Source organism: Xyrauchen texanus, chromosome 24, assembly GCF_025860055.1.
Source record: "Xyrauchen texanus isolate HMW12.3.18 chromosome 24, RBS_HiC_50CHRs, whole genome shotgun sequence".
Taxonomy (NCBI): domain Eukaryota; kingdom Metazoa; phylum Chordata; class Actinopteri; order Cypriniformes; family Catostomidae; genus Xyrauchen; species Xyrauchen texanus.
Window position 1 is genome coordinate 41,864,680 of NC_068299.1, and position 144,179 is coordinate 42,008,858.

The 144,179-nt window shown below is 44.1% G+C and overlaps 2 protein-coding genes and 1 non-coding gene across 3 annotated transcripts; 1 reads left to right on the forward strand and 2 right to left on the reverse strand.

Moving 5' to 3' along the window:
• Positions 1-64,117: 64,117 nt before the first annotated feature.
• On the reverse strand, positions 64,118-99,423 carry LOC127617925 (ADP-ribosyl cyclase/cyclic ADP-ribose hydrolase 1-like). The gene is made up of 10 exons (XM_052090099.1): positions 99,028-99,423; positions 91,426-91,555; positions 91,207-91,342; positions 81,672-81,751; positions 79,072-79,145; positions 75,064-75,150; positions 74,183-74,278; positions 65,075-73,539; positions 64,612-64,816; positions 64,118-64,522 (listed from the first exon to the last, which is right to left on the reverse strand). Exons 1-8 carry the CDS (start codon positions 99,228-99,230, stop codon positions 73,482-73,484), a joined length of 864 nt encoding a protein of 287 aa, XP_051946059.1. The 5' UTR covers positions 99,231-99,423; the 3' UTR covers positions 64,118-64,522; positions 64,612-64,816; positions 65,075-73,481.
• A 5,843-nt stretch (positions 99,424-105,266) lies between these two features.
• LOC127618077 (uncharacterized) lies at positions 105,267-109,650 on the reverse strand. Its single transcript, XM_052090316.1, has 5 exons — positions 107,791-109,650; positions 107,416-107,493; positions 107,045-107,265; positions 106,720-106,879; positions 105,267-106,633 (listed from the first exon to the last, which is right to left on the reverse strand). Exons 2-5 carry the CDS (start codon positions 107,447-107,449, stop codon positions 106,443-106,445), a joined length of 606 nt encoding a protein of 201 aa, XP_051946276.1. The 5' UTR covers positions 107,450-107,493; positions 107,791-109,650; the 3' UTR covers positions 105,267-106,442.
• Positions 109,651-136,863: 27,213 nt separating this feature from the next.
• trnae-uuc (transfer RNA glutamic acid (anticodon UUC)) lies at positions 136,864-136,935 on the forward strand. The gene has a single exon. It is a non-coding gene; the product is annotated as a tRNA-Glu (tRNA).
• The last annotated feature ends 7,244 nt before the right edge of the window (positions 136,936-144,179 follow it).

The following is a 144,179-nucleotide window of genomic DNA, read 5'->3' on the forward strand; positions in this document are numbered from 1 at the left end:
AACATTAATGTAAACTTAAGTTTAACATGTAAATGTAGACCTAAACATACAATGAGTAATAGATATATGCCACCATTCCAGTTTGACTACAACTTCATGTAATTTAATCCACTGCCATGACAACAATATTAAAGTCACACACTACCTCCCACCAGTTGGTGGCGCTACAGTTTAGGATGAGCTCCCACCCCTGACGGTTTGTAAAGCTGCATATCTCAGCAACTACAGCCTGAGTAAAAACAGCATGAAAAAGTCAATTTCTCACATCATATTGGAGGTTGACCGCACAGCCTGACGCACGCTACCTAGGTCAATACCGAATGGTCGGCTAGGCTTTAATGGGAGAGGTTTTGGTGCCTGTGAATCGATGTCAAAGTATGAGGGATAAGAAACAGAGTCAGGGAAGCATTTACACTTTCTAGCTGACTTGGGACCAGTGCGAGTGTAACGAAGACTCAGGTTGGTTAGGATCCATATGCGGCTTTATTGGAAAGGCAAGCTCAGGTCGTACAGGCAATGGTCTGGGACAGGCAAACAGAGTTAGGCAGAGAGGCTGAAGCATAATCAGGGACAGGCTAATGATCAGGGCGGGCAGCAGACAAGCGTAGTAAGGCAGGCTAGAGTATAAGGGCAGGAGGCTAACAAACAGGAACGGAGAGAAGCAAGGTCGGTACACGGGTAAACTAGAGAGGTAACTAATAATGCTCGGAAATGTCGCCGGGGCTAAACAAGACTTCGCAAGGAGGGAACAAACTGGCGTGATTAAATAGGGTGAGGTAATGAGCAACAGCTGAGGTGAGTAATTAGTATTCGGGTGAATGCGATCTCCGGAGGCTCGAGGAGCCTCTTAGGTCCAGCTTGGTGTAGATCTTTGCGTTTCTTAATTGCTCCAGAACCGCGGGCACGAGTGGCAGGGGGTATCTGAATTTTATGGTGACGTCATTGAGGCCGCGGTAGTCGATGCACGGGCGAAGGGAGCCGTCCTTCTTGCCCACGAAGAAGAATCCGGCAGCTGCCGGGGACGTGGAGGGCCGGATGAACCCCTTGGCCAGTTCCTCCTCGATGTAAGACTTCATGGCCAAGGATTCGGGTTCTGACAGGGGAAAGATTCGGCCTTGGGGTGGTGTGGCTCCCGGTTTGAGGTCGATGGCACAATCGCTAGGTCGGTGGGGCGGAAGTTGGGAGGCCTTGGCCTTGCTGAAGGCCTCGCTCAGGTCAGCGTACATGGGGGATATCTGAGCGGAGTCGTCAGGAGCCTTCTGGGCATTGGTGGTTCCCACGGTTAAGGGGTGGATTGTTTTCAGACACCTCGCCGAGCAGTCAGTGCCCCACTGTGTGATTTGACTGTGACGCCAGGAGATTCGTGGGTCATGAAGACGGAGCCAGGGGAGGCCGAGGATTACCGGGTGATGAGGGGAGGTGACGAGGTGCAGACGGATGGTCTCGGTGTGCAGCACTCCTACCTGCAGGCGGATGTCGGTAGTGGTGTTGCACACTTTACCGGTACCCAGGGGCCATCCGTCTAGGGCCGCCACTGCCAAGGGAGGTTCACACACAGTCAAGGGAATACCATGTTTCTTACAAAAGTCCTCATCAATGAAATTACCAGCCGCACCAGAATCGATCATAGCGTGGACATTTAAGCTATATGATTGGTGGCAGAGTGAAATGGGAACTTTCAGGCTGGAACTGGTTAGGGTGGAAGAAAGGAACAAACTCACCCCTGGTTGTTGTCGTTCAGGCGGACGCGTCGGGCAGTTGGAGCGGACATGCCCGGCCTGGCCACAGTAGAGACAGAGGCGGTTGGAGAGGCGGCGTTCTCTCTCCTCCGGAGTGAGGTGGGCGCGGTCTAATTGCATGGGTTCTGGAGCCGCTTGGCGCTGGGGTGTCGGAGCGGGCTGCGGGAGCCACCTAGCTGGTCGTCGGGAGCGGATGAGGTTGTCGACACGGATAGCCAGCGAGATGAACTGCTCCAAGGTGGTCCCCTCATCGCGACACGCCAGCTCAGATTGCAGATCCGCGCTCAGTCCCTGACGGAAGAGGAGTTTTAGGGTGCACTCAAGCCAGCCGGTTTGCGTTGCGAGGGTGCGGAAGGTGAGCGCGTAATCCGCCGCTGTGCGATTTCCCTGGCGGAAAGCCAGAAGTTGCTCACCAGCGCTCTTGCCACATTCAGGGTGATCAAAGACGTCGATCAGGTTCCGCATGAACGAGTCAAAGGAGAATTGTGTGAAGCCCTGATTGTGCCAAACCGCGGTCGCCCAGTCGAGAGCGCGGCCCGTCAGAACGGAGCTGACGAAGAGAATTTTGCTCTGATCAGTCAGGTATACCGTCGGTTGTTGTGTGAGGAAAATGGTGCACTGCATAACGAAGCCTCTGCATTTCGAGGGTGTGCTGTCGAACTTTTCCGGGAAGGCGAGTCGTGGGCTGGCAGCTGCTTGGGGGAGTGAATCGCCGACTGACGCCAGGCCAGCTTGAGGAGCCGCGGGTGCGGTCGCGGAAGCCGGCGCGGGTTGGAGTGCAGCCTGTACGGTGCGCATTATCTCCTCGATGGCTGAAGCGAGGCGCCCGAGCTGGAGCTGTTGCGCGGAGAGCTGGTTCGCCTGCGCAGAGAGTTCCTCCGATAGGCGGGTGATCACCGCTGGATCGAGGGGCGGCGAAGTCTTCTGTAACGAAGACTCAGGTTGGTTAGGATCCATATGCGGCTTTATTGGAAAGGCAAGCTCAGGTCGTACAGGCAATGGTCTGGGACAGGCAAACAGAGATAGGCAGAGAGGCTGAAGCGTAATCAGGGACAGGCTAATGATCAGGGCGGGCAGCAGACAAGCGTAGTATGGCAGGCTAGAGTATAAGGGCAGGAGGCTAACAAACAGGAACGGAGAGAAGCAAGGTCGGTACACGGGTAAACTAGAGAGGTAACTAATAATGCTCGGAAATGTCGCCGGGGCTAAACAAGACTTCGCAAGGAGGGAACAAACTGGCGTGATTAAATAGGGTGAGGTAATGAGCAACAGCTGAGGTGAGTAATTAGTATTCGGGTGAATGCGATCTCCGGAGGCTCGAGGAGGAGGCGCCTTCACCCGTGTTCGTGACAGCGAGAATGGCCAGCCATACCCAAAATATAAAGAGTAACAGTGTTAGTTGTCAGTGAGAATCAGTGAAATGAAAAATAGAAACAAACAATACATACACATTCATATACACCCCGTTTAGGGCTGCACAATTTTAGCAAAAATCATAATTGTCAATTATTGCCCTTGATATTGTAATCGCGATTATTAATGTCCATTAAAATATTAAATTACCATGACATCACGAAGTAACCGCGTGGTTCTTCGGAGTAGCAGATTTCAATGATTGATATGAGCTGCACTCCAGTTTCTTTTAAGCATTATATTGTATTGTATTTTATATTATAATAATGTTTGGCAAATGTAAGGCAAACAAAAAAAAATAATTAAATGGACATTTATGGAATAAATTAAATTATTGCTAAATTACTGCTTAAATTATTAGTTCACGTACAGTAAATAATATGGCATATATTCAAACTTATTATCAGCCGATTTAAATCAACCAAGTTACTCTGTTCAGTAAGACTTTTCATGGAGAGACGGGGGACCATTCATCCCGTTAGATCTTCAATGGTGATCCTCTTCATGTAAGATCATCGTTACATCATTTTGGCATCAGCGGTTGGACTTTGGAAATTAAAAACAGTCATTTGCTTGTGGCGGAGCAGGACTACGCACTGCCCCTTTAAGGATCCTCCACCACTACCATCTAAAATGGCTGCTTGATTGATCACCAGGTGACAACACTTTTGTCAGCAATAAAAGTAACCAGGAAGATGGTTGAAAGGGGGGTTGTCACAACAGAAAGAGAGATTAGAGACTGGAGTTGGCTGAAGTTTTGGTGTGCCAAGCTGGGAGTTGAGGAAAAAAAAAGGTTTGTTCTTGTGTACAGCGACATGGATAAGGACCGCGATTGGAGAAGAGCCGAAACAACGAGGGGACGAATTCCACAAGTGCTCATCACCAGAAAGTGAGGCTTGGGTTTTTTTTATCATCATTGAGTGCACCGTTTTCGTGAAAGTGGAGTGGCAGGAGTTCATCTTCTAGCGCCGAAGAGCTCCATTTTTTTCAAGGTGTGACGGTGGAAAAATTAAGGTCTAAAGAGGAAGCGCCAGGAAATACCTTTGTTCCTTCTGACCTACCCGTTTGTTGGACTGTCACTCTGTGTACAGCAGTATTGCCCACAGTCAGTCATGTACATTACAAACTCTCCATAACCCAGTGTGCACCTTTCACCAATACTGCTACTGCCTTAACTCTCAACTTCACACTCACTTGACTTATGTTATATGTGTAATGTGATATTTCTGTTGATATTTATTTCTGTCTTTGACTCCTTGCCTTTTGTTTACTGTTTTCTTTACATACCATTATGCTTTGTTACACTATTTTGTTATTGTTTTATTTCATGGAATTGGTGGATTTTAGAGCTATCCTGGCGATGAAATCTTTTTGACAGGCCTAAACCTGTCTGGCACCCAAATATTGTAATAAAAAATGTAGTACAGGGGCCGCCACCGTTACATGCTATTGGAGTTTGTGCGATTTGTGAAAATGTTAAATCTACCAATACCAGCTGCGTAACAATGACTGTGATTTCTGAAATATACTATTCATGCCATATTCTTTATGTTGGCTAAACTTTCAAAACACACTTAGAACAGTTACACTGATCTGCACAATGTTCTGCACTCTCACAAATGCTCTCATTAAAAACAAAGCCGTCTAATCCGCATAATAAATCAATTATTTACATTGGGAGCGTTTTAGTTTTGTTGTTTTGCACATTTGCAGTGTATTTAACATCTACGTTCAAAGTAGGTTTGCAACGGTATGATAACCGTCTCAGAAAATATCACGGTTTCACGGTATTACACAATTACTATTATCAGTGAAAACAGAAGGGTTATTTTATTTATTTTTGAGCGAACACTTTATTATAATTGAAACTTGAAACCATTTATTTTAAGTATGTGTAAAAATTCTCCCTTTTGAAATTAAAATAAATAGAAAAAATAAGAAAGCAAACGGAATTATAATAAACAGAATTATAAACATGATAAAACATAGCATGTAACTATAACATGTTATATAACTAAAGCATGTTAGTTTACATGTTAACATAGCATGTTAAATTAACTACTAAATGAAAAATAACATCAGCTGTGTGAGCTTTTAAAGTAATGTCCTATGAATATTAATAATTAACATATACTGTAGGTGCGTGACAACACACCCAGACTGCTCCTGTCTGTACCTTTAACTCAGTGGTTCTCAACTGGTTTTGCTTCAGGACAGATTTTACATTGGACATCAAGTGTCGACCTGCCATAGATTAAACATAACATGTATTTAATGTATCCTGGGTTGCATTTCCTTTTATGTTGCATAGTTCCCCATCTGTCACTCATTTTGACGTTGTGTCGAAGAAGCGACACTAGGGGTCTCTCTTGAGCACTGAATATGCCTCTGATCTATGAAAATAGGCCAATGGGAATTAGGCAGACAGTATTTGCATACCCCGCCCCGGATATACGGGTATAAAAGCGGAGAAATACGTAGAGTTCATTCAGAAATTTTCTTCGGAGCCGATGGTCGTGTTGCAGTCAGCTGCGAGTTACACACCACCTCCTGTTCCTCTGACGCTTTGCCTGCTGTTGGATCTACGGTGCACTTCAGCGGCTTTCTCCTTCTTTGCATGGCAGTGCAGTTTGCCCCTGGGCACTTCAACAGCGCAAAAAACTAAAAGAGTTTATAAAAGAGTGATTTTCTCTGAAAGAGCAATATGCAGCTGGTGTTGAGCCTGGCAACGTTGCGGTCGCGGCTCGCTTTCGACAGAAAGCACGCCACTCCAGCCGCCCCCCGCATTGCTTCTTCTTCCTTTTTTTGAGGACAATGCGTCTGGCGATGGAGGCGATCTGGGGATGGCAGCGGGAGCAGCTCCACCGGTACGCCCCCTCGGACCACCCGGCACGCTCGTTGTCTCCCGTCCATGCTCAAGGCAACAGCGGCTCTCATTACAGCCAGCCTATCTGCCTATCCTCTAGAGCTCGAGGTGGATCAGCTCGCCGCTGTATCGGAGAGTGCAGCGTCTGACGCTGATGACTCCCCTGGGCTGCCGCCTTCGGGCCAGCATGCTCAGGCTGAGGTTGACGCGCAGATATCCGATATGCTTGCCCGGGCCGCAGCCAGGACTGGAACCCTCCATCCTCCCCACAGCCATCACGGTTGGATGACTGGTTCCTAGGGGCTCAAAGCCGCACCCCCCCACCCCCCGGTCCCGTTTTTCCCGGAAGTGCCTGATGAGCTGACGTCTGCATTGAGGGCACCCCCCTCCACACATCACAAAGCCATTTGCTCATCCTCTCTTGCTACCCTCGACGGTGGAGCGCTCCACCTGTGTCCCGAAAACCCTACCACCTGGTTCCGGTACAAGACCTCCTCCTCAGTCACTAACCCACCCCCGCCGGATGTGCGGAGCAAGGTAAATGCTTCGAGTCTTTTCTCAGCACCAGAGCCTCGGGACGCGTCCGCACCTCTCCGCACAGCTGCTCCTCCCCGCCGGGTATGTCAAAAATAATCTTCCCTTTGGTGCCCCTAGCACGGAGCATGGATGCGTGGCTTTCACTTCCCAACCCATCACGCTGTCTGGCCCTGACCATTCGACTAGGTTACGCTATTCAGTTTGTCAGGCCCCCGCCCCCCATCGCGGGCGTCAGCTTTTCCGCAGTTTTTCAACATGCCAAATCCCTGCGCGCGGAAATTAGTACTCAAAGACACAATAGATCTTGTCCCTCCAACTGAGATGAAGAAGGGTTTCTACAGCCCTTACTTCATCGTACCCAAGAAAGGCATACGACCGATCTTGGACTTGCGAGTTTTCAACCGGGCCTTGCACAAACTCCCATTCAAAATGCTCACGCAAAAACACTTATCTTGTGTCCGGCAGATTGGGTCGCAGCGGTAGACCTGAAGGACGCGTAATTTTATGTCTCGATTCTGCCTCGACACCGACCCTTCCTACAGTTCGCGTTCGACGGCCAGGCGTATCAGTACAAAGTCCTCCCCATCAGCATGTCTCTGTCCCCTCGCGTCTTTATGAAAGTCAGATAAGAGAGGCAGCCCTTGCCCCGCTCCGAGAAGTCGGCATCCGCATACTCAATTACCTCAACGACTGGCTCATACTGGCCCACTCCCGAAAGTTACTATGCACTCACAGAGACCAGGTGCTCAGGCACCTCCGCCCCTTTAAAACATTTCCAGAGGCTCCTGGGCATATGGCATCCTCCGCGGCGGTCGCGCTGCTGGGGTTAAAGCATATGAGACTGCGTCAGTACTGGCTTCAGACTCGAGTCCCAAGACGAGCATGGCATCACGGCATGCAACGGGTAACGATCACCAAACATTCAAACCCTGAACAGACCTCTGCTTTTTACGGGCAGGAGTGCCCCTGTAGCAGGTGTCCCGACGCGTCCTGGTCACGACCGACGACTCCAGATCAGGTTGTGGCGCCATGTGCAATGGGCATGCAACTGCGGGCCGTTGGAAAGGGGCCCCGCTGCACTGGCAAATCAATTGCCTAGAGTTGCTGACTGTTTTCTTTGCCCTGCTGAAGTTTCTCCCGTTAGTTCGAGACAAACATAGTCATAGTCCTAGTCAGGTCAGACAGCACCACCGAGGTAGCGTACATAAATCTCCAAGGCAGCGTACGCTCCCGCCACATGTCGCTGCACGCTACTCACATCCCCGGTGACCTCAATGTGGTAGCGGACGCGTTGGAGAGTGGAGGATTCACCACCAGTCGGTTCAGCTGATTTGGGAACGATTCGGCAAGGCCTAGGTAGACCTGTTTGCCTCCCGAGAGACCTCCCACTGCCCGCTCTGGTATACCCGAACAGAGGCTCCCCTCGGGGCAGACGTGCTGGCACACAGCTGGCCCTCGGGGCTGTGCAAGTACGCATATCCCCCAGTGAGCCTTCTTGCACAGGTGCCTTCTTGCACAGGTGCTGTGCAAGGTCAGGGAGGACGAGGAACATGTCACCCTAGTGGCTCCTTACCGGCCCACCCGGGCCTGTTTCTCGGACCTCGTACTCCTTGCGACAGCCCCTCCCTGGTGAATTCCCCTGAGGATAGAACTTCTTTCTCAGGGACGGGGCACGCTCTGGCATCCACACCCAGACCTCTGGAACCTCCACGTCTGGCCCCTGGACGGGATGCGGAAGATCTAGCTGGTCTACCACCTGCCATCGTAGACACGATCAGCCAAGCCAGAGCCCACTCTACCAGGCAACTTTATGCCCTGAAGTGGCGCGTGTTCGCGAATTGGTGTTCTTCCCAGAATGAACACCCACAGAGGTGCGCAGTTATGTCAGTGCACTTATTGCTGCAGGAGAGGTTGGAGGGGAGGCTGTCCCCTTCAACCTTGAAGGTGTATGTTGCTGCTATCGCGGCCAACCACGACGCAGTAGACGGCAAATCTTTGGGTAAGCACGACTTAATCATCAGGTTCCTAAGAGGCGCCCTGAGGTTAAATCCTTCCCGGCCAAGACTGTTCCCCTCCTGGGATCTCTCAGTGCTCCTCACGGGCCTTCAGAGACCCCCCTTCGAGCCGCTAGAATCAGTTGGACTCAGGGCCCTCTCTCTAAAGTCTGCCCTGCTGATCGCGCTCGCTTCCATCAAGAGGGTCGGGGACCTGTAAGCGTTCTCTGTTAGCGACACTTGCCTGGAGTTCGGTCCGGCAGACACACATGTGATCCTAAGACAGTGACCAGGCTACGTGCCCAAGGTTCCTACCACGCCCTTCAGAGACCAGGTTGTGAACCTGGAAGCACTGCCCCAGGAGGAGGCAGACCAAGCCCCTTCGTTGCTGTGTCCGGTACGTGCTTTGTGTACCTACTTGGACCGCACGCAGAGCTTTAGACTTTCTGAGCAGCTCTTTGTCTGCTTTGGTGGACAGCAGAAAGGGAACGCTGTCTCCAAACAGAGGCTCTCCCACTGGGTGGTGGACATTTCATTGGCCTATCACACCCAGGCCGTGCCTGCCCCCTTGCAGGTCTGAGCACACTCAACAAGGAGTGTTGCATCCTCGTGGGCACTGGCCAGGGACTCCTCCCTGGCAGACGTATGTAGAGCAGCAGGTTGGGCAACAACTAATACCTTTGCAAGATTTTACAATCTCAGGGGTGAGTCAGTATCGTCCAGTGTTTTCTCAGGTCCGAACACTTAAAAACTATTTGCAAATCTATGCAAACTTTTCAGACTCACTCAGATACTCAAACGGATCGCTTGCACCTAGCGCGCATTCCCTCGGTCGAGGTAAAACTGTGTGCTTTCTCTCCCAGGAAACTCCGTATATTCGGATCCCTGGTTGACTCCTCCCTAGCCCTGTGGGTCCGCAATTCGGCTGAGGAATTCGCTGACCCAATCCACTGCGGGTACTCAAATATACCCTTTACTGGAATAGGTGCTCCACAGGTCGGGACTCCTGCGTGGATTCGTCCTGTGTGTATTTTCTGTGGTACGGTCCTCTTGCGAGTGGACCCGCGTCTCCCTTAGGGAGTTCCAGCTGCCCTCCGGTCGCCGTGCTGTAGCAACTCCCCCCTCCTTGAGGCTGTGACCTGAATGGCCCATGTGATGTATTTGCCACTTTACCTCCTCGTCCCTGGGCAGGTGTGGTCTCCGCAGGGTCTATCCAGAGAAACATAGAGAGAAAAGAGGCCCGGCTAGGCTCGGACCGTTCCCAGGTTGGCAATCGTCGCCTTGTTCCCCTGCTTAGGGTAACTAAAAGGATTCCGACAACTTTTTATGGGGCATTGGGGAAGGGTACGTGCAGTCTGACACAACTGGTCGCCTTTGCACGTACAATACCTGCCCGCTCTTGTGTCAGCAGTACACGTAAATGGCTCAGCACATGGCGTGATTTCAATTGGACCCCTAGTGTTCCTTCTTCGACACAACGTCTAGGTTACGGATGTAACCTCCATTCCCTGATGGAGGGAACGAGACGTTGTGTCCTCCCGGCCACGTCGCTGAGCCGAGCCGCTGTAGTGGCCGGACCATTTCTGGCTCCTCAGAAAACTCCTGAATGAACTCGACGTATTTCTCCGCTTTTATACCCGTATGTCCGAGGCGGGGTATGCAAATACTGTCTGCCTAATTCCCATTGACCTTTTTTCATAGATCAGAGGCATATTCGGCACTCAAGAGACGTGTCGCTTCTTCGACACAACCTCTCGTTCCCTCCATCAGGGAACGGAGGTTACATGCGTAACCTAGACATTTTGTTCATGGTTTTCCAGTACAAGTACAAGCTTCAAATGCCATTATTTTTTATGTTACACAGAAGGAAAGGCTCCTCATTACCATGGTTAGGTCAGTGTGCTAGTCTTAAATAATAGTAATAATAATAATAGTAGTAATAATAATAATAATAATAATAATAATAAATGTATGTATTTATGAAATTGAAATACTAGCTGAAACACATCCTGAAACTTTAACTACAACTGCCACTGTTGATATAAAATGAGGTCTAATAGATTCTCCCTTTAGATTATTTCATATGAAACTATAACATTTTGTCATATATTACAGTTACTTTTACTCATGTAAAATCCTGAAACTAATTTTTAAAGGTGATGGTGTGTAATTATTAATAATGTTTTTTTTTGGCGCATAGCACAGTTGCTCTTTTCCTCCTCAGTGCTGTTTGGCATGTCAGGGCTGCTACTGTTTGGGAGGTTCGACGTGACTTCTGTAATGCTTTAAACTAGAAAGGTCTCACTAGAATTTAAATTGGTCGCATCCAGGCACGGATTTAGAAAGCAGAGGCCCCTAGGCATAAAACCTTGGAGCCCCAGCATCTTAATTTTTAGAAACAGTAAAAGGAAGCTGTAGGTTTTTCTTTAGTTTAAAACAAAACCACTTTCTCCAACTCCATTTCTTGTGATGTTAAATGTGACAGCAAAGGAGATCTACAAATATCTATAAAATAAAAGACAAAATGGAAACTATCACAGAACAAAATCAACAGAATTTATTGCAATAAAGCAGATTAAAATCTATGAAAATACAGCCTAATAACATAAATAAGAATAACTATAGTCATGTCTGTACACAATTTTATCTAAAGAGCTGACTTCAGAAAAGCAGCTGATTGTTGAGTACCTCAATTGTCTCGCCCCTTCACGGAGAAACAGATGATCAACGATCTACTAGGTTGGCTACAGCTGCATCACCTCCCTTCTTGGCAACCCTCCTTACTGGCAGATAAAGTGGAAATCCACCAGTTTATCCACACAAGGGACTCTTTACTGCCTGGGACCTTATGCGACAGTCTTTTTTCTGGCCTTGCTCCTTGAAAACTCCTCCACGACTTCAGTAAAGTCCAGGTCTCTGACGAGATCTACCTCTATTGCCAGAATTGCCAGAGAGTTCAAGCATTGTTGACTCATCCTTGTTCTCAGTTCATTTTTAATTCTCGCCATGTGGGAAAATGAGCGCTCCCCTTCACTGTTTGTAACTGGCAAAGTGAGAAACATCCTCAAGGCCACGTACACATTAGGGAAGACGGATTTCAAGCCAAGTTCCAACATGGTGTTCAGCATCTTTGATGGCGACTTGTCTTGCTCACACATGAATGATCTGAATTGTATGAACTCCTTGGCAAAGCTGCTATTTAGGTCTGATGGATATGCACAGAGTAGTGCATTGGCGTGTTTTGTGACCTCACTGTTGCTCGTTGTTTCTGGCATGAACAAAACTCCAAATATATCCATCAATTCCTTGTAGGCAGACAGGCGATGATCAAGACAGCTAACCAGTTTGTCTATGACTACTTCTATTTGGAATTTCTTCCTCCCATCATGTAGGATGCTTGGATTTTCTTTAGGCTCACTCCCTTCATCTCCAAAGGTTTTCCGTTTTCTGCTTCATTGTAGGTAACACTTGTAGGTGTGGAGCACACCTGTTACATTTAGAGCTACTTTTTCATACATCTCAAACTGATCATGTTGTGTGGAAACAAATGCACGTGATGACTTGAGTAGACTCACCGCAGTCAAAATGTTGATGTCACTTTTTTTAAGCATTATGCTTGTGGCTTGAAATCTGTCAAGGATTGTATCCCAGAAAAAGGCCTAGATATTTCAACTTAGCGCACAGTACCCCTGCTTCATGTCTGGTGTCTCTTTTTTCCTCATCTGAGCTGGTTATATTTGCAAGTGCCTCCTTAATCTTTGCATAGTTTTTCGATAGAGCTTTGGTGGCATCTGCTCGACAGCTCCATCATGTACCTGAAAGAGATTTCAGTTTCAAACTTATCCCTTCGGTGTTGCGGAAAACTTTCCCACATCGGTTGGTAGAGGAGGAACAAAATGTATACAGTGACTGCAACGTGCTAAAGTAATTTCCAACTTCTGGGCTGCTTGCCTCTATGGTGTTGACTCCAACAAAATTCAGGGAGTGAGCTGCGCAGGGTACATAATGCTTTAAAGGATTTCTCTTCTTTAGATGCGCTTGAAGTCCATTATACTTTCCAGATGTATTACTGCCGTTGTCATATGACTGGCTTCTGCAATTTGACAGCTCCAAGCCTAAGCTCTCAACCATGGCAACAACGCATTCTGCCAAACTTTCACCTGTGTGGCCTTCAATTGGCTCAAAAGCGAATGCTCAACAACTTTCCCTTTCTTGTCAACAAATCAGAAAATAAAAGTAAGTTGATCAACGTGGGACAGGTCTGGGTCAACAACTACAGAAAAGTATTTGGCTTCCCTAATTTCATCTGCAACAGTCTGCCTAGTTTTTTCTCCCATCACATCAATAAAATCCTCACAAGTTGTGGATGACAAATAAGAAACATTCCCGCTGCCTTTCTTACCAAACATTTTAATATGTCTAGCTAAGAATGGGTCAAACTGAGCTATCAGTTCTAGAATCCCAAGGTCATTTCCATTTAGAGGTGACCCCGGCAATTCATTATCACCTCTAAAGGCAAGTCCTCTCTCCCCGAGAAACTTGATCACTGCCACGACTCTTTTGAGGACCTCTCTCCAGTATTGTCTTGCTCCTTCAATTTGTTTAAGTAAAGATGAGTCAATGGTTGCGGTGCCCTTACATCTCTGATGTAAAGATAGCATGCAGCTCCTGTGAACATCACTCTTCTCATGATCCCCAATGCGTTCTGAGTGTTTCCAGTTGCTAAATCCTTCCACGAACTGATGATGCTTTTTGGAGAAAAGCTTACATGCAAAACAATAAATATTTCCATTTGATGGAGAGAATATGACCCATTCTCGAGATACTGTCTGTCCATTTGGTAAATGAGAATTAAGTAATTGTTGAAGCTACGCATTTTACCACCAATGGTCCTATCCCTGGCAGAAGCTGTATAGTTGGATCGTCTGTTATGAAAAGCCGCTGCACCCCTTTCATTGTTGAATCAGTCTTCCTGCATTGATGATCCATGCCTAGGTGCTGGTTGCGTTTGATTAGGTTCGAGGTTCAAGCAGCCACTTTGGGAAGTCTCCCATTCAGGTGGAGGATGGCACTGAGGTTCATCAGAGCAGCTGGGTACTAAGAGACGGCAAGGACAGTGAGAAAAGGGGGCAGAGTGGTGCATAATTAAAATGAGTTGTCAGGACTTACAGGGGAAAGCTGTACTTGTGGCAACTATTTTATTCTATGTCATAATTTCCTGAAATATAATGACAACATAAAAACATATTGTGAATTGGCCTAAGTGATTTAACCCTCTGGGGTCTGAAGGTGTTTTGGGCCCTGGAGAAGTTTTGACATGCCTTGACATTTGTGCTTTTTTCAGTTGCTTAAAAACACATAAATGGCTAAACTCTAATTACACTGTATTCAGCACAAACTGGGCTACAATAATATGTGAGCAACATGTGTGTACAAGTTTGTAGTTTTAGAAAATAACGTTTATGCATGGTTTTTGAAAAAACTATTTTTTTAAGTAATTGAAATAAAGCCATATAACACATACTAAACATTTGTCCACAAGACTTTTGATAACTGGATCTTGCAGCCTAGAGTTTTTGCTACAAAATGATGTGAAAACCATCCTGATCACTCATTCATAAAAACAATATAGTCATTTAACTTTTGTAATATGCGAGGAGGTGTGAACCTATCTATGAGGAATGTGACAGAAAGAGAATGAATGTGAGGAGACTTAATTATCAAAATCAAGTTTTAAGTTAAAATAAGTAATCTGACTATACATTTTCTTTACATAAAGACTTAATTTTAGACCTACACTACCATTTAAAAGTCTCTTCTGCTCACCAAGGCTGCATTTCTTTGATCCAACATACAGTAAAAACAGTGTTATTTTGAACTATTTTTACAATTTAAAAGAACAGTTTTCTTCTTGAATATATAGTAAAATGCTATTTGTTATCAAAGCTGAATTTTCAGCATCATTACTCTAATCTTCAGTGTCACATGATACTTCAGAAATCATTATAATATGCTGATTTTCTAATATGGGAATATTTAAAGTGTGTTTTACTAATTTAACCTGAACACATATTTGCAAGCACAAGCTTCATTGATGATAATGAGGCAGCATAAACACTAGATAAAATATAATCTAAACATTCCTATTATTTTTATATCATATTACATATCATATTTATATCATACAGCATACAATTTAAATACCTGCTTTAGCTGAAACAGGATTTACATGTAACTAAAACTTGCTTATTAGGACATATTTCAAATTTCAGGACTCTGAATCCTGGCTGACAAGTCTGGAAACAGTCCAACTAGTAAAATATGTAATACATTTATTTATACATTTTAAGATACATTACAGACACAACAAACAAACACACAAAAAAAGACTGCAATAAGCAACAATGAACAAATACACTAAAGTTAATAATAAAATAAAAATAAAAAAAAATAATATATATGCTTATATAAAACAAATGCATTCGTACAATATATTGACCAAGCAATATAGGATTAGTATGTATATATAGGCCGGCGGCTGAGGGGAACTGGGGATGTGAGGACAGGGCAAATCAAACACAAAGAGCAGGGTCAAGTTGTAGAGTTTGGACATGCGCAAGAAGGGGCTGCCAGAGCTTGACAAAAATGGTGCTAGGTCGGCGAAGAGTGTATCTAATTTTATCTAATTTCATAAAATAGAGAGCATCTCTTACCCAGCGGGTTTGAGACGGGGGGTGAAGACACTTCCAATTCAATAAAATTTGACGTCTTGTCAAGAGTTGAAAAAGCTACAAAATTTGAGAAGTGAGAAGGCAAAGGGTGGTCAGGTGGGAGAACCCCAAACAAACCAGTAATTGGACAGGGTGGGATATCCACTGAGGTAATGGCTGACAACGAGACAAAAGTTAGCTTCCAAAAGGTAGACAGGGCAGGGCAGGTCCAAAACATATGGATTAGAGTAGCTGAACCAGAATGACAACTGTCACACTCCGGGTCAATAGAAGGGTTTATACGAGCTAACCTGCTCTTAGACCAGTGTGCTCTATGAACCACCTTGCACTGTATGAGCCTGTGACGTGTGCAGAGGGAGGAGGAATACACCCTGTCCAAGATTACTTTCCATGTCTCCTCATTAATGTCAATACCAATGTCTTGGGATCAAACGATGCATAGGTTGTCAGAAGATGAAAATTGCAAATTTATCAAAATTATATTGACTAATTTAGAGATTGACCATTTAACACAAGGATCAACACACAGAATGGAGTCCAACTCTGAAGGGAGAGGCACATTAGGAAAGTTGGTCATTTTTTTTTTTACGCATAAAGTCTCGAATTTGTAGATATCTGAAAAAATGGCTTCTAGGAATATTAAAATTAGAAGACAACTGATCAAAAGAGGCAAAAACACTATCAATGTAGAGGTCAGCAATAGAAACCAATCCAAGATCCCTCCAAGAGGCAAAAGCACTGTCCAAAATGGAAGGGTGGAATAGAGGGTTAGAGTTTAATGGGGATACCAAAGGGGTGATATGAAGACCATTTTAAGTTGTTTTTTACAATTATGTTATTTGAATATTTCATCAGAGACCATGTATGTCGGAGACATAAAAGGGAAGCCAGGGAGGAGGACTTACACGAAATGAAGGACTTACAACAAAGAGGACTTACAACAAAGAAGGACTTTGGAATAAAAATAGGAATACATTGAAAAAAATATACAAATTTGGGGAGCACGCTCATCTTAATACAGTCAACCCTACCAACCAGGGACAGAGGAAGGAGAGACCAACGACTAAAATCCTGTGCAAGACGACCGAGCAATGGTATAAAGTTGTGGTCAAATAAGTCTGAAACTTTTTGTCACATTTATGCCTAAATACCTAAGACTCTGTAAAGCAGATCTGAAAGGCATAGATGCTAATGGGTATTCCAAGGCTTTGTTGATGGTCATTAATTCACTTTTACTCAAATTTAACTTGTAGCCTGAAATTAGACCAAACTCTGCCAGGAGGTCCAGCCCAAGGGGATTGAGGTGTCAGGGTCCGACATATATAACAAAAGATCATCCGCGTATAAAGACAATTTATGCTCCCGCCCTCCCCTTTGTATGTCAGCCATCGTGCTGGATCTGAGAGCAACCGCCAAAGGCTCAATGGCTAATGCAAATAACAGTGGGGAGAGTGGGCAGCCCTGTCTAGTCCCACGACCAAGGGAGAAATACTTAGAATAGTTATTATTTGTTCGTACACAGGCCATTGGGGACATGTATAAAAGCCTAATCCAAGCTATAAACTGTTCGGGAAAACCAAATCTCCTCAGTGTGAAGAACAAATACCCCCACTCTTCTCTATCAAAAGCCTTCTCAGCATCCATGGAAATAACTAATTCTGGGACATCATTCGAAGAAGCATAGAGGATATTCAAGAGGCGTATAATATTTTGACAAGAGTGTCTGTTTTTAATAAACCCTGTCTGGTCTGGTGAAATTATGGTTGGGAGAACCGACTCCAAACGTCTCGCCAGAATCTTAGCCAATGATTTCACATCTGGCGCAAAGATTGAGGAAGGATACCTGAACTGGGGCAGTGGTGGCTCAGTGGTTGAGGCTCAGGGTTACTGACCAGAAGGTTGGGGGTTCAAGCCCCAGCACCACCAAGATGCCACTGTTGGGCCCTTGAGCAAGGCACTTAACTCCAGGTTGCTCCGGGGGGATTGTCCCTGTAATAAGTATACTGTAAGTCGCTTTGGATAAAAGCGTCTGCCAAATGCATAAATGTAAATGTAAACTGTAAGACTCATTAAACATGTTTAGCAAATGAGGTGATAATTTATCAGAAAAGGTCTTAAAAAAAATTCTACTGGAAAGCCATCAGGCCCTGGAGATTTACCATTCTGCATCAGACTAAGAGCAGCCTTAATTTCATCCAGCGTGAGAGGAGCCATTAAATTAGAGGAGATATCAGAATCAATGCAAGGCACCTTTAGAGAGCTGAATTTTTTTTTAAATTGAGCCTCTTCAGTAATGCTCTCAGAGGTGTATAAAGAGATGTAAAAGTCTCTGAATTGATCATTAATATACAGAGGATTAACTGAAGACCCAGTGGCAGTGGAAGTTTGAGTAATAAGGTGTGAGGCAGGAGACTGCCGCAACTGGTGAGCAAGTAATTTACTCGATTTATCGCTGAATTCATAATTACAACGGGTCTTATGCAGCGTTTCACTTGCTTAATTCGTGGCTAGCAGAACAAACTCCGCTTTTGTCGTGAGAAATTTAGCGTAGTGGTCTGCTTGTGTCGAGCTAGCACAGATGGACTGAAGGTCTGCCAAAGCACTAGATAAATTAGTCCTCCTTTCATTCAAAACTTTTCTCTTGTAAGCCGCATATGAAATCATTTCTCCTCTTAAATAAGCCTTACAAGTCTCCCAAATTGTCTTAGCTGAAACATCTTGAGAAGAATTTGTGGAGATGAAAAGATCAATAAGAGTATTTATAACCTCTATAAAATCAGGATCATTGAGTAATAAAGAATTAAAATGCAAAGGAGACCTAGACATCGAGATGCCTGGTATAGCAAGGTCAAATGTAACTGCTGCATGCTCTGAAATTACAATAGTGTTATAAATACATGAACTGACCAATGGAAGCAGTTTATTATCAACCAGAAAGTAGTCAATACGAGAGAGAGAGCGATGAACAGGGGAAAAGAAAAAGGGTTGAAAAAAACGCCAAATATCCTAAACGGCATATTGCTCCATAAAAAGCTGAATAATCAGATTTAGACTGTGCATAAGGCCTAGAGGAGGAACAGTCTAAACAGCAGTTAAAATCCCCACCCAGAATTAGTTAGCTGGAATGCAGATCATTGAGGGAAAACAACATTTAAAAAAAAAAAAACTCGTCATCCCAATTAGGGCCATATATGTTTGCCAAAATCAAGCGAACCCCATTGATCTGTTCTCCAAGAATAATAAAACGTCCATTTTGGTCTGAGATAACCTCAGAAACTGAAAAAGGAACTGATTTATGGATGAGAATAGCTACACCTCGAGACTTACTAGGGAAGCCAGAATGGTAGAGCTGGCCTACCCAGCCCTTTCTAATTTTTAGATGGTCTGCAGGCCTGAGGTGAGTTTCCTGAATAAAGGCGATGTTAGTATTCAAATGTTTCAAATAATTAAGAACTTTATTTCGCTTCACTAGAGAATTAAGCCCTTTAACGTTCCAACTGGTGAATTTCAGTGTACCACAGGGAGCAGTCCTGTTACTCATCATAGACAAAAGCAAGAAATTCTGTGAACATGATCCGAAACAGAAGCCAACCATTTCTTCTCACTGTTTGAAAGTGTGATTCACAGTCTAGCAGGGTATAGAAGCGCAGGTTTGAGTCCGTGTTTGTAAAGCACTTACATCACATCTTTGTACTCGCCGTGAAGTTTCAAAACCTCAGGGCAGTAATCCTCAAAGATACGATTCCTGTGGCCTTCGTAGAGAAATTCGCTCTTTTTACGAGATTCTCGAATGACAAATTCATTTATTTGAAAGCGGTGGAATCGCAGGATGACAGGTCGCGGTCTCTGCCCTGATGCGGGTTTGGGTGCAAGGCTGCAGTGGGCTCTGTCCAGCTCGGGCGGCGAGGTTGACACCTGAGATCCGAGGACATCGACCAGAAGCTGAGAAAAAAAGGTCATCGGACGTGGTCCCTCGATCAACTCAGGTAAGCCCAAAATTCGAATATTCTGGCGCCGGCTGCGGCTCTCGAGGTCTGAGACTTTAGCCTTCAGCCACACGTTATCCTTCTGGAGCCTCGAACATGTAGCCTCGAACTGTTCAAGTTGTTGACTTATACCAGTAGTGCCGGACTCGAGATTGCAGATGCGAAGATCATGATCAGCCACCGTGGATTGAATATTATCTAGCTTGGTTGATAAGCTTTCGAAAGATGCTGTGAAATCCGCGGCGATAGAGGCTCTGAGATCGGCGAGTAAAGCACTGATCCTGGCTAGCGTAATGCTAGCACCAGGCGTAGATGCGCCATCTTGGTCTTTATCATCCTGTTTGCCCTTTCCTTTTGACATTTCAAAAACAGTTAAGTCGCGAAACCATTAAGGAACAAATGCTGTCAAATGTAAACAGAAAATGCTGAGGTTTATAGGAGGTAAATGAAAAGTATTTGGGAGCGAGCCGCACACACGTTTACTCAGGTGCCATAACCGGAAACTCAAAATATGTACATGTTTATATAAAATAGAATGTCAACTAAAGAAAACAAAATGCCTTACTCATCCGAAATTGTATCATCGGCTGGATCAAGTCACTCTTCAATATACAAACGTTTATCTGATTCCCGCTCTTCTTCTGAGGAAAATTGTAACTCTGTCACTATCCAGGAGTTTCCTCGCATGTGTATCGTGCTGTCTTCCAAAAGCACAAGTGAATAAATGTTGTTTTTAAGGCACAGTCGGGGGCGTTTACCATTTGCATTGATCGTCTCAGCACATTAGCGTATGAATGGCGCGCTCTACTGGTGGGTGTGATCACGTTAGCTATAATTAGCTGTGCCAGGAAAACTGTACATCAGTTTGTTTCATACAGATTACATTGCAGGAGAATATTTGTTTTACATTTGAATTGTTTTATTTAAAAGTAGACATTTTAAGCTTTCTTTAGACATATGTTTCATGTTTGTGTGATAAGTATTCACGGAGTTTCAGTTCAATTTTGTGACGTGTTTCTGAAATATGCTCGTGAACACAGAGACGTCTAATAGCACGCCCTTTTTATTTTCTTTATTTTACAAAAGCACAGGGTTTTGTTATTGTGAGTGTACACAAATAAAAGTAGACCCTTTTATAGTCTTTAATGATGTCTTATCTGTATGCCCCAAAATGACAGAGAATTTCCGCTGTAATGATGAAAAAATCCAGCAGGAGGTGCCGGCGTGTCCGTCGACCACAGTGGGTTAATCAGCGGAAGGTTCTAAAAATATTAAAAACAACAAAGCGATACTTCTCTGCAGTGAACTGATGGAAAAAGAGGAAAGATATAGGCTACTTTTAAAATATTATGTGAAATATTACGTGAAAGTACCCTGAACTAGAGAATGACTCCCACATATTATGCATTGATAAGCCTAGACCGCATATCTGGTCATAAAAATGAACAGTCAACATTAATACAACAACGTTACATGATTTAAAAAGCAACTTATCATACGGGGACAGAGGGGTGGTGAAATGCGGGTGATGGACTCTAGCTAAATCAGAAAAAATATTTATTTAGGTGGGTTGGTGCACGCAGATTCGGGTTTCTGGACTCAGAACTGTTGGAAATATATTCAACAACGGAGCTTGGATGCCCTCTATTGGATATTTCTTGTAATTGCCACTCAGAGAATTAATACACCGTGGATTGGACATGGGTTTTCTTGAATATTGTGGCTGGGCGGAGGGCAGGGCCGGGTCGTGATTCTACACACCTGGTCCCTTATCAGGCTAATCAAGCCTCCGAGAGGGATAAAGGCTGACTGCGGAGGATGGTGCGGGAGAGAGAGATTGTTTACGGACATGTCCGTCATGTGTGTTTTGTGTCTTTTGTTGAAGTTTCTCATTAAACTATTATTTATATTGTCAAGCCGGTTCTCAGCTCCTCCTTGCCCGTTTATATCGCTGTACACTGGTGCCGAAATCCGGGAAGGAGGAGGGATACGCCATAGTAGAGTTCTTGCCACTACCATCCACCCCAATGGAGCGGCCGCCGACCGCGAAAGGAGAAGGGGCTCCTAACCGACCGCCTGCAGACGGAGGAGGCGAGAACCGGCTTGAAAATATAAATAATAGTTTAATGAGAAACTTTAACAAAAGACAAACACACACATATGATGGACATGTCCGTAAACGATCTCTCTCTTGTCGCACCACCGTCCGAAATCAGCCTTTATCGGAGGCTTAATTAGCCTGATAAGGGACCGGGTGTGTATAATCACGACCCGGCCCCACCCTCTGCCCTGTCACAAATATTTACATTTCAGTTGATATTTTTACTATATTTTATTTATATAAAATGTAATAAATATGTTTATTAACATTCAATTTTAAATTAAATTATGCCAAATACCTCAAAACATGTGAATATGCACAAAAGGGAATCAACACATTTAATGCGTTGCCATGCCAACAGTATTTAAGATATCAAGAAATGCCTTGACATTTTTAAGCAATTCAGGCTAACATAATAGGGATTTTTCAACATCTGTTAAAAGTGACACACTTCCTTCCGCCAGTTGGTGGCGCTACGACAGTGACCCCCATTAGTCACATCAAAGTGATCAGCACACAAGGACAAAGATTTGGCAAAATTTTTTTGATTTGATTTATTAGACAAATTAGTAGTGAAAAATACACTCATTTGTCAAGGATAACACAATAAAGTAAAAAAAAAAAAAAAAACTTATTTCCTTTGTGGTCCTTCTGTACCTCAAAAGGGATGTGCTAGATAGCCCCCTCAACATGCCCATGTTCTAGGTGGTGCCAAAGAGCCCCTTCTGCACCACCTCACCTGTAACTCTGCCGTGCCCTAATGGCCAGCGACTCTGATGTGTGTGCAAACTTTCAAGAGTTTTCACGCATGTTATATACACCAAAAGTACAGAAAACCTTGAAAAGAAGCGTAATAATAATAATACGAATCCTTAGAAGAACAATAGGGCTTAGCACTTTCTGTGCTTGGGCCCTAATTATAATAAAATACAGACTTCTGGAAAAGGGTCAATGACATTTTAGTGTACAATCAAAAGAGCAAAGCCCACCCCACGACTGCAAAAAATAAAAGCGTTTGAGCGAGCAAAAGCATCAGATGAGATTAGATAGAGCGGGAGACTTTGGGAAATTGTCTCGCGCGCGCGTGCGCATGCGAGATCTTGCATTGCGAAACGCCTTCATAGTGTTGGCACTCCTGGAAGTGATATGTTTGCAGCATCGGATCTGTATGCTGTTTAAATCAATACATAATCACATACAATAAATTGGCTTTTAAGGATAAAGGTTAAAGGTTAAAGACACGCAAGTAGACGTCTGTATATAATCGCGCAGCAATGCTGTTATGGTAAATAATAGGAGTACAAATATTTATTGGAATTGGATAAAAAAAACCAGGGCTAGTAAAAAAAGACCAAGGACTAACGACCGATGCCACTGGTCATCATCTACATTTGGGATAGCATGTCTATCCGGCTAAAGGAAAGAAAATATATAATGTAACATCTGAGCACTCTCCCATCCACCAGAGGGAGCCCTCACCTGAATACTGAACTCTATCGCTTCCTGTTTCCTACCACATCAGTTCCTGCCATGTCACTTCCTGTTATCGTGTATATAAGCCATGCACACTCACTTAACACTGCAAAGTATTGCCAGTTTATCTGCCTTACCAAGCGTTTACCTGTCTTGTTCTGCTTCATGTTATGATCTTCTGCCTGTTTATTGGAATTATATTCTTGGATTACCCCTTCTGTTTGTGATTGCTGATTTGGATGTGTTCATTAAACTTTTCTGCAAAATGGATTCTAACACAACCTCCAGTCTGAGTTTGTTACAAATAAAGAGAGCGTAAAGCATTCCATTGCTAGTGTTGCCATGGCTTTTAGTAGAAGTATTTTAGGATGAATGCAAATGAAATGTTTCAGTAACATTAAATGAAAACATCGAGCACATCATCAATTGTGTCTTCATCTCCCTTTTCCATGGAAGAGGTGATAATGCTGCTGATGTATTGCTAAATGAATGAAAAATGAAATAATGTCAATGTAAAAGCATTTCATTGCTAGTGTTGCTGGGGCTTTGAATAAAAAGGTTTTAGAAATGAATGAGTTTCATTTGAATGAATTTGCTTGATTGATTTGCATGCTTTGCTGCCTCAATTCTATCACAGAAGATGTTGTGAATGATTTGGGCTTTTTCCACCAAAAGTGATCGTGATACTTTAGAAGACATTCATTTTACAGCTGGAGTCGTATGGATGACTGTTTTTTATTTTTGGCGCTTCAAAAGAGAAATCTCCATTCACTTGCATTTTAAGGACCTACTGAGCTAATATATTTGTCTATTTTTCTTCAAATGTGTTCTGGTGAAGAAAGAGTCATACATACCTGGGATAGCATGAGGGTGAGTAAATAATGAGAACATTTTCATTTTTGGGTGAACTATCCCTTTAAACTGCTTGAATTTAGCTTTTATGTTTTATTTTCTTTCTTGAAAGAAATAATGTATATCCCTGAGATTGGCTAGGGATAGAAACAATTACAGCTGCGACTTTGAGCAATTATATTGTGTATTACTGAACTCCATTTTGATGAGAAATTCTAGTGTGCATTTTGCTCAAACATTTTCTAAAAAATAAACCATTTTTTACTTTTGTCATTTAGGAGTTTTATCGAATTGATTTTATATTGAATCCTGAACCTTATATCATACATTGAATCGAATCATGAAATAACCATATCGTCCTAACGTTATTCAAAGTGTAATGAAAGCATTATAATTTTCCTGGCAAGCTTTTTTATTTATTTATTTTTTAAGTCAAGTAATTTGTATTTGTATAGCGGTTTTCACAACACACATCATTTCAAAGCAGCTTTAAAGAAAATCATGCATTAACAAAGTCATTGTGCAGTTTGATTAAATATGATTGTAAACTGTGTATAAAAATACATAATTAAATAATAATTGTATTTAGAACCCCAGTAAGCAAGCTGTAGGCGACTGTGGCAAGGAACACAAAACTCCATAAATGTTGATTAATGGAGAAAAATAACCTTGGGAGAAACCAGACTCACTGTGGGGGCCAGTTCCCCTCTGACTAACATCATGAATATAATGACAATATTACTTATGTATAGTTAAAGTTATGGTTTAAATTTTTTTAAATTATTAAAAAAAAAACTATTAAACTACCAGTGGCTCAGTTGGTAGAGTGGGTCGGCAACAAATTGCAGGGTTGGTGGTTTGAATCCTGGCCCAAATGACTCCACATGCCAAAGTGTCCTTGGGCAAGACACTGAACCCCAAGTTGCTCCCAGTGGCAGACTAGTACCTTGCATGGCAGCTCTGCAGCCATTAGTGAATGAATGTGTGTGTGAATGAGTCACAGTGTGAAGCACTTTGAATACGAAAATTTAAGAGGTAGCCAATGTAACAATGATAAAATTGGGCTAATTTGATCATATTTCTTGGTTCTAGTCAGCACTCTGGCAGCTGCATCTTGCAGTACATCCTCCCAGTAATGCATTACAATAATCTATTCTTGAGGTCATGAACGCATTAATAAGTTTTTTTGGCATCAGCAACAGTTATGTGTCGTAAATTAGCAATATTTCTGAGGTGGAAGAATGCTGTTCTACAAACGTTGGAAATTTGATTTTCGAAGGACAAATTGTTATCCAATATAACACCTAAATTCTACGCTGTAGAAGACGACATAACAGTACATCCATTGAGAGTAAAATTATATTATAGCAGCTTATGTTTAGAGGTTTTTGGTCCAAATATCAATTCCTTTGTTTTTTCAGAATTGAGTAGAAGGACATTTCTGGCCATCCAATCTTTGATTCATTGATACACTCTGCTAATTTGGATAATTGTGAATTTATGTTGGGTTTAGAAGAAATATAAAGTTGGGTATTGTCGGCATAACAGTGGAAACTTTGATAATATCTCCCAGGGGAAGCATATATATGGAGAAAAGCAGAGGCAATTTGACAATTGCTCATTTACACATACAAAGTGGTAGCAGTCTGATAAATAGAACCAAAACCATGCTAATGCAAGTCCACAAATGCCAACATAATTCTCTAGCCTATTCAAGAGAATGTCGTGATCTATTGTGTCCAATGCAGCACTAAGATCTAAAAGCACAAGAAGAGAAATACAGCTGTGATCAGATGATAAGAGCAAGTCATTTGTAACTCTGATAAATGTAGACTCTGTACTGTGATGGGGCCTAAATCCTGTCTGAAATTGTTCATATATATCATTTTTCTGTAGAAATTAACATAGTTGGGAGGACACTGCCTTAACATAACATAAATGGTAGATTTGAAATCATTTTGTAATCGGCCAATTCTCCAAGATCAAGCTGTGGCTTCTTAATAAGCAGTTTGATAAATGCCATTTTAAAGTTCTTGGGACATATCCTAAGGATAGCGAGGAGTTAATAATATTAAGAAGAGGTTCTGAGATTACAGGGAATACCTCTTTTAAGAGCTCAGTTGGTATTGGATCTAAAATACATGTTGTGGATTTTTATTTTTTGATAAGTTTTATAATTATGACCTATGACAGCGAAGGATTGAAGTTGCTCGTGAGGAAACTTATGAGACTGTTTTATGAGGTGATGTGACAGTTGATTGCATAATTCCAATTTGATTTCTGATTTTTAAATTTTGTCAGTAAAGAAATTCATGAAGCCATTACTATTGTGATGCAACGGAATGTCTGGTTCAGTCAATGATTTATTCCTGACCAATTTAGACACAGTGTTTAATAAACACCTTGTTGTGGTTATTTTCTATGAGTTTTCTAAAATATGCTGACCTGACAGATTTTAGTGCCTGTCTGTAACTACAAATCTGATAGAATATTTGCAAATTCACCAAGGAAATCAGAATAAGGCCCGGGTGATCTATATACTGTAGCAAGGGCAAAAGATGACAAAACATTATTATTTATATCTGACGGTGTCACATTAAGCATTATTAGCTTAAAAGACTTGCAATTATATCCTGTCCTCTGAGTAAATGACATGACAAACCCGCTCTCCGATGCCGCGATTGACAGCTCATTGTCATTAGGCGCCCCGAACGAGATCGCAGGTCCGCTGTGAACCGATCCGGCATGCTCGCCCCAGCGCTCGGTTGGAGCATACGAGTGTGAGAGGCTCCCACTGAGGTTCCCATATCGTCCCCAGTGCTAACCAACCCCACCTCATACCTGTAGGTTGAAGGACCGTGTCGGGGAGCCGCTGCGGCGAGCCGCGACCGCAACGTAGGTATATATAAATATATATATAAACAAAGTTATTCACTCCATGATGTTCTGCTGCTGAAGCGCCCAGGGGTGTTTGCTCAGCACAACCATAGTGTGCGAAGGGGAGGACCGCTGGAAAGCGGCGTACATCCAACAACGTAGAGAGATGAACAGAGGTGGCAGAGGAATTCAGCTCTGTGAACTTGCTCGCTCGGCTCAGAAGAAGATATCTGATGTGTGTTTGCAGCGTCACTCCTTTTATACCCGTATGCCCAGGGGAGTGGCATGCAAATTCCACACGCCAATTTCTATTGGCCTTTTCTCAAGATCAGAGATGTCTGGGCCCGTAGGAGTGACCCCTAGTGTCAATTCATCGACACAACGTTGAGTGAGTGACAGATATGGAACAAAGAAGGTGTCCAGCTTCCTCGAACAGTCAAGTGAATGTTCAGTGTGTCAGGTCCAGTCAGCTGCATCACACAATAACTTACTCACTCCATTGACTCTATGAAGGATAATGCTTGCTGTGGGCATGTGAATATTTTACGGCCATCCTTAGTATCGATTCTCAATTTGGCCGGAAACATCAGAAGTGACCTTCTATTGATGGATGAGTTTCTTGCATTCCTTGATTCGATCAAGTTTTTCTCTTGTTGAATTCGCAAAGCCTGGGAAGAAAATGTTTTGGTTCTTCCAAGAAAACCTTCCTTTACTCCTTGCCTCATGTAACACAAGATCTTGATTGGATTACCTCAGAAATTTGGCCAGAATTGATTGGGGCCTGTCTCTCTCAGCCAATCGCCGAGCCAGAACACCCTTGATTTCAGCTTATGGCCTGTTATGTCGAGTAGACTCGGAAAGAGCTCGTCTAGGTATTTCACTATATCTCAGCCTTCTTCGTTCTCAGGAATTACAACAATTCAGATGTTTCGCTGGCTATGGTTCACAAGGTCTTCCAATTTTTCCAAAACTCGTTCCAAGTCCGCCTTGGTTGCTAGCGGATTAGCAGCTAATTCCCTCTCCAATGTTTTTTTATGTCCCCAATTCTTGTAACCAACTCAGAGAATTTCGTCTCCATGAAAGTGACTGATCGATGTATTACAGCAAGATCCTCCAATTCTGTGACGACCTTCGCCAGCATCACTGACATATTGATGTTGATTTTCTTCCACCGCACCCTTCAAACAGAGTCCCTGGTCTGTGGCCCTGTCTGGGGTATCAGTTTGAGTACGTAAGTGTCATTTAATGTCTCCAGAGCCCGAGGATTTTTATTTCTTTGACATATTGTCTTCATAGAACAGTTATGATCATGGTGTATGGAATCTCACTGGTTTATAAATTAGAAAAAATTCAAAACTAGCAAAGTGCACAGAGTTCGCCGTTCACATGTCCAACCCTCACATGGTGCCACAAGACTCACGTTTATTTGGTTTTAATGGTAAATCGAAAAATAAATGAGCTCTAAATTTATAGAAACACAATCAGGGATATAAGAAACACTGTGAAGCAAAATGTATGTCCTTTAAAAACATTTTTTGGATTATGTGATTAGAGATTTATATAACTATTTTCTATGAGTGGGAAGCCTGAGGTTTTTCAAAAATGTATTTTTAGAAATAACCCATTTGTTGAAAAGATATGGAATGGTTTTAAAGTGATGCAGCCTGATTGTTTGTAATTATGTATTTATTTTATATTAATTTATGTATGAATTCTTGTTTTATGATTTAAGATTTTGGTTTTGACTGGATGATGAAAAAAAAAAAAACTTGTCTGATCTTGGAAGATAAATGGAGCTGGACTTGGTTATTACTTGAATGGGAGACTGCCTGGGAATACTGAGTGCCGTAAACCTTTTGCCTATTCTCATTTGCTCCAGGGCAGCCAGGGCCAAAGGCACAAAGGTGGCTCTGGCCACCTCAGCTTTTGCTTACAACCACATTGCCTCAGGCACACCTGATCTCATCTGATCTTGGCAGCTATGCAGGGCTGTGCTTGGTTTAATACTTGGATGGGAGACTGTCTGGGAACACCTATTGGCTTTAGAACAGCCAGGGCCAAAGGCACAATGAGGGCACTGGCTACCCCAGCTTTCGCACACTACCGTGGCATAACCAGTCTTGTCTGATCTCGAAAGCTCAGCGGGGCTGAACTTGTTTAGTTTTACTTGGATGGGAGACTGCCTGCGAATACTGAGTGCCATAAACATTTTGCCTCATCCCTATCTGTTCTAGGGCAGCCAGGGCCAAAGGCACATAGGGGGCTATGGCTGCCTCTGCTTTCACCTATGACCACACAGTCACTGAGAGGGTCGCTAGAGAGTTCCAGGAAGTGAGTTGGCAGTAGTAGGGAGAGAAAGGCTTTCCTATTTGTTTGTTAGATTTATTTTATTTTGTTTTGACTGGATTTCACTTCTTTACCAGTTTAAGTGTTTTGTTTGTGTTTACATCCCCAAGCAGTTGCTTCTGCTTGGGAGGCCTTTTTTGGTTTAACACAAAGGGATGGATTCAATGTACAAAGAACTTTGACAACGGACTGGATCATGACCCATGGGAAAGGCTTTGAATAAAATGGAAACTATGAACATAACAAGACAACCATATTTGGACAGTAAACTTAAAGACAATGACACTTGGGCTGAGGTCATTTCAAGGAAAAAATGGAAAGGGCATACTCTGAGAGAATGAGGGCAAAGACCACAAATAAATGCACAAGGTACATTAGAGAAAATTGCAAATAATTATGAAGAAAAAGAACCTGTTCCAGGACAATCAATGATTAACAGACTAAAACAGCAAACTAAGTACTAAAGGGTATATAGAAAGGAAGCAACATTAATAATTTCTCTGAATGATCCTACAAAAACAGCAAAAATCATTAAAGTTGTGGATTGGAAAACTAATAGGATTGAGGAGAAAGTCTGAAATTGAGTTTGAAATCACATAGGAAAATGGCATGACCGATCTTGACTGATCTCAAAAGCTCAGCGGGGCTGAACTTGTTTAGTTTTACTTGGATGGGAGACTGCCTGGGAATACTGAGTGCCATAAACATTTTGCCTCATCCCTATCTGTTCTAGGGCAGCCAGGGCCAAATACACATAGGGGGCTCTGGCCAGGAACCCAATCTCGCCTCCACACCCACGACTGCCCAGCCCCGGCAGGCCAGCGCTGACAAGTCTCGAAGACGTCCCTACAGGACCTCCTCCTCTGTCTATAACCTGCCCCCTGCCGGGTGAGCGGAGGTAGGTAAGTGCTTTGAGTTTTTCTCAGCACCCAAGCCTTGGGACGCACTTTTGCCTCCCGACGCACTATTATCTACTCCCCCCGCCGCGAGGGCCCACCCAGTACGTCCAAAATGATCGTACCATTATTTCCCCTTGCACAGGGCTTAGACGCATGGCTTGCGCTTTCCAGTCCATCACGATGGCTGGCCAGGACCATCCAACTCGGCTACAAGATTCAATTTGCCAGGCTTTCGCCTCGTTTCAGCTGAGTTGAAGAAGGGTTTCTACAGCCCTTACATCATTGTACCCAAAAAAGGTGGTGGTTTGCGGCCAATCTTGGACTTGCAAGTTCTCAACCGGACTTTACACAGACTCCCATTCAAAATGCTCATGCAGAGGCAAATTAAAACCTGTGTTCGGCATCAAGATTGGTTTGCGGCGGTAGACCTGAAGGACACATACTTCCACATCTCCATTCTGCCTCAACACAGACCCTTCTTATGGTTCGCGTTCGACGGCCAGGCATATCAGTAAAAGGCCCTCCCCTTCGGCCTGTCCCTGTCCCTTCTCGTCTTCACCAAGGTCGCAGAGGCAGCCCTTTCCCCGCTACGGGAATTGGGCATCTGCATACTCAATTAGCTCGATGTCTGGCTCATCCTAGCACACTCTTGAGAGTTACTATGCACCCACAGGGACCAGGTGCTCGTGCACCTCAGCCGTTTAGGGCTTCAGGTCAACTGGGAAAAAAGAAAGCTCTCTCCGGTTCAGAGCACCTCTTTTCTAGGTTTGGAGTTGGACTCAGTCTCGATGTCATCACGCCTCACAACCGAGTGCATGCAGTCAGTGCTCACGTGCCTCGCTTGCTTCAAGCCAGGCACAGCTCTTCCTCTCAAACAGTTCCAGAGGCTCCTGGGGCATATGGAATCCTCGGCTGTGATCGTCCCGCTCAGGCTGATGCATATGAGACCGCTCCAGTACTGGCTTCATACTCGAGTCCCGAGATGGGCATGGCACCGAGGCACATACCGTGTGTTAATCACCCCTTCCTACCGTCAGACTTTCAACCCTTGGACAGACCTCTGCTTTCTGTGGACAGGTGACTACAGACGCCTCTCAACTGGGTTGGGGCACCATGTGCTTCGGGCATGGAGCTGCTGGCTCCTGGACGGGGCCCCATCTGCATTGGCACTTCAACTGCCTCCCTCTCCACCATGAAGGAGTATGTCGCTGCTATCGCAGCCCACCATGACGCAGTAGACAGCAGGTCCCTTGGTAAGCATGACTTGATTATCAGGTTCCTTAGAGGCTCCCGGAGGTTGAACCCTTCCTAGCCAAGCCTGTTGCCCTCCTGGGATCTCTCGGTGGTCCTCTCAGGCCTTCATAGAGAGAGAGAAAAGGCTGCGGCTGGCCGGCTGGTACCCATGCAAGTAATGTCGCCTGTTTCTGTATGGGTACTGGGAACCTAAGAGACACCTTTTATTGGGGCCGTTGGGGAGGGTTACGTGCAGCTGACCCAGTTGCTTCTAGCACGCAACAGCTTGGTTGCACCTGGCTCAGCAGTCACGTAACATGGGTTAGTGCATGGCATTTTGAAATGGGACCCCTTGTGTCACTACAATCGACACAACGTCTCGTTCCTTCTATAGGGGAACGGAGGTTACAACAGTAACCATAATATTAATAGAGAGTATTCAAGTAGACAAATGGCAAATATGATTTTAAAACAGAGTAGGATTGATTGATATCTATGCAGAAGAGAAAATGAAAATTATACAATGAAAATATTTTATAATCTATATAGTGAAAGTGATCATGATTTTCTGCATTTAATGAGAATTTTTGTGGTGTAGACTTGGGGACTTGGGGTTTGGTTATTAAATACAGAACTCTTAAGGGAGAGAGAAGTACAAAAATGTCCTTTTGGATTAGAAAAAACAAGGCAACAAACAGAAATTATAGGTATAGGAAGGAGGGATTGTAAATGCTAAGGTTTTTATATTAATTTATTTTAAAAAGAGGGTGTTATTTTAGAAGATGAGGAATTTTACTGAACCATGTTAAAGTACAACTGAAAGGAAGATGTATGAAGAAAAAAAACATTGAAGAAGAAATAGAAGCTATTATCAAGCTGACCAATGGGAAAAGTCCTGGACTAGATGGCTTGCCTGCTGAGTTTTATAAGGTTTTCTATTTTGAATGATCTTTTTAATGACATTTTAAAAAACGACAGCTTAGTAACTGAATGAAAAAAGGTTTTATTAAAATTATTTATAAAATGGGTGATAAGAGAGAGCTGAGGAACAACAGACCTTTGAGTATGCTAAATACAGATTACAAGATTTTAGCAAAGATTTTAGCTATCAGGTTGACCAAATATCATAACCACAAACCAAGCATATAGTGTTTCAAACTAAGGCATATCTGATACAGTGTGTAACATAAGAGATATGTGGATATTTAAACAGCGTAGATTTAGAGAAAGTATTTGATAGAGTTGAACACCAATATTTATTTGACTTTTTTTGGATTTGGTAAACATTTGAAATGCAAATATACTGATATTTTAAGTTGTATTAAAGTTAACACTACCTTGATTTTAAAAGATTTGAACAGTGTTAAAAGGCAATGATAATTTTTGAGAAGTATTCTGGAGTATATGGGAGCAAAGGTTAATGAAGAAAAAAATTGATACATGAGGTTGGGACAAGTGAAAGTTTTACCAAATAAAATTCAAAGAGCAGTCAAATAACAAAGACTAGACCTGTTAATCCTTCTAAAAGCTTATAATACAATAACTGGGTCTATTAGACCCATTAATATGGAAGAAAAGATTACAATTAAAACAATTAAATGTTTTATTACAATTAAATTTTTACAAAAATTTTGTTTAAAAAGGGTTATTTTATTAATAAGTGTGGACATATGGGAGATGACATTTTATGGATGAAACTAAAGGAAAATATGATTATTGAAATGCCTGAATTTTATAAAGAAGTTTTAAAAGCATGGAAGGATTTTATTGAAAACATAAATTTTGAACCAAAAGGGAGATAGCAGATATTGCAGCAACCTTTGTTTTTAAATGAACATATTAATTTAAATTGACAAACTTTTACAAAAACTGGTTTAATGCAGGAATAAAACAAATTAGGGACATTTAATATGAAGTGATTCCAGTTTTTTTTTTTTTTTTACCAATTCAAGCAATAATTGACATGTTGGATGAAGATGAAGAAACAAAGAGTAGGGCATAAACTAAAAATCAATATGAAAATCTAAAAAAGCTATACCGACATACTTGGTGAAATGATTGAAATAAATGAAAGGGGAAATGAGAGTGGTAAACCTGAGGGATTGTTTTAAAAACAAGGAAGAAAATGTTCCTTTTAATTCCTGTGTTTTGAGGAAATCTTTATTCCTGTTTTCATAATGGTGCTTTTGTAGAATGGTGCAAGATGTGCTGTATTGACAGAGGCAATACAGCACATCTTGCCCTAGCGCTGCTCAAGATCCTTCACCCGAGGGAGTCCCTGCATATGTTGTTTTAATGCAAATCTTGATTGTTTTAATAGAAAATTTAAAAAGATTGTGAGTGAATTTTTATCTGATCAAGTGTTTAACATAATGAATGGGATACTTTTTAATTAAAAAAAAACTTTTTTTATTTGGTTTTAACGGTAAAACGGATACGAGTGACAACTTTCCTTAAGTGCCTCAGCGGCTTTCGTGAAGACGTGAGGTGACAGGGACCGACCTAAGGGTAGGACCTTGTACTGATATGCCCGGCCCTTGAAGGCAAATCGTAGGAAGGGTCTGTGTTCTACGCTAGGGCCGAGGACTTGGCTCAGGCTATGGTGGAGCCGCCTGGCGACCACAGCGAGACTCCCTCGGGTAAAGGATTTTGAGTAGCGCTAGGGCAAGATGTGCTATATTGCCTCTGTCTGCTTCTTCACTAGCGAGAACTGCTGGGCAAGTCCAGGAAAACATCATCCCAAAATTTCTCAACATCATAAATTAAGAGATTCTGCTCTGCTAGGCACCAAGGAGTCTAGCTGAAGCTTGAATCTGGCCAATAAAACTGTCAATGCACAAAGGAGACTTGTCAAAGATAGCACATACCTGAAAACACTCATGTTAATAATTATTAATTGTTCAAGACACAGAGATTGAGCAGACTTACTAGATCTGAACTGTTGAGTTTCTCATTAGCAGGACAAAACTAATGCTCATAACTACAAATGTACAAATTAAATTTTCAAGTGTATACAAGTGTATCTCAGGACATCTCATCTTAATCTAGGAACTTTGGCACAATCGCAAAACTGTTATTTACTGTAATTTTATTCTGCAAAAAAGTGCCTTCAGAGACAAAGTCCCATCCATCACCCCAGGAGGAGGAACAGAAAATTCCAAAAAGGCATTTCTGATTGGCTCGGGACACCTTAGGGGTGAGGCCAATCTCAACTCAAAACTCTCCTACCAAGAAAGATTTTCCTCTCTCTTCTCCGGCTCTATTGTGCCGTGCTATTACTTCCTCTTCAGCTCTGCATCCTCCATGCTCTTGCCCTCATGGCTTGTAGCCTTGTTCCGGCACCCCTCCAGTTCAGTACAATGTAGAGTCCAGAAAGCTGGGATGCCAAATTCCGAAGAAGCTCATCTTCAGGGAGTTGTGAGTCTCCATTAAGGAAGGCCTCGCTTCAAAGCCCCACCGCATCATCCCAGCAACAAACTATCCACAATCTTACCAGAGGTCCAAAACATTGACGGAACAACAGAACTTTCTACTGATACAGCCAAAGAACCAAAGCAATGATAGGAAACGCAACAACACGCAAGTACGTCCCCAGAATTTTGCTGAAAGTGCTGGTGTATTATTTAAATACTTCGGGTACTCCAATTGCAAATCGAGTTAGACTCAAAGAAGTATTGAATGGTTTTCAAGGCATTGTCTATTACTCCATAAAGTTACATTTTCTCTGTAAACATCATTTTCATTCACCTTCTGTTACAATTCACACACAACCTGTCTTTCATGTTTGAATATGTGTTAGTTAGTTTTATGTTTACATTAGCAATAAAGTCTTGTTTGTATTCAAAAAAGAACTGACTGTGAAAAATCATGTGACAAGATTATTTATCAAAATATACCAAAGATCTTGCACTGGGTTAGCACTCGCAGTCACTCGGGCAGGCGATGGCCACACTTGTGGTTCAGGAACGTCATCTGTGGCTGAACTTGGTCGAGATGCGGGAGACGGACACGCTTTCTCATCGCCCCTGTCTGCCAGTTCGGCCTCTTTGGCGACACCGTCGAGGACTTTGCCCAGCAGTTCTCCATGGTGAAAAAGCAGACGGAGGCCATCTCACACATCCTGCCCCCCCGAAGACCTGCTGCCAAGGGTCAAGCCACGTCTGCTCGCCGAGGGCGTTCTCCTGCTACTAAAAAACATGCAGCTCCGCCTCAACCTGGGCCCAGCTCTCAAACCCCGCGTCAAGTGCCCTGCAGGAAGCGCACAGCCCCTGTCTCACGGACCCCCTCAAGGACCCGGAAGGCTCCCAGGCACTCCTGAGATGGTTGACCCAGAGACCAAGACTTTCGCTCTGGAGCTGGTAAGCCGACCACTCCATCCCCCGGTGGAGGGCCAGGAGGAGATTCCATATTTTAATTTATTTCATTTGCCGCACCCCCTCGGGTCTTCTGTACCCACATTCTCAATAAAAGTGCTATTTCCTTTGTCTCTTGTTCACCTGGCCCACAGATGCCTCTCTCACGGCACTCTGCCGCCACACCTCAACAGTCCCGGCATACTGGATGCGGACCCCCCGCCTGCAGCCCCACGACTGTTCCCCGGTCGGCTAGAGGACGCCTCCACCAGACCTCCTACTCAGTCACTAACCTGTCCCCTGCCGGGTGTGCGGAGGTAGGTAAGTGCTTTCAATCTTTTCTCAGCACCAGAGCCTCGGGACGCACCTTTGCCTCCTGATGCCGTACTACCTGCTCCGCCCCGTTGTGAAGCCCCGCCAGGTATGTCAAAAATAACTAGCACGGAGCTTGGCTGCGTGGCTTTCACTTCCTAACCGGTCACGCTGGCTGGCCAGGACCATCCAACTTGGTTAAGTAATTCATTTTGCTAGAAACGGGGCGTCCGCTATACCGCAGTACATGGCGAACATGCCAAATCCATGCGCGTAGAAATCGCGACCCTCTTACTCAAAGACGCAATAGAGCCTGTCCCTCCAATCGAGATGAAGGGTTTCTACAGCCCTTCATCATACCCAAGAAAGGCGGCGGCTTACGACCGATCTTGGATTTGCAAATTTTTCAACCGGGCTTTGCACAAACTCCCCTTCAAAATGCTCACGCAAAAACACATCTTAACTTGCGTCCGGCATCTAGATTGGTTCACAGCGGTAGACCTGAAGGACGCGTACTTCCACGTCTCAATATTGCCTCGACGTCGACCATTTCTACGGTTCACGTTTGACAGACAGGCGTGTAAGTACAAGGTCCTCCCCTTCGGCATGTCCCTGTCCCCTCGTGACTTTACAAAAGGTCGCAGAGGCAGCCCTTGCCCCTCTCCGAGAAGCCAGCATCCGCATACTCAACTACCTAGCTCATCTTGGCCCACTCCCGAGAGTTACTATGCGCACACAGGGACCAGGTGCTCAGGCACCTCAGCCGCTTAGGGCTTCAGGCCAACTGGGAAAAGAGCAAGCTCGCCCCGGTTCAGAGCATCTCTTTTCTCGGCATGGAGTTAGACTCAGTCTCAATGTCAGCGCGCCTCACCAACGAGCGCACGCAGTCAGTGTTGTAATGCCTCGCCGCCTTCAGGCCAGGCACTGCAGTCCCTTTAAAACTTTTCCTGAGTCTCCTGGGGCATATGGCATCCTCCGTGGTGGTTGTGCCAAAGGGGTTGATGCATATGAGACTGCTTCAGCTCTGGCTCCAGACTCAAGTACCGAGATGAGCATGGCGCCGCGGCTCTGCTTTCTGCGGGCAGGAGTCCCCGTCCACCTTGAAGGTGTATGTAGCTGCTATCGCAGCCAACCACGACGTAGTAGACGGCAAGTCTTTGGGTAAGCACGACTTGATTATCAGGTTCCTAAGGGGCGCCCGGAGGTTAAATCCCTCCCGGCCAAGCCTGTTCCCCTCCTGGGATCTCTCAGTGGTTCTCTCGGGCCTTCAGAGACCCCCCTTCGAGCTGGAATCAGTTGGACTCAGAACCCTCTCCCTAAAGATGGCCTTCCATCAAGAGGGTCGGGGACCTGCAAGCGTTCTCTGTTCGCAACACTTGCCTGGAGTTCGGTCCGGCAGACACACATGTGATCCTAAGACCATAGCCGGGCTAAGTGCCCAAGGTTCCTACCACGCCCTTCAGAGACCAGGTAGTGAACCTGCAAGCACTGCCCCGGGAGGAGGCAGACTCAGCCCCTTCGTTGCTGTGTCCGGTACATGCTTTGCATACCTATTTGGACCGCACGCAGAGCTTTAGACATTCTGAGTAGCTCTTTGTCTGATTTGGTGGACAGCATATAGGGAACGCTGTCTCCAAACAGAGGCTCTCCCACTGGGTGCCATTTCATTGGCCTATCGCACCCAGGCTCAACAAGGAGTGTTGCGTCCTCATGGGCACTGGTCAGAGGCATCTCCCTGGCAGACATATGTAGGGCAGCAGGTTGGGCAACACCTAATACCTTTGCTAGATTTTACAATCTCAGGGTAGAGTCAGTTTCGTCCCGTGTTTTCTCCGGTCCGAGCCAGTAGAACTCGGTAACACACTGATGGACTGACCGGGTGGATCGCTTGCACCTAGAGCCCTTTCCCTTGGTTGAGGTAACATGCGCTTTTTCTCCTAGGTGATCCCAATCACGCGGCTCCCTGGATGACTCGTCACTAGCCCTCTGGGTCCGCAATTCAGTGGAGGAATTCGCCAACCCAATCCACTGCGGGTACTCAGATCTACCCTGTACTGGAATAGGTGCTCCACAGGTCAGGGCTCCTACATGGACTTTCCCCCGTGTGTATTTTCCGTGGTACGGTCCCCTTATGAGCGGACCCGTGTCTCTCTTGGCCAGTTCCCACTGCCCCCCGGTCGCCGTGTCTGTAGCAACTCCTCCCTCCGAAGAGACAGGATCTATCACCGCACCACTTCCCACATGTGACATAAAAGACCATGTGGTCTATGTCACCACTCTTACCTCCCCCTCTCTGGGCAGGTGTGGTCTCCGCCGGGTCTTTTCCCCCTGAAAGAATAGGAAACTGGATAAGACCCCTTTCCACGATGTGTGTAAGGGCCCCAGCCGTTGACTCTATGCAAGAAACAGAGAGAAAAGAGGCACGGCTAGGCCTGGCCCATTCCCAGGTTGGCAAGCGTCGCCTTGTTCCCCTGTCTAGGGTAACTATAAGGATTCCGACAACTTTATGGAGCATTGGGGGAAGGGTATGTGCAGTATGTCGTTTTGGCACGTCAAGTACCTGCCCGCTCCTGTGTCAGCAGTACACGTACACGGCTCAGCGCATGGCGTGATTTAAATTGGACCCCTAGTGTCGCTTCTTCGACACAACGTCGAAGTGAGTGACAGACGGGGAACGTCTAGGTTACGGATGTAACCTCCATTACCTGATGGAAGGAACGAGACGTTGTGTCCTCCTGGCCACATCGCTGAGCTGAGCCACTGTTGTGGCCGGACCATTTCCGGCTCCTCAGAAAAATCCTGAATGAAACAGATGCATTTCCCCGCCTTTATACCCGTATTTCCGGGGGCGGGACATGCAAATTCTGTCTGCCAACTTCTCATCTGCCTTTTTTCATAGATCAGAGGTATATTTGGCGCTCAAGAGAGGTTCGCAGTGGTAGACCTGAAGGACACGTACTTCCATGTCTCAATTTTGCAGCGACATCGACACTTTCTACGGTTCGCTTTCGACGGCCAGGCGTTTCAGTACAAAGTCCTCCCCTGCGGCATGTCTCTGTCCCCTCGCGTCTTTACGAAAGTTGCAGAGGCAGCTCTTGACCCGCTCCGAGAAGCCGGCATCCGCATACTCCATTATCTCGACGACTGGCTCATACTAGCCCATTCCCGAGAGTTACTATGCGCTCACAGAGACCAGGTGCTCAGGCACCTCAGCCGCCTGGGGCTTCAGGTCAACCGAGAAAAGAGCAAGCTCACCCCGGTCCAGAGCATCTCCTTTCTCGGCATGGAGTTAGACTCAGTCTCAATGTCCGCATGTCTCACCAACGAGCGTGCGCAGTCGGTGCTGAAATGCCTCGCCAAATTCAGGCCAGGCACTACGGTCCCTCTAAAACTCTTCCAGAGGCCCCTGGGGCATATAGCATCCTCCGCCATGACCACGCCGCTGGGGTTGATGCATATGAGACCGATTCAGCACTGCTTCAGACTCGAGTCCCGAGACGAGCATGGTGCCACGGCACGCACCGTGTGACAATCACCCCTGCCTGACGAAAAATACAAAAACCCTGGACAGACCTCTGCTTTCTACGGGCAGGAGTGCCCCTGTAGCAGGTGTCCCGACGCATCCTGGTCACTACTGACGCCTCCAGATTGGGTTGGGGCGCCGTGTGCAAAGGGCACGCAGCCACGGGCTGTTGGAGAGGGGCCCCGCTGCGCTGGCATATCAATTGCCTAGAGTTGTTGACTGTCTTTGCCTTGCGGCGGTTTCTCCCGTTAATTCGAGACAAACACGTCCTAATCAGGTCAGACAGCACCACTGCGGTAGCGTACATAAATCGCCAAGGCGGCGTACGCTCTCGCCACATGTCACGACTCAGGTCGCTGCGTGCCACTCACATTCCCGGCAAGCTCAATGTGGTAGGGACACACTGTCACGACAAAGCTTACCCAGCGGAGAGTGGAGGCTCCACCCCCAGTCGGTCCAGCTGATTTGGGAACGGTTCGGCCTGCTTGCCTCCCGAGAGACCTCCCACTGCCCGCTCTGGTACGGCCGAACAGAGGCTCCCCTTGGGACAGATGCGCTGGCGCACAGCCGGCCCGCGGGGCTACATTTCCCCCAGTGAGCCTTCTTGCACAGGTGCTGTGCAAGGTCAGGGAGGACGAGGAACAAGTCACATTAGTGGCTCCCTACTGGCCCAACCAGGCCCGGTTCTTGGACCTTGTGCTCCTCGCGACAGCCCCTCCCTGGCGAATCCCCCTGAGGAAGGACCTTCTTTCTCAGGGGCAGGGCACGCTCTGGCATCCACATCCAGGCCTTTGGAAACTCCACGTCTGGTCCCTGGAGTGGACGCGGAAGATCTAGCTGGTCTACCACCTACCGTCGTAGACACGATCAACCAAGCCAGAGCCCCTTCTACCAGGCAGCTTTACGCCCAGAAGTGGCGCTTGTTCGCAGAATGGTGTTCTTCCAGGGCGGAAGACCCACAGAGGTGCGCAGTTAGGTCGGTGCTCTTATTCCTGCAAGAGAGGCTGGAGGGGAGGCTGTCCCCTTCCACCCCAAAGGTGTACGTCGCTGCTATCGCGGCTCACCACAACGCAGTAGACGGCAAGTCCCTTGGTAAGCACGATTTAATCATCAGGTTCCTAAGAGGTGCCCGGAGGTTAAATCCCTCCCGGCCAAGCCTGTTCCCCCCTGGGACCTCTCGGTAGTCCTCGCGGGCCTCCAGAGACCTCCCTTCGAGCCGCTAGAATCAGTTGGACTCAGGGCCCTCTCTCTTAAGACTGCCCTGCTGATCGTGCTCGCCTCCATCAAGAGGGTCGGGGAACTGCAAGCGTTCTCTGTCAGCGACACTTGCCTGGAGTTCGGTCCGGCAGACACTCATGTGATCCTAAGACTGTGACCAGGCTATGTGCCCAAGGTTCCTACCATGCCCTTCAGAGGCCAGGTAGTGAACCTGCAAGCGCTGCCCCGGAAGCGTGCATTGCGTACGTACCTGGACCGCACGCAGAGCTTTAGACGCTCTGAGCAGCTCTTTGTATGCTTTGGGGGACAGCGGAAAGGGAACGCTGTCTCCAAACAGAGGCTTTCCCACTGGGTTGTAGATGCCATTTCATTGGCTTATCACACCCAGGCCACACCCCCCCCTTGCGGGTCCGAACTCACTCGACAAGGAGTGTTGCGTCCTCGTGGGCACCGGCCAAGGGTACCTCCCTGGCAGACATTTGTAGAGCAGCGGGTTGGGCGACACCCAACACCTTTGCGAGATACTACAATCTCAGGGTTGAGTCAGTTTAATCCCGTGTTTTCTCAGGTCCGAGCCAGTTGAACTCGGTAACACGCTGATGGGCTGGCCGGGTGAATCACTTGCATATACGCCCTTTCCCTCGCTTGAGGTAAAACAGTGCGTCTTTTTTCCCAGGAGACTTTTTTCCCGCGAATCCCTGGTCGATTCGTCCCTAGCCCTCATGGGTCCGCAGTTCGGCGGAGGAACTTGCCGACCCAATCCACTGGGGGTACTCAGATCTACCCTGTACTGGAATAGGTGCTCCACAGAGTAGGGACTCCTATGCGGACTCCCCCTGTGTGTATTTTCCGCGATACGGTCCCCTTACGAGCAGACCCGCGTTTTCCTTGGGTAAGTTTCGGCTGCCCCCCGGTCGCCGTGTGTAGCAACTCCACCCTCGCTGGATCTGTCACCGTTCCACTTCCACGTGTCGCCAAAAAACACATGTGATTTATTCGCAACCGTACCTCCCCAGTTGGGCAGGGGTGGTCTCCGCAGGGTCTTTTCCCCCCTGGAAGAATGGGAATTGGGTAAGACCCCCTTCCCTCAGTGCGTGTAAGGGCCCTGGCTGTCTATTGCTCTAGCGAGAAACATAGAGAGAAAAGAGGCACAGCCAGGCTTGGCCCGTTTCCAGGTTGGCAAGCGTTGCCTTGTTCCCCTGCCTAGGGTAACCATAAGGATTCAGACGACTTTTCTGGGGCATTGGGGAAGGTATGTGCAGTCTGACACAGCTGGTCGTATGGCACGTAACAAATACCTGCCCGCTCCTGTGTCAGCAGAACACGTACACGGCTCAGCGCATGGCGGATTTAAATTTGACCCCTAGTGTCGCTTCTCCGACACAAAGTGGAGAGAGCGACAGACGGGTAACCTCCGTTCCCTGATGGAGGGAACGAGACGTTGTGTCTTCCCGGCCACGTCGCTGAGCCGAACCGCGGTAGTGGCCAGAACCATTTCAGGCTCCTCAGAAAAATCCTGAATGAACTCTAGTATTTGCCACGCCTTTATACCCGTATGTCCGGGGGCGGGGTATGCAAATACTGACTGCCAACTTCTCATTGGCCTTTTTTCAATGGATCAGAGGCATATTCGGCGCTCAAGAGAGACCCCTAGTGTCGCTTCTCCGACACAACGTCTCGTTCCCTCCATCAGGGAAAGGAGGTTACATCCGTAACCTAGATGTTGCATGCCTGTATGAGTCTCATACATTATGACAGCCTGTTGCTTGCTTTCTCTCCGTACGTTCACACCAGAAGCGGCGAGAGCGTCAAAATTCGCTCTGGCTGCCCTGCCTTCAACGCTTGAGGACGCTCGTGGACGCTCTGACGTAGTTGAAATAGGCGGCAATATTTGTTCAGAATGCTTTGTTTTGTGAACTATATTTAAAGGGGCTGCAATTTAAACATCCAGACATGTCGACCATTTACTTTTTGCCGACCTATCACAAGTAGCGTATATCCTCATGAACTCTTTAAAATGTGAAAATAAGAAATCGATCGATGGCAGAAAGTAATTAAAATTATAGTTGTTTGTTATCAAAATAAAATACATTTGTAATAATAACTGTGGTCTTGGTTGTTTTATATCCCTGTAAGCAAACAGGGACAGATTATATATTACAGGGAAACCCGCCACGGCAATAATTAGTTTCTCCTCCATTTTATCTTCGGAACTAATGTTTGGTGGGAACCAAAGTTTACACTGTTGTGTTCTCTAGACTTCGCTAGAGCGGAGCACTTCTATATTCCAATAGGTTGCCGCCGAACCATGTCACAGCTCATTACCATAATGTTGACTGCACTTGAACTTTCATCTGACGCCCACACTGCCCAAGACTCGCCGCGCCGCTTCTCGCCGCCGAGAGACACTGGCTGTCATTGAAAATGAATGACTTCCGGTCGATTTGACGCTCTCGCCGCCTCTGGTGTGAACGCACGGTTAGGAGAGATATGCTCAAGCTCAAAGATCACAAGTTGTTTCTCGTTTATATTGCGAGGTTTGCAGTAGATTTAGAACAGATAAGGGGCATTTCCCTCCAAAATAATGTTTAAAACGGTTACTAAGCAACAGAAACGTATGTCTGAGGCATAACCGACAGCCACTGGTGACAAAGTCCATGTGATGTTAACTACGAAATTATTTACGTTTCTACTTATGGTGTATTTCTACTACAAAGTTTCTACTTATGGTGTAAGCAGTTGACAAAAGACCGTTATACATGATCTAATTATATATATCGAAAAGCAGATGCTAACGTTACTGACCAAACAAGTCTTAAAATGTTAAGAAAAAAACATTTTACACAGGTTTACACATAAATATTTCTAGATTGTGTCAAATGTTAATATAAAGAAACTTTTAAATATGTTACTTACAATTGTTTGTCACAGTTCGTCTTCCAGAAAGTTGTATGGTATCGTCTCCTCCGACCGTTGCGCTGCAGTGAGCAAGGATGCGCATGCGCAATTGATTGTTCATGCCTACAATGTGTGTTGTGGGCGGTTTTCTTTGTATGAATATACAAATTATTTTCTGTTCAGTTTTATTATGTTGACTCTCTAACGCCAAGATTTTGTATTATAAGTTTTATTATTTACATATGCAGAACGTTATACATATTTAATTTTTCCACAACAGTGACCACAAATGATTCCTCTTAACAAGAAGATATCCCTACATTGAAATGAATGCAAAACAACGAGGCCCTTACAAAAGGTACCCTATTTTTACAGCTTGAAGCTGAGTATAGATAAGCATTTAAATTCAATACATTTGAAATAATTAATTAGTCAATTTAAAATATTAATAATGCAAATTATTTTTCAAATATATATATATATTTGAAAAATAATTTGATATATATAATAAAATATATATATAATAATATATATATATATATATATATATATATATATTAGACATTGTACATCTAATACAAGTAATAATAATTTAATTTAATCTCATATAAGTGTGTGTCTACTGCAGCAAGTGCTACTGAAATCATAAAGCTTTGTACCATTTTGATTAAGTAAAAAATAGAACAACTTCAAAACACGAAAATGACTGAACAGTACCAGAGGGTTAAAAAAAATTATATCTTGATCATATTATCACTTGAAAGCACTGTCACATGTTAAAATAGTCTTTGATCATATAACTAGATTTTTGGATCCAGGATCGAGTTGCCCCCTTCCAAAGACAAGACGATGGCGGACAAACAACACTCCTCATTACAATTGGGATGATCTTACCCATCAGAACAAATCCCCTGCGGACAGTGAGGAAGACGAGGAGGAATTTTATGATTCTGTTGATGAAATGGACCATGGTGAAGATGAGTGGAGTGACACTCAGGGAGAATTAGACTCTACTATGGATGACACTGCTGTTACAAATTCTGATTCAAATTCACAATTTGAAAAATCTGGGGCCCCTCTTTACACAGGATCAGAGTTAACAATTGCACAGGCGATAGTTCTAATTTTGTCCATTTCTCTGAGGCACAGTTTAACAGCAAGTGCTGTGGAAGACCTTTTAAAGCTCTTAAATGTCTTTCTCCCGAGTAGCAACATATTGCCAGTCTCTCTTCCAAAAAATATTCCATGATCCATCTGAGTCTCTAAATGTTCACCTTTTCTGCAACATTTGCTGAACATATCTTCCAAAGAACAACATGCATTGTCCAGAGTGTAATGAGATAAATGACCCACAAAAGAATATTGCAGAAGGCAATTTTTATATAAGTCTCTCTATCGAGGACCAGCTAAGGGACATCCTACAAAAAGATGATTGTGCATTTCAATCAGAAGAATATGGAACAAATGATGTGAGAGAGGGTGAAATGTATCAAACACTTCCTAATTTCACAGCTAATGACATATCACTACTATGGAACTGTGATGGCATTCCGATGTTTAAATCTTCACCTTTCTCATTGTGGCCCATCAGATGTGTAATAAATGAACTCCAACCAAATGTTCGTTTGAAAAACATGATACTCGCAGGTGTCTGGTTTGGGCGTGGTAAACCTGACATGTCCACCTACCTTAAGCAATTTGTGGATGACATTCTAAAAATCAATTCACAAGGTCTGGAATGGAGGCACCCACATACAAAAACAACTGTGGTGTCTAAAGTTTTCCCTATCGTATGCTCATGTGACACAGTAGCCCGATGTGTGCTTCAAGGTATACATCAGTTCAATGGTGCATATGGATGTGGACATTGCTTAAATGAAGGGAAAACAGTGCCAAAGGGATAGCCTATCCACCTACTGAGGCACAGAAAAGAACCCATGACCATGTTATTGAATGTGGGCGGAGGGCCATTGAGAATGATGTTGTCCATGTGTTTGGGGTGAAAACAGTATCACCATTAGTCCCCCTGAATCCTTCCACTGGTTTTGACATTGTGAACAGCTTTCCAATTGACTACATGCACTGTGTTCTCTTGGGAGTGACAAAGCAATTCATGGACTTGTGGTTCAATAGCAAATACCATGACAGCCCATGGTACATTGGGACATCACATAAGCTTGTTGATCAAAGGCTGCTTACCATCAAACCTCCATCTGATATACCAAGAATACCACGGACTGTGAAAGTTGCGCAAAGGTGGAAGGCTGCAGAATGCAGAAGCTGGCTATTATTCTACAGTGGTCCTGTTCTGTACAAGATTCTTCCAACAACATTTTTGAAACATTGGCTACTTCTGGTCACTGCAGTTTTTTGCTTTCTGAAAGACACTGTCACAGAAAATGACTTGGCAGCAGCAACATCCAAGATCACAAATTTTGTGCAGGAGATACCAACGACATATGGCTTGTGCCAAATATCCTTCAATGTCCATCAACTCACACATTTGCCCTTCTCTGTCAAGATGTATGAACCTCTTTGGTGTACATCTGCATATTCTTTTGAGGGTCACAACCAGAAACTGAAGAGGTTGTGTCATGGAACAAATTATATTCCATCTCAAATTGCATGCCAATTCAACATACTTCAGTCAATTCCCCAACTACTTAAATGAACAACAACTAGTGCTGATGTCTCAAATAGGATGGGCAAACTTGTCAATGACTGGCTAGGAGTTTATCCTCTTGTTGCACAAAAGCTAAAAGGTCTTGTTTTGTTGGGATGTTCTCGACAAAAAATGTTAGATCACAGAGATAAGTTCTTAATGCTCCCAGTCTGTGATCTATCTGAAAATGATGAGTACTCTGCAGAGACATATGACAGCGCAATTGTGAATGGACAACTGTTAACGACAGAGAAATATGGAAAGGAGTACAAACACAACAGTTTTACTGTTCAGCTAAATAATGGTTGCATTGGAAAGATTGAGTCAATTGTAAATATCATACATGACCACAAAAACTATCCACTCATTCAAGTTCAGCTTTTACAAACCACACTTGCTGGTTTTGTGTCCTTCCCATATAAAAGAAGTGGTGCCAACTCCAACACTTACAATTGTAAAACCTCTAGGCAAGGCAAGGCAAGTTTATTTATATAGCACATTTCATACACAATGATAAAGTGCATAGAAGAGATTAAAATAAGAATTAAAAAAAATAAGAATAATTGAAACAGTTTAGAATATAAAATAAAATACAGTACAAACAGTCGGACACACAGTGGCACAGTGCTCATTCAGTAAATGCACAGTTAAACAGATGTGTTTTGAGTCTGGATTTGAATGTGACTACTGTAGGAGCACATCTGATCTCTTCTGGAAGCTGGTTCCAGCTGCGGCTGGCATAATAGCTAAAAGCAGACTCTCCTTGCTTAGAATGAACCCTTGGTATTTCTAGCTGATGTGATCCTAATGATCTGAGTGATCTGTTGGGTTTATATTCAGTGAGCATATTTGCAATATATTGAGGTCCTAGCCCATTGAGTGATTTATATACCAGTAATAATACTTTAAAATCAATCCTAAATGTAACTGGGAGCCAGTGTAAAGACCTGAGGACTGGTGTGATATGTTCATATTTTCTGGTTCTGCTCAGAATCCTGGCAGCAGCGTTCTGTATGAGCTCCAACTGTCTTATGGTCTTTTTGGGAAGGCCAGTGAGGAGTTCATTACAATAATCCACCCTGCTGGTGATGAAAGCATGCACAAGTTTCTCTAGGTCTTGACTGGAAACAAAGCATCTAATTCTTGCAATATTTTTCAGATGATAGTATGCTGATTTAGTTATTGCTTTGACATGACTACTGAAACTAAGGTCTGACTCTAGAGACACACCAAGATTCCTGACTTGATTTTTAGTTGTTTGAGCCCTAGCGTCAAGGTATGCATTCACCTTGAGAACGTCATCCTTGTTTCCAAACACAATGACTTCAGTTTTGTCTTTGTTTAACTGAAGAAGGTTTTGGCACATCCAACTGTTTTCTTCATTAATGCATTGGCACAGGGAGTCAATGGGGCTGTAATTGTTAGGAGATAGGGCTAAGTAGATCTGTGTGTCGTCTGCATAGCTGTGGTAAGCAATTTGATTCTTTCTCATTATTTGGCTCATTGGGAGCATATACAGATTGAACAGGAGTGGTGCAAGAACTGAGCCTTGAGGGACTCCGCATGTCATGGACGTCCACTCAGACTTATGGTCTCCTATACTCACATAATAACCTCTCCCTTTTAGGTATGACCTGAACCATTTTAGGACCATCCCAGAAAGCCCCACCCAGTTTTCCAGCCTGTCAAGAAGTATGTTGTGATCGACAGTGTCAAATGCAGCACTGAGGTCGAGTAGTACCAGTACTGATAATTTGCCTGTATCAGTATTTAAGCGAATATCGTTTATTATCTTTACGAGCGCTGTGTCTGTGCTGTGATGCGATCGGAAACCAGATTGAAAATTGTCAAAGTATCCATTCGAGTTGAAGAATTTGTTCAGCTGATTGAAGAAAACTTTTTCAATGATCTTGCCTATGAAAGGAAGATTTGAGATTGGTCTATAGTTGCTTAATATGGTCTTATCCAGATTGCTCTTTTTCAAGAGGGGCTTGACAACTGCAGTTTTCAGGGAGTTTGGAAAACTCCCAGAGAGAAGTGAGGAGTTTATCACTTCTAGGAGATCTGCTTCTAAACAGTTAAACACACTTTTGAAAAAAGATGTGGGAAGTGCATCAAGGGCGCAGGTTGATGTTTTAAGGTGCTGTACGGTTTCTTCCAAAATTTTGCCATCAATTTCTTTGAAATCAGACATAGTAACTACTTTCTCAGGTTGTGGTTTGATATGTCTGACCCCAGCACAACTCAAGGATGTGCTGATCTCCTTTCTGATATTATTGATTTTTTCAGAGAAGAAAGAAGCAAACTCACTGCACTTGCTGTCTGAGAGCATTTCACTGGGAATCTGGCTTGGGGGGTTTGTCAGACTCTCTACAGTCGCAAAAAGAGTGCATGTGTTTTTTAAGTTGCTGTTTATAATATTCGAGAAGAAAGTCTGTCTAGCTTTGCCTAGTTCCATATTAAAAGCATGGATACTGCCTTTGTAGATGTTATAATGGACTACAAGTTTTGTCTTCCGCCACATGCGCTCTGCTTTTCTGCATTGTCTTTTCATATTTTGCACTGCTGTTGAGTTTCTCAAAGGTGCTTTTTGTCTGCCACTCTTCTTCCTGACTTTCACAGGAGCAATATCATCAATTACACTTTTAACTTTTGAGTTAAAAGAATCAAGGAGAAAATCAACAGTCAGCAGATATACTTGGTGTAAAAAATATAGCCTTCATAATTAGTACACTAGTGTTCTCATTTAAGCATCTCTTCTTGACAGACACAGATCTAGCTTCAATGGCAGGAGAGATCAATATTCCAAAGACAATACAGAAATGATCAGACAGTGCTACATCCTTAATAACAATCAATGAAATGTTTAGACCCTTTCTGATAAGTAAATCTAGAGTGTGTCCATGATTGTGTGTGGGTCCATGTACATGCTAAGTCAGATCAAAAGTTTTTAAAACAGTTTTGATTTATTTTGTCATATTGGTTTCTGCATTATCTATGTGAATTTTAAAATCTCCAGCAATGGCAAAACAGTCAAACTCTGAGGTAATTGTTGATAACAGTTCTGTAAAGTCCTCAGCAAAGGCTGGAGAGTATTTTGGAGGCCTGTAAATAATGATAAGTAAAATGCGTGGAGCACCTTTTAACACACTACCCAGATATTCGAAAGACGGGTAATTCCCAAATGATATTTGCTTACATTGATAGACATCTTTAAAAAGATCAGCTAAACCCCCAACTCTCCTACCTTTTCTCCAGACACTCAAAAAAGTAAAGTTAGAAGGGGACGTTTCATTAAGGACTGTTGCACTACAGCTGTCTTCTAGCCAAGTTTCATTTAGAAACATAAAATCCAGGTTGTATGTGCTTGTTAAGTCACATACAACACATATCACTGAGAGCTGGTATCAGTTGTTTTTGGTTCACCTTGAGCAGATGGAGGAAGGTGTGAGCCCTGGCATTGTGGCAGAGGCCGAAGAGCTCTCACAGGAGGAGGGGGAGGGCGAGCTGGGCCCACAGGCTTTGGTGGTTGAGGGGCCTGCCGTTTTTTGCTTGATATCTGGGGGCTTGCAGCAAAAGAGTGGGATAGTTTGGTTCCAGCATACACCAGTTCTTCCATTTTCTCTGAGAAGCACAGATGTGGAGATGCTGGAGAGAGGGATAACGTGTCTGGTGAGAGGGGCTGTTGCTCTGGTGTTATCGGAGGCTGTAATATGCTGTCCTGGTTTCCCTGGGTGTTTTCCAGAAAGTCGTCCTTGGGTGCTGAATCTTGGAGCAGTTCTAATATATCACAGTCTGTCTGTGGTGAGCTGTGTCCGCTAAAGTTAGACAACACCTCCACTAACTTTAATGGGGTTAACTAAAATATTTTTATGATTTTTGTGTGTGGCATGTTTGCCTTTTATGGCTGCAGCATAGGTGAACTGAACCTGGAAAATGCGACTTAGTTTTTCTGCAGTCATGTCTTCTTCCCTGAGAGAGGCTCTTTTATTGTTTCGGAAAACATCTCGGGTTACATGTGTAACCCTTGTTCCCTGAAAAAAGCGGCACGAGATGCTGCACTGCTAAGCGCTATGGGGAACAATCCTAGTTGTGACCGAGCTGTGAATAATGTGTGTAACACGTCAATGAACATTGACCGGAATTGAGATGCTGCGCTGTTATGCGCTATGGGGAACGCAATACCCACGCCGCCGCACTGGGGGCTGTCCGGACCCCTACGGTTGTGCAGTGTACTCACAAAAATGCGAGAGGTCTCAGACATGAGCTTGAGATGTCGACTCAAGGGCATAAGAGCCCGGAGTGCAGAACATCCAAACTATAAAAGTCCAATGAATGTGTGCGGAGAGGACAACCTGCCGCATCACAAACTTGTTTAGGCATGGGCTGAGATGTCGACTCAAGGACATAAGAGTCCGGAGTAGCAAAGCATCTAACCCATAAAGTTCAATGAATGTGTGCAAAGAGAACCCTATCGCAACACAAACTTGTCATAAAAACTGATGAATGTGAGCGGAGAGGACCAGCCTGCCGCATCACAAACTTGTCCAGACATGAGCTTGAGATGTCGACTCAAGGGCATAAGAGTGGCAGAACATCCAAACTATAAAAATCTAATGAATGTGTGCGGAGAGGACAACCTGCCGCATCACAAACTTTCTGCAGAGGGAGACCTCTAGCCAAGGTTTTAGAGGTGGAGAGCCCTCTGGTAGAGTGCGTCCTAAAACCTACTGGCGAAGCTTGACCACGCGCCTCGTAGGCCCGGGCAATAATGAGGATGCCTCTTAGAGGGCATCCCGCCCACCAAGCCGTGGCAAACCGCAGTGGCCAAATAGAACCTGGCAGAGGCGAGGAAAGTGCCCGCTGACAGTTCTTTCTACAGAAAATCTAGAACTGAAGCAAACTGGCAGTTAGCTGGTACTGTAATATGAACTTTAGTAGAAGGAAACGGATGCAGGCGCATTTGTGCTGTGTATGCGTCACCACTATCACAACCCCCCCCCCCCCAAGGGGCGACTCGGGGAGAAGTAGATTAGACATTGCGCTATCAACAGAGGCGAAGAGGTCCTCTTCTGCCCTGAAAAATCTACCCAGATCAGTTCCAAGTGGAGGGAGCCCTAGCACTTGAAATGGTCTCGATAACCTCAAGATAAAACCCTGTGAACCTCATTTGGTACCCTTAGGGGCCAGACATGAAAGGTTTCACAATTCGGGCCAAGGATGAGAAGGTCCTCCCTGTTCGGAATCGCCCAAGGCAAGCCGTCGAGCAGAGGTGTTAACTCCGAGAAACATATCCTGTTCGGCCAGTGCAGCGCCATTAAAAGGAGGCAAGACCCTTGCTGGTGAACACTGCCAAGACTCCCGGGAGCAGAGAAATTGGGGAAAGAAACGCATACAGACGCATTCTGGGTCATGTATGTGTCTTAACGTCCAGACCCAAGGGGGCTGGGTGATTTCAGGGAGAAGTAGAGGAGACATTGCGCTATTCATAGAGGCAAAGAGGTCCTCTTCTGCCCTAAGATCTCACCCAAACTTGTTCCAAGTGGAAAAAACCCAGCATTTAAAAAGGTCTTGATAACCTCAGGAGAAAGCCCTGTGTCCCTCAGTTGGTGCCCTTAGGGGCCAAACATGAAAGATTCCACAATTCGGGGCAGGGATGAAATATTGCCCTGTGCCTGAGATAGAAGATCCTTCCTGTTCGGAATTGCCCAAGGCGAGCCGTCGAGGGAAGAGATTAGCTCCGTGCTATCAGTAAGAGGCAAAAACCTTTGCTGGCGAACTCTGGGCAACTACTACCTTAGGGTGGAGTTCTTAACTCCCCCGTTGGTATTTTCTGTCTGGACAGTAAATCTGCTCCCACATACGGGCATCCAGGGACATAACTGACCTGAGTGACAGGAGCTTGCCCTGGGCCCTGAGAATAATCCGACGCGTCAGAAATACAGCTGAAAAGAACGTGGGTCTCCTTGATGATTTATGTAAGAGGCTATCACTGTATTTTCCACCTGCACTAAGACATGGCAGCCTCAGTAGGAGGTATTTCAGGGCCATAAATACAGCCATCAACCCGAGACAGTGACTGTGACAACAGAGCTGACGACTCTCCTATCCCTTTAAGCTGGACGACCACTTAAGGCCGCTACCCCGCCGGTCAGGGAGGCATCTGTCGTTAGCAGTCTGCGACAACAAGACGCACCTAGAGTGGGACCCAAGGCAGAAAACCGTGGTCTGAACCACATAGAAAGGGAACGAAGCCTGAGGTGCGTAACCCTTATTAGCCTAGGGGTTTTGGCCCTTGGAAGAAATCCCCTGGCTTTGGGCCACAACAAAAACGGTCTCATGAGCAGAAGGTCCAGAGGGATCAAAGAGGACGTGGAGACCTGGAAATCGTTGATACTGATAACATTGCAACCTTGACCTAGCCTGACTTTGCTCAGGGTGATCTGAATGGACACATTGTGATTGAACTCCATACGATGCCCCGATTGACAGTGTTCTGAGTGGGAGAGAGGACGCTTTTCTTGGCATTGAGCCTCAACCCTAGAGAAACAGATGAGCTAAGATGATGTCCCTGTGCTGAACTGCCAGTTCCTGGAACTGCGCTAGGATCAGCCAGTCGTCTACATAATTCAGAATGCAGGTGCCCCGGAGATGCAAGGAGCCAGCGCTACATCATGCATTGTGAATGTGCGGGTGTCACGAACATCGGCGAGGGTGCCCCCTCTCCCGGTCTTCGGAGATCGCTCTCGCCCGAGTACTAACCGTCCTTACTCATTTCCCTATTAGCTCACACACCCCGGCTTGATTGTTCCCCAGCTGATGCCCATTACCCCTGTCTATTTAACCGTGCTAGCTTATGCCCTCTTTGCGAAGTCTTGTTTGCCTAGGCCACATTTCTGAGCATGTTTATTCTTTAGTCTAGTTATCCAGTGTACCGACCTAGTCTGTTTTCCCTCGACCACGTTAGTCTGCCTGCCTTAGCCCTCCCAGCCTGGTTACCGTTCTTGATAGTTTGCTGCCTGCCCTGACCCTCTGCCTGTTCTTGTTTCGAGCCTGCCTGTCCCCTTCTAACCCTGTTTGACCGTTTTCTGACCCTGCCTGTACAACCTGTGTTTGCACTTACTTCATAAAGCCGCATATGGATCCCGACCAGCCTGAGTCCTCTTTACAGAAGACTTCGCCGCCCATCGATCCAGCGGTAATAGCCCGAATGTCAGAAGAACTCTCCACTCAGGCGAACCTGTTATCCGCCCAACAACATCAGCTCGGGCGTCTCACAGCTGCCATGGAGGAGATTATGCGAACCGTCCAGGCCTCGCACCAACCTACACCGGCACCCGCTCCTGTGCCCACGGCCGAGGCGCCTCCTCCCAATCCAGATCCCGTACTCGCTCCGAGCTCTCAACCCTCCGCGAACCCGTGACCCAGAAAAGTATGATGGCACACCCCACAAATGCAGAGGCTTCGTCATGCAATGCTCCATTTTCCTCTCACAACAACCGGCGCTGTACCCCACTGACGAAAGCAAGATCCTCTTCGTCAGCTCGGTGCTCACGGGCCGAGCTCTCGACTGGGCGACCGCGATCTGGACCAACCAGGGGTTCGGTCAATACACCTATGACTCGTTTATGCAGAGCCTCATTGCAGTCTTCGATCACCCAGAGAGCGGCAAGAGTGCCGGGGAACAGCTACTGGCGCTCCGCCAGGGAAATCGCACGGCTGCGGATTATGCTCTCACCTTCCGTACCCTCGCTACGCAAACCGGCTGACTTGAGAGCACACTCACGCTCCTCTTCCGACAGGGGCTGAATTCGCATCTCCAGTCGGAACTGGCCTGTCGCGATGAGGGAATTTCCCTGGAACAGTTCATCGCGCTGGCGATTCGCGTGGATAATCTCATCCGCACTAGATGACCGGTCAGACTGACTCTGCAGCCCGCACCGGCAACCCAACAGCCCGCTATCGCGGAGCCCATGCAGATCGACCGCGCCCATCTCACCACGGAAGAGAGAGAACGCCGCCTCTCCAACCACCTCTGCCTGTATTGTGGCCAAGCCGGACACATTCGCACCAACTGCCCAACTCGGCCGCCCGAGCCTCAGCGACCCGGGGTGAGTTTGTTGCTCTCTTCCTCTCTTACCGGGGATTGTATAGAAGTGCCTGTCAAGCTCGGTTTTTTATCAGACAGTCTTAGCACTCAGGCCATGATAGATTCTGGTGCAGCGGGTAACTTCATTGATGAGAGTTTTTGCAGACGACATAACATTCCCCTAACGGTTTGCCTTCCTCCATTGACAGTGGCGGCGTTAGACGGGCGCCCTCTAGGCACCGGTCGAGTGAATTACACCACAATCGACGTCATCCTGCAGGTGGGCGTCCTACACACTGAGACCGTGCGCCTGAATGTCGTCACCTCCCCCCACCATCCAGTAGTTCTCGGTCTCCCCTGGCTCCGCCTCCACGACCCTCGTATCTCCTGGCGAACCAACCAAATCACTCAGTGGGGCACGGCCTGTTCAACCAGATGTCTAAAGACCGTGCTTCCTCCCAGCTTGGGGGCCACCAAGGTTCAGGTGGTGCCCGGTCTTTCCCCTCACATTCCCAGTGAATATGCTGACCTGGGCGAGGCCTTCAGCAAGGCCAGGGCCTCCCTCCTGCCGCCCCACCGGCCTAGTGACTGCGCTATAGAGTTACTGCCAGGAGCTACACCACCCCGCGGCTGCATCTTTCCCTTGTCTGAACCCGAGTCCCAAGCCATGAAGTCCTACATCGAGGAGGAACTAGCCAAGGGATTCATCCGGCCCTCCACCTCCCCGGCGGCAGCCGGATTCTTCTTCGTGGGCAAGAAGGACGGCTCTCTCCGCCCTTGTATCGACTACCAGGGTCTTAATGACGTCACAGTCAAGTTCCGCTACCCTCTGACTCTAATCCCTGCAGCCCTTGAACAGCTAAGAACTGCGAAGGTCTACACCAAGCTGGACCTAAGGTGTGCCTACAACCTCATTCACATCCGGGAGGGTGACAAGTGGAAGACCGCCTTTTCTACCACCAGCGGCCACTATGAATATCTGGTCATGCCTTTCGGTTTGTCCAATAGCCCGTCGGTGTTCCAGTCCTTCATCAACGACGTTTTCAGAGACATGCTCAACCGGTGCCTAGTGGTCTACATCGACGACATCCTGATCTACTCTGACTCGATCGAGGAACACGTCGGTCAGGTCAGAACGGTGCTCAAGCGCCTGATCAAACACCAGCTGTACGCCAAAGCCGAGAAATGTGAGTTCCACCTAAGGTCGGTTGCCTTCCTAGGGTACGTTATTGGTCCAGAAGGGGTGGCCATGGACGACAATAAGGTACGGGCCGTTCGGGAGTGGCCCAAACCCACAACGGTGAGGGAGCTTCAACGTTTCCTGGGCTTCGCCAACTTCTATCGCCGGTTCATCAGGAACTTCAGCTCCATCGCCTCACCACTCACCGCCATGGTAAAAGGGGGGAGAACCAAGCTTCACTGGTCCGCCGATGCCCTCCAAGCCCTAGCCCATCTTAAAGAACGCTTCACGACTGCACCCATCCTGCACCACCCCAACCCTGACGCTCCCTTCATGGTGGAGGTGGACGCTTCTAACACCGGCATAGGAGCCGTACGCTCGCAGCGCCATGGCAATCCACCGAAGCTATTCCCCTGTGCCTTCTACTCACGCAAACTCACCGCCGCCGAACAAAACTACGATGTCGGCAACCGAGAGCTCCTGGCCATCAAGGCCGCTCTGGAGGAGTGGCGACACTGGCTGGAGGGAGCCAGACACCCGTTCCAGGTCTTGACCGACCATCGCAACCTTGAATACCTCCGCTCTGCCAAACGCCTCAACCCCCGACAAGCCAGATGGGCCTTATTCTTCACCCGCTTTGACTTTTCCATTTCCTACCTCCCAGGGTCCAAGAACAGCAAGGCCGACTCGCTCTCCCGGCAGCACGAGGCCGAACCTCCGAAACCTTCTGCCGAACCCATTGTTCCCCCGCGCTCATCCTGGCTCCCGTCCAGTGGGACATCAAGGCCGACATAACCCAGGCTCATGTCTCTGCTCCGCCACCTCCCGAGTGTCCACCTGACCGGACATTTGTGCCCCCCGACCTCCGGGAGAGAGTACTCCGCTGGGTACATGACGCCCAAACCTCCAGGCACCCAGGCATCACGGCAACTACGCGCCTCCTGAGAAACCGCTTTTGGTGGGAGTCGCTATCTGAGGACGCCTCCGATTTCGTGAGGAGGTGTCAGGCGTGCAACTTGGCGAAGTCCTCCAAGCAGCCTCCGGCTGGACTTCTACAGCCTCTACCCACACCTCAGCGCCCCTGGTCTCACATCGCGGTGGACTTCGTCACTGACCTGCCCAGCTCCCATGGACACACCACCATACTCACCGTCGTGGACCGCTTCTCAAAGGCCTGCCGCCTCATACCCCTGCCCAAACTGCCCACCGCCCTAGAAACCGCCAAACATCTGTTTCAATATGTGTTCCGTCTCTACGGACTTCCCGAGGATATTGTCTCGGACCGGGGAACCCAGTTCACTTCCAGGGTTTGGAAGGCCTTCTTCCGCCTGCTAAATGTCAACCTCAGTCTCTCCTCAGGGTACCACCCTCAGTCCAATGGCCAGGCGGAGCGACTCAACCAGGAGGTGACCAGGTTCCTACGCACGTACTGTAACCTCAACCAGTCGGACTGGAGCCGGTTCCTCCCATGGGCCGAGTACGCCCAAAACTCCCTTCTCAAGCCATCCACCAACCTGACCCCCTTTCAATGCATCCTGGGGTACCAGCCCCCGCTATTTCCTTGGTCTGGAGAACCCTCAGAGGTCCCTGCTGTTAATGACTGGGTTCAACGTAGTGAGGCAGTGTGGAACCAGGCCCACGTCCACCTACAGCGGGCCGTAAACCGCTTCAGGACGCAGGCGGACCAACATTGCTGCCCCGGCCCCGACTATGCCCCGGGCCAATGGGTTTGGCTCTCCACCCGAGACCTCCGTCTCCACCTACCCTGCAAGAAACTCAGTCCAAGGTTTGTGGGTCCCTTCAAAATCCTTACTAAAATTAACCCTGTCACTGTTCGCTTGCAACTCCCCTCTAATTACCGTGTTTCTCCTTCCTTCCATGTTTCCCTACTGAAACCGGCCGACACTCCGAGGGCCGATGAGGAGGCAACCCACGGCCCCCCTCCCTTGGTGGTGGGTGGTGAGGAAGCATTCCTGGTGCGAAGACTGCTCGACTCCAGGCGACGCCGAGGTCAGATCCAGTACCTGGTAGACTGGGAGGGGTACGGCCCAGAGGAGAGATCCTGGGTCGACACCAATGACATCCTCGACCCCAACCTCATCACCGAGTTCCATCGGGCCAACCCGGAGAGACTGGCCCCTCGACCTAGGGGAAGACCTCGGCGTAGGTCCCATCTTCGCGTCAGGAGCCGCTCACAGGGGGGGGGCTCTGTCACGAACATCGGCAAGGGTGCCCCCTCTCCCGGTCTTCGGAGATCGCTCTCGCCTGAGTACTAACCGCCCTTACTCATTTCCCTATTAGCTCACACACCCCGGCTTGATTGTTCTCCAGCTGATGCCCATTACCCCTGTCTATTTAACCGTGCTAGCTTAGGCCCTCTTGGCGAAGTCTTGTTTGCCTAGGCCACATTTCTGAGCGTGTTTATTCTTTAGTCTAGTTATCCAGTGTACCGACCTAGTCTGTTTTCCCTCGACCACGTTAGTCTGCCGCCTGCCTTAGCCCTCCCAGCCTGGTTACCATTCTTGATAGTTTGCTGCCTGCCCTGACCCTCTGCCTGTTCTTGTTTCGAGCCTGCCTGTCCCCTTCTAACCCTGTTTGACCGTTTTCTGACCCTGCCTGTACAACCTGTGTTTGCACTTACTTCATAAAGCCGCATATGGATCCCAACCAGCCTGAGTCCTCGTTACAGCGGGTAAAAAGGGCTAGGCCTATTTAAAGAACCTGACACTGGAAGACTTTGCCCCCAGAAGCTAACCTCAGGAACTTTCCATGTTGTGGCAGAACTTCTAAATAAAGTATAGAAGTGAGTCATAAGATCGATGGTGACCAGCCAAACAAGTTGTAGGGCTTGAGACACGACCGTCTTGATAGGCATCATCTAGGACTTGAACACCCATGGGCAGTTCAAGCTTTAAGATCTAAGCCAGACGCCACCCCTCACCCTCCATGGGAAACGGGAATTATTTAGTGTAATAACCTAGCTCTCTCTCTGGAAGGGGAACACATACCATGGCCCCTTTAACCAGGAGATTTGAGTTTTTATTTTTTTACATATAAAAGAAATCCGGTTTACGGTAGTGAGAACACACCGTTGAAACACGGAAAAGGGTGTGTGTAAATCCTGACGCCCTTATAAGACCCACAGAAAAGAATATATCTGGCAGAAGTTTCCACGCTGCCAGGATCTCTGAGATGGGTATTAGATTTTAACACTTCCTGTTGGGGGGTTGTCGAGTGTTTTGCGTCCTGAATGAAATGCAGGAACAGTGAAAACACCCAATTTTGACGGGAGCCTCTGCAACCCGAAACACCAAGAGGTGGCGGGAATGGAGGGGCTACGAGGGGGTACCGGGAGGGGTGAAGTGAAGCATGCGCCCCGTCCCGAGGGGAGCTACCCCCTAATCTAGGTGCAAGACCATCAGGGTTTTCTCTTACTAGAAATTATAGTCCTGAGGTCTTGCTTCGGGGGCTGGCGAGGGTGGCGAGACTGTCCCCAATCCCTGGGAGGAGGAGCATGACTCGCCATGCTTTGCTTTTGAGCCTCCCTTCAGACAGGACCGAGGCAGGTCTGAGGCTTGCTTGTCAAGCGCAGAACCCTCACTCAGGTCATCCAGGGGGTCAGCCTGGTATGCCTGTAAAACAGCATAGTGTGCAGAGCAGCACCAGCCTGACCTGCTGCTTGATAAGCCCTTCCCAATAAAGTGGAGGTTGTCCAACAAGGCTTTGAGGGGAGAGAGGGCTTCTTAAGTGACGATGCTGAGCCCGGCGAGAGATAGCCCGCAAGCGTCTCTCTGACCGGCGGCATCACTGAATACCCCCGTGCCTCAGCACCCACGATAGTCGAATATAATGACGTCGAGGGTATGTGAACATGGGAAGATTTTTTTTATTTTTTTTATTTTTATTTATTTAGGGGTTCCTAAGGTTATCAAAGAAGGGAAGGGACTCATGAAGCGTTCCCTTTCTTAGACTGGAAGTTAAAATCTATCCCCTAATTTGGAGGGTTTGGGGGTCTCTTTTTCGTGTGGCCAGCCAAACTGGTGTCTGGCAACCGCACGAGTAACAACATCGAGCAATTCCTCCATAGATTTTTTATCGCGGACGGAAAGCTCAGAGGCGAGAAGGGAATTGCGATCCTCCTCATGATCCGAAGAAGCGTCGGAACGCGCTTCGAGATCATGTGAAGGACCAGCTGGGTTTGGGGAGAGAGCGAGAGAAAGGGATAATCCTGTCTCTTGCTCCACAGCCAAATCTATGCAAGAGCTCCATGAACAATCTCTTTTTTTTTTCATGAGTGCTGACTCCCGGAAGCAAGCGAGGCGAGTGTGAAGCACTTTGCCTGAAAGCAAATCGCAGTGCTCGCACCCGCCCTGCTGCAACGCGATAGTTCTTGTCTCTAGTGTTTGTGACAACCCACTGGAAAAACTAATAATAAATAGCAGCGTTAAGTTAATAGTTGGTTGGCCCCTCCTGTTATTTAGATATATATAGCTGCGTGCTGCTCTTGTGGCTGGTGGTTATAACGTATTTGTCACGATCCCCTGTTGTCTGCCCCGTGTTTCACTTGTCAATTGTCATGCACTACACTTCCTATGATTCCCGGCCCTCATCACTGTGTTATTGTTCTCACCTGATTGTTGTTTGTCAACATCATGTCTCCTGTGTATTTAAACCCTGCTGTTTCTCCATTCCCCTGTCGATTGTCAATGTATGTAGATGTTTCTAGGTTACCTTTGCCCGTCGTGGATGTTTCCCCAGTCTGTTTATTCTTTTGATGTTTTTTCGTATTTTGGTTTTGTTTTCCCACCGTGGATGTTTCATTTGTTCCTGTCTTGTTTGTTGTTTTTTCATCGTCCAATAAAAGAACCACATTTAGATCCCCACTCCTCATCTTCCTTCGTCTGCCATCGTAACAGAACAATCGACCAAACATGGATCTAGCGGTTCTACGAGCGAACTGTCAACTGCTTAGACTCATGCAAGAGGACCGTCCTGTGGAAGACCACATCCGTGATTTCCTCGAGCTGGCGAGTGTCACGGACTTCCCAGACTCCTCCCTGGTGGGTTTTTTCCGGGCCAACCTGAACAGTTTGCTCAAGGAGCGGTTGCCACCGGCGACGCGGCTGGACGCTCCGCGAATTCGTGGAGGAAACTTTGCTGGCCTGCGGCTCGCCGTTCACTGCCTCTCCTCCCACACTGGTGACCCCCCCATTCGTCCATGGCTCGTCCCTTCACGCCCCCATGCCTGCCTTGGTCAACGAGCCAGCGCTGCCAGTCTCGTCCGCCCGGAGGAGGCGGAGGAGAGGAAAGGCTTCCGCTCCCCAGTTCATGCGAGCCACGGTCAGCGAACCCGAGCTCACGCCAGCCACGGTCAGCGAGCCCGAGCCCACGCCAGCCACGGTCAGCGAGCCCGAGCCCACGCCAGCCACGGTCAGCGAGCCAGAGCCCACGACAGCGTTGTCAGCCTCGCCCGCCCAGAGGATGAGGAGAAAAGGGAAGGCTTCTGCTCCCCAGCCTCTGCCTTCCATGGCTCCATCCCCAGAACCTCTCGTGGCTCTGCCCTCTGTGTCCAACAAACCAGAGCCAACGCATACCACGGCCAACCAGCCAATGCCTGCAGCCCCTAACGTCAGTGAGCCAGTGCCTGAAGCCTGGAATTTCAGTGAGCCAGTGCCTGTAGACTCGAAAGTCAGTGAGCCACCGCCTGCAGCCTCGACCGTCAGTGAGCCAGCGCCTGTAGCCTCGACCGTCCCAGAGCCAGCGCCAGTAGCCTCGACCGTCCCAGAGGCAGCACCAGTAGCCTCGACTGTTCAGGGCTCCGCCTCTCGAGCCACCCAGGGCTCCGCCTCCCGAGCCTCCCAGGGCTCCGCAACTCGAGTCTTCCAGGGCTCTGCCTCCCACGGCTCCGCCTCCCGAGCCTCCCAGTGCTCCGCCTCTCGAGCCTCCCAGAGGTCCGCCTCTCGAGCCTCCCAGGGATCCGCCTCTCGAGCCTCCCAGGGTTCCACCTCCCGAGCCATCCAGTGCTCCGCCTCTTGAGCCTTCCACGGCTCTACCTTCCACGGCTCTGCCTCCTGAGCCTTCCACAGCTCTGCCTTCCAGGGCTCCGCCTCTTGAGCCTTCCACGGCTCTACCTTCCACGGCTCCGCCTCCTGAGCCTTCCACAGCTCTGTCTTCCAGGGCTCCGCCCCTCGAGCCTTCCAGTAACAGTATTGATCCATGTCCATGTATCACGCTCTATGATCACGCTCAATTACACAGCACATACTTTTTCTTTTTTTCTACACAGCTCCATCCTTTTTTTAATTAATTTTTTTTATTAAGCTTCAAACAAACAAAGTCAATGTACAGTCAAAACTACAAAAATACATATATAAAGAGAAAACCAACACAGCCAGGGGGAAGGCTAAACATTATGTAAATATATTGAAGGACTCACATGTAGAATGTTTTAATTGCTTTCTTATTATGTGAATGAAAAATAGTCTTGACACAGCTCCGTCCTCAATGGCGCTCTTGTCACGTAAATAACCACATCCGGTCTCGGAATATGAACAAACGGTCCTTTTTTCGTTTCTGTTTTAAAGTAATTTAATTTTTTGTTATCCAAAATAGAAAATGAAACTTAAATTATTTTTTAAATATCACTCATCCCTTTTTGACACTGACAAAGAGAAACGCTTTGTATTTTAATTTATTTTTTTTATTTTAAAACAAAAATCAAATAGCCACTTGTTTTTTGTTTTTGAATACCCGATTCTAAAAGCAAAATGTCCAAAAGATACACGGACCCTTTATTATCCGTGTATCATTCGTTTATTCGTTTTCAAAATAAAAACAAAAAAACGACTTGTTTTCACAATATTCGTTTCCAAAACCAAAATGAAATAACAACCCATTTTTTTCAATTTCCGATTTTGTGCTCAAATGAGAAATGGGAAAAAACAGATAACGAGCTCTAATCCAATTTTGATATTTTCATTTGACGAAATTTTGAAGTTTCATTTATTTCATTTTGAAGTTTCATGACCCGGATGTGACCCGTGCCCCCTTTACCTGTGACTGCCAAGTATCTCCTTTACTCGACCGTTGGACAAGAAATCGCCAAGTATCCATTGTGGCAACAAAGATGGACATTTTTGTGCTTTTCAGTTGAAGTAAGAGGGTTAGCCTAAAGCCAGAAGACATGACCACAGAGAAAATATCTGTTATTTTCCAGGTATGTATTTTTTATTTAAAATGTATGTTATGACAAGCTAACTCTCCCTAGTATCTCCTAGTGGTTGGTTAGCTAGCACCAGCATATCTAGATCTATAACATTAAAATGGAAGTGTGGTTAAGTTAGTTTTATATTTGACATTCGTTTGACATTCACAACAATACTCATTAGTCTCCCCGTGCCTATAACATTTTCAAGCCAAACCAACTTAGACATGCATTAGTGGGTTTTATTTGCCTAGCACGAACCTGAATTTAAAAAATATATATATACCAACATTTCATATAAATTTATTAGCTTTATAAATCAATTAAACAATTTAACCATTTGATATTATAAAATCACAACGAATATAAAATGTTCTTAAAAATATCCCTTTCATGACACAAGAAATGCTCTGTTTGTGGAATTTACATTCTATATTTTTTTCAAATAAATATAGTATGTAAATGTTTGTAATATTCTAATTCCATTAAACTCAACGACCGTTTGACCCAGAGACATGAAACCAACTGTAAAACACACACATATTATTGTTCATATAGCACAAGATTTGTTTTTAGGATTAAATATTCAGTTCTTATTACACAGATATTTGTATAACTATAAATCAGCAGACCTTGAAGAGGTTTTTGAAGCAGCCCAGGGACTAAAGGAAGTGTCAAAGATGATGAAGGATTTTAGTGGATTTGCACATTCCACACTGACAACCACCCTGTCTCTTTCAGAGGCTGGAGTAGCTTCCTTAAGAGTGGTCTTCACCTGTCTTGTCTGCAAAGGTTGGTACTTTTACTATGGATCAGCAGGAAGATGGAATGAGATATCAGATGCACTACACACTACACTTCTCTGTATGTTTGTGTTGTGATATATCTCAAATGATGTGTGGATTGCATTTATATTTGGTCATCTTAATACAGTTGTTGAGAGTTGTTCTACGTACAGATTTACTGCTAGATCAGCCATCTATTTAACACAATGAAAATAAATATTAATTACAACTTTTTTTATTTTTCATTCACAGGTACTTAAGACGGGCCAATGTTTTCAACCTGCTGCAGAAGCCTAATCGGGTGTAATGCTGAGTGGAACAACAGCCACAGTTACTGCCCGAAGTGTCGTGCTGTGGATTTGGAGAACAGCATCTACGAAGTGGCTGGAGTCTCTGAGGCGCTGGCACCACTGGAAAAGTTATTCCTGTAGAATGTTGTATTCCTTCTGCTATTGTGGCATCAAATGTTTATACAGTTCTTTGGAGTATTGTTTTGTCATGTATAATATTGCACTATGTAATATTAAAGCTTAAAGCACTTTTTATATTTCTATACTGATTTTATAGTGGTTATAATACTATCATAGCTTACCAGTTCTTCAGAGTATTGTGTTTTGTTATGTAACAATGTCTAACGTTAAAGCTCAGTGCAGGGTTTACAAGTTTTTGAAATTGTTATGTAAAAGATGTGTAATTGTAAAGCTTAAATCACCTTTTTCAGTATTATGGTCACAGGTTGTTATTGTGGCACTCAGTGCAGGTTTACATGTTTTTAATACTTTTTATACTTGTATTTTGACATTAAAAGAAATGTGCAAAGTTCTGAACAAATTCTATTATTTCTTTGTTTATTCATCTGCAATTGAGCTTACAAAATCAGTTTGTCACAAATCTCTGTACAAATATATACATATGCCTAGTTTGACATATCCCCCCACATATATTTATCTTGCATGTCTTTCTGTAATACTGATCAGGTAGAACAGTACCTCCTGAAACACACTATGGTCATTGTTAACCACTGTTCCAAAAAGAAGAGACATGTCTGGAAACCTCTCTCCAAACAGCTGCTCAGCACGACATCGGTCTTGCTCTGACAAAAACGGGTCAGAGACAAAGACAGATACCCAAGTCAGGGAGGACCCCATCTCCTGCTCATACATGTGTGCTGCCTCTGCAGCATTGGGCAGCAGGACTGTGGGGATTCTTGCTGGACAACTACCAGCTGCAAGATGGTTTGGTATCCCTCTGCCTAAAATGGGTAAAGAATGGTTTTAATTTTGGACAACATTTTGTCAGTTGTGTTAAAGGTCCATACATACAAATACTGTCATATCTTACCTGGTATTCTATGGGCATTCCAGGACTGCACAACTTTGCCAAGTCCAATCTGACTCACTTGACATGCCAGGTTAGAGACACAAAATTTGGTTACATTATCCTTCATGTCGAGTAACTATTGATCCAGCAGGTGAACCAGGGCCCGTTTTAAGGGCTAATTCACCCGATTATTGACCTCTGGCCAAATTCTTTCCACACGAAGGTTCTGTTTAAACACAAGAAAAAATTTAAACTGATTGAAACACTTCAGATCAGAAAACTTTTCAACCCCAAACCAGGAAAAGTTGGTTTGGTGTGTAAAATACAGGTAGAAGCAGACAGCAATGATTTGTTAAATGTCCTTTTATCTTGGATTTCGTTGCAGACAGTATAAAGTCAAGATATTTCAGCTTCAATTGATGTGTAAATATCCATACATTTTTGCGATTCAATCTTTGAATGTAATCAGTAGGACAAAATTCACCCTTGAAGAAGTTGTCTGTACATAAGTTAGCCTGTTGACGTTATGTCTGTTTTGAGACAGCTTTTCTTGCATGTACAGGGTCAAGTAAAACTCCCTGCCATGATCCCACATGCCGTTGTTGGCAACTGCTGTCCTGTAATAGAAAAAAAATGTGTAGATTATATGGATACTAGTGCTGCACGATTAATCATATCGCAATCTCGATGTCAGCCTGTGCGATTATATGACGGCAAATGCTGCGATTATATTAAATAAATAAGTGGATGTGGGGATGTGACAGCCCATTCTCTCTGAGAGCTGCTTGCCCATTTTCTACACCGCTTATAAAAAGATGACCAGTTAGTCTCAGTTTACAGAGTGGCATGTGTGGTCATGTGAGTTTCCGGTGTTCAGCGAGGAAATCAAGTGAAGATGAATGCTGAGCAGACCGACACTGAACTGGTGGCCAGAAAAAATAACACAAACACATATCACAGTACAAATAAAGTATTTCTTTATTTCATCAATAATTTAAGTTAACATAATATGGGAGCGTGACATGTAAATAAGCTCAAACTCCAAAACTGCATTCTCTGTGCGGTCAGAGCTGCTTCAACCAGTCGCGGAAGAGACCCAATCTGAGCGGGAGTCGTGACCGGGAGATTTAAAGTTCCGCCGGCTGATGCGCACTCTTAACACGGAGACGCTCGTCTCTCACCCCCGCTGTCTGCAGCTCGAGTGTCTGATAGAAACACAGACACATTACCGGTCAAAACTTTTGAAACACTTGACTGAAATGTTTCTCATGATCTTAAAAATCTTTTGATCTGAAGGCGTATGCTTAAATGTTTGAAATTAGTTTTGTAGACAAAAATATAATTGTGCCACCATATTAATTTATTTCATTATAAAACTAAAATTCTATTTAAAAAATGGATGACTTGGACCAAATAATAAAGAAAAGCAGCCAATAAGTGCCCAGTATAGATGGGAACTCCTTCAATTCTGTTTAAAAAGCATCCCAGGGTGATACCTCAAGAAGTTGCTTGAGAAAATGTCAAGAGTACATGTCTGCAAATTCTAGGCAAAGGGTGACTACTGTGAAGATGCTAAAGATACAACATAATTCCCATTGTTTCATATCTGTTATTCCATAGTTTTGATGACTTTATTATTAATCTAAAATGTGAAGAAAAAAAATATAATAAAGAATGAGTAAGTGTTTCAAAACCTTTGACCGGTAGTGTATATGCAATGTTTTAGCTGCCTTTCCACTGCATGGATGCAAGCTGCACTTGACATCCTTCTCCGTCTCCAGCTCCACCACTTGGATGGCAGCTTTGCATAGTTTTCTCTACATCTGTATTATTGCTCTGTGCTCTAAGACTATAATTGAATTGGCCATTTGAAATTCCTATCTTCAACATGTTTGTGATGAGCAGGTGGGTGTGGCCAGGCCGTGATGGTGCACAGCCAGCACTAAACATCTGATCAGCAGGAGAGTGAGATAAAGGCCAGCTGGAGATGCCAGTTTGAGGGAGAGTGACTCACATGGCTGCACTGCATGTGTGTGTTTATGTTTGTTTTATGTTGAGTTTACATTAAACTTTATGTTGACTATTCAACATAACTGTTGTCCTGACTTAAACTCTGATAAGTGCAGTCCCTGTATTATGATGGGGTCTAAATTCTGACTGAAGTGAGGAGATAATGTTAAGAAGAGGTTCTGAGATTATAGGAAACGTCATGGTTACTGTTGTAACCTCCATTCCCCGATGGAAGGAACGAGACGTTGTGTTGATTGTAGTGACACAAGGGGTCTCGTCTGAGAGACTTGCGTACCTCTGAACTTGAGAAAAGGCCAATGTCAATTTGGAAGACAGAATTTGCATGTCCAGGGACATACGGGTATAAAGGGGAGTGGGCGAGTGTCTGTCAGACAGGTTTTCACTGAAGAGCCGAGAGTAAGGTTATGGCACATTACAGTGGTAGGGAGAGTGACGTGACAAGAGGAACACAACGTCTCGTTCCTTCCATCGGGTAATGGAGGTTACAACAGTAACCTTGATGTTCCCCTTCTGTCACTCACTCAACGTTGTGTCGATTGTAGTGACATAAGGGGCCCCACTTCAAAACGCCATGCACTAACCCGTGTTATGTGACTGCTGAGCCAGGTGCAAGCAAGCTGTTGCGTGCTAGAAACTGGATCGGCTGCACGTAACCCTCCCAAATGCCCCTAATAAAAGGTGTCATATACCGCTCTTAGTTTCCCAGTACCTGTACAGGAACAGGCGACATGACTTGTATAGGAACCAGCCGGCCTTTTTTCTCTCTATGTTTCTCGTCAAAAACGCAGCATCTTAATGCTACAGATGCATCGGGGAAGGCGTCCTTTCCCATTCCTATTCTTTCTATTATTCTTGACTATTGAGAGCATCCTGAGCAGCTGCATCACAGCCTGGTTTGGGACTTGCACCGTTTCGGACCGCAAAGCCCTGCAGAGGATAGTGGGGACAGCTGAGAAGATCATCGGGGTCTCTCTTCCATTCATCAAAGACATTTACACAAAACACTGCATCCGCAAAGCAACCAGCAATGTGAACGACCCCACACACCCCTCACACAAACTCTTCACCCTCCTGCCGTCTGGCAAGGCGACTGGGGAAAGCGAGGACTGCCCGAGGGAGATGCGGGTCCTACCAGCAGGGGGCCTGTGGAGCCCAAGCCCAACACGGAGCACTTGACTCGTGGTGGGTCTGGCGGCGAATTCCTCTGCTGAATCTGCGGCCAGAGAGCTAGGGAGCAAGAGCATCCAGGAAGCGAGAGCCTGGTTGTGATAGGCTAGGGAAATAGCATCAACAACCCAATGAGCTAACCTCTGTTTGGAGAAGGCGTTCCCTTTCCGCCGTCCGCCAAAGCAGACAAAGAGCTTCTCAGAGCATCTAAAGCCCTGCATGCAGTCCATGTAGATATGCAAAGCACGTACCAGACACAGCAACGAAGAGGCTGGGTCTGCCTCCTACCGAGGCAGCGCTTGCAGATTCACCTGGTCCCTGAAGGGGGTCATAGGAACCTTGGGCACGTAGACCGGTTGCGGTCTTAGGATGACGTGAGCATCTGCCAGACCAAACTCCAGGCAAGTGTCGCTGACAGAGAACGCTTGCAGGTCCCCAACCCTCTTGATGGAAGCAAGCATGATCAGGAGGGCTGTCTTCAAGGAGATGGCTTTGAGCTCGACTGAATCAAGCGGCTAGAAAGGGGGCTCTGAAGGCTGACTGGAGATCCCAGGAGGGGAACAGTCTTGGCCAGGCGCCTCTAAGGAACTTGATAATCAAGTTGTGCTTACAAAGAGACTTACCGTCTACTGCGTTGTGGTGGGCTGCGATAGACATACACCTTCAAGGTGAAGGGGGACAGCCTCCCCTCCAAACTCTCCTACAGGAATGAAAGCACTGACCGAACTGCGCATCTCTGCGGGTCTTCAGATCTGGAAGAACACCAATTTGTGAACAAAGCTGCCTGGTAGAGGGAGCTCTGGCTTGGTTGATCGTGTCTACGACTGCAGGTGTTAGACCACTTAAGTCTTCTGCGTCCCGTCCAGGGGCCAGATGTGGAGATTCCAGAGGTCTGGCAGCGGGTGCCAGAGGGTGCTCCGTCCCTGAGAAAGAAGGTCCTTCCTCAGGGGAATTTGCCAGGGAGGTGCTGTCGCGAGGAGTGTTAGATCCGAGAGCCAGGTCCGGGTGGGCCAATAAGGAGTCACCAAGGTGACCTGTTCCTTGTCCACCCTGACCTTGCACAGCACCAGTGCAAGAGGGATCACTGGGGGAAATGCGTCTGTGCCAAGAGGGGCCTCCATTAGGGAGTACCAGAGCGGGCAGTGGGAGTTATCTTGGGAGGCAAAGAGATCTATCTGATCTATCCTCCCGAAGTGGTCCCAAATCAGCTGGACCACCTGGGGGTGGAGCCTCCACTCTCCGCTGAGTGAGACCTGTCACAGCAGCGTGTCCACATCGTGTTTGGTCACCCGGGATGTGAGCAGCGACCTGAGTCGTGGCTGACTCCAAAGGAGGAGATGGCGGGCGAGTTGTGATATGTGATGGGAGCGTACGCCGCCTTGAAGATTTTTGTATCCTACCGTGGTGGTGCTGTCTGAATGGATCAAGACGTGCTTGCCCCAAATCAGCGGGAGAAACCTCCGCAGGGCAAGGAGTACAGCCAACAACTCGAGGCACTCTATGTGCCAATGCTTGCGGGGCCCCGTCCAGGAGCCAGCAGCTGCGTGCCCATAGCACACGGCCCAGCTCAGCCCAGCCCAGTTGAGAGGCATCTGTGGTGACCATGACACATCTGGACACCTGCTGAAAACAGAGGTCTGTCCAAGGGTTGAAAGTGTGACGGCAAGAAGGGGTGATAAACACACAGTATGTGCCGTGGCGCCAGGCCCATCTCGGGACTCGAGTCTGAAGGCAGAGCCGTAGTGGTCTCATATGCATCAACCTGAGCGGTGTGACCGCAGCTGAGGATACCATATGCCCCAGGAGCCTCTGGAACCGTTTGAGAGGAACCGCTGTGCCTGGCTTGAAGAAAGTGAGGCACGTGAGCACTGAGCACTGGGAGTCTGTGTAAAGTCCGGTTGAGGACTTGCAGTCCAAGATTGGCAGAAACCCACTGCCTTTTTTTTGGTATGATGAAGTAAGGACTTTAGAAACCCTTCTTCATCTCGGCTGGAGGGACAGGCTCTATCGCGTCCTTGAGTAGCAGAGTGGCAATCTCTGCTCGTAAAGTGCTGGTGTTTTCGCCACGTATTGGGGTTGAGCGAATAACGCTGAAACGAGTCCAGAGCCTGGTGAATTGAATCGTGTAGCCGAGTCGGATGGTCCTGGCCAGCCATCGCTATGAGCTGGGAAGCGCAAGCCATGCATCTAAGCTCTGTGTGAGGGGCACTAACAGGACGATCGTTTTGGACGTACCGGGTGGGGCCTCGCGCCGGGGGGAGCAGGTAATAGTGCGTCGGGAGGCAAAAGTGCATCCCGAGGCTTGGGTGCTGAGAAAAACTCAAAGCACTTACCTTGCTCCGTGCACCCGGCAGGGGCGGGTTATAGACAGAGGAGGCGGTCCTGTAGGGACGTCTTTGAGACTCGTCAGCCCTGGCCTGCCGGGGCTGGGCAGTCGTGGGTCCGGAAGCGAGGTGGCCGAGTCCGGGGAGCCTGGACTGCAAAGTTTTGGTGGCGGGGTGCCGTGAGAAAGGCGCCCACCGGTCTGATGACCCAGGAAGTGAGGAAATTGCTCTTTATTGCTAATTTGGGTACCGCAGCCCGCTGGAATGCGCCGTCAGATCCAACAGAAAGCTCTCTTACAGAGGTGGGTGAAGCAGTCATGACACACAGCTCGCTGGAGGCGGGACATGCAAATTCTGTCTGCCAATTTGACATTGGCCTTTTCTCAAGTTCAGAGGTACGCGAGACCCCTTGTGTCACTACAATCGACACAACGTTGAGTGAGTGACAGAAGGGGAAAACCTTTTTCCGGAGCTTAATAGGTATGGGGTCAAACATACATGTTGTTGCTTTTGATGCTTTAATACAGTTGAAGTCAGAAGTTTACATACACTTAATTTTTAACCAGTCCACAGATTTTATATTAGCAAATTATAGTTTTGGCAAGTCTTCAGTACATCTACTTTGTGCATTTTTTTCAACAATTGTTTACAGACAGTTTAATTGACTTTATCAAAATTCTAGTGGGTCAGAAGATTACACACACTAAGTTATCTGTACCTTTAAGCAGCTTGGAAAATTCCAGAAAAGGAGAATGCCTTTAGGCAATTAGCCAATTAGCTTCTGAATGTACCTGTGAATTTATTTTAAGGCCTACCTTCAAACTCAGTGCTTATTTGCTTGACATCATGGGAAAATCAAAAGAAATCAGCAAAGACCTCAGATAAACAAAATTCTGGACCTCCACAAGTCTGATTCATCCTTGGGAGCAATTTCCAAACACCTAAAGGTACCATCTTCATCTGTACAAACAATAGTACGCAAGTATAAACACCATGGGACCAAGCAGCCATCACACCACTCAGGAAGGAAATGCATTCTGTCTCCTAGAGATGAATGTAATTTGGTGCAAAAAGTGCAAATCAATCCCAGAACAACAGCAAAGGACATAGTGAAGACAAGTATCTATATCCACAGAAAAACGAGTCCTATATCGACATAACCTGAAAGGCTGCTCAGCAAGGAAGAAGTCACTGCTCCAAAACAGCCATAAAAAGCCAGACTACAGTTTGCAAGTGCACATGGGGACAAATATCTTACTATTTGGAGAAATGTCTTCTGGTCTGATGAAATAAAAATGTAACTGTTTGGACATATTTACCATCATTATGTTTGGAGGAAAAAGGGTGAGTCTTGCAAGCAAAAGAACACCATCCCAACTGTGAAGCATGGGGGTGCTTTGCTGCAGTAGGGACTGGTGCACTTCGCAAAATAGATGGCATCATGAGGAAGGAAAAGTATTTGGATAAATTGAAGCAAAATCTCAAGACATTAGCCAGGAAGTTACAGCTTGGTTGCAAATGGATCTTCCAAATGGACAATGACCCCAAGCATACCTCCAAAGTTGTGGCAAAATGGATTAAGGATAACAAAGTTCTTTGTATTGGTGTGGCTATCACTAAGCCCTAACCTCAATCCGATAAATAGTGAAAAACTGTGTTTAAATGTACAGTACAGTGCAAATGTTTTCGGCACTTGTGAAAAATGTTTCATAGTGAGGATGTCTTCAAAAATAATGACATTTATCACTTAATGTCATACAAAGTCCAGTAAACATAAAAAATATCAATCAATATTCGGTGTGACCACCTTTGCCTTTGCAATAGCACAAATTCTCGTAGATACACCTGGACACAGTTTTTCTTGGTTGTTGGCAGATAGGATGTTCCAAGCTTCTTGGAGAATTCACCACAGTTCTTCTATCTATTTAGTCTCAATTGCTTCTGTCTCTTTATGTAATCTCCAACTGACACGATGTTCAGTGGGGGGGCTTTGTAGATGCCATGACATCTGTAATGTACATACACCCAAAGTAATGTTTGGGAGTCTAACATTTATATTTCCTATTGACACACTAAAGCTGAAGATATAAATAAATATCTTAAGACAAATGCTTTTGTGAAACATCTTATGTGCACAAGACTTTTGCACAGTATTGTATTTGACTAAGGTGTATGTTCTGACTTCAACTATACAATTTGCAAGCTTTTCCTGACCTATAACTGCGAATGACTGAAGTTGCACGCTGGGAAGACTATGAGACTGTGGCAAGGAGGAGGGCCGGGCCGGGCCGTGATGACGCATGTCCGGCACCTAATCAGGCTAATCAAGTCAACAAGAGGGATAAAGAAGAGAGAGAGCTACAGGCAGCTGCCCTGTATGTGTTTATGTTTTTTCCAGTTCTTGCCTCCTCCTTTCCCTTTTACCCTTACATTGGTGCCGATGCTCGGGAAGGAGGAGATATTGCCACAGTAGAGACTTTATGTGTTTATTTATTTATATCAGACGATGTCACATCAAGCACTATCACTTCAAAAGACTACAAAACTTGTATCCTGATCTCTCAGTAAACAAAACATAACTATAAATTGAAGCTTCACCTCTTCTTTGACCCTTCAGGCGAGGCTCAAGTTTATAACAATGACCTGGGGGAGAAGACTCATTTTCACTAATATATTAATCTGGTTTAAGCCAGGTTTTAGTTAGAAAAATGTTTTAATGTGAAAATGTTGTGTATTGTCTAAGTGCTTGTTTTTTAAACAAAATTTCACAGTATACCTCAAGCTTAGCACAACATACAATAAATGAACATTAGACATTTTCATGTACATAACAGTCCCATTAAGAAAAAAAAAAAAAAGAGTATATAAAAGGGTTACCATTCATGACTGGGTACAACATGAACAATGACCACTGGGAAAGAAAATCCCATAAACATAAACAGTTTAATAATCCAGACAGCCAGAGAACAAAAACATTATGAAATGCATCATATAAAAGAAAAGTTACAGTTTGGCATGAATGGTACCCCATAAAAATGCAAGTTTGTCATGGCTGATAATGTTATGTTGTGATTTTAGATGTGTTATTTTGACATGTGAAATGGTTAATGGCAAAATAAATTTTAAAAAGGAAGAGAAAATAGAAACATTAAATTCAAATCTAGTTGGAATTAAATGGTACTGGAAATGTGTTATTTTGCATTGTGTTGGAGAATTCTTAAAGCACATGATCCTGTTTGTATTGTACATTAGTTACCCACAGATATCATTTTAATTTTGGGAATAGACCTCCTAGATGTAAGGTTATCCTCCTCTGTTTATTGGTTGAGTTCCTCTAAGATCCATCATTCCCATGACGACTGAATGAGTTTACCAGCAGTCACTACAAGGAATCTCCAGGTCATCAATGCAGTTCTTGACTTTTGCACTGAGGACATACAGTAAGAGACCATGACATTTTCAAACACACACATACAAATACACTGATATAAGGGATACTTTGATTGGTCACTCAGGTCTTGACTGAATGGACTGATCTAATTGGGTATGCACATACCATTTACACTTATGTGTTACATTAATGCATCTCCATCTACTATACCCACACTATGTGCAAATACTGCAGAGTTCCCTTCCGTGTTCATAATAAAGCCAGGCAACATCATTTTACTGTACAAACAGGAGGTGGATAAAATCGCTTTGACGATTGTGGTACTAAATATAACAGCTGTTATGTGCCACAGTTTCTTTGTCATCAATTTGAGTTCATAAAACCAAATAATCAAATGGGAGAGAACAGAGTCAGCACTGGAGAATAAGGACTTTTACTGGACGTTCAGCATCATGTGATTCCGAATGTTCAGTTTCATTTGTGTCAGTTTGCACATTCACTTGATAAAAAGACACACACGTTTTCCGGTGGGCTATATACATTGTTCCGTTTGGAAAAAACAAGTGCATTGACACTCTGCCTAGTCAAGTCTCGCAACTGAAAACACCTCAGTGATCGGCTTGCTATCTGTTTTAAATAAGCCTTGAGAGGGCATTTACAAGGATCACTGTTTACTTACTGAGGAATGACTCTGCATGTATAAGTAACTGCACGTAGAGGACCAGAACTGAGTAGCGTTTGAAGATCCATCAATGACTTATTAGAACATGTCATCCTGCGAGTAGAAATATAAAACTTTTCATTAATTACACAATTAACATTTATGGATGCACTTACATGCTTCTATTATATTCTGTTTTGTGCTACCAAATGGCTTCCAGCAAAACGCACAAGCACACAAGATAAACAGTAATTTAATGTTAAGAGTTGCATTTTGAGGATGTTAAAATTCTTCCTTGTATCCTGACTTAAAACGCAGACACAACTATAAGTAAGTCACGTAATTTGAATTGATTCCCATGAAAAGTGTCAAAATTACGTCACTATTGTAAGACCACTGCACCCTAAGTGCAAGCAATATAAATGAAGTCAGCCATTCATAAGAAGTTTGTAGCTAGTGTAAATGGACTGTATGTATGGCCGCCAATTTGTCTACTTGCAGCTGAATGTACACATTTTCTATGACTGATTCAGGCTGAAATAACTGGACTAAATTAAGACTTAAAAAGTAACTGCAAGCACAGTTTGCAACAAACATGAAAAAAAAGAGTAAAGATGAAGTAAATCATCAAGATGCAGCATTTGAGCAGCACTGAAAATGGATAGCAACTGATCAAACACAAAGCACAAACATATATTAGACTATGGAATAGCTGGTTTCATAAAATTAGGAAATTAATGATTTTTTTATTTTATTAACATAAAATTGCACATTTAAATGAAAAGCAGACAAAACTGAAGCCTGTTAAACTGTTTGGTAATGCTAATGGTGCAGAAATGATACACTTCAGCTCTTACAATTCAAAATGTAATGATTTATCATTGAAAATGGTTACGTACATGTCAGTTTCCTTGGTGACAAGAAGAACCCTGAGGCTGTCCATTGTGGCAGGGTTAAAGTTCTGCATTTCAACACTTGCAAATATACTAGAGAAAAGATAAATAAACACACACACACATATATATATATATATATATACTGTATATATATAAGGAATAATTGACAACGGACCGTTAAATTATTGAAAAATAATGCATTATTCTTGTCCTTTATTCTTCAAAAATTCAATGGGCCAGAGTCAATTATTCTGCTAATACCATGGTTACTTCACCTTAAGATGATGTTCAGGGTTTTAGCACAAAACATTTTCATCCCTAAAATCCTCTTGTTAATGGAACTACTTTCTTCCTTCATGGATTCAGCGTCTTGCTTTGATACAGTCCGAGCCTTCGTTGCTAGTTCGAAAACGTCACTTTAGAACTACTAACGGAGGCTTGCGAGGCTTGCACTGCTTTACTGGACAGGGTTCATAAAGGAGTAAAAAGGTAGTGCATTTCTGCATGTTTGTGTGCATTTGAGATCATCGAATTGTGTGCATCAACAGAGAGAAACTCAGTAACTGAGAGAGATCACGTGTGGGATTACATGTTGCAGCTCTTGTCAGAAGTAACATCACATCAGATTGCAAGATGTAAGTTTAAGCAAGTCTTAGCAGCAGCGAGTGACACCATATTTGTATACAGCTTTGTGTGCGCGCGTATGTATCAGTGGTGTGTGCATGTGTGTTCCCAAATATCTTCCCATAATAGGGTGGACATGTTATGATTGAGCACATATGACTAACACCACCAAATAAAGGAAAACATAAATTAAACAATAGAGTTATAAACTTCAAATAACTCAAAGTAATTTTGCAGAATGGCTGTTGTACACTTCCAGTGTGTGTGATGTCATTTCCATTTTCATCTTCAATGAAAGGTCATAGTATCATGACATTAAATCAAGGGACACACAAAAAACCTCCATTAACAGTGTTAAAATTTCACATTTACCACAAATGAAGTTAGTGAGAGAATGTAACACTAAACTGTTAATTGTATGTTGGGGAAAAAATTAAAATCCAATGATTTAGCATTTATTTTTGTCAAAGATGTTTGACGTGCAGTTTTTGGGACATGAGGAAGAGACACAGTGTAATAGAAAAGGATTTCAATTATTTAAAATGTAACTTTTAAGCCCAAAGAAATGTGTAACATTATAAAAAGCCTTTATTCTTTTTAATAACCCTTTTAAAATTGTAATTGGGTGAAATTATACAATATAAATACAACACACACTTGTAATGGGGACTTGACACAGTAAATGACACAGAATTGTAGGAATGACCCATATTTACAGGTGTTCCTGTGCTTTACATTGAATAACAGAGCGGATAGACATGAAAACCCATTCAGTGTGAACATCCCCTACTAAACTTAAAATTAAAAATGCTTTAATACAATTACCAGAAAAAGAGAGAAAGGGAGAGAAAAGGCTTAACATGAAAATAGTGTATTTCTTATTGGATTAGTGTAATTGTTTTGGCAGTAAATAATGTTTATCATAAGGGAAACATAAGAAAATCATGTTAAGTGTTTTAACTAAACCTATACTGCTGTGCCTTTATTTTGAATTAATGCAGTAATTCAGTTTATCTTACCTCTCTCTCTTTCATCCAGAACGAGCTCTGACATATGCAACAAAATGTCATGAATAGGTGCGTTTACTGGTGTTTTAAATTAGGAAACAATAACACGCTATATGATTTTGACAAAATGATCTTGCTTCTGACAGAAAACACAACAGAAGAAGTCCACTAATCTTTCCCCCAGCCGTTTCTGTCAAGTGTAGCATCCGCGTAAAGCAGCATCCGATACCTCACACAACTCACGTGAAAGGTGTGTGTGTTTCAGGTCCATTTCGCTTGATTTGTGTTTGGGTGTTTGATGCTAAAATACTGGACAAATGGCATCGGTATGGATTTCATACAGAACACAATTTTGTCCCTTAATTACAGGAAAATTCCTTATTTTACAGGAAGTTTGGCATATTTTGTTAATTTTTTTTTACCTGATACTGTTTCAGTGAGAGGGTGACTCTTTCTCCACTCACTGTCATAAATTCCCTCAGTCGATGATGGCAGTGTCAACAGTAGTTAGGGGCAAGGAAAGGTAGAATTCAAGTGATAATGCACCAATTACAACAAAGAATCTATAGTTTCACAAAACAGCATTCAATACTGTTAAAGGGAAACGTCTAGGTTACGGATGTGAACTCCATTCCCTGATGTTGTGTCAAAGAAGCGACACTAGTGGTCTCTCTTGAGCGCCGAATATGCCTCTGATCTATGAAAAAAGGCCAATGGGAATTAGGCAGACAGTATTTGCATACCCCGCCCCCGGACATGCGGATATAAAAGCAGGCAAATACGGCGAGTTCATTCAGGAATTTTCTGAAGAGCCGGAATGGTCCAGCCACTACAGTGGCTCGGCTCAGCTACGTGGCCGGGAGGACACAACGTCTCGTTCCCTCCATAAGCCTAAACGGCGCAAACAAGCGTGCTGGGGAATGGGAGGTCCGTGGGGATTTACCCGGTGGAGGTGGTCCCATTGGGGTCCCCAAATCACCCCCAGTGCTAGACACACTGGCCTCATACCCGCAGGTAGAAGGACCGAGGCGGGGAGCCGCTGGGGTGGCGTGCTTTCTTACGACAGCGAGCTGCAACCGCAACGTTGCCATGGTCATGTCCTCGCAATGAGGACATGATGCATCCACGAAGGATGTCTCCGCGTGGGCAGTGCCCAGGCAACAAAGACAGCAATCGTGGCCGTCTGAAGGCGAGAGATAATGATCGCACATAGGAATAACACACAACCAGAAGGGCATCTTTAAAAAGACGCGTCTTGTAAAAGACGTTCCGTTGTGTGGCACTTTAGAATATACTCTTTTAGTTTGTTCTGCCGAAGTGCCCAGCAGTAATCTCTGCAGTGCACCAGTGCGGAGAGGGGGAGAAGCCGCTGTAATGCGCTGTCAGAATCCAGCAGAGGTGAATGGAAGCCGTGGGAATTCAGCTTGATTATTTCTCAACGAAATAGCGACCGCTCGGCTCCGAAGAGATAATCAGAATGAGCGGTACAGCATAACAGATTGATATTCAAGTGCCAATAAGCACTTTTTGGCTTAATAGAACCCACTGTCACAGCACACATGTAAAAAGGAGGTCAGGCTCATTTCTGTAAAAGCTAGCAGATAGGAGCTTGCTCTTGTTGTATAGATAATGTGCAACAAGAGAAAGATACCAACACGTTTTATCTTGTTGTTGATGTTAGCCTACATTGCATCCAGGTTGCTGCCACTCGTCTCCATAAATGAATTACATTTACATTTATGCATTTGGCAGACGCTTTTATCCAAAGCGACTTACAGTGCACTTATTACAGGGACAATCCCCCCGGAGCAACCTGGAGTTAAGTGCCTTACTCAAGGACACAATGGTGGTGACTGTGGGGCTCGAACCAGTGACCTTCTGATTAACAGATATGTGCTTTAGCCCACTACACCACCACTCCATTTGAAAACAATTAGCTTAGCTAAAATTATTGGTTAATAACAGTGAGTTAAATAATGAAATTGGCATCATCACTGTATCTGACAGGATCGCTAACATTGTAAGGTAACTTACTTACCTCAGGCTTGCTTTCCGACGTGCTGTTCGTTTGGCAGTGTGTCCAGTTGTCAGACTCGCGGTGTAGCAGACTTTGAAAAAAACCCCGCCCTACTCTGACTCGGATTAGCTGTCAGGTTTCAGCATTAGGAGCAATGATTGGTTAGGCAGAGCCTAAAGTTGCAAAGTTTATGGTAACTATGCAGATATAGCAGGTAAATGCTGGCCACTACACCCCCGAATATTTTCTCATCGGATCTGCAAAAATCACGTCTGTGAGTTTTCATGCCTGAAAATGACTGAAGACCATAGGAGGTTTAAAGAACATACCCAACTGTAACACTCAAAATAATGTATTGAATACCTGTCTGGGTTGAAAGGAGAATTTATGGATCCATTAAGCATGACAGACACATTTCCACAGGCAGTAGCAGCAAACTGAAAAAGATTCAAATCAAAACAAATCATACACAGCTGTTGGACAATATAACTACAGACAAAACTGCTTGTGTTTTCATGGACAATTCTTTGTTTCTACACTATTTTTATGTTTTGTTCCTATTCAACCCAAACACTAATTCTGAGTTTTTCTGAAACATTTATCAGCACTGTGAAAAAACAAGGATAAGAGGACTACTAAATATGATATAATGTATACAATAAAAAAAAATGCTAGTTTGCTAAAAAAGGTGTGCTGGGTTGTTATGCTGGGAAATTTGAAAGATAGTTGGGTCATTATGGTTATCCCCAGCACTGGCTTAATTTAACCCAGCTTCTGGTTAAGCACTTCATCCAGTCAAAATAGGGATTTGTGTCAGGTGTATTGTGCGTGTGTATGCGTGTGTGTGTATTTGAAAAATTGTGGGTTTACACTCATTCAAATATATATATTTTTTTATGTGTGCAAATTTTTTTTAGCTTTGAGGTTTAGATCTATTTTTTTGTTGATGTTGTTTGTTTATATTTGCAGTCACCATTAAGGCCAAAACATAATTCAAGCAAGTACGCAAACACAAACACGAGCGTTTGGCCAACACATGACCAACGTGTGGTCCCGTTGTATATACATATGTAAAATGAGACTAATATTTTGCAATTAGTCACTGTTAAGTGTGGTCTGCTTTTTTAAAATGTGGGTGTTAAAAATTGCAAGCAGGAGCCAAAATATGCAGCAGGGTTTAAGAGGTTAAACCGCCATGGTAAAACTTGAAGTAAAACAATTGTGCCAGGGGGAGGAGAATTTCTGTGCATGCAGGTGTTTTGGCAAAAAAGACTTAGCACGGAGTATCATCGCTGCTCGCCTTCACACTTAGAGAATTGAGGGAATTGCAATGTGATTAAGATGGCCTTCTCAACAGGGATGTATATTATATTTATATTAACTTTATACAGTATGTATATAATCAAAATCATCATCATAACATTAACTGCTGTCTTTGTCAGCAACAAACATCTCGGTTACTGTTGTAACCTTTGTTTCCTGATGGAGTTTGTATCGATGTAGTGACACTAGGAAGCGCTTCTTTGAAGCACCAAACACCTCTGATCTTTGAGAAAGATGCCACTCACCCGGACATATGGGTATAAAAGGAGCTGGAATGCAACCACTCATTCAGGTTTTGTGCTGAGGAGCCGGTCCCGGCCATTTCAGCGGGTAGTTCAGTGTTGTGGCAGGAGGGACACAACGTCTCATTCCCTCCATCAGTGAACGAAGGTTACAACAGTAACCGAGACGTTTCCCTTCTGTCACTAACTCGACGTTGTGTCGATGTAGTGACACCAGGGGTCCCTATACAAAATGCCACAACAAACTGAACTGTGTTACGTGGACTGGCGATGCGAGACGAGCAGCCCTCTGAGTGCCTTGTGGCCAGTGCACTATGCCACATGCCATCAAGTAACCTCCCCCAATGCTCTTACAGGCATCAAAGAGCTTAGAGACCAGGTCTGGGCGGTAAAAGGTGCCCACCACGATCGTGTGAGCTCATCATGCACTTCCGGGAAGAAAGGTACGGGGCATGGGCGTGAATGAGCACTGGGGGCTCCAGAAATAATCATTGAACTGAGAAGGTTCAGGGGGAGCGGATGTTTTCGGATGTGAGCGGATGAGTGATTCCACTCCAGCCCGACGCTCGCAGTCACCCGGCCAAGCATGACAGTCAGGTGCGCATGGGGTCATAGTAGACCAGCCTGCTCTCCGATGCTGTGATCGAAAGCCGCAAATGAGATTGTGAACTCGCCCTGAAAAAGAGAGAGAACTCGCAGGGGCAAAAACGTGTGCTGGGGAATGGGAGGTCCACGGGGGGTTTCCCAGCAGAGCAGCTCCCTTTGAAATCCCCAAATCGCTCCCAGTGCTAACTGACGCGGCCTCAAACGGGAGCTTTTGGGGTGGCTTTCCCTGACGATGAACTGAAGAACCCAAGTGCAGTTTAATAATCAATGTGAAAACCAAAAACCCTGACTATAAACATGAATAATACATAACAGAAACTTGAAACTTAAACATGAACATGAACTTGGTAGGCTAGGCTTAAACTTGAAATTAACTTGAAATGTGCTACACAAACAAACATCAATACTAGACAAAGGACAATGGTAAAAATGAGGGCTTAAATACATGACATGGGGAAACATAAACCAATGATCAAACAGAACACTAAACAAGATAACAAGACTAATAACCTCAAACCAATGACAGACTAGAACTGATAAGACAATAAACCAATGAAAACAAGACACATGAACATGGAGGGAAACATAAAATCACATGACAAGGGAAACAGGAACTAGAATTCCAAAATAAAAGACATGAAAACAAAACATGAACAAAAACACATCTAGACATAACACTTTCTTTGTTTACAGGAGGTAAAGTTATCCACAATTAAATAATGCTGTGACTATTTTCCAGTGAGAAAAATTATAGAATTTTTTTAAAATAGGTGCAAGAAGACATCTACTTACGTTAGCAGAGGCCCTGATCCAAAAAGAGCGCATCGGATTAATACACTCCATCCAACCAGGACAACCTGTGGTGAATGTTTCTGATGGCAGAGAAGGTCAGATTATGATCCGAGTAAATGGCATATCATGTATTGTCTAGGTTGCACAAATATTCAAAAGGTATCAGTTCACCCAAAAATGAAAATTATCTCATCATTTACTCACCCTCATCCCAGATGTGTTTGACTTTCTTGCTTCTGCAGAACACGAATTAAGATTTTAAGAAGAATATCTCAGCTCAGTTAGACTGCACAATGCAAGTGAATGGTGATCAGAATTCAGAAGGTCCAAAATGGATGTAAAGGCACCATAAAATATAATCTATAAAACTCCAGTGATTAAATCCATGTCTTCAGAAGTGATATGATAGGTGTGGGAGAGAAATTGATAAATATTTAAAAGGGACCTCTTATGCAAAATTCATGTTTACATGGTGTTTGTACATAAATGTGAGTCGGCAGTGTGTGTACACAACCACTCTACAATGTTAAAAGTCCACCCACTCTTTCTTATATTTCTATTAATCAAATATAACACACAAACAGTGTGTCAAAATGAATGGTTTTCATTTCTGCTTTAACCCTCTGGGGTCTGAGGGTGTTTTGGGCCCTGGAGAAGTTTTGACATGCCTTGACATTTGTGCTTTTTCAGTTGCTTAAAAACATATTAATGGCTAAACTCTAATTACACTGTATTCAGCACAAACTAGGCTACAATAATATGTGAGCAACATGCATGTACAGTTTTGTATTTTTGAGAAATAATGTTTATCTGTGGTTTTTGAAAAAACTAAAATTTTGAAACTGAAATAAGGTCATATATCACATACTAAACATTTGTCCACAAGACTTTTGAGAACTCTTGTAGCCTAGAGTTTTTGATACAAAATTATGTGAGAACCATCCTGATCACTCATTCATAAAAACAATATAGTAATTGAACTTTTGTAAGACACGTTTAGTGTTAGAAAGGTAATATGCGAGGTGGCGTGAACTATCACGAATATTTATGTGATTCACACATGAGAGACAAAGACCCCTCGTCTGGACCCATCAATGAGGAATGTGACAAAGAGAATGAATGTGAGGAGACTTAATGATCAAAATCAAGTTTTAAGTTAAGTAATCTGACTATATATTTTCTTTACATGAAGACTTTACTTAATTTTAGACCTACACTACCGTTAAAAGAAGTCTCTTCTGCTCACCAAGACTGGATTTATTTGATCCAAAATACAGTAGAAACATTGTGTGAACTCTTTTTACAATTTAAAAGAACAGTTTTCTATTTAAATATATGGTAAAATGCAATTTGTGATCAAAGCTGAATTTTCAGCATCATTAGTGTAGTCTTCAGTGTCACATGATCCTTCAGAAATCATTATAATATGATGATTTTCTAATAAGGGCATATTTAAAGTGCGTTTTACTCATTTAACCTGAACACATATTTGCAAGCACAAGCTTTGTTGTTGATAATGAGGCAGCATAAACACTAGATAAAATATAATCTAAACATTCATATTATTTTGATATCATATTACATATCATATTTATATTATACAGCATACAATGTAAATAACAACATTTAAATGTAACTAAAACTTGCCTATTAGGACATATTTCAAATGTCAATACTTTGAATCCTGTCTGGAAACAGTCCCACTAGTAAAATATGTACATTTATATAAAATAGCATGTCAGCTAATGAAAAAAAAATGACTTACTCATCTGAAATTGTATCCTTGGCTGGATCAAGTCTCTCTTCAAAATACAAATGTTCATCTGAGTCCCGCTCTTCTTCTGAGGAATATGTGAACTCTTCCTTACATCCAGGAGTTTACAAACGCAGAAAAGTTTAGTTGTGTTGTGTTTACATCAAATCTCACAGTCGGGGGCGTGTACATTTGCACGCTATGTATTTGTTTCATACAGATTACATTGCAGGAGAATATTTGTTTTAAATTTGAATTGTTTTATTTAAAAGTAGACATTTTAAGCTTTCTTTAGACATATGTTTCATGTTTGTGTGATAAGTATTCGCAGAGTTTCAGTTCATTTTTGTGACGTGTTTCTGAAATATGCTCGTGAACACAGAGACTGCTGATAGCTCACCCTTTTTATTTTCTTTATTTTACAAAAGCACAAGATTTTGTTGTTATTGTGAGTGTACACAAATAAAAGTAGACCCTTTATAGTCTCTAATGATGTCTTACACTTGTCTGTATACTCGAGTATTTTAACCTGTTTCTGCTGTAATGACGAAAATATCTAGCAGGACGCACCGGCGCGTCCGTCGACCCCAGAGGGTTAAAGTGACATCACAACTGATGACTGACTCCACCTGATTATCATAGATCCTCCCCTGAGTGATCTACACACAGTCCGCCATTGTTTCCTGCACTGGAACAGATACAGTGAGAATAATGATGTCTCAGCTTCATAAGCGTCAGAAGTGTTCTGTTGTTGGCTGTAAAAGTGAACATAAGAGTCTTCATGTAGTCCCGGCATTAGATCCACTGAAGACGCAGTGGACAAATTTAGTTTTTGAAGGAAATTCGAACATACAAAAATGTGTGTATGTTTGTGCAAATCATTTTACACCGGACTGCTTTGTGAATGAGTGTCAATATAAAGCAAAAATGTGATTCTCAAGCATGGATCAATACCAACTGTTTGTGTTCCAGCTTTATATCCTGAAGATGTAAGTATTGCACTTTATATTGTGTGAATGTTTGCAAATCGCCTTTCCGAATGTGCTTGTTAGCTGATTCTACGGCTAATGCAGCTAAAGTTACCAATGTGTTTGATTGTATTCATGGAGACCAGAGCTATGTCGGGGCGGGGAGCAGCAGCTCATTTGCATTTAAAGAGACAAACACAATAACAGCCTGTTTTTGATTCCACCCAAAAATGTACAACGTGATATAATAAATGATCCATGGGGTATTTTGAGCTGAAACTTCACAGACACATTCTGATTACACCTGAGACTTATATTACATCTAGTAAAAAGGGGCATAATAAGTCTCCTTTAAGTCAATATAATTTTTTTATTTTACTGTAAATCTACACTGTCACTTTCACATCCAGCCACCTACTTGTCGGGCTGGTCAAAGGTGGATACTTATAGAACAAAGGACTAAAAATTGATCTGTTTCTCACACATATCATATCACTTCTGAAGACATGGACTTAACCACTGGAGTCTTATGGATTAGTTTTTTTACAATTATGTGCTTTTTTAGGTTTAAAGTGCTGATCACATTCATCTGCTTTGTATGGACTTACAAAGTTGAGATATTCTTCTAGAAATCTTTGTTTGTGCTCTGCTGAAGAAAGAAAATCATGCCCATCTAGGATGGCATGAGGGTGAGTAAATAATGAGAGAATTTTCATTTTTGGGTGACCTATCCCTTTAAATATTCCTTGATGTTTACAAATAAAAGAGATCAATATATTTTGAAAACTAATATTGGATATAATACTAATATTGACTTTTGAAAACTATAGTTGGATTGCAAATTTATAGGTCATGAAAACATCAGTTGATCTACTTACTTTCCCAAAACATCAGATCAAAAACTAAATTGACATACACTATATCAGGCTTTCAAGGTGTCTGGTATGGCAATTCTGTGCAATCGTCCACCAATGGCTGCATCCTATTCGTCCTCATAACAGACAGTGTTTCTGAATGCAAACTAGGTCTATCCCTTTTTCTCTGTGTTGGTCCTCTTTCTTTGACTGGTGGTTATTTTTTATTCAATCACTTTCTGAGTCTTCTGTGAATGCAATCCCTAGGTGTGAATCTATTTAGCCATTTCTATTACACTGTTATGTTAAATGGATTAGGGCTAGTAGAATTCAGAGTCTTCACCCACTGGCAATGGCAGTTCTAGATCATTTTGACAGGTGGGCAACTGCATCATACTGTATGATAAATGTATCCAGTGCATGTACAAAACAGGTGCAAGCGATCCACCCGGCCAGTCCGTCAGCGTGTTACCGAGTTCTACCGGCTCGGACCTGAGAAAACACAGGACGATACTGACTCAACCCTGAGATAAAAAAATCTCGCAAGGGTATTAGGTGTTGCTGCCGCTGCTCTACATATGTCTGCGAGGGAGGTGCCCCTGGCAGGTGCCCAAGAGGACGCAACACTCCTTGTTGAGCGTGCTTGGACCTGCAAAAAAAGGGCATGGCCTGGGTGTGATAGGCCAATGAAATGGCATCCACGACCCAGTGTGAAAGCCTCTGTTTGGAGACAGCGTTCCCTTTCCGCTGTCCGCCAAAGCAGACAAAGAGCTGCTCAGAACGTCTAGAGCTCTGTGTGCGGTCCAAGTAGGTACGCAAAGTACTCCCCCTCCCGGGTAGATTCACTACCTGGTCTCGCACGTAGCCCAAGGTTCCTTAGGATCACGTGTGTGTCTGCCGGACCGAACTCCAGACAAGTGTCGCTAACAGAGAACGCTTGGGCGATCAGCAGGGCAGTCTTTTAGAGAGAGGGCCCTGAGTCTAACTGATTCTAGTGGCTCAAAGGGCTTGTCCAGGAGTGAATTAACCTCCGGGCACCTCTTAGGAACCTGATGATTAAGTCGTGCTTGCCCAAAGATTTGCCATCTACTGCGTCGTGTTGGACCGCGATGGGAGTGACATACACCCCTCCAGCCTCTCTTGCAGAAATAAGAGCATTGACCTAACTGCGCACCTCTTCGGCCCGGAAAGAACACCAATTTGCGAACAAGCACCACTTCAGGGTGTAAAGATGCCTGGTAGAAGGGGCTCTGGCTTGGTTGATCGTGTCTACGATGGTAGGTGGTAGACCAGCTAGATTTTCCACGTCCCGTCCAGGGCCAGACGTGGAGGTTACAACGGTCTGGGTGCGGATGACAGAGCGTGCCCTGTTCCTGAGAAAGAAGGTCTGAAGGAAAGAAGGGAGGGGCTGTTGCGAGGAGTACGGAGTTCTGAGAACCAGGCCCGGGTGGGCAAATAGGGAGCCACTAGTCCTCCCTGACCTTGCACAGCACCTACATTTACATTTACATTTATGCATTTGGCAGATGCTTATATCCAAAGCGACTTACAGTGCACTTATTACAGGGACAATCCCCCTGGAGCAACCTGGAATAAGTGTCTTGCTCAAGGACACAATGGTGGTGGCTGTGGGGCTCGAACAAGCGACCTTCTGATTACCAGTTATGTGCTTTAGTCCACTACGCCACCACCACTGTGCCAGCACCTGTGCAAGAAGGCTCACTGGGGGAAAATGCGTACTTGCACAGCCCCGCAGGCCAGCTGTGTGCCAGGCATACCAGGCCTCTGTTCGGGCATACCAGAGTGGGCAGTAGGAGGTCTCTCGGGGAGGCAAACAGGTCTACCTGGGCAGGCGGGGGTGATGATCACACGGTGCGTGCCGCGGCGCCATGCTTGTCTCGTGACTCAAATCTGGGGCCAGTGCTGAAGCGGTCTCATATGTATCAACCCCAGCGCGCTACCGCCGCGGAGGATGTCATATGCCCCAGGAGCTTGGAAAGGTTTTAAAGGGACCGCCGTACCCGGCCTGAAGGCGGCGAGGCATTATAGCACTGACTCGTTGGCTAGGCGGGCTGACATTGAGACTGAGTCTAACTCCATGCCGAGAAAAGAGATGCTCTAAACCAGGGTGAGCTTGCTCTTTTCCCAGTTGACCTGAAGCCCCAAACGGCTGAGGTGTCTGAGCACCTGGTCTCTGTGAGCGCATATTGAAGACGTAAGGGGACAGAGACATGCTGAAGGGGAGGACTTTGTACTGATATGCCTGGCCATCGAACGTGAGCCGTGGGAAGGGTCGGTGTCACGGCAGAATTGAGACGTGGAAGTACGCGTCCTTCAGGTCTACCGTTGAGAACCAATCTAGATGCCGAACGCAAGTCTAAATGTGTTCTTGTGTGAGCATTTTGAACGGGAGTTTGTGCAAAGCCCAGTTGAAAAACTCATAAGTTCAAGATCGGTCGTAAGCCACCGCACTTCCTTGGGTATGATGAAGTAAGGGCTGTAGGGACCCTTCTTCATTTTGGTTGGAGGGACAGGCTCTATCGCGTCTTTGAGTAAGAGACGATTTCCACACGCAGGAATTTGGCATATTTGCCGTGTACTGCAGTGAAGCAGACACCCACGAAGGGGCGGAGGACTGGCAAACTGAATTGCGTAACCGAGTCGGATGGTCCTGGCCAGCCAGCGTGATGGATTTAGAAGAGAAAGACTCCAAGCTCCGTGCTAGGGGCACTAAGGGGATGATTACTTTTGACGTACCTAGCAGGGCGGAGCGGGTAGTACGGCGTCGGGAGGCGAGGACACGTCCCGAGGCTCTAGTGCTGAGAAAGGACTCGAAGCACTTACCTTGCTCCGCACAACCGGCAGGGGGCGGTTGAGTGACTGAGGAGGAGGTCCTGTAGCAGTGTCCTCTGGACTTGTCAGAACCGGCCAGCCGGGGAACAGTCGTGGGGCTGAGGGTGTGCCTGGACTGTTGAGGTGTGGTGGCAGAGTGCCGTGAGAACGGCATTTGTGGGCCAGGTGACCCAGAAAGAGGAAATTGCTCTGTTAGTGAAAAACATGCAAAAAATACCTTTAACTGAAGGTTCTCTTCTCTTGCCCTCTACCGGGGGATGGAGTGGTCTGTTTACCAACTCCGGAGCACACGTCTCAATCTCTGGGTCGTCTGTCTCTGGAACGCTTGGGAGCCTTTCGGGTCCTCGAAGGGGTCCGTGAGATGGGGGGCATGCACTTGAGCTGGGCCCACTCTTGGTTGAGGCGGAGCAGCACATTTTTAATTTTTTTTTAAGCCGCAGGAGGACGCCCTCGGCGAGCAGATGGGGCATGGCCCCTGGTGGCAGGTTTGCAGCAGGGCAGGATGTGGGAAATGGCCTCCATCTGCTTCTTCACCGCCGAGGACTGCTGGGCGGAGTCGTCAACGGTGCCGCCGAATGGACGGAGCTGGGAGACGGGGGCGTTCGAGAAGGCGCTCGTATTTCGACCAGGTCCAGTCCATAGATTGCGTTTCTGGACCACAGGGGTGGCCATCGCCCGTTCAAGTGCCGGCGCTTCTGACCTTCTTGGCCCGGGGGGCACGATCGGTCATTGAGCGTGTTTCCTGCAGTACATCAAGAACAGGACTACCCAAGTGCAAGTTTGAAGTGCCTTGGCCTGGTGTTGGTTGCAGGAGGGGCCGTGGCATGCAAGGCGGAAGCAGTCTGGGACCGCTCCACCGTCGAGTGTAGTGAGAGCGGAGGAGTGAGGAAGCCGGTTGCAGGCAGTAAAAGGTGCCCTTTTACGGCTTACTCAACTCGTCATGCACGTCCAGGAAGAAAGGAACAGGGGGGGGCACAGCTGTGAGCGGCGCACATGCACGCAGAACCAATCAAGTAGCCGTGAGGGGGGGGCGGGATTTTCCGGTCCAGCATCGCGCTTGCGGTACCCGGGAAAGCATAGCGGACCTCTGTGCACCAGGCTCAGACTGGGCGCGCAGACCCGAAGGTGGTCGCCCAGACGAGTCATCAGCATCAGACGCCGCTGTAACGCTCTCCGATGCAGCAGTGATGTCGTCGTCCAATTCCAGAAGCTCAAGGGACCGGCAGGCCGGCCGCGAAGTGGACTTCACTCATCCCGAGCTCGGACGGAAGCAAGCAAGCGTGCCTGGGAGGCGGGTGTTTCGAGGGGATTTACCTGGCGAACGCAGCCCGTCATTAACCCCAAATAACGTCCATCGCCTGCGGCGCCTGCCTCAATCCCGTAGGAAGGAGGCGAGATGCGGGGGTGCGGCTGAAGTGGCTGTCGCTCATGACAAAAGAAAGCTGCGACCGCAATGCTTCCACGGCTATGTTCTCGCACTGAGAACATAAACCACGGGAGAGAAATCACTCATCCCGAGCTCGGACGGAAGCCAGCAAGCGTGCCGGGGAGGCGGGTGGTTCGAGGGGATTTACCCGGCGAACAGAGCCCGTCATTGTCCCCAAATCGCCTTCATTGCCCGCGGAGCCTGCCCCAATCCCGTAGGAAGGAGGTGAGGCACGGGGGGTGGCTGAAGTGGCTTTCTCTCATGACAAAAGAAAGCTGTGACCGCAATGCTGTCATGGCTATGTTCTCGCACTGAGAACATAGACCATTCATAAAACGCTGCCTGCGTGTAATCACAGCCCAGGCACTCAAGGCAGCTTTTATGACCGTCAGAGGTGGGGAGAAATCAACCGCATCCAGAAACTGAGGAAACACGTCTTTAAAAAGACACGTCCTGAAAAGGACGTTCAACGGCAGCTGTGTATTTGCTCTTTTAGAGAAAATAACTCTTTTAACTGCGCTGTCGAAGCGCCCAGGGGCAAACTGCACTGCCGTGCAGAGAAGGAGAAAGCCGCTGTAATGCGCCGTAGATCCAACAGCAGGCAGCGTCAGAGGAACAGGAACAGGTGTGACTCGCAGCTGACTGCATACACGACCATCGGCTCCGAAGAAAATTTTTGAATGAACTATATATAATAGTATTTCCTCGCCTTTATACCCATATGTCTGGGGACGGGGTATGCAAATATTATCTGCAAACTTCTCATTGGCCTTTTTTCATAGATCAGAGGCATATTCGGCGCTCAAGAGAGACCCCTAGTGTTGCTTCTGCGACAGACGGGGAACTAACATTTCTAGGCCTATCAATTACATCAGCTGCATTGTACGGTGCAAAACATAAAAAAATTATGGTGAATATTTGGCAAAAAAAAATACAATCTGTATACTATTTGTTGTTTCAGAAGTTAAAACCAGACAAGCATCCACATACAATTATTTACTCTACTTTAAAACAATGAATGCTTGCCAAATAAGATTGATCATTAAGAAGTTGGGCTCAGGTCTATTCAATAGGGCAGAAAAAGTCAACTGAATTTAACTTAACTTACACCTTTTTCTTATTTTTATTAAAACAAAAACCACCACATAGAAGGCATATTAAGTAGAACTGAAGCAAGAACTGTCAGGTCCAAAGATGTGAAAGTAATGCTGAAATTTCCACCTTTATCTTCAGAAGTTAGTAGTAGGTTAAAGATATCATTAGCTCAGTTAGATTAAACAATATATAACTATACAATTAAGAATCCTGCTGAAGTTTTTTCCAAGTCTCCTGGTCTTCTCTAAAATATTCCAGCACTATACTCTTTCTTTCAGGACTCAAAACGTCTTTTTATTAAAACTAAACTGCATCAATGATTCATTATGAATCTGGATCTCCAACTTTCTACATGTCCATCCACATTTACATGTCAATAACACCTGCTGGGTGTTTAGAAACTTGGTCCATCCAGTAATAAGAAGGAAGGGTCAGTGAGAGGGTAGAATATGGCTACCTTTACTTACATAAGTGTACTTAAGGGGAAATAATAATAATAATAAAGAATGCATGATCAAGCGCATTATGCATCATTAGTGGTCATGTCACATAACCTACTAAATTTAATAGATGTTGTGAGTCTTACCTTTGCTTCCATTCTTGCTGCACCAGGTAAGTCCATTGAACATGAAGCCCAACAACGTGTCCTCCAAAGTCATCAAGCAGTTTCTATTCTTTGTCAAAGCATGGGCCATTTCATTTGTTTTGCTCCAGAATAGATTCTGTACACAAATATAACAAATATGTCATGTGTTGCTATATACAGGTGCATGTTCAGGTGTGACTGCGACTATGTGCCACTCACTTCATTGCAGGGTACTTTTTGTTGAACAGCCTTTATCAAAGGATCATAAGCTTCAGGAGCGACATCACATGGGTCCTTTCCTACATACGCTTGTTCGAACACACTCCATATTCTCTCACAGTCATTGACACTGAAAAAAAGCACAAGCGCCTGTTATTTACATATGAGATAATAAATTTGTTTTCACCTTTTTGACAAGATAGAAATGCAAGTTCTAGTGTGTGTGTGGTGTATGTGGCTATATGCTATTTGTGAGAACTGACCTCACCAGTAAAAGGTCATTCCATGATATTGTTGCTTCTTTTTGTGTCCCTCCTTCAAATATGTGTAAAAATGACTTTTTCAATGAATCGGTCATGACAACTTTTATGATTAACACACCAGCAAATTCACAGTGACAAAATGTTATTTTTAAAAGTCATTATACACTGGACTAAAAAAAGTGGTAAAAAAGCACAGCGCAGCTGCCTTTTCTGTCGTAGTGGAAGCGTTTTGAGCTGTCAAGGCAGTGCTCGCTTCACGGATTCAGTGGAGGCCATTGCCATAGTTTCAATAATCAATAACTCTATAGCACCAAGTCACACAAACACAGCAGCAAAAGATTAAGCGATGACAGACCCAAGCACCATGGGTCCATTTCCAACCGGTGGCTTTCGGAAAACAATGCAAGGTGGACACGTGTATTTGTCATTTTACATTATTCTTGTAACGGACTCAGACCAGAGGTTAGGTTGGGTTAGAATCCATTTTGCAGAAGAGTTTAATGAACACATCCAAATCAGCAATCACAAACGTAGTACGTAATACAGGCAGAGGTTGGCAACAGGTAATCAATCCAATACAGCAAACATAATCACAGAACGTAAATCCAATGAACAGGCAAAAGATCATAACAAGAAGCAGAACAAGATAACAACAGGTAAACGCTTGGTAAGGCAGATAAAATGTCAATACTTCACCGTGTTTGAGTGAGTGTGCATGGCTTATATACATGACAGACAGGAAATGACAAGGCAGGAACTGATGTGGCAGGAAACAGGAAGTGACAGAGTTCAGTATTCAGGTGAGGGCTTCCTCTGGTGGACGGGAGACCGCTCAGATGTTACAATTCTAAACAATTTTGAAGTAATTTAGGTAACTACAAGAGGACTATTTTAAAGACAGTTGTAAGAGACACACTTCCTGCTGCCAGGTGGTGGCGCTTTGACAGTGACCCAAAATAGTAAAATCCATATGAATAGCCCTAAGACTAAACATACAATTACATTTTTATCTAAATCAGACATTGCACACAGAAGATATAAGATACTTCCTGTTTCCCATTTTTCACCACTAATTTAATGGCTCACCTTTGCAACACCATTTGATATATAAGGCAGACTTGCTAATAAATGGAAGTGGAGCGTAGTTCTAGCGGGAAGACCAGCAGGTGTACATCATCACATCATTAGCCGAATAACTCCTAGCCAATCGCACGTAAGCCATTGCTTTATAAGTCCGCTCACAATCTATCACATTGCTGTTTCGGTGTGCTAACACTGCAACTAGACGCGTCTTAACCTCTCCAGGCACATAATAACCTGGAAGCCTGCCTTCCCTTTCCAACGACGTTGTCACTTCATCTCAACTTCTGCCAACATCAAACCCAGGGGGAGTAAACAACCAATAAATCCTGATCTTCACCCATATCTCATTCACTCAGGAGATCTCTCTCAATCGCATTGTGATGAACAGGTTGCACGGGACAGGTTGTCCCATTACTTTTGGTCCCTTAAAAAGTGGGAGGCACATATACAAACTGTTGTAATTCCTACACCGTTCACCTGATTTGGATGTAAATACCCTCAAATTAAAGCTGAAAGTCTGCAGTTAAAGCACATCTTGTTCGTTTCATTTCAAATCCATTGTGGTGGTGTATAGAGCCAAAAAGATTAGAATTGTGTCGATGTCCCAATATTTATGGACCTGACTGTATATTACTATTATAATATATTATTAGTATTATTATTGGTTTACAAATGATAATAATATTTAAGTTGAATGGGTTCCAAAAAGTAACTGTGGACTGATGTCTTACAACTAAATAGAACAAAAAAGAGATCTGAATCCTTTAAAGTCCAGAAACAAGAGATAATAAAATGGCTTCTTTTCTACTGATGACTTACTGGAATTACTGTTAATTTTGCTGCTCCATTATCCAGTATACTAGTTAATAATGAAGTGTTTCTTAATAATCTAACATTTATATGGAAATAATGTGTAGTTACAGCTTTGTGTTTCTTTACATTAAACTGATTATGCCAAAAAAATGACACTGATATTGCCGTGGGACCGGTATAGGCCGATATTGAGATTTCTGATATCAGAATCGGAAGAGAAAAAGTGGTATTGGTGCATCCTTTCCCAAAAGTATAGAAAACCTTGAAAAAAATAAGAAGAAGAATCCTTAGAAGAAAAATAGTGTCTCTGCACTTTCAGAGCTTGGGCCCTAATAATAATAATCCTAAGAAAAACAATATAGCCTTTTTGCCACTTCGTCATTCAACAGTGTGACAGTCAATTCAAACAATCAGGGTCAAATTGTGAAAGAGTGACAAGGAGCATGAGGAATCATTTTCACACATGAATTGGCCACCACAGAGTCCTGACCTTAACCGCATTGAAAGTCTTTGGGATGTGCTGGAGAAGACTTCACGGAGTGGTTCGACTTTCTGTCATCAATACAAGATCTCGGCCAAACTTTTATTCAAATCTGGACAGAAATAAATGTTGTGATTTTGCATAAGGTTGTCAAAACAATGCCACGATGAATGCGTGCCATAATCAAAGCTAAAGGCAGTCCAACGAAATATTAGAGTATGGAAATTGTTTTTTGGCTACACAGTGTATATCGTGGCAACGATATATAGTGTCAATCGATTAGGGCTGCATCTAACGATTATTTTTGTTGTTGATTAATCTATCGATTATTTCTTCGATTAGTCGACTAATCTAACGATTATTTTTCCGATTAATCTAATGCATATTTTTGGGATTAGCCGATTTATCCATTGGCAAACTTTCCAATAAATAATAAGTACAACTTCTACATTAGTATTTCAAACTTTTATTAATTCATTTTCTGAATTTTTTTTTGTATCTGTCCCTATTCAAATAAACAATAAATAAATAAATACACTAGATTACAGCCTAGGCTACTGTTAATATGTAAATATAACGTTATTGTTTGTTTTTAAAGTCTACATTAGAGACATGCGTGGACGGATTTCTCCCTTAATAATTCCTAAAAAGCGGACATCTCTGTTATTATCAATGAAACTGACTGCACAATGAATCTTTCATTATATCGATTTGCCAGTATGCAGAATTCAGCACTGAACAAAAAGTCCATTTTGAGCGGTGAGGAGATTCCATCTTAAATGCTTCTGATTGGCCATTGCGTTCAAGAAATCTACACATATGTCTGTGATTGGCTACATTGTTAAACGCTGCAAACATGTTATACATAGAAACGATTTACAGGCCAGGGTCTATCTATTTTGTTTTAGTTGTTCTTGTTGCTTTTGTGCAACAGATGAATGACAATTTATTTGTTTTGAGATGTTCAATTTATAGATTTCTATTTTGCGGAGTCCTGCGAATCGTTTTATTCTCCCACAACCAGCACACACACGAGTGCATTACCGCCAGCGCCCGCACTCGGCCATCAGATCCCGCGCCGCACTCTGTTGTGTTGGGTCCCGCGGGGTGCATGTCTCTAGTCTACATGTGCATACACAGCTTTTAAAAACGGGCAATTTAAATGCACTGAAGGCTTCGTTGACAGATTTAAGTTGAAGTTATAAATGAAAGTCCATTTTATTGTCGCTGAATGGGCCAATAAATTACATCTGCACCGTTAGCAATTAACACTATTAACTAGCACACAAGCTGTAATAGCTGAAAAAAGAAGGTATGACCGCAACAACAACTCCAAAAACTCACTGTAATAAAGCCTACTACTTACCCAGCTGGCTCGTCGTTTTGAGTTCACAGAGTCACAGGATGTTTCCTTTTAAGATGCTCGTTCATAGCAGTTGTGCTGCCATGGTATGACATTTCCGCTTTGCATAGCGAACAAAGCACCTTTCTGTTCGGCTGTAGTTTAAAGTATTCCCATACTTTGGATGATCGTGGTCTGGCTTTATGTGATAAAGCCAGATTGTCATTTTCAACATGAGCTGGAGCAGAAGCCGCCATTACTCGATATTTAAACGTAAATAATGCATGTGACGCGTCGACGCATTTCATTCGTGTCGACGTATTTTCATAGTCGACGTAATCGATGACGTCGACGCGTCGTTGCGGCCCTACAATCGATAGACAGTCTGCTATATCATGTATATTCTTACCAGAGGGGTTACCAGGATATCATGTTTGGGGGGGCATTTGGCTTGTTTGGGGGGGGGGGGGCCACATAAACAATTGAAAAAATCGGCGCAAAATTAAGCTATACTACACACAATCTGTTTTAGTGCATATCTTTTTCTAAGCCAGGAACCCAGAGATAGGCACTGGGCCCCTATTAGACTATAGGGCTTAAACTGGATTTGTGTTGTGTCAGACCTCACTCATCTGCTAGCGATGGAAAAATATGCACAAAACAATACACTTTTAAATTGTAATTTATCATCAGATGCAGAGGCGTTTCCAGCATTGAAGGACATCCGGGGCTTAGCCCAGACAATTTTATTTTCACACTAGCAACCACTTCCCTGTAGTCCAAAGCTGGTGAGAGGGTATTCTTTGAGTTTTGCTCTGGCTGGGCCTGTTTCTACAGTTCCTAAATCTTCCACTCTAGTACTATCCTCAACATCCTCTCTCCTCCCTGAATCATCTGTGATGCAAAAGAACAGATACAGCACATAACTTACTGCAAATCAGCTTCAAACAACTAATTCATCAAGTGCTACATATGTCAAAGTGTAGACCAATACCATTGAAGAAAATGTATTGGGAAGAGCAGATCAGTGGGATTGCCCTAAGATCTATCATGATTCTTGAATTTTCATGGACATTAACATGAAGTCATCACAAAAGAGTTATATTATAGTGAGTAAAGTGAGGTAAAAAAAATATTGAATATAAATAATTTATATTTTTATAAGTCAAAATTAAGACATAGTCAAAATGATGTATAAGGTCCTAAGTTAAAGCAATACATGAATGACTTTAGTCTAAGTTCATTGACACACTATGGCATCGAACTGTATATAATTCTCATCATCTCTGTGAGAATAATTCATCAGTCTGCTGCTCATCTTTGCTACACTCTTCAAAACCATTTAATCAAATCAAAGTGTAAATTTCCTACAAACTAATATCACAAAACAAGTCACACATACAATTTATGTTAATGCTTATTGGTTATCCTTAGCGAAAACAACACCTGATAAACAAGAAAAGTACGCTCCGAACAGGGCTCGTACCGCTCATTTGCTTAATTTTTGCTGTCCTGCTAACTGCCGTTAACTCGCCACTAAGTAATGTTAGTTGATGTCAACGACTGTGCAAGATCCTCCTCTCCCTGCTGCATAATCAACAGAGAGGAAGAAACGGAGTCGCCCATAGGCTACCGACAGCAAAGGAACTTATTCTATAGGCTAGATTATGCCTATGTCTATTTTTACAGGCTGTATGCAGTATGTGCAAAGCCAAAGCACAATGAAATAAGGCAACTTATGATTTCAGGGGTTTACATAGGCTTTTTTCCAGTTTCATATTTGTCAGTCAACTATTCAAAATACATTCGGGGCTACACTCAAAACATTCGGGGCTGAAGCCCCGGCAAAATCAGCTGCCGCCGCCTCTGATCAGATGGACAGATTATTTCTCAAATTCTCAGGGGAGGCAGAGCTTATCCTAGCAAGCACTGCCTCCCCCAGACTCCCCCTAGACACGCCCCTGATTCTTACATGTAAATATTCATGTGCACAGCGTGGGTTCATCTTTCAGTGGACAGGGCTTCACATGAGTCTGAGAATTTAAGAAACATGGACAGGGTTAAAAGAAATATTGCCCAACGCCCAAGCAAATTCAATGACATCCATGTTTTTCATTAGAATGAATTGTTAGAAAGGATTAATCAAGATTTACACAAACTAAAATGTTAACATAATGAACACATAGGCTACAACGGTGTGATAAACAGTTTAAGGTAAAGCTACAAGTTTTATGCTATTAAATCTCAATATAACTTTTCTAAACTGCTTAATTGACCTAACTTCACTTCCATCATACATTAGAGATGTGTGGGTTTATGAAGTGCAATCTGCTGTCGTCACAATCGAGTTGTTTCCCGAGGGGAAGTGCTTTGGGGAGTTAGTCAGTGGATGTTCAAAGGGAAGTGGAACACAGCCCATGAGCTCCTTTTTCTGGGTGAAATGTTCACAGAGGGGTGCCAAAAGCATCTTGTAAAGTGTGTTGTTTTCTTAGCATGAAGAGGAATGTATATTTTATAACAGTAACCTCCAAACCTTAACCTTACCATCAGTGGAGTAAAACTGTAAAGTAAGGGGGAATTCTGAATCACACTCGTCCCTAATAATGCCATTGCGATTACTTGCTTGTTTCAATGCTGGATCCAAACCTGGTGTCATGATCAAATGAGTGTGCCCGTGAAATCCAGTCCCCTGGGGATAACGGTTCGTAATGCCTGATCATAAAACTATCGTGTTATCAAGACGGCTTTGAAACAATGTGTATTATGAAAAGTAATACACATACGAAAAAAACTTAACTGGCTTCACATTTCTAGTCTCACTAGAATAAAACCTCTGATGTTTATAGGATTACTATATGGTGATGAAAAAAATCTTCTTTTTCCTAAATTGAAAAATAATACAAATCTCACATTTAAGTTACCAATTGGTATTTCATCAGTAAGAGTTTTTAACAAAGATTATTTTAATGGACAGGCTTTTAGTGGTACATTTTAAATATCAATTCAGAGTGTGTTGCTATCTGTAGTTTAGTCATGAAGAGGTCAAATATATTAGAATAGAATTCCAATGTGCCCAACAGAACCTATTTGTTAAAGGTGCGGAAGACTTTTGAGAAACAATAAAAAATTGTACTATCTTTAATTAGAAACAAAATCGTGTGGTGATCCACAAAACTAGAAATTGTCTCTGTAAGACTACACCTAAATTTAAAAGTCTGCCCAGAGCGCTGACAACATTTTTAATGGCAGTCCTGAAGACACTAATAATAGAATCGCTTTGAGCTTGATCATTCCAAATCAAAACACCTGCAGTGCGAACATTACTCAATCTGTTCCTGGCTTTAGATGGCAGTCGCACAGGACGCGTTCATGCGTTTCAACCGCCTGTTCTCTCCACACTGTCATGTGATTTGCGCCGCTGTTTATTTTCTAAAACTGTTCGGACTTTCAGATTCCTCCTATAAATCGTTTCTATGGTCTCTTATATAGCTCATGAAAATGTTAAATTAACATACAATTATTTTGAGACTATTTGTATTTTACGGCATAGCCTACTACGTATATAGTCGAAAAGTTTTCCTTTTTTTTTAAACGGATACATGTATGGATGAATTCCTCACCTCGACGCTGATGGGTTGGCGTCCAAATAGCGCTGGCATCTGCTCAACACAGTTTCTCTCGGGCCGTGTTCTTTCTTCAGTGTATACACTAACACAAATGCCAGAATAATCGCGAACGCAAGGAACGTAATTATACCAATAAGAAGACATCGATTTATTTTCTGTTTTCCACGTGAACTGCTCGCAACTCCCTCATATTCCATGTTTCGCCTTCACTTATGTAATGTGTTGCTTGCGCTCGGTGTTTAGTGACTGTGAAGTTCCTGCGACACCGTTGTCACACTGGGCTGAAGTTCAAGTGACGTTGTGTGATCTCAATAGACTATATCTAGAGTTGAGTCTCACTCCTCATACAATGGCATTTAAACGGTTGCTTAATCTGGTCCTTGACAGCATGATTTCTCAAAGTTCCCCAGTGTGACAAAGTGGATGATATAAATGCAGTTAATGCAATGCCGCAAACCCCTCCTGGATTCCAGAGAACACCCACGGATAACGAACATGGTAATGCAACTTTTTTAAGCCAAGAGGTACAAAATTGTTTAGAAAGCTGATAAACCTGTTGCAGGCTTTATGAATTTGAGTTTTTCGGGTTTGAAGGCTCTGTCTGGGTCATAGTTCACCACAAAACAAAGAAATAAGAATTCATATTTTGTAATATTAAGACATTATTTTATATATATACACACACATAAATAAATTTACCTTTACTTAATGGAATTATCCATTTGCATTCATTTCTGGAATATGTACATACCAGCTTGTGAGAATTTAATTGTTTCAACAATCCCCTGATCTTTTAAATCATAATTAGAAATAAGTTTATTGACATATGCACACAAGGAAATCATACATATTTATTTGTTCAATAACAAAAGCTTCCAAGTACACACAAAAATTGACTTAAACTGAACAATACAATAAAAATTTGCAGATATGTGGGAACAAATCTGCTAATGGATTTAACAACAATCCCACATTATTCCGCTTTCAAAAGAATGGTAGCAAGACATGCCATCAGAGCTAGTGGAACAGTTCTCCACCCGATAGCACAGTGACACTGGAGGCAGCATCTTCTGATATGCTGGCATTTCAGGCAGTGACGTTCAGCCTGAAACAGAAGACACAGAGAAAAACATCACTGTATGTCGTCCCAGCTTGTCCATGTTCAAAGAGGCTGTGGTGGGGTACATAGCAGGCTTTGCAGTTAAAACCACTATGAAGATGATTCTGTGCATTACCTGTTTATCAGCACTCAGTGTCGAGAGCTCTTCCCAAGATGAACACACTGATTCACATGAAGTCCTGAGGTGGATTTATAAGACCGTCAGACAGCGTCCTGAAAGTCTGCAAGACAGCTGAGAGATTTCTTCAACAGCACACACTCACAAGGCCCATCTCTGTCCCCACAAAGGTTCTGGATCTCCATGGTGGTTCTGCATTCAAGGAACTTGAGGCAAATGTGTTCAACCTAGAACCATACAACAATCACATCTTCATACTCAGTGCATTGCAGAAAGCTGCACAAACATCAGGCTCCACTTCATTGCCAAGGAAACATGTGCTGCATCACACTCCAAACGGCTTAAGAAAACTCTGGGCAAGCTTGTACAGCAAAATAGAAGAAAAAAGAAAAGTTTGATATAAAGATCAGGAGCCGGTTGCACCAGCTATACAAAAGTTTAAACTTAGCCTAGTTGTGGCGTAAATGGGCACGAAGTCACAATTTACGCACTACTAAATATTTGAGCATTGCACCATTAAACTTCAGTACGACGTAACCGTAAGTATAAACTAAATATTTACAGAAGACTCCGAGCAGGTGTAACTGATGGAATAAAAAAGCAGACTGATATTTTATGACATCAATAAGCTCATGTTTTGCATGTTTGGCATCAATAATAATTGTGATTATGACAATTAATTGCCTGTTTTAGGTGTTTCCTAAATATGATGAATAATTACCATACAAACTAACTAATTCATTTATACAAATTTTTACAAGCTTGAGTCATATAATAAAATAAGGGTATGATTTCCTTTTCAGGCTTCAAAATCATATGAATGACAGTCAAATATAAAAATATAAAATGTTAAATAATTAAAATAATATCTTAATTATCAAAATATGTCTCTCAAGAGAGCTGCTCTTGTGACGTCCGCAGTGACGGTTACGTGAGCAAACAAGGTTTGTACATCAACCGTAACAAAATCAAATTGAAGTTCATGGATTTTTAATACTTCTGTGTACAAATATGAACGCTGCTTAATAGATCAATGCAGGTAAACATCATAGTATGCGAGAGTTTACGACTTACTAGTTAAGACTTGCCTTAAGAACAGGTGGAGCAACCAAATTAAGCACCGACTTAGTTGCAAACTAACTAGTAGTTACGAAGCCTTGAACTTTATACCCCAACTTAAGACCTTACGCACAGCTATTTACTCAACCTCATGTCCTTCCAAACCTGTATGACTTTTTCTGTGAAACACAAAAGATGACATTTAAAAAAAACATTTTGTCCATATAATGAAAGCCATTGGTGACCAAAACAAGCTATTTTGCTCACCATTTACTTTCCTTATATGGAATACAAAATACATTTTGGGGGGTTCTGAAAAAGAAAGTCACATGGATTTGGAAGGACATGAGGTTGAGTATATGATGACAGAATTTACATATTTGGGTCAACTTTTCTATTAATATTAAATATTATATATATATGTTATACTATCTGAAACACAGTAATTTTATGAGACTTATACTGCATTTTATGAGAAAATAACCACAATGCACTTTCAACGTAAACTAGCTTTTGTTCAAAACATAATTATGTATTCAGAATAAAAACTTTAAAGCCTGCTAAAAATATGTTTGAAAATGTCTACTGATATCTTACCTCAGTTTCATAAACTTGTTTCTATTGAGGTAACACGTGCGCCGCTGAACGTAATGCTGCTGCAATAAAGAGTAACATAACACGCTTACATTTAGAATATGCAGGGGGGAAAAATGAAAGTCAAAATAATGAATTACATATTTAGGAAGATTGCATTGTGATGCAGTGTATGCAGACATAAAACATTTTTTTTATGTGACTGGATAGGTAAAAATTACTCACCAAAACAGACGATTTCCCATTGAGACCCATAGGAATACAGAACGTTAGGGAATACCAAGATGGCGGCGCAGTAGCTTCACTGTTGTGACGTCATGAGCTATCCAGTTATATACGTATATAGATCAGTGGTATTACTTCTGTTGTCAAGTAAATACAGCTGTTGTTACAATGTACATCCATTCATTTTTTCGTTGCGGTGTTGGGATTTTGAGGAGAGTGTGTATGATTTCATATGGACATACATCAGTCACTATACCAGTGTGCTACTGAATGATGTGCTGTTTCTCCCAGATGCAGTTGAGATTTAATCTTAGCACAAACGCAACATTTCGAGTAAAATGATCCATTGTTTTTAGTGGAGAACCTGTGTTAGTTCAGCTTCAGATGTGTGTGCTTGTCATCTTGTCACCTGATATCAGACAGACACACTGAGAATGAGTTGTGAAGTTCTCATTCTTGGATATGTAATCGCTTTTTCAAGTTGTCCGATGGGACAGGTATTTTCTTTTAAATCTTTTGTTCGGCGGGTGATTGACTGGTGAGAGGTGGTGCTTCGCTGCCGTCCGGGACATATCAGGACGGCGTTTTAAAACCTCAAATGCGATGTTGTTTTTGACTACTTCTATATGTGTTTTTGTGATTCAATCACAAAGTTTTACATCCCGTTTACAACTATATTTATTGCTGTCCATTTGCGATCGGATCGTCTTATTACCAGCTGTGAACATCGTCTAAAATGACTGCAGCCAGAGCTTTGCAATGCTAAGGAACGATTTCCAGTGGAAGTCACAACCAAATTCGTTTCTCCAGTGAGACCCCCAGAAAATACAAACATATACATTTAAATATATACATACAGTGACATAAAATAATAATAAAAAAAGATATAACGGATAAATAAAGGGAGAAATATACAATAGCGCAATAATGTTGTTAGACTATTATATATACAGTTATGTACAGTTGATAGTACAATAGTACAAATTTATGCTATTTCAATTCAAACAAATCACCGTGTCAGACAGATATCTCTCATGAACATATAACATACCATATTTATATTCAGAAGCCTACAAAGTGGGTGATATACCAGTTGCAGTGTTTACAGATCTCACAAGTTGTAGTAAAATAGTAAATAGTAAACAATAGTAAAACTGTAGAAGATGGTGGCGCGGTAGCACGCAACAGCCACTTCGGATCCAAAATGGTGCTATTTTTGCTATTTTTGTCAACCGGTGTTCGTGTCTACCATCGCCAGACACTGTTAAAATATAAGATTCATGCAACAACCAAGCTGCATGATGATCTGCAGGAGTTGCTATGCGAACTCGGCTTGCTGCGGAGACCAGGCCTCCAGTCCTCGGCGACGCCTGATGCCCAGGGGAGGGGATGTCGTAAGCAGTGTGCAAGGAAGCAAAAGCAAGGCAAGAGGGCGGGGGTCCATGCTAGGCTAAAAACAAACCCTAGCCGGCTGGCTGTCCCATCTATCCTGCTCTCAAATGTTTGCTCCCTGGACAATAAACTGGACTACATCCGACTCCAGCAGACTACGCAGCGTGAGCTTAGAGACTGCTGCGTCTTTGTCTTCACAGAGACGTGGCTCAGTGACAGAGTTCTGGATGCCGGCATTCAGCTAGACGGGCTCGCCTCGTTTCCTGCCGACAGAAATGCAGCTCTCTGTGGTGGCTTGTGTGTTTATATCAACACAAAATGGTGCAATAACTCTATGCTAGTCTCTAGTTACTGCTCATCGCTGGTGGAGCTTGTGACTGTTAGATGCAGACCTTTTTATTTACCATGGGAATTCACCACTGTTATTATAACTGGAGTTTACATTCTCCCCAGCGCTAACGCTAAGGAAGCGCTCTTTGAACTGTATAGGGCTATGAGCGAACTGCAGAACGCTCACCCTGATGGAGTGTTTATTGTCGCCGGATATTTCAATCATGCAAATCTCAAGACAGTGCTCCCTAACTCCATCAGTATGTGGATTTTGCAACGAGAGGGGCGAACATGCTTGATCTTGTTTACACAAACACAAGACTCCACCTTCAGAGCAGGCAACAACGCTGCCCTATGAACAGCGAGGGCCAATCTCTCCCGGTCCATCAGAGAGGCAAAGCGCACACACGCCCAGAGAATCACATGGCACATGTGGCAGGGCATCCAAGCTCGGTTTGAAGCTTAGAACGATGTGGTGGCGAGAAAGACCACGCCTCCTCCCAACGACCAGGTGCTCTGTCGTACCACGGCTGATGTGAGGAAAACTCTACGTAGAGTCAAACCATGGAAGGCTGCTGGACCAGACAATATTCCTGGTAGAGTGCTCAGAGGATGTGCAGACCAGCTGGCAGATGTTCTTAACGACATCTTAAACATCTTTCTGAGCAGCGCCATCGTTCCAACGTGCTTCAAGGCCACCACCATAGTCCCCATGCCAAAGAAGTGTTCAGTGTCCTGCCTCAACGACTACTGTCCCGTCGCACTCACACCCATCATCATGAAGTGCTTCGAGAGGCTCATCATGAGGCACATTAAGACCCAGCTGCCCCCCTCACTAGACCCACTGCAGTTCACATATCGTCCAAACCGTTCAACAGACGACGCCATCGCCACCATCCCAGATACCAATGAGTCGGCGGCCCGCTGGCGGTGCTCCGGAGGCAGTACAAGCGGCAGAATGCCATTATGGCAAACACCTTTGACGGCGCACCACCGCTTTTTAAAAGCGGCGGCCGCCTTCCTACCGCCTTCGTTCCGCGGCCGGCCCGCTGGCCATCCGCCGTTCCGCCGCCGTTATATCGAAGGCGGACCTTCCGCGGGGCGTCGGAGGCAAAAGCTATTTTCGAGCGATCTGCCGCCGCTTTTTGTGTGTATATATATATATATATATATATATATATATATATATATATATATATATTATTAAAATATTTATAGCATGCAGTTTATCTAGAATAATGATTGATCAAACCAGACAAATTTCCATTTGGCGTTTTAATTTTTCACATTTCAATGTACAGTAACTGTCATTGAAACAAGATGTCAGAACACTGACATATAAATTACAGAAAAATACAAACACAATCATATATATGATATATACACACACACACACACACACACACACACACACACACACACACACACACACACACACAAATAACATACAGGTTTCCAATTACATTTTGGTAAAAAAAAAACACTTTTGTAAAAAACACTATTGTAACACTTACAATAATTGTTAATAATATAAAGAGGTCAGCTCTGGGATTGAAAAGAATTACAGTAAACATAAGCAATGAGGATATTTGGTACCAAAGAAAGTGCAGGATACCAAATAAATTGAGGTATAACATCATATTTACAAGTCATTTCTAACAATAGGATAAGTGGTAATAATTTAGAGTAAAGCTGTGGAGTAGAATATACCATTATAACTGCAATGCTGACCTGTGGCACAAGGATTTACAAGCTATATTTAACAATAGAATAACAGTTAAGCACTGTGACGGAATGAGTAGAATATTTGGTACCAGGTAATGTGCAATATCAAGTATCAGAGGTATGAAATAGGACTCCCAAGCTATATTTAACAATAGAATAACAGTTAAGCACACTGATGAAATGAAAGGAGAATTTTTGGTACTAGTTAATGTGCAATATCAAATATCAGGCATGAAATAGGATTTACAAACTATAATAGAATCGTTAAGCACTGACGGAATGAAATAAGCCAAAGTCACGGTAAGAAGAATATTTGATACCAGATAATGTGCTGATATCAAGTATTAGATGTATAATCTAGGATTTACAAGCTATATTTAAAAATAGAATAGTTAAGCACTGTAACAATGAAATAAGCAGCAAATTGTATATGAAATAATTGAGATCTTTGGTATCAAGGAATGTGCAGGATAACAGGTATAATATAACTTTTGACATTCAACTTACACATGACAACAAGTGGGAACAAATACAATTAACAGCAGAAAATCTGGCTGTAGAGAACACAGCCAATCAGAATGTCTGGAGTGGTTGGGGTCTGCGTGGCGTAGTGGGCTATGAATTACCGGTTTTCCCAGACCTCCAGAATGAGGCAGTGCAAATTGGCATATCTTCAGTGATTCCTCGTGCGCCTGTATAAAAGGACAAACCATCCCATATTCATCCAAGGAGCTGCCCTCAAAGCAGGGTCATGAAGAAAAAAAAAGAGCAATTTCCACAGTGAACAGTGTGGATTGGGTGAGTGTAGTCTGACACTTTTAGCAGGCTTTTTTATGGGTCTTGATGTTACTGACTGCAGGATAAAGAAAGGGTTCCAGTTGTCAGTGATGCTTGGGTGTCAGTAGTCAGCCTAGGTTCAGATGTGCGGCGCCTTTTTCCACCTTCACGTTCAGATGCTCCTTTCAGGTAACGCGTAACGTTAACCTGGATCGCCTCATCAGTGGCATCCTGGGTTGCCGAGTTCTTCCGGATGGCTCCTGTAGAAAATAAAGATCTGTCATTCCATTTGAATGGCATAAGGTCATACACATCTACTTAAATATAAAAAAAATATCCAACTTACTTTGAACAATGGTCTTCAGGAACATGTCTCTAAAACATGCTTTATCCCCTACACCAGTCCAGGTTGTATTGATGGAAAGGTGATTAGAGAAGATACTCTGAAGCATTCGCCACACGGTTGTCTTTAGGTCCCTCCCACATTTGATTGCCAAAAACCGAAGCTGAAAATACAAAAAAAAAGTGTTACAAATTACATTTCTCTGAAGCTTCTCATAAATTTAAAATGTGACAGGCCGTGGATTCAGACTGTAGAATATACAGTGTACAATCTTAATTGTACTTTTTAGATTACCCTATGGCTTTATAAACGAAATTAGCACACTTACAAATCGTTGCTGGAACTCTTTATCCTGCCTCAAACTGTTGTCAAGCAACGCCAAATCTTCCTGGGTGTCTAGGGGGAGTAACAGATCCCCTGGCAGGGATAACTCTCCAACCGACACATTGGCACTGAAATGTTGCAGCATAGTGTCCATTTTGTTGTCCATGCTACGCACAACATCACCAAACTCTCCAAGACGTTGCAGCATTAGGGTTTGATCTGCACCTACAGGGGTTCCCAGAATAAAAGAATAAAGTAGTCAGTCCTGGTCCTTCAACTACTAAACTATGACATTTATATCTAGGTCTACTACATGTACAGGTGGCCCCAGTGGGAATTAAACCAACAACCACAGGTGTTGTTTGCAAGTTGTACCTGATTGCCCAGTGCGAGCAAACGTCTTCAACATTGTCCCAACTTGCTTCACCTGCTCTTGAAGTGAGCCGCTGTCACCTGGGAAGTAACAATATATTGATTAGCAATACACTAAATATAATAGTAATATAATATAATCACAATTATCATACCAGTAACTTTCCCTGTAATTTTTATCCACAGTATGTTATGCATGGCATACAAGTTCATAATGAAGGACCCTTATGAGAACATCAATTTCATTTTTTTTCTTTGAAGCAGAATATTTGTTTGTAAAAGGAGAGGAAAAAGAATATAATGAAATATTGGTATACAGATTTTGGTTGATATATCATACTGTACAGTGAAATTTGCTATTGTTATATCCCTACTCACCTGAAGGACGGATAGATCAGGCAAATCTCCAGTCAGGCCTTTGTAGAGTGTGCTCCTTTGAATAACATAAAACTTTCATGAGTGGGAAGTTGCATATCCACAGGTATTTTAATTCAAACATGCAACATATTGTAATAAATCTACAATATTCAGCCTTTACCTTACACACTCGGTTGTTTCTCTACACTTTTATTATATTAAATACTTATTTATATAGCTTGCTCACTGTATAATCATGATAGCCTAATACTTATAACACAAGATTGCATCTTAAACGAATGACTGTGTTGAAAACTTGAATAAGAACGCATTTTACCCAGAGGGGACCAGCTAGGGAAACTTACCTGCCTACAATAACTGTTTTCATTTGATTTGAGTTACATTAAACGTGAATAACCTTAGCCGAGTCCCCAGGAACATCGGGAACACCTGGTTATAATAAGTAACAAGCTTATAACATGAACAAGAAGGCATTCAGTAACCCAAATGTGGACCAGCAAGGTAAACTCACCTGCCAATTTTAGCCACTCTTTTCATTACCTACTTATTTAAGAGTTATTATAAACATGAATTACCTTTGCTAAATCCCCAGGAACACCGGGCTATTAAAGTAACAAGCCTATAACTGAGGTCTTATCAATTCTAGCTTCACCATACACTCAAACTGTGAGGTTTATCTGTTTTCCTCATGGACCTGTAGCACAATGCCCTGACAGTGACTTCACCTGTGCCCTGATCTTTATTAGAAAATGAGAGGAGAGCAAGTTAATATAATTGATATTACAATTATCACAAAAATTAACAAACAGTCTGCTTTAAAACTAAGAAAAAACAAGCTTCTATACTAACGTTACATTAATAATGAACACGTGGCGAACTAGCTTAGCCGCTATCTGCCGGCACACCACATTAGATTAAAATACTTACCCTTGTAGTTGTGCAGATAACTCGATATGTAGAGTTTAAAGCCCTTGTCCCTCTTGCTTGTCGGAGCAGGGGACCAGGCATCAACAATGCCATGAACATCGCTGACACTAATTATTGGAAGATCCTGGAGACATCGAGTTAAAACAGACATTTTGGGCGACACGCAAGTAAACCGGAAACAAATATGCCGAGTTCTGGCGACAGCGGAAGTTCGTCACTACGCTTTTGCACTTAGGCTATTCAGTACTTCACAGTTCACAGTCTTTGTAATGTGTTTTAGCAATACATTTATAATATGTTTAGATTTTTTTACAGGGACTTTAACACTTTCTTATACATTTGTACAGGTCATAATTGCAAATGAATCCCTTACCTACAAAAGGTAAAAAAAACAAATAAATCGAGGTTGGAAAAAATGTAAAGACATAAACGAAATTTCTGCGCAACTGTGAAACCAGAGGATAATTTAGCTTTTTCATTGAGTTTATCCTTCACGTCAAAACAGGGATTTTCATGTTTATGATAGATATCACCATGGTTGCAAATTAATAAAAAAAATATAAAGTATACCCAAGATTTTGCCCATGTTGCAGATATCTTTCACTGTTCACTGATACAGGCATTGGTGAAAAGTCTAACTTCATCAATTTATTCTGCTAAATTGTTCATACCATGAATTAAATATCTATTTTAAAACCTAATCAGAATCAGAAAGATATTTATTGCCAAGTAAGTTTTACAAAAGGAATTCTTTTTGGTTTGTTGGTGCATGTCTCAAATGTGCATAAATCAAAGAAACGTAAACAATTTTCACCTAAGTGACATAAAATAATTCTATATATTTGACATATATTACTGTATAATCGCTTCAGAGTTTCAAAGTAATTTAAATGTAATTTCCTAAACCTTACCTTATCATGGAATCAAGAGTCAAGACTATGTTATAAACCCTAATGGCTTTGGAGCAAAAAATAATAATAGCCAACATGGCTGGCCGATTTTGAGAGTAGAAATCCTTGTATTTTCAAAGCATCTTGCCACCAGCCGGCTGCGGTCCATTAGACGGAGGCAACCGCCAGAGAATATGAAGCAGTCAGCCCGGCAGCTGTTCGCCGGCGGCATCTCGCAAGAAATGGGAGTGACCAATTTGGCGGCAAATGTTTCATCCCCGCCAGTGGGACACACCTATAGCCGACAGCTTAGGGTTGGCAGCAAAAAGAAGCTGTGCGGATATTTTTTGCTATCTGGGATCCTCCATCTGGCCCTCACCCACCTAGATAAAAAGGACTCATATGATCGAATGCTGTTTATAGACTTCAGCTCAGCATTCAACACAATAATTCCTCAGCATCTGATTTGAAAGCTGAACCTGCTGGGCCTGGACACCTCCCTCTGCAACTGTATCCTGGACTTCCTGACTGGGAGACCTCAGTCAGTCCGGATCAGGAACACACTGAGCACTGGGCCCTCCAGGGCTGTGTGCTCAGTCCACTGCTGTTCACTCTGCTGACTCACGACTGTGAAGCAATGCACAGCTCGAACCACATCATTAAGTTCGCCGATGATACAACCGTGGTGGGTCTCATCAGCAAGAACGACGAGTCAGCATACAGAGAGGAGGTGCAGCGGCTATCGGACTGGTGTAGAGCCAACAACCAGTCTCTGAATGTGGTCAAAACGAAAGAGACGGTTGTTAACTTTAGGAGAGCACAGAGTGACCGCTCTCCGCTGAACATCGACGGCTCCTCTGTGGAGATCGTAAAGAGCACCAAATTCCTTGGTGTTCACCTGGCGGAGAACCTCACCTGGTCCCTCAAAACCAGCTCTATCACCAAGAAAGCCCAGCAGCGTCTCTACTTTCTTCGAAGGCTGAGGAAAGCACATCTCCCACCCCCATCCTCACTACATTCTATAGAGGGACTATTGAGAGCATCCTGAGCAGCTGCATCACTGCCTGGTTTGGGACTTGTACCGTTTCAGACCGCAAAGCCCTGCAGAGGATAGTGAGGGCAGCTAAGATAAGATCATCGGGGTCTCTCTTCCCTCCATCAAAGACATTTACAAAAAACACTGCATCCGCAAAGCAACCAGCATTGTGGATGACCCCACTCACCCCTCACACAAACTCTTCACCCTCCTGCCATCTGGTAAAAGGTACCGAAGCATTCGGGCCCTCATGGCCAGACTGTGTAACAGCTTCTTACCCCAAGCCATCAGTGTCCTCAATACTCAGAGACTGGACTGACACACACACATATGTCCTGAGTTGCACTTTAATTATTGTCACTTTATACCTGGCTGCTACCTCAATAACTGCTATGCGCATAGAACACTATCTCATAGTATGTTATGTTTACATTTGGCATTTTTAGAAACTGTCATCTTTTTGCACTACTGCGTACTGGTCGGCGCTGCACTGTCTCTCACTGTGCCTATTGTCCTGTTCCTTTTAGTAATTTATTGTACTGTCCCTTACTTTTTGCACACGTTTGCACGTGTACTTTATATAGGTATGTTATTTAGTCTCATGTGGTCCTGTGTTTGTCCTATGTTGTTTTATGTAGCACCATGGTCCTGAAGGAATGTTGTCTCGTTTCACTGTGTACTGTACTAACTGTATATGGTTGAACGACAATAAAAACCACTTGACTTGACTTGAGAAACAAGGCACCTGTTCTGGAAAAAAACAGCTCAAAATAAGCGATTATATTTTTCCCATGTGGGGGAATTTTCCAGACATAAACCATGAACTTAGTACCGATCCAGAGGTGGGAGCAAGTCACACATGTTCAAGTCTCAAGTTTCAAGTCTTAATCATCAAGTCTCAAGTCAAATCTCAAGTGCAGTGCAGTAGGGCTGCAACTAACAATTATTTTCATAAACGATTATTTTAACGATTATTAGAATGATTATTCGACTAGTCTGTGATTATTGTAACTGTCACGATCCCCTGTTGTCTGCCCCGTGTTTCACTTGTCAACTGTCATAAAACTACACTTCCCATAAAACCCTCATCACTACCAGCACTCAGTCATTGTTCTCACCTGTGTCTTGTTTTATCATCACTATCCCTGTGTACTTAAGCCCCGTTGTTTGTTCAGTCTCTGTCGGTCGTTGAATGTAGATGTTTGGATGAGTTTGTTCATTTGTGAATGTTACCTTTGCCCTCCGTGGATGTTTCTCCAGCCTGTGTACTCTTTGGATGTTTTTCGTGTTTTTGTTTTGTTTTCCCATCATGGGCGTTTTATTTGTCTTGTTTGTGTTCATCATTTTCAATAAACCGCATTTAGATCCTCACCCCTCGTCTGCCTTCGTCTTCCTTCCTAACAGAATTACCGACCGTAATGGATCTAGCGGTGCAACAGGCAAATTATAGACTGCTCTGTCTCATGCAAGAGGACCGTCCTGTTGAGGACCACGTTCGCAACTTTCTGGAGCTGGCGAATGTAGAGGACTTCCCGGACTACTTCCTGGTGGTGTTCTTCAGGGCAAATCTGAACAGTTTGCTCAAGGAGCGGTTGCCACCGGTGACTCGCCGCTGGACGCTCCTCGAATTTGTGGAGGAGACTCTACTAGTCGTTCACTGTGGGCATAGTTGAAGAGGGCCCTACCTCTCCTCCCACAGTTGTCACCCCCCAGTCTTCCATGGCTCATCCCTCCACGCCTGCCACGGACAAAGAGCCAGCAGTGCCAGCTTCGTCCGCCCGGAGGAGGAGAAGAAGAGGAAAGGCTTCTGCTCCTCAGCCCACGCCTGCCACGGTCAGCGAGCCAGACCCCACGCCTGCCACGGTCAGCGAGCCAGCATTGTCAGCCTCATCTGCCCGGAGGAGGAGGAGAAGAGGAAAGGCTTCTGCTCTCCAGCCTCCGCCTTCCATGGCTCCACCCACAGAACCTACCATTGCAGCGCCTGTAGCCTCGACCATCCCAGAGCCAGCGCCTGTAGCCTCGACCGTCCCAGAGCCAGCATCTGTAGCCTCGACCGTCCCAGAGCCAGCGCATCTCGAGCCTCCCCCGGCTCCGCCTCCAGAGCCTTCTACAGCGCCGCCTCCCACGGCTCCGCCTCCCATGTCTCCGCCTCCAGAGCCTTCTACGGCGCCGCCTCCTGAGCCTCCCACGGCTCCGCCTTCCACGGCTCCGCCTACTGAGCCTCCCACGGCTCCATCTTCCACGGCTCTGCCTCCAGAGCCTTCTACGGCGCCGCCTCCCTCGGCTCCGCCTCCAGAGCCTTCTACGACGGCGCCTTCTGAGCCTTCCACGGCTCCGCTTCCCACGGCTCTGCCTCCTAAGCCTTCCTCAGCTCCGCCTCCTGAGCCTCCCATGACTCCGCCTCCCACGGCTCCACCTCCTGAGCCTTCTACAGCGCCGCCTCCCACGGCTCCGCCTCCCATGTCTCCGCCTCCAGAGCCTTCTACGGCGCCGCCTCCTGAGCCTCCCACGGCTCCGCCTTCCACGGCTCCGCCTACTGAGCCTCCCACGGCTCCATCTTCCACGGCTCTGCCTCCAGAGCCTTCTACGGCGCCGCCTCCCTCGGCTCCGCCTCCAGAGCCTTCTACGACGGCGCCTCCTGAGCCTTCCACGGCTCCGCTTCCCACGGCTCTGCCTCCTAAGCCTTCCTCAGCTCCGCCTCCTGAGCCTCCCATGACTCCGCCTCCCACGGCTCCACCTCCTGAGCCTCCCACGGCTCCGCCTACCACGGCTCCGTTTCCACAGCCTTCTACAGTTCTGCCTCCTGAACCTTCAAGGACTCCACCTTCCACGGCTCGGCCCCCAGAATTCTCCATGACTCCGCCTACCACGGCCCTGTCTCCGGAACCTTCTACGGCTCTGCCACCTGAGCCCTCCACAGCTCCGCCCTTGGAGTTCTCCATGGCTGTGGCCCTGTGGCCGACTCCCAGGCCTCCTGAACTTGTCCTGTGGCCAACTCCCAGGCCTCCAGACCCAGACCCTACCCTGTTGCCGACTCCCAGGCCTCCTGAACCTGTCCTTGCCCTGTGACCGACACTCAGGCCTCCTGAACATGTGCCCGTCATGTGGCCACCTCCCAGGCCACCTGACCCAGTACCCGTCTTGTGGCCCTCTTGGACTGCCTGCCTGCGACATAGGAACTTCACAGTCACTAAACACTGAGCGGAAGCACGACATTACTTGTGCCGACATTAATGTCCCTTTAACACAACGTGGTCAACGTGGTCACTCTGGGCTGAAGTTCAAGTGACGTTGTGTGATCTCAATAGACTATATCTAGAGTTGAGTCTCACTCCTCATACAATGGCATTTAAACGGTTGCTTAATCTGGTCCTTGACAGCATGATTTCTCAAAGTTCCCCAGTGTGACAAAGTGGATGATATAAATGCAGTTAATGCAATGCCGCAAACCCCTCCTGGATTCCAGAGAACACCCACGGATAACGAACATGGTAACATAAACATAAACTTTGGATTTAAGCCAAGAGGTACAAAACTGTTTAGAAAGCTGATAAACCTGTTGCAGGCTTTATGAATTTGAGTTTTTCGGGTTTGAAGGCTCTGTCTGGGTCATAGTTCACCACAAAACAAAGAAATAAGAATTCATATTTTGTAATATTAAGACATTATTTTCAATGATTTAGCACATACACCCCAAAGCTGTAACTACTTTAATTCAACCATTTTTTAACTGCTTTTTTATTATTTTAAAACTCATTTCACAAGCTTAATAAGATAGTATTTTGCACTTACATTTTAGCCTACCATGTAAGCTACTGTCTTTAATTTAGAATCAGAAAAAGCTTTCCAAGTTTTCAAAGTATGCTTACACACACAAGGAATCGGTCATGGTGACAGTAGCTTCCAGTGCAAGAGAATGCAATGTATCCACCTTTTTCCAACGTCACGTGCTGCTTAGCGAGAAATATGGGCATTACTTCCGTTGTCAAGTAAATACAGCTGTTGTTACAATGTACATCCATAAATTTTTTCGTTGCGGTGTTGGGATTTTGAGGAGAGTGTGTATGATTTCATATGGACATACATCAGTCACTATACCAGTGTGCTACTGAATGATGTGCTTTTTCTCCCAGATGCAGTTGAGATTTAATCTTAGCACAAACGTAACAGTTCGAGCAAAATGATCCATTGTTTTTAGTGGAGAACCTGTGTTAGTTCAGCTTCAGATGTGTGTGCTTGTCATCTTGTCACCTGATATCAGACAGACACACTGAGAATGAGTCGTGAAGTTCTCATTCTTGGGTATGTAATCGCTTTTTCAAGTTGTCCGATGGGACGGGTATTTTCTTTTAAATCTTTTGTTCGGCGGGTGATTGACTGGTGAGAGGTGGTGCTTCGCTGCCGTCCGGGACGTATCAGGATGGCGTTTTAAAACCTCAAATGCGATGTTGTTTTTGACTACTTCTATATGTGTTTTTGTGATTCAATCACAAAACGTTTTACATCCTGTTTACAACTATATTTATTGCTGTCCATTTGCGATCGGATTATCATATTCTGCCGCGACACCGACCCTTCCTACGGTTCGCGTTCGATGGCCAGGCGTTCCAGTACAAAGTCCTCCCCTTCGGCATGTCTCTGTCCCCTCGCGTCTTCACGAAAGTCGTAGAGGCAGCTCTTGCCCCGCTCCGAGAAGCCGGCATCCGCATACCTCATACTGGCCCACTCCCAAGAGTTACTATGCACTCACAGAGACCAGGTGCTCAAACACCTCAGCCGCTTGGGGCTTCAGGTCAACCGAGAAAAGAGCAAGCTCACTCCGGTTCAGAGCATCTCCTTTCTCGGCATGGAGTTAGACTCAGTCTTAGGTACAACGGTCCCTCTAAAACTCTTCCAGAGGCTCCTGGGGCATATAGCATCCTCCGCCGCAGTCACGCCGCTGGGGTTGATGCATATGAGACCGCTTCAGCACTGGCTTCAGACTCGAGTCCCGAGACGAGCATGGCGCCACAGCACGCACCGTGTGATAATCACCCCCACATGCCGCCAAACACTCAAACCCTGGACAGACCTCTGCTTTCTACGGGCAGGAGTGCCCCTGCAGCAGGTGTCCCGATGCCTCCAAGTCACTATCGACGCATCCAAATCGGGTCGGGGCACCGTTTGCAATCGGCACGCAGCTGCGGGCCTTTGGAGAGGGGCCCCGCTGCGCTGGCATATCAATTGCCTAGAGTTGTTGACTGTTTTCTTTGCCCTGCGACAGTTCCTCCCGTTAATTCGAGACAAACATGTCCTAATCAGGTCAGACAGCACCACTGCGGTAGCGTACATAAATTGCCTCCTTTGGCGTATGCTCCCGCCACATCTCACGACTCGCCCGTCGTCTCCTCCTCAGGTCGCTGCGTGCCACTCACATCCCCGGCAAACTCAATGTGGTAGCGGACGCGCTGTCACGACAACGCTTGCCCAATGGAGAGTGGAGACTTCACCGCCGCCTCCTGAGCCTTCCACGGCTCCGCTTCCCACGGCTCTGCCTCCTAAGCCTTCCTCAGCTCCGCCTCCTGAGCCTCCCATGACTCCGCCTCCCACGGCTCCACCTCCTGAGCCTCCCACGGCTCCGCCTACCACGGCTCCGTTTCCACAGCCTTCTACAGTTCTGCCTCCTGAACCTTCAAGGACTCCACCTTCCACGGCTCGGCCCCCAGAATTCTCCATGACTCCACCTACCACGGCCCTGTCTCCGGAACCTTCTACGGCTCCGCCACCTGAGCCCTCCACAGCTCCGCCCTCCATGGCTCCGCCCTTGGAGTTCTCCATGGCTGTGGCCCTGTGGCCGACTCCCAGGCCTCCTGAACTTGTCCTGTGGCCAACTCCCAGGCCTCCAGACCCAGACCCTACCCTGTTGCCGACTCCCAGGCCTCCTGAACCTGTCCTTGCCCTGTGACCGACACTCAGGCCTCCTGAACATGTGCCCGTCATGTGGCCACCTCCCAGGCCACCTGATCCAGTACCCGTCTTGTGGCCCTCTTGGACTGCCTGCCTGCGACATAGGAACTTCACAGTCACTAAACACTGAGCGGAAGCACGACATTACTTGTGCCGACATTAATGTCCCTTTAACACAACGTGGTCAACGTGGTCACTCTGGGCTGAAGTTCAAGTGACGTTGTGTGATCTCAATAGACTATATCTAGAGTTGAGTCTCACTCCTCATACAATGGCATTTAAACGGTTGCTTAATCTGGTCCTTGACAGCATGATTTCTCAAAGTTCCCCAGTGTGACAAAGTGGATGATATAAATGCAGTTAATGCAATGCCGCAAACCCCTCCTGGATTCCAGAGAACACCCACGGATAACGAACATGGTAACATAAACATAAACTTGGATTTAAGCCAAGAGGTACAAAACTGTTTAGAAAGCTGATAAACCTGTTGCAGGCTTTATGAATTTGAGTTTTTCGGGTTTGAAGGCTCTGTCTGGGTCATAGTTCACCACAAAACAAAGAAATAAGAATTCATATTTTGTAATATTAAGACATTATTTTCAATGATTTAGCACATACACCCCAAAGCTGTAACTACTTTAATTCAACCATTTTTTAACTGCTTTTTTATTATTTTAAAACTCATTTCACAAGCTTAATAAGATAGTATTTTGCACTTACATTTTAGCCTACCATGTAAGCTACTGTCTTTAATTTAGAATCAGAAAAAGCTTTCCAAGTTTTCCAAGTATGCTTACACACACAAGGAATCGGTCATGGTGACAGTAGCTTCCAGTGCAAGAGAATGCAATGTATCCACCTTTTTCCAACGTCACGTGCTGCTTAGCGAGAAATATGGGCATTACTTCCGTTGTCAAGTAAATACAGCTGTTGTTACAATGTACATCCGTAAATTTTTTCATTGCGGTGTTGGGATTTTGAGGAGAGTGTGTATGATTTCATATGGACATACATCAGTCACTATACCAGTGTGCTACTGAATGATGTGCTTTTTCTCCCAGATGCAGTTGAGATTTAATCTTAGCACAAACGTAACATTTTGAGCAAAATTATCCATTGTTTTTAGTTGAGAACCTGTGTTAGTTCAGCTTCAGATGTGTGTGCTTGTCATCTTGTCACCTGATATCAGACAGACACACTGAGAATGAGTCGTGAAGTTCTCATTCTTGGGTATGTAATCGCTTTTTCAAGTTGTCCGATGGGACGGGTATTTTCTTTTAAATCTTTTGTTCGGCGGGTGATTGACTGGTGAGAGGTGGTGCCGTCCGGGATGTATCAGGACGGCGTTTTAAAACCTCAAATGCGATGTTGTTTTTGACTACTTCTATATGTGTTTTTGTGATTCAATCACAAAACGTTTTACATCCTGTTTACAACTATATTTATTGCTGTCCATTTGCGATCGGATCATCTTATTCTGCCGCGACACCGACCCTTCCTACGGTTCGCGTTCGATGGCCAGGCATTCCAGTACAAAGTCCTCCCCTTCGGCATGTCTCTGTCCCCTCGCGTCTTCACGAAAGTCGTAGAGGCAGCTCTTGCCCCGCTCCGAGAAGCCGGCATCTGCATACCTCATACTGGCCCACTCCCAAGAGTTACTATGCACTCACAGAGACCAGGTGCTCAAACACCTCAGCCGCTTGGGGCTTCAGGTCAACCGAGAAAAGAGCAAGCTCACTCCGGTTCAGAGCATCTCCTTTCTCGGCATGGAGTTAGACTCAGTCTTAGGTACAACGGTCCCTCTAAAACTCTTCCCGAGGCTCCTAGGGCATATAGCATCCTCCGCCGCAGTCACGCCGCTGGGGTTGATGCATATGAGACCGCTTCAGCACTGGCTTCAGACTCGAGTCCCGAGACGAGCATGGCGCCACAGCACGCACCGTGTGATAATCACCCCCACATGCCGCCAAACACTCAAACCCTGGACAGACCTCTGCTTTCTACGGGCAGGAGTGCCCCTGCAGCAGGTGTCCCGATGCCTCCTGGTCACTATTGACGCATCCAAATCGGGTTGGGGCACCGTTTGCAATGGGCACGCAGCTGCGGGCCTTTGGAGAGGGGCCCCGCTGCACTGGCATATCAATTGCCTAGAGTTGTTGACTGTTTTCTTTGCCCTGCGACAGTTCCTCCCGTTAATTCGAGACAAACATGTTCTAATCAGGTCAGACAGCACCACTGTGGTAGCGTACATAAATTGCCTCCTTTGGCGTACGCTCCCGCCACATGTCACGACTCGCCCGTCGTCTCCTCCTCAGGTTGCTGCGTGCCACTCACATCCCCGGCAAACTCAATGTGGTAGCGGACGCGCTGTCACGACAACGCTTGCCCAATGGAGAGTGGAGACTTCACCCCCAGTCGGTTCAGCTGATTTGGGAATGATTCGGCAAGGCCCAGGTAGACCTGCTTGCCTCCCGAGAGACCTCCCACTGCCCGCTCTGGTATGGCCCGACAGAGGATCCCCTCAGGGCAGACGCGCTGGCACACAGCTGGCCCACGGGGCTGCGCAAGTACGCATTTCCCCCAGTGAGCCTTCTTGCACAGGTGCTGTGCAAGGTCAGGGAGGACGAGGAGCAAGTCACACTAGTGGCTCCATACTGGCCCACCCGGGCCTGGTTCTCGGACCTCGTACTCCTCGCTACAGCCCCTCCCTGGCGATTTCCCCTGAGGAAGGACTTTCTTCCAGACCTCTGGAAACTCCACGTCTGGTCCCTGGATGGGACGCGGAAGATCTAGCTGGCCTACCACCTACTGTCGTAGACACGATCAACCAAGCCAGAGCCCCTTCCACCAGGCAGCTGTACGCCCTGAAGTGGTGCTTGTTCGCAAATTGGTGTTCTTCCCCGGCTGAAGACCCACAGAGGTGCGCAGTTAGGTCAGTGCTCCTATTCCTGCAAGAGAGGTTGGAGGGGATGTCCCCGTCCACCTTGAAGGTGTATGTTGCTGCTATCGCGGCCCACCACGACGCAGTAGATGGCAAGTCCCTTGGTAAGCACGACTTAATCATCAGGTTCCTAAGAGGCGCCCGGAGGTTAAATCCCTCCCGGCCAAGACTGTTCCCCTCCAGAGACCTCCCTTTGAGCCGCTAGAATCAGTTGGACTCAGGGCCGTCTCTCTTAAGACTGCCCTGCTGATCGCGCTCGCCTCCATCAAGAGGGTCGGGGACCTGCAAGCGTTCTCTGTCAGCGACACTTGCCTGGAGTTCGGTCCGGCAGACACTCATGTGATCCTAAGACCGCGACCGGGCTACGTGCCCAAGGTTCCTACCACGCCCTTCAGAGACCAGGTAGTGAACCTGCAAGCGCTGCCCCGGGAGGAGGCAGACCCATCCCCGTCGTTGCTATGTCCAGTACGTGCTATGCGTACCTATCTGGACCGCACGCAGAGCTTTAGACACTCTGAGCAGCTCTTTGTATGCTTTGGGGGTCCCCCCCCCTTTGTGGGTCCGAGCTCACTCGACAAGGAGTGTTGCGTCCTCGTGGGCACTGGCCAGGGGTACCTCCCTGGCAGACATTTGTAGAGCAGCGGGTTGGGCGACACCCAACACCTTTACGAGATACTATAATCTCAGGGTTGAGTCAGTTTCATCCCGTGTTTTCTCAGGTCCGAGCCAGTAGAACTCGGTAACACGCTGATGGGCAGGGTAACCAAAAGGATTCCGACGACTTTTGTGGGGCATTGGGGAAGGGTACCTGTAGTCTGATACAGCTGGTCGTCTGGCACATAAAAAACACCTGCCCGCTCCTGGCAGGTGTTTTTTACCCCTAGTAAAAAACCCCTAGTGTCGCTTCTCCTACACAACGTGGAGAGAGCGACAGAAGTTCAAAGATCAGAAGATCTAGGTTACGAATGTAACCTCCGTTCCCCGATGGAGGGAACGAGATGTGTCCTTCCCGGCCACGTCGCTGAGCCGAGCCACTGTAGTGGACGGTCCATTTCCGGCTCCTCAGAAAAATCCTGAATGAACTCCCGTATTTGCCTCGCCTTTATACCCGTATGTCCGGGGGGGGGGGTGCAAATACTGACTGCCAACTTCTCATTGGCTTTTTTTCATAGATCAGAGGTATATTCGGTGGCTCAAGAGAGCCCCCTAGTGTCGCTTCTCCGACACAACGTCTCGTTCCCTCCATCGGGGAACAGAGGTTACATTCGTAACCTAGACGTTTTCAAGGTAAAATTTGTATTTATTAACAAGAAAGAATAAGTACAAAAATAATTTGCCCAGCTGGGGATCTTGTCTGCTTCGCCCATAAGCTCAGCTTGAAAGAAACCGTTTCTCCTGTCTTCCCTTCTTTTCTACATTTCTGAACCAGGGTGTATTCCTTTGTTCTCATTTTTACTCATTTTTATTGGTTTATATATGACGCAGGGGCATCTCCAATATATTAAGAGAAGTTTCAATCATTCTGTTGGTTTGTTTTCACTGTAGTGCAAGGCTAGTTTTGCAATGTTCTATTGAATTTTCTCACTGTCTAGAGAACTTCCTATCCTAGAGACTGTTTCTAAGTTTCGCCCACATCCCGTGTCAGAAATGCAGCTGCAGTTTATCATGTCTTCACATTCAATGATCATTTTAATGTTTCAGTTTTAGTGCAATCATCATTTCATCAGATCAATCATCATTTGTTTGGAGGCATACATTGTTTAAGATTGTAACACACAACAATTCCCTCCTTTTACACCATTCATGGTGTAAACACTGTCTCTTCGATGCTTTGTCAGGTGTGATACTCGGTGCAGATTCTTTCTCTCTTAAACCTTGTTAGGTGTGATACTCGTTCCAGCACTTTTCTCTCTTAAACCTGCACTGGTCTCCCATTCTCTTAGGGCCATCTACTGCGCCTATACAGGCGATAAGCTGGCCCTCGGACCTGGGATCCCACAGTTGCCACTTTGTTACAAAATACAAGGGGAAACGTAATGCAATCATATCTGCTGTGTGGAGAGGAAAACATTTTGTGCAGCGTAAAACAGATTTAATGCAAGTAACAGTTCTTGACAGGAATCTCTTCCATGACCCCGCTGCACCGGCAGTCACCTGTAAGGCATAAGGCCCTTACTATTAGGGCATGGGGGGTGCACTCCACCACTTCCCAAGGCCCTGTCCACCTGGGTTCAGACCACTTTCTCATGTGGACCTTCACCCATACCCAGTCACCAGGCTTGACAGGAGGTGCCGTGGTCTCTTCCATAGGGTCCCTCTGAATTTCTCACCTCTTTTGGCATGAGTACGGCTCTTAGTAGTGATTTTAACTGTTCAGCATGCTTCACAGGGGACTTTTGCGTGGTTATGAATCCTCTTCTCATCCACTGTGGCCCATCAACATGTACTACTCCGAAGGCATATGCAGAGTCGGTGTAGATATTTACTCTTTTACCCTAACTTATTTTGAGTGCTTTGGTGAGTGCGGTGATTTCGGCCAGCTGAGCTGAGGCCGGTTGTGGGATAATCTGAGCGTCCATTGTGGTGATATTTTTCCCTTCTTGTTTAACCACTGCATAGGAGGCCACATTCCCATGATTTCCCTTATAGCAACATCCGTCGCTGTACAGGGTTAGGTCTGGTTCCTCCAGGGGTTCTGTGTGTAGTTCCATTCTTATCTTCAGATCTTTTGCTGCCCTGAATTCACAGTCATGTGGCTCTTGTCCTTCAGAGTTCATTCCTGTTGTCATGTTTACCCGTGTGGCGGTGTAGGTAATATGAGGTTGTTTCAACATTTCAGTTATCTTTAGTTTTCTTACTGTTGAAAATGTGAAGGCTGCTGAGTTTAGGTATGCCACCACTCCATGCAAGGTGTTCACTATGAGTGGATGGCACATAACGATGTGGGCCGTTTTTTCTATTGCTTTGCAGAGTGCTGCTAAATGTCTCGTGCATCCAACCTGGCCTTTTTGTGTGGGTGGATGACTCGTCAGTTTCTGCTGTCCATGAAAGAGTGGCAGCAAGGTTTCTGTGTCCTACCTCAGCCATCATATCTCTCATGGGTTGTGTTAACTCCACATAGTTTGGTACATGGTTCCTGCTGTATCCGGTAAGTCCTAAACACATTTGTTGAATTGTCTTGGGTTTAACATGTGAGAGTATGTTGGTTCTTTGTGCTCGGGAGCTTGTTCAGGTGAGTTTTGGGGAGCTGTTTTTCTGTTTACCTTAACCTTCACCTGCTGGTATGTATCTTTGCCCCTATGCTATGTCCCTATCGGAGCAACCGGTGTTCATGTCTACCATCGCCAGACACTGTTAAAATATAAGATTCATGCAACAAACAAGCTGCATGTTGATCTGGGGGTGCAAATACTGACTGCCAACTTCTCATTGGCTTTTTTTCATAGATCAGAGGTATATTCGGTGGCTCAAGAGAGCCCCCTAGTGTCGCTTCTCCGACACAACGTCTCGTTCCCTCCATCGGGTGGGGGTGCGTGGGGGAGGGGATGTCGTAAGCAGTGTGAGAGGAAACGTGGTATAACATACCATATTTATATTCATAAGCCTACAACGTGGGTGATGTCGTGTTCCTTTTTGAGGAGACAAAGTCAAGTTTAAGTTTCGCCCACATCCTGAAATGCAGCTGCAGTTTATCATGTCTTCACATTCAATGATCATTTTAATGTTTCAGTTTTAGTGCATATTTTCTAGTTAGTAACATACATCAATCATCATTTGTTTGGAGGCATACATTGTTTAAGATTGTCAAAAACATCTATACTGTTTAAGATTGTAACACACAACAGTGATATTTAGCTTGCGCCCCCTCTAAAAAGGTTGTATTAAACATGCTTAATAACAATAAAGAGGACAAAATCATCTTTTAAAAATACTTCTAAATGACATTCACTGAATTAAAGGGAAATTTATTTTAACTTCAATTCAGTAAAAAAAATCACTGCAAAAAAATCCTATTGTTATCAAGTGTTTTTGTCTTGTTTTACATTTAAAATTGTCTAAAAATCCTTAACACAATATATATTTACTTGAGAAGCAACATATACGACATTTAGACTTGCTTAAAGAGAATGTATCTTAAATAAGTGTATTTTGAATATACATTTATTTTGTGTATATTGTGTACAAGTGTATATTGAATACAAGCGTATTTTGTATATAAGTGTATTTGTTCACTTGGTTTTACTTCTGCGAGTGCATTAAAGAGAAAATATACTTTTATTCAAGATCTATTCTCTAAAAGCAAGTCTTAATATCTCATATGCTGCTTTTCAGGTAAAAGCACCTTTATTAAAGGATTTTTAGATATTTAAAATATTTGTATTTTTAATATTATATTCAACATTCTCAGATAACATTTTCTTCTGCAGTATAGCTGCTATAGAAAATGTACGTTGGTTTAAATGAGTTTTAGATATTTTTATTGGAAAACAAGCCAAAACAAAAAATAAACAGATTTTGTTACAGTGTATAATGGGGGCGAAGACTTCCTCTCTCACCTTTCTGTTCACTTCACAAACTGCGTATTGACAATTTTCTTCACGATAAGAAATGCACAGTGACACATAAATTATGATTCAATAAGTTGCGAGTCATCACGTTATACTCTAGCTGCATTAAGTGTGAACGCTCGAGGGATGAGCATCCCCGTGACCGAGTGTGCATCAGCCGGGTGCAGTTTCAATCTCTCCCCCTTAGATCGGGACATTCACACAACTGATAGAAGAGGCACTGACCGCACAGAGAAATGCCAGTTTCGGAGTTTGTAGTTATTTACATGATCTGTTTCCGTATTATTTGAACTTTAATAAAGCTATAACGCATTAAGAAAACTGCATTAAAGATGTAACGTTGGGGTGTTTCCTTTAAAGACCTCCGGCTCCACTTATTCCACAAAGAGAGTGCTTCTGTATTTACTTATTTGTTGTATTAATATCTCATACTTTGGGAGCTACATCACCTGAAGCTGTTTTGAAAGTTTAGATTGCATCTGGACGGTGATCTGTGTAATTATTTTCTCTCATCAGTCAGGCGTGAACTGCAGTGCTGCTCTCACGCATCACCATTAGTTTAATATCATCTCATGTTACATTAAATTAGATCAAATGACTATTCCACAATTAACATTTTTGTAGACAATTTTTTATTGTCAGCGTTTTTGATAGTGTCGACTTATCATTTCAGCCCTACAGTGCAGACAAATCAAGCAAGTCAAGTCAAGTCAAGTCCTGATGAGATTCAAGTCGAGTCAAGTCACAGTACTAAAATTAATAGAGATTTTTTAAATGAATATTTTTCTTTGCTCTGAAATATGAACTTATATACATATCTTTACATTCATTTTTTATATGAATTGTATAACAGTAATTTTTATACTATATACTGTATATATACTAAATTGCGTTATTGAACATGGATGTTTTTTTTATTGTGCACACTTAAAAATACTGTGAATACTTCTAGATACCTTATAATCCGAATTGTTTAGATTTTCAGAATTAACCAGTTAAAACGTATAACATTTAATACTGTGTAAAATGCTTTTTAAAACGGCAGACGGGCTGAATGAACATGCAAAATCACATTTTAAATTAAGTGTTGTGACTGCAAATCTCCCTGTTATGTTTTTATATTGCCGACTAATGGTTATGGTATATTGTTGACTGTTGAGGAGGTTTAGAATAGGCATACACACATTTAGAGGTAATTGTCGGGCCATTTCAAACTTTTCGTGCTACAAAACACGAGATTAATCATGAATCATTTTACTTTACTGACAATCCTAAAACATTTTATATTAATCTTTCTGGATAATGAAATGATAACTAAATGATTTATCTACCTTTCCTTGTGGTGTGTGATGAAATGTCTGATGAAATTCGAGGTTGTGGTGGATGTATCGGATATTTTTGCATTGCATATTTTCATACGTTTTTTATTCACATGGTCCAAATCGAAATCTTTATATCCAAAGGAGATTATTTTGGAACTGGACAATCATCTGTCATTTTGGCACGTTATGCGTTGTAACTGAGCAGATGCAGATCAGTGGTGCTGGCGGGCTTATATTTTTGCATATGAATTAATTGATGTCGCAATGTTTTTTAAACACATTTCATTACTTTTTATAAGAAGTTATTGAAAATAATAATAATGAAAAAAACAATCAAGTCATTTTCGAGTCAAGCAGTTCAAGTCAAAGTCAAGCCTCGAGTCGTTGATTCTCAAGTCATTTTATTCATTTAGTCAAGCAAGTCACAAGTCCTTAAATTTATGATTTAAGTCATGTAACCCGAGTCCCCCACCTCTGCCGTATACAGTATTCGATATAAAGTAACATCTTTTCAGTAAATGTGTTCTAAATATTAAATGTATCAACCAAAGTTTTTCCAAATATTTCAAATCTTAATGACCCCCTAATATGAATTAATAGCCTAAATCTCTCTCTACTGCATGCACACACAAATTGTTTGGGCATCAAAAAGCTGAATGATTTTTTTTTTTTTTTTTTTACGTTGGGTTTTAAACTAGTGGTTTCCTCCAGAATCAAAAGTGGTGTATATCAGAAAATGTACTGTGATAAACTCTTTGGCTCTTTGGTTTCATGAAAAAATTATCAGAACAAAATTAACCAGTTATTTAACTGGGTACCAGCATTTCACTAGTGTTTTCAATAATTGAAAGGGATTTATTTCCCATTTTCGGTTACGTTTTGTAAGAATATATTTTATTTTTGTTCCTTGGGCCATTTTCAGTCCCTGGTTTCAACTCTACCTGCTATCCACAAATGTGTGCTCACTTGCCCTGTGTATCCTGAGCTGACCGATGTTTTGGCTGCTCTAAATTAGCATTTATTCAAAAACAGACATGATCATCGCTTTTTGTAATACAGTGACCAAACCAGATCAGAAAACGTACTGGTTACTTCTGTAACCTCTGAGACATTGTATCGTTGAAGTAACACTAGGGGAGTCCACTCTTGGGAGCCCGAGACACCTCCTGATCTTTGATAAAAGGCCAATGGGAATTGGCGAGTGGTATTTGCATGCCACTCCCCCACACATACTGGTATAAAGGAGCTGGTGTGTGAACCGCTCATTCAGGGTTTGTGCTGAGGAGCCGAGAGAGAAGGTCCCGGCCATTTCAGCGGGTAGTCCAGCATTGCGGGAGGAGGGACACAATGTCTCCATTCCCTCCATCAGGAAATGGAGGTTACGGAAGTAACCAGGACAGATAGGGAACGTTCCCTATCTGTCACTCACTCGACGTTGTGTCGATGAAGTGAAGCTAGAGGTCCCCTACAAAAATGCCACAACCTGCTGAACTGTGTTACGTGAACTGGCGGTGCAAGACGGGTAGACTACTGTGTGGGGGGCGTGTCACTCCCAAGGGGAAGACACCACAGAGACCACACCCCGCCTAAAGAGGGTTACCTATGGGGAACCAGCACATGCGGAGCACCTACCCCAGTACAAGGGCTTAGCACGTGTACTGAGTCGGCAGCGCGTTTCTCCGCAAACCCATCTGCCACAGGGCTAGGAGGAAGTAATCCAGGGAACATATTTTGTGAACACTACTGGGAGTCAACAGCACACGTTTTCAGCGTGTGAAAGGCGCTATGCGCAAGCTATACAGCCTGACAACTGTCCTGGACTTACCTGTTTGTTCCTGCTAAGACACGGGACGAGACCGGCTCAACCCGGAGATTGTAGAATCTTGTAAAGGTGTTGGGTGTTGCCTAGCCCGCTGCTCCGCAAATATCTGTTAGAGAGGCGCCACTAGTCAGGGCCCAAGAGGCCACCACGCGCCCTAGTAGAATGGGCTCGTAGCCCTGCAGGAGGCAGCACGTGCTGGGCTTGATATGCCATAGCTTGGTAAGCGATAGCTATGGCGTCAATGATCCAGTGGGTGCTCCTCTGCGTGGAGACAGCACTTCCTTTCTGCTGTCCACCAAAGCAGACAAAGAGCTGCTCAGAGACTCTAAAGCTATGCGTGTGATCCAAATAGATGCGTAAAGTGTGCACCAGACACAGCAACGTCAAGGCTGGGTCTGTCTCCTCCTGGGGCATCGCTTGCAGGTTCACCACCTGGTCCCTAAATGGGATCGTGGGAACCTGGGCACATAGTCCGGTTGGGGTCTCAGGATCACGTGAGAGTAGCCCAGACCAATTTCCAAGCACGTTTCGCTGACAGAGAACGCTTGCAGGTCACCTACTCTCTTGATGGAAGTGAGCTCAGTCAGGAGGGCAGTCTTTAAAAAGAGTACCTTAAGCTCAGCTGACTCCAAAGGCTCAAAGGGGGCTCCCCGTAGACCCTGAAGGACTACAGAGAGGTCCCATGAGGGAACGAGGCGTGGTCTGGAGGGATTCAACCTCCTCTCAGGAACCTGATGATCTGGTCATGCTCCCCTAAGGACTGACCGTCCACTGTGTCTTGTGTGCTGCTATAGCGGCTACATACACATTCAAGGTGGAGGGGGACAGCCGTCAGGAAGGAAAGCACCAATTCGATCTCTGGGGGTCGTCACTTAGGGAAGAACACCTCTTAGTGAACAGACGGCTCTTCAAGGCATACAGGCGAGTGATTGTGTCTGTGTGCCAGTGCGTCAAAACCGAGGGGAGCCTCAGTCAGGGTGTACCAAAGCGGGCAGTGGGAGGATTCTGGGGAAGCGAACAAGTCCACCTGTGCCTGTCTGAATCAACTCCAAATCAGCTGGATCACCTGAGGGTGGAGCCTCCACTCTCCCTAGCGGGTAACCTGTCATGACAGCACGTCGCCGGGATGTGAGTGGCATCGAAGCACTTACCATGGTCATGTTCTCGCAATGAGAACATGAACATCCACAAATGCTGCCTCGGTGTGATCGCAGCCCAGACACACGAGACAGCGTCTGTGGCCGTCTGAAGCGGAGAGCACTCTACCGCATCCAGGAACTACACAGGGGCAGAAAGGCATCTTTACAAAGACGTGTCCTGAAAAGGACGTTTAACGCCGTGGTGTATTGCTCTTTTAGAGAGAATGACTCTTTTAGAGAAAATCACTCTTTTATACAACACTCTTTTAGTATTGCGTTGTCGAAGTGCCCAGGGGCAAACTGCACTGCCGTGCAGAGAAGGAGAAAGCCGCTGATGTGCGCCGTAGATCCGACAGCAGTAATCGCTCAGAGGCAGAGGAACAGGTGTGTGACTCGCAGCTCACTGCATACATGACCATCGGCTCCGAAGAAAATTTCTGAATGAAACAGATGCATTTCCCCGCCTTTATACCGTATGTCCGGGGGCGGGACATGCAAATTCTGTCCGCTAACTTCTCATTGGCCTTTTTTCATAGATCAGAGGTATATTCGGTGTTTAAGAGAGACCCCTAGTGTCCTCTAGTGTCACTTCTTCGACACAACATCGAAGTGAGCGACAGACGGGGAACAAAAGGAACAAGCTTGCATGCAAACAAATACAAACATGTCGTGTCTCTCATACACAAAGAGTCCCTCCAGGTTGTATACAACTTTAATCTGAACATGGAACCATCCATCCTCTGGCTGAAATTGTTCAATCCCATACTGCCAAACATGCTGAGGAATAAAAAACACTTGAGAATGTACTTTAAAACCACACTTTTCAATAAGCTCATTAGAGTTAAACATAAACAAGTTTCTCCATACATTAACCTGTTGATACGCAATTTCACCGCACTCAGGAGTGATGTCACTCTGCTTACATTTACAATATAATTTACCATCTATAAATGTAATTCATGTTAACAAATGATACATCTTTTCAAACGTCTAAGGGTTCAACATTGATATCAGAAACAATTTAGTTATTTGTGCCAGGAGTACAAATGAAAACATACAATATCAAAAAGGGATTTCATACCTTTATTATGAAAACACAATCACCAGATGAATCCAGTTCAACACACTTGGGTCAATTGTCCATGACAAGGGTTCATTGAAAAACATCCAATAAAATTATTTGTCCATAAAAGTGATCAACTGAGAAATATTGATATATTCTCCATTGTTTACATGAGATCTCGCCTGAAAGAATTACCCTTCGTCATCGTTCTTCAACAAACTATGCAATCTGAGCAGCATTCATGTTGTAAAACTGTATATTATCTTATATATTAGAGTCCCATAAACAAAATGAGCCTGTCTCCAAAATCTATTTTTAAAAATGCGGCGTAGTTTTATTCATAATAGCTAAGCAGTGCAGTCAGAATTTGTGTCGTCTTGAAATGCGGAGCCTTAATTTTGCTCTGTACGCTTCCAGCGATTCTACAGAGAAAAAAGCTTGCAGGAACCTCATTTTATATTAGATCATCTTCAAATTTTAAATGTAACTTCTTTAGACTTGTGGCTTTGAGGACATTGTATTTCTGGGTTGTCTTGGTACTTTTATTATTGTTGTTTTAGATTGTAAAAACATGTTTAAACATAATAAAAAATAACAACATATATTAATTCTGATTAATTCTGAAACTTGGGAAATAAACCCCAAAGTGTCTTCTTTCAAAAGATACTACAACTGTGTCCATACTCCAAAGGGTCTTGTAAATACAACCATTTAAGTTCAGGTATGTCATTTTCATGGTTTGTGCTCAAAAAGGGGGGGTGTATCAACAGGTTAAATTGCTTTGATTAAACAAGACAGAGCTGGTTTGGTTTACATCATAATACAGTCATTTCTGTAGTATTTTCTGATTCAAAAAAGTCTGGGTCTCTCCTCTGTTCAATACAAGATAACGCTGCTGGATATAGTGCATATTTGTCATTCAACACTTCAAAACAATTCATATCATATTGTTTTGACAATTTAATTTAAACTATTGCAAAAATGCAAATATGAAAATTGCCTATAAAGATTGTCTGTATACTTTGAATGTTAATTATTAATGTTAATAATTATTATGCTTAGTATAGGAAAAGAGTCCAGAGAGGAAAGGATGGGCAGGGTAATGCTTACAAAACAAATCTAGAGTTCTGGCAAACTAACCGCAAATTTCCAACTTATTATATTCAAATGCAAATGAGCTTGTGATTCACGGCAAATGTTTTCCAGGAGTTTGCAGCTCTTCACAGCAAATTTTTGGCAAGAATGGACAATTTGCCACAAGTTTGCAGCAAAGCTCCTTTGCATGTGAAAACAATTGGTGGGCAACTAACCCTTCACAAACCCTCACCTTAAAAGCAGTTCTGATCTGAAAGCTACTGTTGCCTTGCCGCCATTACTCTGACATGTGTTTGCTACTTTCCAATACACTTATATGTAAAATACACTTATATATAAAATACACTTATATACAAAATACACATATATAAAATACACTTATATACGAAACGTTTGGTTACGTATGTAACCTCCGTTCCCCGAGGGAGGGAACGACACGTTGTGTCGGAGAAGCGACACTAGGGGTCTCTCTTGAGCGCCGATATCCACCTCTGATCTATGAAAAAAGGCCAATGAGAGTTGGCAGCCGGTATTTGCATGTCCCGCCCCCGGACATACGGGTATTTAAGCGGCGCAAATACGGGAGTTCATTCAGGATTTTTCTGAGGAGCCGGAAATGGCCCGGCCGCAACAGTGGCTCGGTTCAGCGACATGGCGGAGGAAAGACACAACGTGTCGTTCCCTCCCTCGGGGAATGGAGTTTACATACGTAACCAAACGTTCCCCTTCTGTCGCTCTCTCCACGTTGTGTCGGAGAAGCGACACTAGGGGACCCATTCCAATCTTGCCATGCACTGAACCGTGTACGTGAACCGCCGATACAGAGGCGGGCAGGGATTTCATCCAGTGCCGCGCGTCGTCTGTACCTGGCTGCACGTACCCTTCCCCAATGCCCCATAAGAACATCGGAATCCTTCTAGTTACCCTGAGAGGGGAACAAGGCGATGTTTGCCAACATGGGAATGGGCCAGCCTGGCTGGGCCTCTTTTCTCTCTATGTTTCTCGCATAGAGCATTCACGGCCGGGGCCCTTACACGCATATAGGGAAGGGGGTCTTACCCAGACCTGCCCTTTTTCTTGGGGAGGAAAAGTGGTAGACACGTCACACGGCCGTCTTAGGGCTCGTGTGGAAAGTATGGTGCGGTGGTAGATCCAGCCTCGAAAGGGGGGAGTTGCTACAGCACGGCGACCGGGGCAGCTGTAACTGCCTAAGGGAGACACGGGGGTCCGCTCGTAAGGGGACAGAACCATGGAATTACACACAGGGGGAGTCCGAGCAGGAGGCCTTACCAAGAGACTTGCCGTCTACAGTGTCGTGGTAGGCCGCGATCGCGGCGACATACACCTTGAGGGTGGAGGGGGACAGCCTCCTCTCCAGCCTCTCCTGAAGAAACACGAGCACTGACCTAACTGCACACTTCTGCGGGTCTTCGGCTTGGGAAGAACACCAGTCCGCGAACAGACGCCACTTTAGAGCGTACAGATGCCTGGTAGAGGGGGCTCTGGCTTGGTTGATTGTATCTATGACGGTCGGTGGTAGGCCGGCTAGATCTTCCGCATCCTGTCCAAGGGCCAGACGTGGAGGTTCCAGAGGTCTGGGTGTGGGTGCCAGAGCATGCCCCGTCCCTGAGAAACAAGGTCCTTCCTCAGGGGAATTCGCCAGGGAGGGGCTGTCGTGAGGAGCGTGAGGTCTGAAAACCAAGTCCGGGTGGGCCAGTAAGGGGCTACCAGAATTACTTGCTCCTCGTCCTCCCTGACCTTGCATAGCACCTGTGCAAGAAGGCTCACTGGGGGGAATGCATACTTGCGCAGCTCCCGAGGGGGGCCTCTGTCCGGGCATACCAGAGCGGGCAGTGGGAGGTTTCTTGGGAGGCAAACAGGTCTACCTGCGCCGTGCCGAACCGGTCCCAAATCAGCTGGACCGACTGGGGGTGGAGCCTCCACTCTCTGCCAGGCAAGCTTTGTCTTGACAGACGACGGGCGAGCTGTGACATTTGGAGGGAGCGTACTCCGCCTTGGCGGTTTATGTAGGCTACGACCGTGGTGCTGTCTGTCCTGACTAGGACGTGTTTGTTCCGAATTAACGGGAGAAACTTCTGCAGGGCCAGAAAAACAGCCAGCAGCTCTAGGCAGTTGATGTGCCCGCGCAGCGGGCCTCGGTTCCACCGGCCTGCGGCTGCGCGCCCGTTGCATATGGCGCCCCAACCCAATTTGGAGGCATCGGTTGTGACCAGAACGCGTCGGGACACCTGCTGCAAGGGTACTCCTGCCCATGCTCGTCTCGGGACTCGAGTTCGGAGCCAGTGCTGAAGTGGTCTCATATGCATCAACCCCAGCGGCGCGGCCGCCGCAGAGGATGCCATATGCACCAGGAGCTGTTGGAAACGTTTTAGCGGGACCATGGCGCCTAGCTTGAAGGAAGCATGGGGCATGGGCCGTGGCGGCAGGCTTGCGGCGAGGCATGATGTGAGAGATGGCCTCCATCTGCTTCTTCACCGTGGAGAACTGCTGGGCAAAGTCCTCGACGGTGTCGCCGAAGAGGCCGAACTGGGAGACAGGGGCGTTGAGGAAGCGAGTCTTGTCGGCTTCACGCATCTCGACCATGTTCAGCCACAGTTGACGTTCCTGGACCACTAGCGTGGCCATCGCCTGCCCGAGCGCTTGCGCTGTGACCTTCGTCGCTCTCAGGGCGAGGTCGGTCGCTGAGCGCAGTTCCTGCAGCGTGTTGGGATCAGGGCCACCCCCGTGCATGTTGCGTAGTGCCTTGGCTTGGTGGACTTGCAGGAGAGCCATGGCATGCAGGGCGGAAACAGCGCGTCCGGTGGCGCTGTAGGCCTTCGCTGTCAGCGAGGAGGTTGCTCTACAGGTCCGGGAAGGGAGTACGGGGCAACCTTGCCAGGTGGTAGGGGTTCCGGGGCATAGATGGATCGCAACCGCCCTATCCACCTGGGGAATCGCCGCATACCCGTGGCGCGCTTCGCCGTCGAGGGTGGCGAGGGCGGACGAGCCTGTGGCGGTGTGACGAGTGGAGAGGGGTGCTCTCCACGAAGACGTCAGCTCGTCATGCACTTCTGGGAAAAACGGAACCGGGGGGGGCGAGGCTGTGAGCGGCGCCCAGACCCCAGGAACCAGTCGTCCAGCCATGATGGTTGTGGGGAGGATGGAGGGTTCCAATCCAAGCCCACGCTGTCGGCTGCCCGGGAAAGCATGTCGGTCTTCTGTGCGTCAGCCTCAGCCTGGGCGTGCAAGCCCGAAAGCGGCAGCCCAGGGGAGTCCTCAGCATCAGATAACACGCCCTCCGATGCCGCGGCGAGCTCATCTGCTTCCATCGCAAGAGGGTCGGCAGACTGGCTGTGAGGCGAGTCACCACTGCCTCGAGCACGGACGGGAATCAACGAGCGTGTCGGGGTGCGGGTGGTCCGAGGGGGCGTACCCGGCGGAGCTGCACCCGCTGCCATCCCCAAATCGCCTCCATCGCCAGCCGCATTGTCCTCAATCCCGTGGGATGAAGGAGCGACACGGGGGGCGGCTGGAGTGTCTTGCTCACGGTTGTAAGCAAACCGCGACCGCAACGTTGTCATGGTCATGTTCTTGCAGTGAGAACATGAACCATCCACAAACGCAGCCTCGGTGTGATCGCTACCCAGACACAAGAGACAGCGCCTGTGGCCGTCGGAAGCGGAGAGCACTCTACCGCATCCAGAAACAACACAGGGGCGGAAAGGCATCTTTATAAAGACGCGTCTTTAAATGGACGTTCAACGCCGCTGTGTTTTGCTCTTTTAAAATCACTCTTTTAGGGAAAAAACTCGTGAGAGTTTTTTAATCTGCACTGTCGATGCGCCCAGGGGCAGGAATGCACAGCCGTGCAAACAGGAGAAAGCCGCTGTTGTGTGCCGTAGAATCCAACAGCATGCAGCAGAGGGATGGCAGGAACTCGGTGTGTACACGCAGCAGTTGCAGACACGACCATCGGCTCCGAAGAAATTTTCTGAATGAACTCCCGTATTTGCGCCGCTTAAATACCCGTATGTCCGGGGGCGGGACATGCAAATACTGGTTGCCAGCTCTCATTGGCCTTTTTTCATAGTCCAGAGTTGAATATCGGCGCTCAAGAGAGACCCCTAGTGTCGCTTCTCTGACACAACGTGGAGAGAGCGACAGAAGGGGAACATAAAACAAGCCCAGAACAGGAAAATCCACCAAAAGGTATATGATACAGCCTGTTCATTTTTAAGTTTGTTGAGTCTTTTTGGATGTCCACAGCTCAGTGACCTTTTGATTAATAGCTAACCCTTATTGGCTCCTGGTGGTTCCAGAAAAGTTCTGGATCACTGCATCTGTAAAAAAGACAAAGAAAAGCATTTTAGTTTTATAACATTTATCTAAGGACATCCAAATTATAATCACCTAAAACACACTAAATTAACACAGGACATACATTGTTAGGTAGATAACAAACTTAATGTTACTGAAATATAGGCATTATTCAGAACCAGGTGTAAGTGTCATCACACTGATACACCAAGATGAAACTGATCAATTCTGATGGTTTTACTGTAACATTTGGTTTAACACAATTCAAGCACAATTAACCATGTAATATACATACTTATTATTGCATACATTTTTATTCTGTCCAATGGCTCTTTTGTTTCCCCAGGGCTTGCATTTTTGGACTTGCCACCTAAGAAAGAGCAACATTATAGAGATTAGAACGAAATCAGAATTAAATCCACTCCTATCTAACTACTCTAACATACATTACATTTTCCATCCTGCTTCAGTAAAATGGCGATAATGTAAATGTAAATAGTCCAACTCAAATTATTTATAAAGCATCGTATTTAGGTTAGGGCAGTAGTGGCTCAGCGGTTAAGGCTCTGGGTTACTGACCAGAAAGTCAGGGGTTCAAGCCCCAACACCACCAAGACACAACTGTTGGGCCCTTGAGCAAGGCCCTTGAACCTATCTGCTTCAGGGGCGCTGTATCATGGTTGATATGTGAAAAATAATTTCACCATGTATGTATAATGTGTGACAATTGATCAATTTATTTATTATTATATTTCAATGTAAATGTGAATGAGGGTACATATATCTGTAAATATGCCAGAATTACTATAATAGAGCAGTTTTATTTTTTGACTTTGACCCCTTACACAAAGACTTCAGATATGAAGTTCAATCTACATAATTACCAAAACATTTTAATGATTATACAGACACTTGCACACACTATGACCAATTACATACCTCTGAGATTGCTCTTTAGAAGTGTCTCAGTATCAAATACTCCAAGCAGAAGCATCCGTGCCATGGTAGTGGGGCTGTTTGCATGGCTAGCTGACCACAACACATTTTTTGGTACATAAACTCCTGAGCCCGGGTGAATTTCAAGCTGTGGGGAGAGGACAAACATGCATTAATATTAGAGTTGTATTACAAAATAAAACATTGCTTTAATAAAACGTTTTAAGGGGCCTGATACAATTTAGCTTTGCATAACATACTTTCTATGGGTGGTGTAATGATGCATCGATGCAACGTGCCAAAAATCGATACATTTATAGACATTTTCACGCAACGTCAGTTTATGCATTATCGTCAAAGCGTGCATTCTCGTTTAAACAACCCTTTAGAATGGCAACCAACAGTTTGAAGGTCCAAATCAATGCAGTTTCAAAGGCTCTACACGATCCCAGCCGAGGAATGAGGAGTAGTAAGTATTACATACCTTGTGACAAAAAATGATTTATGGCCCTGATTTATGGTTTAATTGCTGTACCTTTGACCTTTCCCCTTCCGCTCACCCCGCCCCGCACCGCCCCACCCGCCCTCTTTCCCTCCCACCCACCTTCCCCCATTCCGGTGTGTGTGTTGTGGTGTGACGTGTTTGGTCATATCTGATGTTATATGTCTGCAGAGGTATCCGCCCCCACAACTGTGTATTTAAAAAGAGTTTAGGTTTGAAAATGAGATGTCAAGATAATGTATGGTTCATGATGAAATAATTCATTGTTGTAATCATTGAGTTGTTTTTCAGAAACATGTTAAAGTAATGTGTGTGTGGGGTTCATTTGGATTTATTATTATTATTGTAAGACATAAAAAGCAGTATTATGTTTAAAATGTGTTTAAATGACATCTTTAATGAGCGTGTAATGCTTGGTGTCAAACATGGTACAAGTTTTTTTATTAACAAAAGGGTGAAAATGTGTTTTCTAAAACAGTGGATATTGGATAAGACAAAAAACATTCAGATGGTCGCTTTAAAATAAGGATTTAATGGTTAATGATTGTTATTTTAAACATCTCTCAGGCTCCCATATGGTCTAGAGGTTAGGATTCCTGGTTTTCACCCAGGCGGCCTGGGTTCGACTCCCGGTATGGGAGAGGGTGTGGCATGGTAATCCACTGAGCTCTGATCTACACGGAGCTGTTGTGAAAACAAAGGCAATTCAGTGGCATTCTCGGCACAATGACGTGATTTTCAACAACTATAATCTTTGATATTGGTTTAACAAATACACGTATTATTAAAAACAATATTTCATTTAATTGTAGTTCTAACAACAGATGTTTCTAAACAGTGGATATTGACTGATCAAAATCAAAGGATGCTAGTCATTTTTAAAAATAATAAATAAATCGTTAGCAAATGCATATGTGGTATTTTATCAGTGACCTTTTTATAGATCAAAGGTTCAGATTGTCAAAACACATCAAAGACATTTTTAAAAATATTGAAAATAGTTTATCATTCTTAATCTTTGATATTAGATTAACAAACACAATAATTAATTTTATCTGTAACAGTAACAAAAGGTCTTACATTTTAAAAACAAAATAGTTCGCTTTATAAAATACAGATTTAACACAAAAATCTTACATTAGTTCTGTGCAGTCCTTTCATGAGCGAGGGGTTGCGATACAGTCCTAAAACCTGTGTTCATTTCATATCATCATTTCTCTTAGGAGATATGTGTGTGTGTGTGTGTGTGTGTGTGTGTGTGTGTGTGTGTGTGTGTGTGCCCTATAGAGGGTTAATGGATAGATAACTACCTAAACGTGTGTGTGTGTGTGTGTGTGTGTGTGTGTGTGTGTGTGTGTGTGTGTGTGTGTGTGTGTGTGTGTGCCCTATAGAGGGTTAATGGATAGATAACTACCTAAACGTGTGTGTGTGTGTGTGTGTGTGTGTGTGTGTGTGTGTGTGTGTGTGTGTGTGTGTGTGTGTGCCCTATAGAGGGTTGGTGGATAGATGATTACCTAAACGTGTGTGTGTGTGTGTGTGTGTGTGTGTGTGTGTGTGTGTGTGTGTGTGTGTGTGTGTGTGTGTGTGTGTGTATATATGTGTGCCCTATAGAGGGTTGGTGGATAGATGATTACCTAAACGTGTGTGTGTGTGTGTGTGTGTGTGTGTGTGTGTGTGTGTGTGTGTGTGGCGTGTATTTATCACTTTGTGGGGACCAAATGTCCCCATAAGGATAGTAAAACCCGAAATTTTTGACCTTGTGGGGACATTTTGTCGGTCCCCATGAGGAAAACAGCTTATAAATCATACTAAATTATGTTTTTTGAAAATGTAAAAATGCAGAAAGTTTTCTGTGAGGGTTAGGTTTAGGGGTAGGGTTAGGTTTAGGGGATAGAATATAAAGTTTGTACAGTATAAAAACCATTATGTCTATGGAAAGTCCCCATAAAACATGGAAACACAACAAGAGTGTGTGTGTGTGTGTGTGTGTGTGTGTGTGTGTGTGTGTGTGTGTGTGTGTGTGTGTGTGTGTGTGTGTGTGTGTGTGTGTGTGTGTGTGTGTGTGTGTGTGTGTGGCCTATAGAGGGTTGATGGATAGATAACTACCTAAACTTTGTGTCAAAATTGGGCTTCCATGCAGGGGGGGCGTAACATTTTACCATTTGTGCGGTATGTGTGCGGAAATTGCGCTTTAACTGACAAAACATGTGCTTTGTCACTACAAATGAGTACCGTCAGTATTTTGGTAAACAGGTTTATTTTATATAGAATTCTGACGAAATATCTTTAATACAAAAGTTTGTTACATTTTTTTTTTTAACCATGAGATTCTAAAACAGTGGATATTGAATGATATTAGTTTATTTTTCTCAAACAGACGATACTGGCAGAGCAAACTCATTTAGACGGACACTTTATTAACAAGGGTTAGGCTATTTATTTTTACCAGAGACTAAAACGTATTTTAAACCAAATGTTCAGATTGGCAAACACAATATTGCCGTTGAAATAGTATGCATTATAAATTGTAACTTTAACACGTGTTGTATTGCATTTTTCCAATCAAATTAATAAGGCGTTTTTGATCCAGACTTTAAGGCTGACGATCGACAAATGTTTTGTGGCGGGGGTGAAGACGCGCCAAGATTTCGAAGTGTCAGGGATTTTGGTATAGTCTGGACAGTCCTTTCAAATTATTCAGGCATTAAACTATCAAACATACCAATGTTGATTTATTCAGTTCTAAAAGAGTGTAACTAAACATACATCCAAGAAATAGTTTACACAAATTATATTTGTAGGCTACTATTAATATTGTAAATATCCATGGGTGCGTTTCTTCACGAGCATTCGTCTGCTGCAGATTTGTCACATCTATATTTACCTACAGTCATAACAAGTGACATAAAAAATGCACATCCGATATAAACTCAAACAATAGAGCAATTTACTTAAATCAATGAGTGGTATACATTTCTTAATCATCGTTTTCATCGTCTTAAACATGAGAGACAAAAGCAATGGATACATGACACCATTGAATTGAATCTGAAGCGTTATAGAGAGAGAATGCCAAACGATGTGCAAGTTCTCGATATGTGACTGAAAATGATAGAATTAAACATAAAAAGTACAATGCTCAGAACTATGAAACCAACAAGCAACATCGTATCAACATAAAAGAACAGAGCGACAGAAGTATGCCAATATCAAACAGCTACAAAGGATATAACTATTTCTTCTTTTCGTTGTAAAAAGCAGGCTGAATGGTGTGTTGTTTACACTTTCAAACCATATGTTTGTTTACTTCTGTAAGGGGTTAAACCGTTTCATTAGGTAATACGAGGTTTATACACGTGTAAAATGTAAAAATATTTTATTTTAAGCCATAGTAAAAAACTCATTACATTACATGTGGTCTTCAGATTTGAAAACACAACCCATTTAAAACAGAACGAGGTATTTTGTGTGCAAATGTCACAGATGAGACACGTTTGTGTGCGAGACGGCAGCGGGTGTTTAACAAGTGCATTACTCTTTTAAAATGATATTTTTCCAAGCGAATGTTTGGCATTAGTTTAGCAAACACTTTTATTTCACTAAAACACAATAATATATATTTTTTTAGCTATAGCTCTAACAACAAATATCTTTCCAAATCAGTGGATATTGGTTGTGAAGCAAACTCATTCAGATTTTCACTTTTAAAGATAAGGAATAAATGGTGTTACGAAAGATTACGTTTAACATTAGTTTAACAAACACGGCTATGTTACTAAAATGCAGTAACACATTTAAATGCTAATTTAGATGCATCTTTAGCACAAAGATTCTTACATTTATTAAAGACATGAAAAGTATCTTTCTAAAACGATGTGTAAAGGGCGTGCTGCAAATTAAATCCACATTCACTAGGCAATACAGTATTTTAGCAAACAGGTTTATTTGACTAAAACGCAATAATGTTTTTAAAGAATTCTGATGATATCTTTAATACAAAGGTTTGTTACATTTTTCATTTAAACATGAGATTCTAAAACAAAGACTACGGTTATGCAGCAAAACACACATTCAGTTTAAATATGAACAAATATTTTAACAAAAATAAAGTTTTGCGTTTTGATTTATATTACTAAAACACGATAAGCATTTCACGTAATTCTTCATGTTGTCTTGCATTTTTACTTTTTGACAAAGAGAAATGTTTTTAAACATTAGGTGGTCTAACACATCTCTAGCAATGACGCTTTAAAGATGCTGAACAAAAACTTTACCATAAAATGTATTTAACATCTTTATTTCAACAATGATCATTTTAAATGAAATACCATACATTTTTCCACTCAAAGTCTTTCAATCGATACTGAGCTCTTACAGGAAGTCAGAGGTCTGGGGTGGGAGGTTTTTCAGAATACGCACACACCCCCTGATCAGGCCTGATGGGGTCTTGTGTGATTCTGTTCAGCAAAACAATATGGTGCCATGAGTTTCCTGGTGTTTTATGGTTTGCTTTCATTGAAAAGCATGGTGACAACCAAACGTGTGAAAGAAGGGAGATAAAAGGGTTTATTTTGTTATAAAAGTTTTTCTTTTTACCCATCAAGTGCTCCATGTAACGTTGTGAAACATGGTAGAGATGTGGTTAAAGAAGTATTGCTCTTTGTAATACAGGCAGCAATTCAATATAATTACTTAAAAGAATAGTAAGTTTTTAGAAATCATTTGCTAAATCAATAGTTCAAATTCAGAGGTTTTTATAGTATGCTGTACACAGTTATCATAAAACCCATGTCAATTCAAGTGTGAACATTTCAAAGAAATGGGGTGATGGCATACTGGACAACAAATGACTTGTGATATACACACACAAGATATTTTAACACTAATTCACACCCTGAAACTACATTCATGGTACTGTTACGTCAGTGGGGTGTCAAACACAAATGCAAAGGCTGAGTTTACTTTGACACTCATATTTTTGGTATTAATTTACTCATTCCTGGATCAAACCCCACACTCAGAAACGTGTACATGAACAAAAATGTGTACTGTTGTGATGCCAACTGATCATCGCTTTACTGACTTTTATTTCAAGAAAACCACAAAGTCTACCAATAACTGATGAAGTAACGTGTTTACAGGACTGCATTTACTCACAAAAGTTCCTCTATTGCCACAATTGGATTTTTGTTTGTTGTAGAGTTATCCTCATTTGTAAATAGTTGTTTGTTTAAATGTTGCGATATTTTCTAGTTTACAAAGATGTCAGTTTTAACACACACACACACACACACACACACACACACACACACACACACACACACAGGTAAGTATCATTATAATATCAAATTCACAACGATCAGTCCTTCTATACATTACACTAATGTAAGTACATTAACTTTGTCATACGTTGACTGAACCACAATAAATGTTTCTCCAAACCTGGAATAAAATAATTTGTCAGAGTGACGTTTAAACATCTCATGTTTGACGTAATCAACTAAAGTTGTTTTCCCTGAAGACCCGTAAGAAGAGTTGTTTTTACAGGCTATTTGTTAAAAGAGTCCTGTTGTGTGTAATGGTTGTGTCAGATTATCACACCATACAAACACTTACTAACTACACACATGCACAAACACTGTACTCTGTACACAGATTTGAAACTTTTAGCAAAGATTTTAGCAAATAGATTAAAGAACATTTTTACCTAATATTATTGAAACAAATCAGGCATATGTGATTGAAGGAAGAGATATAACAGACAGTTTGTAGCATAAGGGACGTGGTGAGCTACATGATGGCTGAGGGTAAAAGGGGATTAGTCTGGATCTAGAAAAAGCCTTTGACAGAGTGGAGCATGAGTTTTTATTTCAGATTTTAGGAAAATTTGGGTTTGGGAAGAATTTTATAAAGTGGATACAAATTTGATATAAAGGGGCTAAAAGTCAAGTAAAGTGCAAGGGGTTTTTAACAGGGGTTTTTAATAACTCCAGATCAATTAGACAAGGATGTCCGTTATCGGCACAGTTATACAGTTTAGTGGCAGAGTCTTTGGGGTTGGCAATAAGGGCTGAAAAGGAGGACAAAGGGATTGTTTTAGGAGAGAATGAAGAGATACAAAAAATGTATCAATACTCAGATGATACAACTTTAATAGTGAACGATGTTAAAAGTGTTAGAAAAGCTATGGAATTATTACAAAGATACTGTAAAGGATCCGGGGTGAGAATAAATATGTGTAAAATCCCCTCATCTTTTGCCAAACAGACCTTACACAGTGAATTTTCAGCCATCCCAATCTTGTGCAGTTTCAGTTAAGAGAATATAATATTATGTCTTATACTAAAGTCTAAGTTTTCCATTCTAGCATCCATGAACCATTTTCTTACATTTTCCCATAACATCCTTTTATCAAAATCATTCAATACTTTTTCCCAAAATTGTTTGGCTACTGGCTCTTTAAAAGCATCTTTCCTAAAATACACATAAAAATCCTTAAAAGATCAACGATTAAAAAGACCATCTTCTCCTTCTTCCCTTAAAAACACTTTCATGCTTTTCTTCATCCCCCTCCTTTCCTTTCTCAAAACATTGTCTCCTTTATTTGTTCGTATTGTTTTTCTAATACCTTCACGTTAACTACCTCTTCAACCCCCTTCAGCTCATCTAAAATTGCATAAAAAGGTAAGAATCCATCTTTTACTTCATATAAAACATCTTTTATTCTTTTAAAACCTGCGTTAATCCACTGTTTAAAATACAATACTATCTCCTTATATCAAATATTCTCATTTAAGAACAATGGTTGATTTAAAATCTGCACCCTCCCTTTCGGCTTTATGCATACATGTTTTTTAAATTCACCCCATGATTCCAGTACTTCTGCATACAATTCTGGTATTTCAGTAATCATGTGTCGTTTCAGTTTCATACATAAAATATCATACCCCATTCCCATATTTCCACATTTATTTAAAAACACCTTCATCATCTTCTTCCATTCTGCCTGATTTTCATCATCTAAAAACTTTCTCACTGTCTTAACCCTAAAACTTTTTTTTCTTTAATTCTGGGTCCTGTAACCTTAGCCCTCCCTCTTCCACCGCCCCTATTATCGTTTCAGTATGCTATTTTGGATGGTTTTGAATCCCAGAGAAAGTTTAAAATTACAGTTTTTATTCTTTTCCCCACCCATACTGACATCGGTGTGACTCCCAGCACATACCACACCTTCGCTATCATAACAGCATTCAAGACCGAGACCTTTCCCTTTAGGGTTAACTCTTAAAACTCTTTCTATGTTCCCAACCACTTCTTCCCACATTAGATCCCTCATCATTCTTTCATTTTTCCCAATTCTTACACCCAAAATCTTTAAGCCCTCTTCTTCTTTAAAAGGAAACAATTTTTCAATATTCTCACCTTCCCCTATTTTCATGTACACCATTTTCTGTATATTTATTCTCACCCCGGATCCTTTACAGTATCTTTGTAATAATTCCATAGCTTTTCTAACACTTTTAACATCGTTCACTATTAAAGTTGTATCATCTGAGTATTGATACATTTTTTGTATCTCTTCATTCTCTCCTAAAACAATCCCTTTGTCCTCCTTTTCAGCCCTTATTGCCAACCCCAAAGACTCTGCCACTAAACTGTATAACTGTGCCGATAACGGACATCCTTGTCTAATTGATCTGGAGTTATTAAAACCCCTGTTAAAAACCCCCTTGCACTTTACTTGACTTTTAGCCCCTTTATATCAAATTTGTATCCACTTTATAAAATTCTTCCCAAACCCAAATTTTCCTAAAATCTGAAATAAAAACTCATGCTCCACTCTGTCAAAGGCTTTTTCTAGATCCAGACTAATCCCCTTTACCCT

Coding starts and splice junctions, on each gene's coding strand:
- LOC127617925 (XM_052090099.1), bottom strand. CDS start 99,230: ATGGAATATGAGGGAGTTGCGAGCAGTTCACGTGGAAAACAGAAAATA. Junction 91,343..91,425: donor AAAAAGTACCCTGCAATGAA/GTGAGTGGCACA, acceptor ATTTGTGTACAG/AATCTATTCTGGAGCAAAAC. Junction 79,146..81,671: donor GGATCAGGGCCTCTGCTAAC/GTAAGTAGATGT, acceptor AATCTTTTTCAG/TTTGCTGCTACTGCCTGTGG.
- LOC127618077 (XM_052090316.1), bottom strand. CDS start 107,449: ATGTTGAAGACGTTTGCTCGCACTGGGCAATCAG. Junction 106,880..107,044: donor AAGAGTTCCAGCAACGATTT/GTAAGTGTGCTA, acceptor TTGTATTTTCAG/CTTCGGTTTTTGGCAATCAA. Junction 106,634..106,719: donor CCTGAAGACCATTGTTCAAA/GTAAGTTGGATA, acceptor TATTTTCTACAG/GAGCCATCCGGAAGAACTCG.